Below are 144,179 nucleotides of genomic sequence, written 5' to 3'. Positions count from 1 at the left end.
TAAAAGGACAGGATTTAACCTTATGAAGTCATGTCATCATATTTTTCTTCATCCACAGCTTCAATATAGATGACTTTTGGTTCTCTCCAAAAATCAACTAATATATTTATTATTGACATATTTTGTCAGGTACTGAGCATTTCTTAGACAGCTCAGGCATCCGTAAGGCCCTGCATAAAACAAGAGTTAAAAGTCACATGAGGTAATGTAAGCCTCCTCCTATCCATCAGAGAATAATTTTCCCTTAATTACACAATGAAGAATGGCTTTCCACTTAGCAAAAGGCACGTTGCCTGCTTTCACCATGCAACTCGGACTGTGCGCATTCAGTTCATGCTGCATCTTCTCTTTCTGCTGTCTCCTGCTGCCTGGGGAGAGTGGCAGTGAAGCTCCAGAAGGCAGACTGAAGTGAGGAGCTCCCGAGGGGCTGCGGTCAGCACAGGAGTGAAACAGGACAACTGCAGGTCTTACTGAGTGACATCTAAAAAGTGAAAGGAGGAAAATGTATGAGGAAACTTTAACTAATTTATTCCTTCTGCAAACTGAAGGAATAAGTGTTTATAGGCAAGTGTCAAAAACAGATGTCTAAAATTCAGCACTCAGATCCATTCTTAAAGGTATCCATATAAAGTGCTCAAGTGTCATAGATGAGGTACAGTACACCAAAGATTAACCATCTTCCCCTCCCTCCTGAAATATATCATTTAGCTCAGGAGTTTCTCATTTCCTTTGGGACCATCCTGGTTGCTTTCCAGATCTATAAGTTTTTATGCTGCAAAATTAGAACAGCTGCTGCTCAGCTCCAGCGACCCAGCACTGCACTAATCCGTCTGCATCTTCTTTCATTTCCTTGAGAATTACCTCGGAGCCAAACTATACAGTTCATACTACCTGCACAGTTCCCCTGTGCCCTTGGACAAGACCGGCACAACAGGCAGAGTAAGGAACTTAATGTTTCACATTTGGGCGCTCTGCTATAATTAAAATTACTCTTGTACATGAAATCTGACTACTGGTCATAATTTCTGCTCTGTATCTGTAGAACATCTTGTAAAAAAACTAAAAATCTTTGTCGCGCTCTCTCTCTCATTACCTTAGGTTAATTTTAGGCTTGTTTCCTTTACATAAAAGGCATGCTAGCACTGCTATTACAGAAAAGAGTACAATGTGCTTCCTATCATCATCGCTAGACAATTAACCTTAAAGCCATTTAAACCTAATTGCAGAATTTTGTTTGAACAGGTGCTTTCATACCACCATCATGGCACAGCATTTCTGCCTACCATAAAAATACCTTTTGATGGCACAACTCACTTCTTTCAAACAATTATTTCCATTTTATATACAAAATTCAGCATTACTATGCTTTTGAGTTGTATAAGAATATAATGGGCTCTGGGTTTTGCAATGTCTTCTCTATCTGCTTGCAAAACTTGTGCCGATGATCTACTTGAGGATATGGTTTAATGGGGATTAGGGATGGTTGGACTCGATGATCTCTAAGGTCTTTTCCAACCTAGAAATCTATGAATCTATGAATCTATGATGTTCCTGCCACCACCTAATGTGAATGTACAAATAGTGAATGGACTAAGAAGTTGACAATAGAAATCTAGTAGAAGTATCTCATTCTCTGTGCAAGTCAGTATCCTCATTTAGGACCAGATCAATTATTCTAACTTTCTGCATCTAATCTGAGGAGCACCATCACGTAACACTCTAACAAATGGATAGTAATGGAATCAAATAGAGACTTCAGCAGGAAACGGCCTGTTAAGGGAAGCCGCTAGCCCTGTGAGTGTTTCTATGTATATGGACTTGACATTATTCCAGTGTTTATATGCATTAGTAGTGATGACATCAAAACCTAAATAATATTTAACACTGACTTGGTTACCACACTCCTGTTCTTAATGCAGTGAAAGAAATAGCCTTTAACTTTAGCCATCTAAGAATTAAAAATACTATTTAAAAATACTTGTATCACATTAAAAAGAATTTTAGGAGAGTCTATTCACAAAGCTAATTTTACTTTACAGTTACAGTCACCACCAGATGCTAAAATTAATATATTTAATATCCAATTACAACATTTTGATTTATTACTGTAATCATATCTGATTTTAAAAGTTTAAATGACTTTCAAAATTATGGTTGTCTAAGTTCAGATTAACATGGCCTTCTTGCCACTAACATGTAAATTTGTCATACAGGGAGGGCAAAAAGCTAAAAATCTTCCCTGGACACCTTTATCAACAAATCCACTCTGTTCTGCCAAGCCTTAACACCAGGGATGGACGATTAGATTAGCTGAAACCTGTGAAGCCCCTTTCAGGCTTTTAGTCTATCTAGCCCCAAACCCAGCAATTCACTTCTCAGCCTTCCATTTTCTGAAACTCTAATTTACATTTGAATAAATGAGTTTCTCTGGCCTGCTTATTCTTCACTAGTATCAGTTAGTTAAATAAAATATACAAACCCTACCTTTTTTCTACCCTTCAACCACAACACCTATACCATTTTCACAACCCTTTCCCTCTCCCAGGGCACCCTAGCCACTCAGCAGCCATGCAGCAGACATGACCAAATTTCAATCTGCCCGTATCGAGCATCCCAAGATCCCCAAACTGATTCAGTCGATATGCCAGGGAGGCCTCTCTCATTGCCTAATTATCATTATATTGACGTGTGCTCCTCCTCTGACCAACATCAGGCCCCAGAACTGTATTTCTAAAGACCTGGATGCTGCTCCCACTAAAGTAGTGAACTTGCTCACCAAGCTAACAAAGCCTTTTAAAAGTGCTTCAATTTCCAGTGTATGCATATACACGTGGCATTCCTCTGTACTGACTGATTTCTAAAATCCCAGTTTCTGACAGATGGAACTCTTAAGCAGCCACATTCTTATTTATGTGCAAAGATCCTCTATGGAGATAGATAAAGGTTCATTTGTTCGCCTGAAAAAAAGTCTTCTAAATAATAAGCAGGAATGCATTGCATACCTTCAACCTTTTTCAAGTTTAATTCATCTACTCATTATCTCAAAGATCTTCTCAAGCTATTGACACAGCATAGTGCTTTAGTTTACTACCACCTTCGTTTCCAAGGAGCATAATATGAATATTAGCTGTGCAATAAACTGTCTGCTGTATTTTGTAAAGTTCGGCCTAAATTCCTAAAAACACGCAAGTGATTTAAGGTGTCTTGACTTTATACTTTCAAAAGCAAGAAGCTGCAGGCTATTAGGGGTCCTTAACCTTAACAGCACCCATCTGCTATTTTGTCATGTGTAGCAGAAGCCTGTCCACATCTACTGCTTGTGTGGGTGTTCATCACTTTGAACACTCCCACTTTGTGGGGGGTATTGTCAGACTTAGAGGATTAACAGCTGAGGACGGCCCTCCATTGTCTGATGAAAGGAGTGTAGGCAGGTGCCTTCGGCCTGCTGCCTCAGTGATACTAGGGGGTGATATGTGTAGTCAGGAGCAACACACAAGTTGCCTAGAGGTTAAAGAGAATCCCAAAAATAACAGCTCAGGTAATAAAACTTCCCCCCCTAGGGGTGATGTGGGGTCGAAAGCCCAACTTACGTGCTTCTATACGAACGCACGCAGTATGGGCAATAAACAAGAGGAACTGGAAGCTCTTGCTATCCGGGGAAACTATGACATAGTTGCCATCACTGAAACATGGTGGGATGACTCATATAACTGGAGTGCTACCATGGATGGCTACAAGCTCTTCAGGAGGGATAGGAGAGGTAGAAGGGGTGGTGGGGTTGCCCTGTATGTAAGGGAAGATCTAAACTGTTTAGAGTTAAATGTTGGGGATGACCTAGTAGAATGTCTGTGGGTGAAAATCAAAGAGGGGCCTATGAAGGCGGATATTGTAGTGGGTATCTGCTACAGGCCACCCTATCAGGACAGTGAGACTGATGAGCTATTCTTTAAACAACTGGGGGAAGTCTCGCGCTCACTAGCCCTTGTCCTTATGGGTGACTTTAACCTGCCTGATGTCTGTTGGAAGTATAACATAGCAGTCAGGAAACAGTCTAGGCGGTTCCTGCAGAGTGTGGAGGACAACTTCCTCTCACAACTGGTTAGTGAACCGACTAGAGAAGGAGCTCCCCTAGACCTGCTGTTTGTGAACAGAGAAGGTCTTGTGGGAGATGTGAAGGTTGGAGGACGCCTGGGGCATAGTGACCACGAGATAATAGAATTCTCAATTCTAGGGGAAGTTAGGAGGGGGAACACTAAAACGGCCAAGCTGGACTTTGGGAGAGCTGACTTTGGGCTGTTTAGAAGTCTAGTTAACAAAGTCCAATGGGAGACAGCTCTCAAGGGTAAGGGGGTGCAGGAGGGATGGTTACTACTCAAAAAGGAAATTCTGGAGGCACAGGAGCAAGCTGTCCCTGTGTGCCGGAAATCGAGCCGCCGGGGTAGAAAACCAGCTTGGATGACAAAGGAGATTTGGGAATATCTCAAAAGAAAAAGGGATGTCTACAAGTCTTGGAAGAATGGGCAGGCATCCAGGAATCAATACAGGGAGGAAGTTAGGACATGTAGGGAGATAATCAGGGAGGCAAAAGCCCAATTGGAACTAGTCTTTTCCAACCTAGAAATCTATGAATCTATGAATCTCTCCCTGGCTCTGGGTCAGGTACGCAAAATCAGAGGATCTCATTTGTAAGATGCTTCGTAAACATGGATTCAAAGACTTGTTCAGGCACAAGCAGTGGGGTTCAAAGCAGGACGGACAATACAATTGAAGGAGTCCTTATTTGAATCCATATGCCATGCAGTCAACACTCACCTTAACTAAGCTCAACTGAGGTCATGTTAAATCAGCATGTGCTGAGTTAAGAACTCATATTTAAAAATAATTAGTGTGAGTAAACGACAGTAGATATCAATTGTGTCACAAAAACATGATAGTTTGCCTGGAGGTAAAGCTGAAATGTTAACGAGTTGTAAAAGTGCCTGTTTAGTGGAAGAAGCTATTACTTCAGTTATTAGAACTCTTTTTGGCTCGAGTAAGTTTAACAACAAAACTTCCTTTCATTTTTGTCATCTACCTTTCCATGAGCTATATGGTCTGCTTTCAAGCTTCATTGTTAAATTTATTCTGAAGGCAATTTAAAAACTACTAGATCTCAGTTTTTCCAGCCATAGTTGCTATGGTTACATATATGCCAATATACCTCTGGATGAAAGGAGGAAAAAATCTGACTGTTTGCCTTTTAAAAAAGAGAGCATTATGTTCCACAGCTAAAAGCATAACTGAAGATAATTTCACCTGCTCTACTTCAAGTCAGTTGAACCAGAGCTGAACTCCAAGCCACTTTCTCTTCATCTGCCATGTGCCTCTGACCAGTGTGAAGATTGACCACCCTACTTGCAAAAGCACCACTGCTACCTCTTCATGGTGGGGCAGGCAAGATGCCTGCATTTGCCAAGTACATGGGATGGTGACTCAACCGCTTCTTTGGGCAGCCTGTTTCAATGCTTGACAACCCTCTTGGTGAAGAAATGTTTCCTAATATCCAATCTAAACCTCCCCTGCTGCAACTTGAGGCCATTTCCTCCTGTCCTATCACTTGTTACTTGGGAGAAGAGACCGACACTCACCTTGCTACAGTCTCCTTTTAGGTAGTTGTAGAGTTGTGCCAGGGGAAGTTTAGATTGGATATTAAGGAAAATTTCTTCACTGAAAGGGTTGTGAAGCATTGGAACAGGCTGTCCAGGGAAGTGGTTGAGTCACCATCCCTGGAGGTATTTAAAGGGTGTGTAGATGCAGTGCTTGGGGATATGGTTTAGTGGTGGACTTGGCAGTGTTAGATTAACGGTTGGAATCGATGATCTTCAAGGTCTATTTCAACCTGAATAATTCTACGATTTTATGATTCTATGGACATCATGCCACAAAATGGTGTTCTGCAACCTCACACAAAGCACTTCAACTGTCCCTTTTCTGCCCCTTATCACACTTTCACTGTATGGTCTTCTGGTCTAAGGTGTATGCACTCTGTGTAATCCAATTTTGCTTTATTTTGCAAATAAAGGAGGGGTTATTTCCCCTTCTTTCCTCACACTTCACTACCTTTGGTAATTGAGATTTGACCTTATGGTTATTGACTCAGACATGCTTCAGTTTTCAGAAACACATAAGCCAGGTCTAGCAAGCTATTGTTTAGTCCCAGGGTCTAGTGAATAGCGAATAGCATTTTGTGCCAAAACCAGGCCAGTCAGGTTGGCCATAATTTGGCGCAAGCAACAAAAAAATATCTAAAGGGATTTTGTGGCATTGTTTCTTTACAGCTGTTGTGGTTTAACCCCAACAGACAGCTAAGCCCCACGCAGCCACTTGCTTGCTCCTCCCTAGTGGGATGAGGGAATGAACTAAAAAAGCAAAAGGTAGAAAACTCATGGGTTGAGATAAAGACAGTTTAATAAGAAAAAGAAAGAAAATTTTAAAAAATTTTTAAAAAAAGCAAAAACAACAAAGTGATGCAAAAAACCCAACTTCTTGCCACCAGCTGACCAATTTCCAGCCAGTCCCCAAGCAACAGCAGCCCCGCAAACTTCCCCCAGAGATTTTGTTGCTGAGCACCATGTCATATAGCAGGGAACACGAGTCAGCTGTCCCAGCTGTTTCCCCTCCCAACTTCTTGTACACCCTCAGCCTACTCACTGGTGGGGTGGGGTGAGAAGCAGAAAAGGCCTCAACACTGTGTAAGCACTGCTCAGCAATAACTAAAACATCCCTGTATTATCAACACTGTTTTCAGCAAAAATCTAGAACACAGTATCATACCAGTTATTATGAAGAAAATTAATTCTATCCCAGCCAAAATCTGTACAACAGCATTTTGCCACTTCCGTGTTCCCAAATATCACAGTAATTCAGGTCATTAGTCATTATTTGAAGATTCATATTTTTGTTAGTGTAGAGGAAAAGCAGTTACTTCTCAATTACCTCTTCTTTGCAAGATCAAATTCTGTAGCATTAGCACAAGGCATTCATCCTGGCACAAAGACCTTAAGTGCATGTGAACTGGCTTCAAATTCCCCAAGAGAGAAGGTGATTTTTCCTCTTTTCATGCAAAATTATGGGACACTTTTTCTTAAATGAGCATAGTTCTTATCAGAGCACAAATCAATCATAAGTTGACTCTAAATTGAGTGTTTTCAGAGAAAAACCTCACAGTACTTTGTCCATCAAAATTATTGAAGCTGCTTGTCATCGCATACACAAGGTGTAGCCCTGGACAAGCCTCAGAGCAGAGAATCCCCACAAATAAACTATTTCTCCCCATGAGCCAGAACCCATGGCAAAGCATACAACAGAGCCCTATGAGCTGATCCAAGCAGACTGAGCAAGAAAAGCTCCTTCTTACTAACAATTATAGTGGCCAGGTACATTACGAATATGCATGTGCTACCTCTTTCTTACCATCAACGGGAGTGAGGCAGTAAGAGGAACCAAATGTTGAAAATTCCTCTCCCTTGGGAAACCTCCTGTTTATGTTCTATTCCAGATCCATGGAAATTAATATTAAAATTACGGTGTATTAACACATTTGCACAAAGCCTGAACAAGAAGGAGATAGTTATTACTGATATTAAGCTGCTGATATTTAAATAATTGCTTTCCTTTATCAGCCTTATTCTCAAATGATCTTGTTACAGCTAAAGAATTACCTATAATCACTTGCACAGAGAGGATTTTAAGCCTGATCAGAAAAGAATCATTAAACATTAATTAAAATACCGCACGTGCACTTTGTATTTGACTTGACAGTTTGCAGGAACAGCATGTTAAACAATTCCTACTAAGTGCAGAGATAAAGCAAGGTGTGTCTGTACTGAGTGCACAACTGGGAACTGGAAACATGACTTTAGTCCATTTATAAAGCTTTCTCATTAGGTTTCGATTCAGGAGCAACACCACAATGGTATTTAAAGGATATTCAATCACTCATGACAGAAAATCTAGACTGACATTGCACAAATAGTGTTTGATTATTACCAATCTATCATGTCAGTTAGCAGGAGGAAAAGATACATTTCAATTGATTCCAAAAGACCGCCATGACAAATGTGTTCCAAGGAACTGGGCAGCAACAGATTTCAGTTCCTGATTAATCTGGTATACATAAAACTGTATACTCTGGACTTTTTTAAGCACACAACACACTCTTCAACAGAAAATTTGAGCAGCTACATGACCAAACACTGGATTATTTTCTTTCCAGTCTTTTATTTGATTCTTGTGTTCGTAGGCTCAAGCTGACCAGCCCATTAGAAGCTCAACATGAGCCGGCAATCATAGAATCATAGAATCATAGAATGGTTAGGGCTGGAAGGGACCTTCAAAGGTCATCTAGTCCAACCCCCCTGCAAGGAACAGGGATATCTCCAACTAGATCAGGTTGCTCAGGGCCTTGTCCAACCTGGCCTTGAACATCTCCAGGGATGGAGCATCCACCACCTCTCTGGGCAACCTGTTCCAGTGTTCTACCACTCTCATAGTAAAAAATTTTTTCCTAATATCCAACCTGAACCTACCTCCCTCTATTTTAAAACCATTACCCCTTGTCCTATCATAACTGGCCCTCCTGAACAGCCTCTCCCCATCTTTCCTGTAGGCCCCCTTGAGGTACTGGAAATGTGCACTGACAGCCCAGAAAGCCAACCGTATCTTGGGCTGCATCAAAAGAAGCGTGGCCAGCAGGTCGAGGGAGGTGATTCTGCCCCTCTACTCTGCTCTCATGAGACCTCACCTGGAATACTGTGTTCAGCTCTGGAGTCCCCAACACAAGGACATGGAGCTGCTGGTGCGGGTCCAGAGGAGGGCCACGAAGATGACCCGAGGGCTGGAGCACCTCTGCTATGAAGACAGGCTGAGAGAGTTGGGGCTGTTCAGCCTGGAGAAGAGAAGGCTCCAGGGTGATCTTATTGCAGCCTTCCAGTACTTAAAGGGGGCCTACAGGAAAGCTGGGGAGGGACTTTTGACAAGGGCATGTAGTCATAGGACAAGGGGAAATGGCTTTAAATTGAAAGAGGGGAGATTTAGATTAGATATAAGGAAGAAATTTTTCACTTAGAGGGTGGTGAGGTACTGGAACAGGTTGCCCAGAGAAGTTGTAGATGCCCCATCCCTGGAAGTGTTCAAGGCCAGGTTGGATGAGTCTTTGGGCAATCTGGTGTAGTGGAGGGTTTCCTTGTCCATGGCAGGGGGGTTGGAACTAGACGATCTTTGATGTCCCTTCCAATCCTAACCATTCTATGATTCTATGATTCTATTAGTCTGTTCAGCTCTCCAAGAAGTGGTGGTTGCAACATTCATTAAAAATCTGGACTTCTACTCATTTGTTATATTGTCACCATAAGTAAGAAGTAAAACAATGTCTTTGAGAAAATGACCCGAAATATTTGGAGACTGTAAAAGTTGGTTGGAATACATAGGAAAAAGTAATACAGTCAGCCAGGTTATGCTCCAAACATGATGAAAAGGGAATGTTACCCACTGGCAATGCATTGCACAGCCTGCTACCTCCAGTTGCTTTGAGAGGTACCAAGGTCTGTTGAGGGGTCTCCCTTAATAAGCAGACCTGTTTGTCAAAGAAACATCTTCATTGAGCTATTTGCTCCTTGCTGTGGACACCAGTAGTTAAACCTGGTGTGCAGTGTTCTCCAGAAACAACATGCAGGTTTTCTCATGCTTCTATATTCCCAGATTTGTTTGCCAAGTAAACACCGAAGAGTTATTCACCTTCCAAACATGAAGAAAACATGAAGTAAAAATAGCAGGTTCAAATCCAACACTCTCCAAGCAGAGAGTACTTACAGAGGTTACCGGCATGCATGGTTCCTTACAAAGGGTCCCATTACACTAGGGAAAGCCATGGAAGTATGGTACATTTTTTTGTTAGATTATCTGGTGATTAAGACAAAGAATTGTCCTTGCAAGAATTCCCTTTTCTTTCCATATGGGTAAGATAGCCAGAGATTTTTCTAGGTCTTCTCCACTCAGGATACCACAGAGACATAGAATCTAATTGGAAAAAAAAAAAAAAAAATCCCTTAAAAATACATTTTCAAGGGTGGAGAAAGGAGGGGACAAGGGAGAGTTTCTTCTAGGCAGGCCATTGCCTGTCTAGTTAGAGCCATGTGATTAGGGAGATGGCTTTGAATATTACTGTATATCATAGAAGACTAAGTGCAAGAACTCACAAAAAACACAAGCTCCTTCATCATGTTCCCTTCACATTAACTCTGATGGTCAGCACAATCAACAGAAAGAGAAGTGTTACCCCTTTCGCTAATGTGACTAATGATTAACTAAGACTGTCTCACACCGAAGGAAATATTCCAATAATTAATGGGAAAAGTGTGAAATGTCATCTGCTGGCTTCTTCATTAGCTGAGGAACTTGAGAAAAGAATTAAGTTGAACAGTAACTGATACGGGCCGATGTAGTGAAAAAAACAAGAGAATTAATCCTATGGTTCAAAGTCTTGTTCTCTGACGCACTGGTGCAATCGTAGAAAAACATCTTTTGCCTTCACGCTGGGAAAATGAACCCAAATGTGAATCAATGAGAGGCAGTCTTTCATTTGAATGACTGTACGTAGAGACCCTTTTGGCACTTCTACCACATTTCCTCCTTCTGGGAACTGGCAAGAAGCATAATACTGTCAGATGACTCCCAATAGATTGATCCGTAACAAAGGCTTTGGGAAATTCCCTGAATTCCATATAGGGCTCCTGAATTCTGTGAAGCAAAAAGGAAAGCAGGCAACCAGCTTCCTTCCTTATATGCCCATTGTAGCTGCTTTCTCACTGAGATTACAACTGTAACTGAACTTTTGAAAGTCTGATTTCGGGTTTATTCTTAAGGGCAGTTTCTCAGTAAGACATCTTTATTTCCAGCTGTAACGGCAACAATTTCCAGGAAGAAAATAAACAAACAAACAAACAAACAAACAACAACAACAAAAAAAACACCAAAAAGCAAACAAAACAAAAAAAAAAACACGAAAAAAAACATCCCCAGTTTGCCTCACAGTGACACTGAGCTACAAGGTTCAATCATTATTAGCTAACAGGATGTTGAACACTGTTTCTCCCGGACTAGTAAGGCTATAAAAGCACCACCGGAAGAAGCACATTTATTCTTCGGAACAAATTTTGCACTTCAATAAGCTTTTACTCATGTTTTCAGTGACACTGTTCATAAAGTGAGTGACTGCTCAGTGAGAGTAAAGAAAGCAGAAATGAGATTTGTGATTGGCACCATCCTTGCAGTCATATCAACCACAGAAAGGCATCTCTCTCCAGTTGGGCCCTATGGGATGTTCTAAGCACATGTAAAAACAGAACTGCTGAACTAATTATTCACACTTCTCATAAGAACAAAAAACAAATCCACTCTTGAGTCTGAAGTCTTGTGTGACAAGTTCCAGTCCATTTACTAAAAACCCTTGACATACGGAATTCATAACCACTCTGACGGCCTTAGTTAAAAGTGTGTCGTTATAATCTGTCAGTCAACATAACTATAACCCAAAAATGATGTTCCTGAATATTCACTTTGTGAAACGTGGGCAGGCAGGGAAAGAAGGAGGAAGCTGGGATAGTGCGGCGTGGCACCTGAAGTGGGCTTCACTGTCTCACACCATTTGTTGAAAAATGCACTTTGAAGTTAATCACATTGCTTTCACCTCGATACCCAATGCAGACCCCCGAATGTTTAATTATGCTAGTGGTTTTATACCTAATCAATCTTTTTCATTAAAATCCAGTGAAGCAGACAACTGAGATAATTAGTGAAGAATCATCTTAATTAAAAATTTTAGCTTCTAATTAAGAGTCATTGTTTACCTCATCAGAAAGCCATTAAGATTCAGGACAAGGTTGCCCTGTTCATTATGTTTTCACCTTCTTTTTTTTTTTTAATAAAAAAAAATCTTTGGGCAAAAGGAGTGATAAAGGATTTTATGTTAAAAAAACGATTATTATAGTTGTCCCATGAAAAGGGAGCATATGCATAAGCCAGTGTCGCCGTTTGTAAGAAGACCCGTAGCATATTTACATCCAGAGTAATTGCAGAATATCTTTGCATATAAATTGACACTGCCTTGGTCCTTGAAGATAAAGCCATATCTATATTTAAAATGGACATGATCTCCTCGAAGATTTCTTTATTGCTTTCCAGCTAAAATGGAGATAATTTTCAAATCCCTCAGCACTCCTATCCTGCAATCAGAATCTTCTCTCTGCTTTCACTGTTGTGTTCATAGATGTCATGTCTGACTGACTGAGGTCTACTTCAACTTCAGGAAAGTACAATCAGACCTTTCAACTATGGAATTAGAACTGCATAGCAGTTAAATGATATCACTGAATATGTGCAGCTTCACCACGTTCACACTGACTGCAAGGTATCAGCACCAGCTATACAGATGCAATGATGCTTCAACTGACAGAGTTAATTAGGGAAAATTATTATCCAGTCCTAATGCTTGCACGTTTCCCCTCTTTATATATTCCAAAGCAGAAGGCAAAAAACAAAGATATCTCCATATGGAAGTTTTTTTCCATCTTCACCTCTAGCAAGCAAATATGAAAAAATCATTACGATGTCTGACTAAGAGGCTGAGTTCAGACATTTGAAATGCAAAGCTGAACATGTATAGCTGAAACAGTTGCTAATAAGCACTGACCATCTGCTATAGACGAAGAAACCGTTAAGATCAGTACTAAAACAAAACTAAACCTATTTTATAGAAACATCTCATTCCATGTGTTTATTTATTTACTTTTAATGGCATCCTGCAGGACATGGTGTAAGGAGCAATACAAATCTTCAGTTATGCTTCTCAGTTGACCAATATTTCTGACACAAGGAACTCACACTTTGGAAAACTATTGATCCGCACTACCCATGAGGAATTGAGAAGATAGTATTAAGAATATGAAGAATTTATTTTTTCATGTAAATTCTTTGTAAGCATTTAAGTAGGTAGTATCAGATTATAGGTTCATTTTAAGGGAGAGAAGAGAGACAGAGGAAACAGAAGACATTTGAAAGAAGCTACACAGAAGAGTAAATAATAGCAGCTCCTAGCTGGTTCAGACAAAGAACTCAGTTGTGCTAGCTCGTGGCAGCACTTCTTAATCAGTCATACTTGCTCTAACCTTTTAATAAAGTCTGATTGCAGGAGGCTGAAAGAGTTCTCTCTCGACTCAACCAGTAATCTGAGCATGCATAGCTGAGTGGTGGGCAACCAGCTATAGTACAACAGTGGCACACCAAGACAGAGGCTTGAGGAATCTGAAATGCCAGTAGGCAGATGTTTGCCTGGGACACTCTGGCACAGAGGAAAGGCAAGATAAAAGGTTACATCTACAGATGCAATTGGGTGACCTCACTGAAGTTTCAGGTGACCTAATCTAAAACTTAGATCTTCAAGTTATTGTCAGATGCTTACTGTACAACTTCCAATGCACAAATATTTCTATTACACTATTAGACGAGAAGCTCAATATGAGCCGGCAATGTGCTCTTGCGGCCCAGAAGGCCAACCGCGTCCTGGGCTGCATCAAGAGGAGCGTGGCCAGCAGGTCGAGAGAGGTGATTCTCCCCCTCTACTCTGCCCTCGTGAGACCTCACTTGGAGTATTGCGTCCAGTTCTGGAGTCCCCAACATAAGAAGGACATGGACCAGTTGGAGAGGGTCCAGAGGAGGGCCACGAAGATGATAAGAGGGCTGGAGCACCTTTCCTATGAGGACAGGCTGAAAGAGTTGGGGCTGTTCAGCCTGGAGAAGAGGAGGCTCCGGGGTGACCTTATAGCGGTCTTCCAGTACCTCAAGGGGGCCTACAAGAAAGATGGGGAGAGGCTGTTCAGGAGGGCCTGTTGTGATAGGACAAGGGGTAATGGTTTTAAAATAGAGGGAGGTAGATTCAGGTTGGATATTAGGAAAAAATTTTTTACCATGAGAGTTGTAGAACACTGGAACAGGTTGCCCAGAGAGGTGGTGGATGCTCCATCCCTGGAGACGTTCAAGGCCCGGTTGGATGAGGCCCTGAGCAACCTGATCTAGTTGGAGATGTCCCTGTTCCTTGCAGGGGGGTTGGACTAGATGGCCTTTGAAGGTCCCTTCCAGCCCTAACGACTCTATGATTCTATGATTCTATGATTCTATTGAACTGACCAAAATCTCTCATCGGTAAGAGTCTCAAACCTCCTGTAAGCGTGTTCGGAGATCAAGTTCAAATCCCCGCTCTCTCTGACTTGAATGCGTAAGCAGAGGAAGACCCACACCATAGCCTAGCCATTAGGGAATTCAGATCCAACATATTTCGCATTTCTGCTCCTAAGTAAATATGGGGTCTCATCACGGGGATCTTGGATGTAGAGGAAGAAGAACCAAGAGCAAGAACAAATCAATCCTTTTTAAAGCCAATCAAGTCCTCTAGCTTCTAAAACATGTTCATGACTGCCCATCCAAAAGGAGGAGGGAAGTTTTCCTTTCCAGTCAAGGACTAGGTGCTTGCCAGCCTATGCTATAGAACGGAAAGCTTTTCAGTACTGTATCTGCAGCAGCTCAGGCACCTCTTCACACAACCTTTTGGATGCTCGGTTCTCTGCACTTCTGCCTCCCTATGCACTACAGGGGAGCCTATTTAGCCTGATTTTACTACAGAAACATTCTAGTTACTAAGTTAATAAGACTAGCCCTTGTGAAGCTAAGCCTTATCCACCGTTACAGAGTTGGCCGCGAGTCACTTTTACTGGCCACTTTATACTGTGCCCATATAAAGCCTTTATTGTAGTCACTAATGGAAAACATATGCCAAACTAGTTACTTATTACAGCTGTAGGAAAGCTAATGACATAAAACAGGCACAGTGCCTCACCACTGACCCCCTATAAAATTTCAGGCTTGCCATTTTAATTGGTGGAACTAAATCAATTTATCACTTAATTATGTGTCAATTTATGAAGAAAAGTGATTTTTTATTTGCTTGCAATCCTACTGATCAGGGCTGCAGTGGCTAGAAAGTCAGAGATTGAAACATAAAAAACTCCTGTCTTTGCTGTATCCACCCACTTTAACAACTCCTTTAACAAAAGAAATTATCTATTTATCCAAGAAAGCAAATTTCAGAGGTTCTGAAAAGCAACAGTAGTGAAGAGCAGTTGTAAGGAGTCGTAAGGTAAATGTGAAGATTTTCTAGGCTGGAAATATATATTTACAATTAGGGTAGATAAGCAAACATTCTCCAGCTATTTCTGTCTTTTGCTATTTAGGAAATCCTGAGACAAACAACAGAAGAAAAAAATCAGTCTTTTAAGCATTGGACTTACCTGGGCTTAGGTAGCTCCAGATCTTCATGTCTACCCATGTAATCCAAATTTACAGAGAGATTTTATGAAATCTGAATAACACTTCACATTGTATCCAAGTGAGGTACAAGAAATGAAAATGTCCGTGCTTGCTCTGTTCCTGAGTCTGATTTGGTTGGTTGGTTGTAGATCCTTGTTTCTGGGACAGTGATGGCAGCATCCATGGTACAAACAGGTAGTTTTTCCATATAGCAACGCAAGGTCTGGCGTAATAAGAAAAATCAGGAACTGCTAGCCAGCAGCAGGCTCTGCTGCTAAGTGAATAAAAAAGTTAGTAATAAAGAAATATCTCCTCAAAGGAAACCTAGTACAAGGCAAGATGCTCTTGAGAACATTGCGCGAGCAGTGTTCACTTAAGTCAGTTTGAGGAAGGGGAAGTGGAGGGAGGCCTCTGATTACAGAAAAAGAGGGCTGTAGTTATCCTTTCTGTAGAAAGCTGATGGGCCTTCCATTCAAGGGGCAATATCATCTGCCTGTAACACTGAAGGCAGCCTGGGGATGGACAAAGCACATCAAAACTAATTTATGCATGATCACTCTTGCCTTCAAAGCTGAGAGGCTACAAAGCTATGAAACAGAGTAAGGAAAGATAATAAGGAGCTACAGCTAAACAGGCATCTTAATAGATCCAGGAAAGGTGCTGTCGAGCCTCAAAACTTCCAGAAAGGCATTAGTAAACTATATCCTGGAAAGAGAATGAAAGAAGAGCCAAGCCAACCTCTAGACCCAAGCACCACATGAATGTGAACAACAGGATGAAAGGAGCATTTGCTACACATGGCAGAGCAATACAGTGTTAAAAGAAAACTGTCAAATATCTAGATTTCGTTCTGATTAGTACAACAGGAAAAATAAAAAAAAATCCAAAACATTTAACAGTGGGACTGAGTGCTGCAAAAATCATTAATCTTGGCAATATACAGTGAATCCACATAAGGACAGCTCAAGGCAGAGGAAATTAAGAGATTTACTGACATGTTGGAAGGCATGGGACACCTGCTAAGACGATGAAGAACTGAAGCTATCTCTGAACACAGTGTTAGTGGTGCACACAGAGCAACACACGTCAGTAGCATTATTACTGAAATGGGAGCACAGCTCCAGCATACAGCATAATTAAGTGTAATTGGAAAGGTGGAGGAATCCTCAGAATGAGTTAGCTTGATTGCTGCAAGTAATAAAAAAACAAACACATGCTGGGCCAATCTGAATGTGCAAAGGCCCTTGGGACCCACACACAGCTAAGACAGGAAAAATTGTACCACAGCCACCCTTCTAGATGTAACTTGCAAGGATTTCACAAAAGCTGGGTTCAGTGCATAGGAACAGATACACTCTACTTTCATCCACTGGAGGAATCAGAAAGATCGTTACTTCCATTACTGTGTTAGGAGGAAAGCACTTCTATATGTTAGAAGCACTTCACATCTTAGAAAAGGCAATGAGATTGGGAGAGGGGAAGTGATCTGATCTAATCCTCAAAGAAGAAAACTTGCAAGGATTTAAAGCACCAACCTCCACAAAAGAAGTGAACCACACTGAGGCTATGCACTCCCTCTTAGTATTTACACAAAGATGAAGAGAAATGTTAGCACTTCCACGAGGTCTGAGGGATAGAAGAGAGAAACTGGTAGTGAACAAGATGGACAAGAGCATCCAAAATACAAAGGACGACAATCGCACTCAAATGGCTCGAATTAAAAATAAAAAATAAATAAAGAGAGAAAATCCTGTAGCAGTTGTCCTCTCATGCAGCAGGATGATGGCATGTAAAAGAGATGGGGTAGATGTTCACTCACACCTATGATCTGCCAACAGAAAGGAGGAAATGTGAAGGGAAGCACAGTGTGTAGATACCATGGATTTCTTTTTAATATAGACAGCAAGGCTTGGATGTCAGGCACACGGCATGGCCATCAGAAATGTTTAGATTAAAAAAAAATTCAGGCTCTGCATGTGGGATATGAACAAGTCCAAAAGTGGTTTAAAGGAAAAGACAAGAGATTCCAGAGAATATTTCCTCCAAATATTTGGAGGAAAGTCTATGAGGGATGCTAAGATGTGATACTGTACCAAAAGGCAAACAAGTGCACAGGAATTTTCCAGAAAGACTTCACAAGTAACATAAATTCTTCTAGACTGTTTTATATATGTAAAACATGAGAAAAAAAACAGCAAGGAAGCAATGATAGTTCATGATACACCTAATAGAGGCTTGGCAGCAATTGGTGCCTGATTTACATGAACATAGGCAGAACCACTACCTGCTGATACTTGATTATTACAGTCGTTTTGTCAAAGTAACTCAACTTAGAAACACATTCTACAGCACTGCAATGAGTCAAACCACAGCAATATTCACCAGGTTTAGTATTTACAGCAAGCTAATTTGGAATAATGGCATACTCAAGGAATTCCAAAATTTGCAAAGGACAGTATTTCATACACACAACAAGCAGTTTGTGTTAACTGCAGTCCAATGGAATGGCTGAAAACACACATTTGAGTAATTGAGTAGACATTACTCAAGACAAATGAAGAGGGACTGAAACCATACTTCAGTTAGTACACTACCCAAACCAAGTTGTGGAGTTTTATCAGCACTGATGATAAAAGTGTAAGAAGTGCCCTGTCTAAGAAAAGGTGTAACACCCAGAGGTACAAATCACTCAATAGAATAGTGCGTGGTGGACGAAAGATAATGGAAATTTCACTATGTAATGTCAGGCTGCTAAAACCTTTCACAAGAAACATCAGTGTCATAATATCACATCCAGAGGATAAGGTGCAGTAACAGAAGGATAAGACTATTTAAGGTTCTGTCATACAGAATATTGTAACATATATGGATAGATATACTATACCATAGAATACTACCTCATTTGCAGCAAATAGCAGCTCTTATTCAAATGCATCCCACTAAGAATCTACCAAACCTACCAACTTGTCTGATCAGGGAGAAGTTGTCACTCTTTCTAATGCATCTGTACCGTTTTCTCAGATTACATATTTCTCACTTGTGGCTGATGGGTTTTCTGTTATCTGACCAGATCTGCCTTGCAAACCCTGCTGATATCCCCAGGCAAATGCTGCATCCTCACATGAAACTATAGGATTAATAGAAAATTAAATATGAAATAACACAGGAGTGAATATTAAGAGCATTAAGTACATTATTAAGATTCAAGCCTTCGATAGAGAATACCAAGATAATGTTAATTCATGCATGCCTCATTGTCTCCTGGCAGGTATAAGCACCATGAAATATTTAAGTGTTTCTTTTATTCCACACAAAAGTGTCAAAACCAGTGCTTCAGAAAGGGATCAGACCCAACAAACTATCCAGTTTCAAGACGTGTTCCACTTTCAAGGGTTTAGAGTTTAAAGTTTTAAAACAAACAAGAACAGAAGGTAAAACAAAAGCAGAAGAAACTTACTTGTGGTCATGCACCATTTCAGTATTCAAATTGGGACCAACTCTAGTTCTCCTGAGCCTCAGTTCAGGGTTTATTCTTTAAATGCTGCATCATAAGAAAAGTCAACCGTTGGCCAACAACTTGGGCACATTACAGGATGCCATGAAGCCATCAGTGTGGTTCCGAGTTTGACTGCAAGAACACCAGTGTGTTAATAGATAGCAAATCCTTCCTCCCAAGGTCAGAAGTCTTGCAGACTCAGAGGTAAAATAAATTAGACCTGCTGGGAGTAAACAGGCCTTGGGCTCATAGCTGCAACAGAAATTCAGATATTATTCAAATCTTTAAAATAATGAGGACTTAGTTTTTTAATATCTAAATAATCCAAAGAAGCAGACTAGAGGATGATGCCTCTCCCTGGACAGTTATAAGCAATGACGTATCTCCAGTAATACCCTGAGAGGAGCCTGAATATGTAATAGACTAAAAGTACACTGAAAGAGATTAACAGACAGTCCATTATGAGCTCCCTAAAGTAACATTTTCTGAAATATTAATATTTAATTATGGAGGTGGCAGCAGGCTGCAGGGTTTCCCTTTTTTCTTTTCAATGCGTTCTCCTTATCTGTCACTAAAATATTAGAGATAATGAGAAATCATGTACCTGTGTAAACGCTAATAGCAGTAATATGGCAAAGCAGAACAGAAAAAGAAAAAAAAATAGGCCTTAAGCTGTTCATGGGGTCTCTGGTAATTGGAAGAGTCAATGGCTATATGATTCAAGAAAATATCTTCCCTGGAGAAGAAGACTGATTGTCCCACATTTATACAGCAGCTAACCAACACTAAGTAGGCTTTCCTTTGCATATTATTGGTGCCAGCCCAACGAGGCAGAAAATTGCATCGTGTCATTTAATTTCCCAATCTTTGTTTTCATTGTATTAATCTTTTGGCTTTGCTTCACTTTATAATTTGAAGGCTCAGCAAGAAGCAAACCAAATGGAAATTCAGCTTACTTTCATGTCTAGCTGAATGTTCGTGGCAGTTTTGGAAAGTTTAATTCTGCGTAATCTCACCCATGAATAATAATCATCTGGTTTTGTATGCAGACATATTAGTGGTTATTAAAGACTGCCTTAAAAATTCTTGGGGTTGTGCCCAAAAGTCAGTCACCAAAACATGATTAACAAATAGGTTAAAGGAAGAGAGCAGATAAGTTTTTTAAGCAGAACTGTGTGCTCTGTTGTTATAGAAGAAAGTAAAGAGGTTGGCAAACTTCCTGAACTTGACTAATGGCTTTAAAGTTTACAATTCCCAAACTGGAAATTGAAATTCAGATACTGACGATTTTGAGACAGAGTGGTTATCTTGGAAAAAGCACAGGAAATATATGTGGAGGTTTCAGTTAGATAGATGGAAGGGGAGAAAAAAAACCCACAAAAAACCAAAACACACATTGATTCTTTCCTTGTGCTTAGAATTAGTTGGCTCACCAAAGGTTGTGTCGTGCTGGGTACCGCTCAGACAGCAGCGCCCTACCGAGATCTTCTGTTCAGATGCAGGAACAGATTAGCAAGATGATAGAATCATAGAATGGTTTGGGTTGGAAAGGACCTTGAAGATCATCTAGTTCCAACCCCCCTAGGGATGGGGCATCAATAACTTCTCTGGGCAACCTGTTTCAGTGCCTCACCACCCTCAGAGTGGTGAGCACCTTAGATCTAATCAAAATCTACCCTCTTTCAGTTTAAAGCCATTACTCCTTGTCCTATCACTACATCCCCTTGTGTAGGAAGGCTGCTATAAGTCCCTCTCCAGCTTTCCTGTAGGCCCCCTTTAAGTACTGGAATACTGCTATAAGATCACCCCAGAGTCTTCTCTTTTACAGGCTGAACAGACCCAACTCACTCAGCCTGTCTTCAGAGAAGAGATGCTAAAGCCCTCGGATCATCTTCATGGCCCTCCTCTGGACCGGCTCCAACAGCTCCATGTCCTTCTTCTGTTGGAGATCCCAGAGCTGAACACAGTACTCCAGGTAGGGTCTCATTTTACAGAGAAACGCCTTGCCTCCGCCTCATCTGCCATGCCAGAGCAAAGTGAGGAACCAATGTCAGGTCCAGGCCTCCAGTTGACTCTCTTCCCCCAAGAAGCATGCTAACTCTTTGTGGAAGGTCTGAAGGCTCACTCGATCACTCCTGCACACCTTACGTGCATTACTCTTGTTTTCATTTATTGAGCTGTTGTGAAGACACACTGCAAATTTATACAACACATCTAATATATATTTCATGCTGTGTTTATATGATTCTCAGCTCACCCAAATAGAATTCATGAGCCATATCTGATGAATAACACTATTTTTAAAATGAGGTGTCTTTTTCATTATTCTGTCTCTGTTTTGTCAAAAAAGGGGACTTCTCTTTCAACCAGAATCTCTTGTAACCATGATGAAGAGTTTAAAGCTTCCACTGCTCAGATCTCTGAGGATGCATCTTACCCATAAAAGCTTAGAGGTTTTCCTATTATCCTCCAGTTGTGGGAAGTTTCCACACTTGCATGCATGTTAGTCACATGAGAAGAAAAAATGTGGCTGTGGCCATCTGAAGAGCAAAACGATGAAGACCTAAACAAAATGAAGCTTGTGTTTAAAAAAAAGAGGAAAAGATATCCTTTGAATGCTTATGACTCAGGAGAAAAAGGAAAAGCACCATCAGCTAAACCCTGCATCTCGGTGCAGTTCTCCACTTCTTAGTAAGAGACAGAAAATCTCTGACCTGCTGCTAACTAACTGAACGTGAATGGAAGGACCCAAAAGAAACAGCTGACTTGAGACTCATGAGAGCCAAGTTTCATCACAGAAGTTTAGCCAAAGTATTTTGTCACCATCAGAATGAGTAGCCCTACCCAGTCACTTCTCTCTGTTTCCCAGAAAAAATCGTGCTCGTGGAACACTCCAGGAAGTTGATTGCTGTCACTTGCTCTACTCGTGTCCCTTGAATTCACAAATCACAGAGAGGTGCAATTGCTTCTTGCTACTGGAGCCTGTTGCAGGTTTCTGCAGTTAAACGTGTGTCAAAGTACTTGCTTATCATCAGGAAGTAGGGAAGATGTTTTAATGCCTCTTGTGAGATGGTCGTCATTCACGGAAATGTATTTTGGAGTTTAAAATTAGATTCTCAAGCTTCAGATTGTGAAATAAGACTTTTGAAAAGTTTAGGAAAACTTTGCTAGAGTCACCCATTCTCCAAACGCACCAGAAGTTATTGAACTGGAACATAAAATACATCAGGAAATTCTGTATCTATGGTATTCTAGATGCATAATCAGATAGTCATAATGTTCCCCTTAGCTTCTGAATTTCACAGGAAAAGATGAGCAGTAACTCAGCTCCATTAGGCTTACTGAAATCCTAGAAATGCCATCCTCTTTCATCTGAGTTAATCTAGCCTCAAGCAAACTCAGAGTATATAGGGCTGCTTCAGTTTACACATTGAAAGAATCATTCTCTCATTGTGGACTCTCTGTGAGCTCATTTAAAACAGACCAGATGTACTCAAAATTGCTGCATAGACCTCAAAACCCCCTGACATAAATTCAAATACTCCATGGATTAAGTTCAATGAAATTTTCAAAGTTCATTAGCACCAAGAATTGGATTTAAGTCCATATATCTACAATAAAACAAAATAAAATAAAACAAAAAGCATTGAAATTTTTTATGTTCTGTTTAAAATTGTCAAGAAATGCAACCCGATTCACCAAATTAAAATTGAGGCAATAGATGGACTATTGTCATATACTATGATATGATATGGATTTAAAGGGTCTTCTTGCATAAAGGTTGATGTGTCTCTTAAAGTTAGTTACTAGTATTGCGTGCAAACTGTCATGCAGTTTTCATAGCCAGGACCTGTAATGAATATATTGCTGATATTTAGTTGCAGAACTGAGAGAAGAGGAAACATGTATCAAGACAAGCAAATTATAAATGACAGTTGCAAGTCCTGAAGTTGGTAATTTACGGTGTTTTTTTCTACACTTGATATCACTTCTTAGTGTTCTTTATGCTTTCTGTAATCATTTTTTTCTGTTTAACTTTTTTTTCCAAACACTTGTTTTTCCTTGTTGCTGTGATTTGATGCAGAAAGGATGAACCTTTTTTGTTTGAAATCTTGACTGCAGAAGTAGCATGGGTATTTTGGGGCTGCATTACTGGAGGAGGAGAAATGATGCACACCGTCCCCTCCTCTCACTCGAGAAGACCCCAGGATGATCCTTCAATCTTCAAAGACCTCTCTCCTACTCTGCTCATAAAACAGGAGGAAATTACCTCTTTTCAACTTCTTCCTCTGTTCTGCCCTCTGACAAACCTGCCAAGAAGCAAGAATTCTAAATACCAGTCTTTTACAGCACCAGAGAATGCCTGGTGGATCTCCAAGCTGGACACCAGATGAGGACAAGGTGGAGGGGCCCAAGGCTTGCAGCAGCCAAGGAGAGCAGACACAGGTCTAGGGCAGCAGCAGAAGTCTGTCTGAAGGATGAAAGAAGGCTGTGGGATAACCCTGGTACAAAAGGTTTTCTGTTATGGCTCAGCCTAGATGTTAAGGAGAAAAGTGAAAAAAACAAAGTGTTAACCTTCCCAGAAGTCTCTCTCAAAGACTTCGCTTGACAATTAATTTATATCCTCATGAAGATCTGTATGTGTGTAGACACATTCATCAATAGCTTAAGGCAACCATGAATACATAACTACAACTAGAATAATAATGAAGTAAACAGAATTATAACATTAAGGTGGTTGTGGACATCTTCAGTAAAAGAATGAAGGGACTTTGCAAAATGTTGAATAAACAAAATACACTCACAGACACTGACATATTGTACAAAAAAATAACCTCTGTGAGAAAGTGCACGTAGTGGAACAGCTTAATAAGCAGGTTTCTTATAATGAAAAAAAAAAATCACTAAAAAGAAAGTTGTTGGCAATAAAACTCCATAAGAAGTATCCTTAATATTATAATTATATAGGAATTTTTCTTTTTCAGTATGTTAATTATTCTTATTATCCAGATTGCATTAAGTGAAAAAATGAAAGCAGACTTGGTCAGCCTAGTCTTCTAATATAATGAATTAGCAAAGATTTGTTTGATACCAGAATTAAGAGGTATCATCTTTTTTTTTCCAAGCCCAATTCCCTGAAATGTTAGCAAATCATTTAACAGCCATTTAACTCCTAAACAGTTAACAGATGGTCTTCTTAATGCACCACAAGTCACAAAAGGTTGCTAACAAACAACTCATACCACGAAAAAAGAGGAGGAAAAAAAAAAAAACAACAACCAAAAAAACCAAGTCATAAACTACAAGGTACCAAAGCAAGAAAAGAGTGCAGGCATCATCAGTTTTTTAGGTCCCCATAATAGCAGGATATTCTTTAAAATATAAAATACTCTTCAAGTATTACTCTTCTGAGCAAGTAACAAGGAAGTGTTCACACTGGCAGAGAAAGTTCAAAAGAAGTTATGTTAGGAAACTATTTACATATAAAATTATGGTAGTTTTTTAAATCTTTTTAGTTGGTGGAGTCTAAATTCGGTCTCTACAACTCACTGACAGTATGCTTTAGCCTACATAAGCATATACTTGTTCCTTGCTTATCCAGAGACAAAGGTTCACAAGAGAACATGACATTAAAGAAACAATTCACTATTTCAAAAGGAAATTTTCAAAATGTTTGCAATGAAAATTACAGCACGTTTCCAGAAATTGTGTCTAATTGCTCTTCCAAAACCATAACTCTCATACTTTCCACATCTATCTTCTGGATGGACTGTAATTTTCTTTTACAATTAAAAACAAAGCGGGAAAGACTACAAGAGTTTTAATTTCTTGAGGCAGGGGGAGGTGTACCTTCTTTGTGAACCACAAGAAACAGATGTTATAGCTAACAGCAATGAAAATAGTATTTTATGGTTTCCTGTGTTTTCAGAGCTTTGTATGGGGACATCAGGGACAGTAGGCTGCTTCATTTGTTTTTAAATTTCCACAGGCTGCAGAATATTTTTGTACTTTCCCACCACTATAACACTGCCTTAAATAGAGTGGTAAAATACCTTCAAGCTTTAAAATACTGAAGAAACTTGAAGAACAGTTTTAGATTGCTCAACATTACGCCCTTGAGACCGCTGTAGCCTTGTAGTGTCAATAGGAATGATTTTTTGACTTTTCCAGACTTTCGGTCAGACCGTAAAAGTACAGTTTTAGTTCTGACTAGTTGGCTCAGATGAAAGAAAATTATGATAACCATTGACCCATATGCACTTCCATGAGGTCTAGATATTAGTGCAGAAAGCCTATACCCTCTGTGGCACTGCTTGTTAGGAAGACTGTCGCATTCAACAGCACTGACAAGCTCTAAACAATAAGGGATTTCTGGTGGAAGTGAGGAGGAGAGATACTGAAGTTATGGCTACAGGCAAGTGCTATTTTATTACTCAATAAATACCTGGATTTTGGAGCCTCAGTCCAGAGCTGATCCCCTCCCAGACAGTCTGTCCTTACTTGTCCATCACAGCTTGCAGGTGAATGCTACTGTATTTACGCCACTGTGCACCGCAGCCCTACCATGTCCCATGACCGCCCTGGGATGTGCAGCTTCTTAGTTCTGCTCTGTTAGGGAACAACACATCTCCTAAAATGTGAGAAAAGGCCAACAACAACAACAAAGAGAAGTTCTGTTAATAAACATTATAGTCTCCATTTCACACAAGGAGAAATTAGGGCAGAGAGATTTGTTTGCCTGAAATAGCAGAAGAGGTCTATGCCAGAAACAAAAACTGGAACCAGGCTCTGTGCTTTGACCGTAACCAATCTATCCTCAGGTAAGTATTACCCACATCCTGCGAGATGCCTTCGGTCACTATCCAAATTACCTCTGATACTAGAGAAAATATAAGGAACAGTGATGGCACTGTGTGAAAATCCTCAATCCAGCACTGTCAGGGTGGCTTTTACCTTCTCCAGAAGATATGTATCGCCCTGTGACAGTGTTGGAGTGTGGATGCTAAAACAACACACGCATCTCAACATGGGGGGACCTGTGCAGGGACAACGCAGTGGGCACTTTCAGGGAGATGAGCGAGTGTGTCGGTAGGAACAAGAGGCAGCCCTGCCCTGCCAAGTGCTCTGCCAGAGACCCACGTACCCCAGACAGGGAGGAAAGGAGGAGCAAGAGGCAGGAACCAGCTAGAGCTATAAGGAGATTCGTGGAAGAAGTGCAATTGGAAAAGGTGACCTCTCAGCTAGAAAGAATTTGGTAGGTGGGAAATGGGAACAAATCCACACTGAACAGTTTATGCAAAGAATTTTGACAATCATTTGGAACAAAATTTCCAGTTTGCATTTAAAGTTAAATTGAGGGAGACAGCAAATAATAAGAAACAATGCAGACAGATAAAGCAGGTCTTAGAGTAGATGTTTTAAATACCGACACAGCTAATAAATGCAAATGAAGTTCAGTGCAGATAAGCACAGAATTATGAGACTGAAAGCAAAGAATAAAAAGGAGGAACTATCTGCTTAGTGGCAATCAGCTGCACTGTAATGACCAAGAATGAGATCTGGGGAATTATTGGGAAAGAAATCCCTAAAGCTTTCAGCCCAGTGAGGAAATGATTGAAATAAACAAGATGATAGGCTTTATTAAACCACCAGAGTATAATGTTCAGCTTCCACACCCTGCAAAGGGTAGGAGTGAAATGCACCAAAGCAAAAGGATTAAAACCTAAAAAGCAGTACTAACCTCATAGAGTAAAATGGATTTTTGCCCTTGGCTTTTGTCTGAAGTCTGAATCTTCCCAATTGCTCTCCTCCTTTGTTACTATAATGTTCTTTTTTATTATTTCTTTTCCTTTTATTATTTTTTAATCCGTCATATAAAACTTTATGAGAACTTAGCCAAGAAAGGACAATATCTCCTTCACAATCACTGTAATCTATTGTTCAGGTCAGGCAGATTTTTAAAACATAAATCCGAATTCTACGTTGGACGCCTGCCTGGATTACCAGACGACCTCAGAATTACGTGCAGAAACAAAACTAAAAGCAGTATTATTGCAATATAGCAGTGTTCGGAGAGGGTGTCAGCAGAGCCTGGGATGTGGCAAGGAGGAAGCAGGTTGGAGAGAAGGAGAGAAGGACTTGTATTGACAAAGTTCTGGTGTGCAGATAGTTCCAGGTTGCCCAGAGAAGTTGTGGATGCCCCACCCCTGGAAGTGTTCAAGGCCAGGTTGGATGGGGCTTTGAGCAACATGGTCTAGTGCAAGGTGTCCCCCTCCGAGGCAGGGGTGTTGGAACTAGATGATTTTTAAGGTCCCCTCCTACTCAAACCATTCTGTGATTCAGCAACTACGGCTGAAAAATGATTTCTTGCTGCTCCTTACGCCTCCTGCTAGTCAAGTCAATTCTTTTCATGCAGAAGAGTAACAGGGAACTAAAATGACAGTGACATGGTGTTGATGTGATCAGGGTTAAAACTGCTGAGCTACAGGTGCATCTCCCCCATCGCCTGGTGATATATTAAAATTGCCTGCTCTGGCCTATTCCTGCAGACAGCTGCTTTCAGATGGATTCCCATGTAATTGCACTTTCCAGGGCATATTGCTTCTCATTCTGTTCTAATCCTTCTATTTCGGTCAGTCCAGTGTACAAAACTTAAATCGAACATTTTCAGGCTGTCACAAAGGTTAAAAAACCTATTTACCACAGAATTAGACTCTCACTTGCAGGAGACGTCAAACTCCTCTGGCCTCAGCAGGGCTCCAGTCTTTATTAGGACCTCTGAAAACAGCCATGCTCCTAATCAGGAGCTCTCAAGGTTCGGTCTTTTTGTCTCAGCAAGACTACTTTGTGCTTCTCTGCTGGCACAATGGAGCTCAAAACCTGGAGTAAGTGCTGCCTGGTTATTTCTAGAGGGCACAAAGCCTCCATAAACAACTGGAGCAGTTTGCCTAGATGTTCCCAACACAGAGCTGCTTTCTTTATCCCTTTGAGTCCTTGTGTATTCAGAGGGAGCTCTCAAAGGGCAGAGAGATGCCATAGTAACTTTTGCATCACCACCAAATCACCCAAACAGCTGCAAAATGTACCTAGCTCAGGGTCAGCTGTGTCTCAGCAGCCCCAAGGGGAGCTGGCACATGTCAGAGCAAAACCAGAGGGAGTGGGGAGTAAATGTTGGAGGGAGCTAATATCACATCTTTCGCACCTCTCGAGCACAGAGGGTCATTGTCTTTGGGTCATTGACTTCATGACTTTCTTCACACTGAAAAAAATAAAAAAAAGAAAAATGAAAGAAGGACATGATAAAACATAAGCATTTGAAAAGTACACCTTTAATAGTCTCTCCTGGGCAGAATCAGCTGAACTCTGATGCAAAACTGCTTTTTGCCAAACTGCATGAAAGCATCATAAGATCTTATTTTATCTCTGTACTCTAGATTTATTGTACTGATGCCCTCTCATACTTCCACTCCAAAAAGCATTCCCATTATAAACCTCCTCCCTTTTTCAGAGATTTTAACTCATCTCCGTATGCGCATGATGCTGTAGCTTGGCATACAAAGTCCTTTAGTCCAGATGTGATTTTTTTTTAAGAGGCTAAAACGGGTTCTGCAGTTTTTGATTTACAGACACATAAAAACTATAAGATTTACACTCTAAAGAGCTAGGAAGAGTATCCGAGAAACAGAAATGATTGAAACCGGAGGAAAAATGAACTATCCTAGATTTTAATACTGGAATCATCTATTTGAAAGGTAAAATATTTTTTCTCAGACCTCATCTTCTGGGCATCTACCCTTTTCAAATATAGCAAAGGTTAAATTGATTCCACCTGTGATAAAGGTGCTGGCAGGTAATATAGTAGGAACAGAGAATTTTGCCTGTGACACCTGGTATGAAGGAACAGTTTTGGTATTTGTAGTTAGGATTCAAGGAGTTACAAGGCATGACTAAAGAAACAAATATCGTGTCTTCAGACACAGACGACAACAACATGGTGTGCTAGCAAAGCTGACATTGCATGCAAAAAGTAACAGCTTCTGAGAAGTAAAGAACATGGTGACTGGTCTCTTAGAAACAGAGCTGTTAACAAGCTGTCCACACACCCACATCGGCCAGCTTTCTGTGTGTGGTCTGAGCCCAGTGTAGTGTTCCAAGTAGCCCAAATAAAGCCAATCTAGTTTTGTTGAAAAGCAAAATCTGCTGCACACCAGCATGCAAGACACTCTGAAGGGGGATGTAGGTGCCACAAAGCAAAGAAGGATCCACCTCTTCTTTCCTGCATTATTGCACAAGTCCACTCCTAACTGTTTGAACAAACATAAAAGTCTTAAAGGGTTGGTTTACACCAAAACTGAGCAAGATGCAGCTGGTAAAGGAACTAAAAAGCAGTGTTCCTATGTTAGCTGTTGAAAATGTCTTGCATAATTTTGTAACCCACATGGTGCTTTCCATATTCAGCAAATGAAACCACCAGTAGTAGCACCTTTCATACCATCCTGCTAATAAGTCAGAGTGGATAACACAGGAGACCTGCTGATCAGATGTTCAAGACCAGAACGGATCACTGCTCCCGTTTACTGTCTCACTCTTAAACAGCTAAGTATACAACACCGCACTCTGTATCTCATGCCTCGGCTCAGCAGAAGCTAGTGGAGCCTCAGCTAGGCAGAAGCTAGTGGAGCCTAAACTCTCCAGTGGGCTGAGTATGTATGTTGTTTGCTAGTCAGTGCCACTGCCCCACTGCTGCCTCAATCCTGTCTTGCTGCTGCTCTCCCTGCGCAATGACCCATGTACCCTTTGGTCCAGGCAGACGTGCTGTTAGGAGACTGAACCAACAGTTCAAAAAGTTGCACTAGCTCCTTGGTAGATACATTGCTGGTCTTTTCAAGTAGAAAAACCTAATTGACTATTTTTTTCCACTGCCTCACAACAGAGGGAGCCCCTTTGCATGTATTTAGCCTCCATGTACTTTAAAAGACGTCCCAAGTGCTGAGATGCAAGGGGAAACTGAGGCTGTCTGACACCCAGTGTCACATACTCTGAATGCCCTTGGCTTTGCTCTTTTTCTCTCTCTTTTGTCACAACACATGCATTGAAACAGTCTTTCAGCTGTTTCAAGACCTGTGCCAAAAGTTTGGTATTTCACTAAGGCTATGTGCTGTAATGTTGCTACCATAGACTTTGCCTCATGCTTGGAAGTGATCCAAACAAGAGAAAGTAAGGATTTCCCACTTAAAGTAGTGTCGTGGTTTTTTTTGGACTGAGGGTCGAGACAAGAACCGAAAAGGGAGCACCCACCAACCATGGTCTCGGGCAAAACATGACTCAGGCTTACTTCTTAAAACGAAATAATTTATTAACAGTTACAAGAGACACAAGGGAACAAGAAAACCGGTTACTTGAGAGGAAGAAGAGAAAACAAGGCCCGATCTTAAAACAACACCCCCCCACCCCCTATTTTTCTTTCGTTCCTGGCTCTGCCTTCCCCCCAGCGGCGCAGGGAGACAGGGAATGGGGGAGTACAGGTCAGTTCATCCATGTTGTTCACTGCCGCTCCTTTCTTAAAGGAGAAGGAGTCTTTACACCATTTTTCCCTTGCTTCGGTGGATCCCCTACTCACAAAGAAAAAGTCCCCAAACTTTTCCAAAGTAAGTCCTGCCCGCAGGATTGCAATCCTCCCCATGGATCGCACCAGTTCGGGCTTTACCAGTCTCGGCCTCTTAGGGAGCTGCTGCCACTCGCGTCGGCGTGGGTCGTCCCACGGTCTCCAGATGCCTCCACGACCTCGTCGTGCATTCCATGCCCCATTATCAACAGTACCTGGTCGTGCATCCCCTGCTCCACGACCTCGTCTGGGCTCAGGCATCTCCTTCCCGACGTGGGTTTCTCCACGGGCCACGAGTGGGTCGCTGCTCCGCCGAGTACACCCTGGCTGCAGGGGGGCCGCCTGCCATCTCACACCGATTTGCAAGGGAAGCCTCAGCTCCAGCACACCTCCTCCTGGTCCATCTTTGCTGACCCGGTCGTTGTGGTTGTCTTCTCTTAGATATTAATCCTCTCTGGGGGAGCTCGGCCCGGCGGGCACCCCGGGAATGGGGCGCTTACCGAGTCCCCCATGCGGCTCCCCCGGCACCATCTTGAGCACATGGCGCCGGCCCGGGCCCGAGCGGCCGCTCGGCCGGGAGCCGGGAGCGAGGGCAGCGCCCTCCTGCTCTCTCCTCGCTCCTGAGCAAAAAGCCCTTTCCCGCTCTTTGTCCCAACTTAAATAGGGCCATTCGCAGAGGCGCCGCCTTGGCTCAACCTCCCCCGGGGGGGATGGGACTCAGATCTGGTGGCACAGGGAGCAAATCCCCTCCCCTGCCACCAGAACACCCCCCCACACATCAAACTATCACAAGTAGACAAGTTCAAAATCTGGATCATTAAAAATATTTCAGAAGCAAACCAAAATGGGTCAAGACACTGTTTATGGCCTTATTGTTTCTTGTAAATTGAGTAACAGAAGAGATAAAATAATGACTGCTTCATTGTGTTTCTTTTTGATACATTGCCTGAGAGACCTGACATATTTTAAAAGGACGCTGTAATTGAACATTTGAGATTTCCCCTGGCATCATTACACTATACATTCTAGAAAATATTTAGCTTATGGAGAAATTAAAGAAGTGTACAAGGAGATGGAAAAGTGAAAGTGACATCAAAATTTTCTTTTTAAGGTAATTCGTAAACCAATGTCTTGGTAAACCAATGTCTTGGTAACTGCTGAGATATTTCGGTATGAACTTCAGAGTATTCAGCATGAAACTTCCCCAATCTGTTCTGCAATGAGCAAGGAACATGAGAATAGAATACTAACAAAGGTTCAGCTTTCTGATCATCCATGAAACCAATAACTTACACTGCATTTAAAAAATGAACTGCATTTACTCTCATGTTCTGGTTACATTTGCTCTTTAAATTTACACATAAATGCCTTTTAGATGCAATATTCTCACTACCTATCTCCTGCAGCTGTGAAGGTTTTGATTTTCTCACATGACGGTGAATAAAATGATCCCTCAATATATGCCTGAATAGTAGGACACGAGATTTAAGTGAGTTTTGTTTAAGACAATTCTAGAAAAGAAAATGTCATGGTATTGCAGTGCAAAACAGTAGCCTTTGTTTTGCGGTTTCACTTTTAAAAAAATAAAAACCAAACCACTTGAAAACAGAATCGTTTAAAACTAGGTTAGTGAGCTCAGTATTTTCTGCTGTGCTTGTTCCACTGAGCAAGCTCGATTGTAAGCAGGGACTTTTCCTCCAGAGCAATCAATCCTGCAATAACATACAAGCACAGAGCATTTACTTTCCCTCATAAATTGTCACACTTTAAAATATCAAAAAATGTTTCTATATTCTCTTTAATCAAAATCCATTCTATAAAAGCAGAATACAGGCTTAAAGAAGGCCTCAAACAATACATTACCATGACACTATAAAGTGTGGTGTGTATCAGGTGTGCTACACTGATGTTGCTACTGAGCTGGAGACACCTGCAATGCAGTAAATGTTTGATAGGAAATGAAAGGCTAGGAAGGTTTTCATCTCCCTCGCATGTAATCAAAGCATTTCATATTTCAACATACTTATATAAACATGTCCTTGTTTCAGGCTTTTAGGGGGAAAAAAAACAGGCACAGTTTACTACTAAATGACTACTATCTGCAAGTGACAGTTCCAGCTAGCAGCCTATAATTTGTCAGGGACAGATACAGAACACTGTTATGCTGCACCTGGTTAATCCTAGCCCAGTTTATCTTGTGTGCACGTCTGCTCAGCCCAGAGATGTAAGCGGTAACAAATCTCATGTCATATGCACACATACTGTTAACTTGTTCATGAGATTTTATTATCTTTTTTTAAGCCCCATATAAAATGTTCTTCCAAGGTTTGCTAACTATAGAATGTACCTTTGAACTCCGGGACAGCTGAAACTTAATGGGAACCTCAACTCTCATTCAGCTGTTTTGAGAAAGGTAATGAGATAGGGAGAGAGATTTTTCTAAACAAATGAGTTTTCATATTGGAAATAGTCTACTTTATGTTTTAATGCATCATGGCGGAACATTAAAGTGTGCTGTGCAGGCTTTTAAGAGAGAGAGTATTACCATTTGTGGTTAGTCACCATCCACAGCCCATTATTTGAAGGAAAATATTATCACTAATGGCAGCACGTAGGAAATTGCTCCCTTGATAGAAATGGTTTACAGCAAGTAGGAAACAACTTTGGAATGGAGATTTGGTAATAACTTTACCTTGTCTTTGCAACTTTTTATAGTCTTCTTTGCCTTTACTGCAAAGTTGACTCCTTAATAGGATAAAGCCTTTATCAGAGAATATTAGTTATTCATGTAGCTTCTGCGAGCAGCAGAAATAAATCATTGCAAGTTGAGAATGTTTCTCAAAAACCATGAAAAGTAACCCTTTTAAATTTCTCCATTAGGTACAACTATTTTATTTATTTCCAGCTTTAGATTTGTCAGTTAGTACCTTGTTCACTTGTCCTAGAGACAAGTTGTAATTTGTCTTATCAAAATCACTCAGTTCAGTCTAAGGCTAAACTTAATTGGGAAAACAACTGGTAATGATACAGCATCTTTAGTAAATATGAGATAAGTGCAATGGACTCAGACTTTTACATTAGCAGGCAAATACTACACAAAATAACACAGATCTAACATTAAATCTGGATGCTGCATCTTCCATTCCATCAGCAGACATTACAAAACACAGATATTTTAGTAAAGCTATTTTCACAGTAAGATTTAACCGTGTAACTCTCTTACACACTACAGAATGTGTGTTGATACCTTTTTTTCATGTTTTCTTTGGTCTGACAAACTCAAGTGCCTTTTGAGATATTGAAATACTAAACAAAAATGATTAACATGCTACCAAATGAGATTTCTTTCTCTGCTCTTGATCCATTCAAATTTCTATTCCCTTTATGGCCAGAATCTAAACATGGGGCTTTTTTCCAAGCCAGCCATAGGAGTCTGTTCAAAGGAGTGTTCAGCCTGACTTGTTTTGAACTAACACACATAATGACCTTCATGATGTGTTAATATTTGCAGACAGTGAAGCCCTTTCTGATTTCCACCCCAGATCCTTTTCCTCAGGGGTTTGGAGAGGTGGGAGAACAACTCATAGGCAAAAGCAGCTGTTGGTTGGTTATATTGCAAGCCTTCATCTTCTGCCTGTCAGAGAGCAAGTTGTAAATGTAGGAAGTGGAGGTCAAGGCAGACATCTGCTGACTCATAAAACTCACAGGAACTGATGCAGGAATCTGAGCAAGTAGCAAGAGTTTTTGTCTCTCTGGGTGCCCCAAGGGAAAAAGAAATCTTGTTATTCATCCAGTAAGATTAACAATATGCTTAATTCACACTCAGATCATGATCATTTAGATCAGAACATCCAATAGTGTAGGCAGATACCCATTGTCCTCAGAAGCCCAAGTTGTCAGCTTATGTTCCAGATGAGTACCCTCTTGAGTATTCAGAAAAAAGTTTTGCAGGTTCAAGACTTACAAATATCGGACCATGGCAATCTTCATGCTGATATAAATTGACATGTATTCTACCAACTCTCTGTATAGCTACTCCATATGTTAGCTAACAGCACAAACAACAGCAGAGCTTGTCTCCTTTAGCTAGCTTGTGATAACGAAAAAACAAGCTAACTCACTTGAGCATCCCTCCTGGTCGGGAACACATGCAGGCACAATCCTCCTTTCACATCGCAAACCTGTCTCTCCAGAAGGTAGGACTTGTAGTCAGCTCAAGGCTGAACCCAAACAGACCAGCTCTGCAGGGCAAGGAACAATCTAATAACCCATCAGTGACGGGAGGAACAAGATGCTGAGCCCTTCCAATAAATTCTCCCCACCTAGCAGGAACAGACTGTTAGCTGTCTGCATGAGTTATCCCCACAATCTGTAAAACAAGGAGATTCTACCTGTCCAGCCTTCCCTCTCTGAATATATTGTAACAGTAGGACATAACTCAGCTGCTGCAGATTAAAACTGTAATTCAGATGCCCAAGTACTTTATAGGTGAATTAAACCTGTGTTTGAATTTTGTCTATTAAGCATTTCGGCTGAAAAGGAATGAGAAAGTTACATAATTTATTATTTAATGTTTTCAACAGACCTCACTATCATACTCAAAAGCAAATAGTTTGCTTGGGATGCATATGTAGACAGGAGTTATGCCAAAAGGTTTTGTGGTTATGCAGATGAAATGAGAAGATTGCTTTATAAATGTGCTTTCTGTGTGGTAGCTCATTTAAAGACTGGAGAATTCTTTGTTCATTATCACAAATGCGTACAAGACAAATTTGTTTTTTTAAATGACTGTGGAGAGTATGCCTCACTCAGGCTTCCAAATTTTGGTCCTACTCTTTTCGTACGTCTTCTCACAATATGACATTTGCCTGTTTCCTAAGTAAAGGTTAATCTCTTTAACATCCCTCACAAAAGATGAGCCAAAACAACACACACCTTTATGCTTTTCTTTGGAACATCATCATTGCAAGTTACCTGTCCCATCAGTTCCCTTTTTCTATTAGCTAGATTGCTTACTAGTGCCACAGTAGGTTCTACCAGGGGCTGTGCAATATAATAAAACCTCCTCAATTTTTCTTTTGAGGTGGTGTTTAAAAACACCAAAATCACAAGACCCAGCTATTGTCACTACCCAAACCACGAAAAAGTCAGGTACTAAACACCAGTGTTGCAACCCAGTAGCATTTTCACCTACTTTTTGCAGCGGTACAAGCCTCATTCCCTGCTCAAGATGTGATTACTCTCCCTCACACTGTCAAGCCCTTCAAGGCAACAGAACCACTATAGGTGCCAGCTCAATGCACTCTGCTAATAGAAAATCAAGCACATATTTGGCTTCACAATGCCGTACAATAATAAAACCACTTTTTTCTGTTATTTGACCCAGACATTCTTGACTACGAAACACTCTAATTTGTAACCCAAGACCCTGAGAAGGCTGCCTATTTCAGGGACAAAAGGCAGAAGCTGTTATCATCACAGCTGAATTAGTGGGTTACTTCTACACTTCCTCTGTCATCAGGCACGTAACTTTACACATCAGATGTTGCCAGCAGGCTTGCAGGAGGCCAACTTGCTCGATGTCTAGAGACAACAGCAATGACACACCAGCTGTTTGAGAGAGAAAGGAAACCAACAATCCTAACCTCAAGGGCCCAGTTCTGTATAGGGGCATTGGATGACTGGGAAGCAGCAGGGAACCAGATAGAAAATTCTGTATACTCGAGTTCAATTGAGGGACCCTGTGGGATACCAGTGGTTTGCGACAGAAGTGATCATCAGATGGGATTGGGAAAATGCAAAGATAATTGATTGAAGCAACATTTATGCCCAGACAACCCTCCAATTCTCAACTAATACTTAAAGGAGATATCAAAGGAGCAATAGAGCTACCAATAATGATTATATCACTTTTCATCCCATAAGATCTTTGGATGCTGTTCAGACCACAGGATTGCTCATCCACTGCCGAATTACAGCTGGCTACAAGAGACATTTTGCAGCACTATACAACAGCTATTATGAAGGAAATGAAGAATAAACTTCTTCTATTGATCCAGCAATGGGAATCTTCAATAGACAGAATGTAATTGCCTGAGCTAAAGTAGAGGAAGGTTGCAAAATGGCAGCGACTATGAGTATTAACAAAGCACAAACAAAGTTAGCAAAGTTAGCCTTGAAACAGCCAAGAAATCTCTGTGAAAAGTTACAGAGAACATAGGGACAATCAACAGCAAGCTTTAACATCACGTCAGGGAGCAATGAAGAAGGGAATCTCAGCTCTGTCCAGCTATCCCATCTCCTTCCCCCACAAATATAGCATCCTTTCCAGTCAAAACCACCACTCCCTAAGGTCTTGTCACAGGAGTAAACAGTGACTGTATGTGCAAATATAATTAACTTGGTCTGAAAAAATAGAGTGAGAAAGGACGATAAGGAAGGCTTCTTTCTAAAACAGTCTCCCTCACACTGCCTGTGGGGAATTACACTATTTATGGCCTTTTTGGGTTGCAGTCCTCTCTCGTTCTCTGGCTCCAACAGAAGCCCTGTCTTTGCTTGCAGAACAGCGACACACCTCAGGAACACCTAGGATTGACAGTGCCCAGTGTGTGCTTTGTTCCAAAACAAAGAATCCAAAAGTAGCTCCTACAGACTCTCACTCTACAGCTTGAGGGCCCACAAAAAAACAAGTATGATGCACTCACCTCTGTTTTTTTTTCTTAGATTCTGCAGTACACCTTTGCTGCCTTTCATTATAGGCTTCTGCAGAGGACAGTTCCTTTCTTCTGGAATTAGGTTTTCATGTTTTCCCACAAAATATGGCTGCTTCAGAGCCCTAAGGAAAAGGGAATCAGCAAATCTCACCATCTAAAAAAAAAGCATCTTTTTCTGAATTTGCATGTCACCTTCGAAAACTGCGCCTTTCTGTATCAAAGACTGCCTGACACATACAGGGGAAGAGAAGAGCAAGGAAAAAAGTAGCGAGCTCAAGACTCTCTCTTTTTCTTTTCCCTAATTCACCTCAGATCTTCCTGTCCTCGCTGATGTCTTCCCACCTTGTCATTGAATTACCCTTAGGATTGTTTTTCCAGAAATGTGTTAAATTTTTGCATGAATTCAGGACTTAAATACAAAGGACACGGGACTTGAAGGAGCTGATTGGTTTTCTTTTCATTTACTTTTAATATTATCCAAAACATCTTCTGCTTCATACAAGAAATAATGTACCTTTTTACCCAACAGCCATATATCTGCAGGAGAAACAAAATCCACACAATACCAGCTCTTGGTACTTAAGACCACACTTTGATTTGAGACTTAGGCACCTGAAGTCCATCGACCTGATGAGATTCATTCGCAGGTCCTGAGGGAACTGGCAGATGAAGTTGCTAAACCATTAACCATCATGTTTGAGAAGTTGTGGCAGTCTGGTGAAGTTCCCACCAACTAGAAAAGGGGAAACATAGTCCCCATTTTTCTAAAGAGAAAAAAGGAAGACTCAGGGAACTACAGGCCAGTCAGTCTAACCTCTGTGCCTGGCAAGATCATGGAGCAGATCCTCCTGGAAACTACGCTACGGCACATGGTAAAAAAGGAGGTGATTGGTGACAGCCAGCATGGCTACACTAAGGGAAAATCCTGCCTAACTAATTTGGTGGCCTTCTATGATGAGGTTACAGCATTAATGGATAAGGGAAGAGCAACTGATGTCATCTACCGGGACTTGTCCAAAGCATTTGGCACTGTCAGGCACAACATCCTTGTCTCCAAATTGGATAGACATGGATTTGACAGATGGACCACTCAGTGGATAAAGAGTAGACTGCCTGCTCTAATGAATATTACTGCTTGGAAGCTGGCATTTTCTACAGCTTGCAGCAGGTCAGATCAGCAGAGTCAATGTGAAAAAAAACTCCAAAACTTTCATCTCCTGTTTGTCAGGAACCTGGCTGTGTCTCAGGTACATTTAATCCATATTTTATAGACTTTGGAATATTCTGTAAACATTCCACTAAATGTTAGTTGTTGTGCTGTGGCATGATGGATTTATACAACGTGATGACTTCAATGATTTAAATGGTCTTTGGATAAGACCTAGGCTTGCATCCTTGCCTAGTCTCATATTTGCCAAAACCCAATTTAAAAACCACTAAGTCCTGTGAGGAGAGGATTATCATTAAGAGATTATTTTAATTATACCATTTAAGCTTAAAGTAATAGCTAATAACAGCAGTCAATGCTTAAAAGAATGTCTATAGTGCTTTGAAGGTAGAAAACGTTCTTTAGTATTTATACTGAAAAAGAAAGCTAATTTTGAGTAAACAGAATCTCTTTTTAGAGGAAGGAGAAGGAATAAAGCAAGCTACTATGTGTAAGTCTGTACTACTTGAAAAGGCTCAGACAGCTAATAAGATTGACATCTGAACCAGAAGATTTCAAGTGTTTTGGTGCTATTAGGTACTAATCTGTTTTTTTTGAATGTTTTCATAAAAACGGCCATCTTCATCAGAGAAGTGGTAAAAATCAGGTCTCAGCAAGACAGCTTTTCAGGAGCTTGACAAATGACAAAGAAGGACACGCAACTAGTTATGGCTTTGATTTAATTAACTTGGGCAAGCTACAAACTAGCTGTTCTAGTTTCATTTTTTCCTCAAAATTATACTCAGAGTTACTGTGTTTCTATGTTGGGTTTATGTGGTGGGGTTTTGGTAGCAGAGGAGGGGCTACAGGGATAATCCCTGTAAGGAGCTGCTAGAAGTTTCCCTGGCTCCAAGTCAGATCCACCTCTGGCCAGGTCAGATCCATCTCTGGCCAAGGCTGAGTAAATCGGCACCTCTGTGAATAACATATTTGAGAAGAGGACATAGAAACTCATGTCACACAGGACCTGCAGTGAAGAGCGGGGTGAGCCTTGCCCCCAGACTCCTACAAGAGCAGCTGCCCACGTGGGGCTGACACCGCTCAACTGGTGGAGACCATAGCAACACAGCTTGGAGCGCTCCAAAGCGCCCTGCTCCTGGGGCTCCTGCTGGGCAGAGTTCATCCTTCTGAGAACATCAAGATTCACTGCACCAGTTGGGCCCGGTGCAGCTGGAGCAGAGAGATAAGTGAGATGTGAGAGAAAGAACTCTGCAGACACCAAGGTCAGTGAAGATAGAGCGGGAGGAGGTGTGTCAGAGCTGAGATTCCCCTGCAGCCCATGGAGGACCACATGCTAGAGTGGGTAGCTGTGCCTGAAGGAGTTCATAGAGGATTGTCTCTGTGGGAAAGGATCTCACACTGCTGGAGATTAATGGGGGAGCAGAGATGCATCTATAGTTCTTGGGAAGGGACTTCAAGCCAGAGTGGGTCACTGCACTCTAAAAAGCCATGACTCCATGGGAAAAGAATGCACTGGAACAGTCTGATGGGGTAAGGACTGGATTCCACTGGAAGGACTCATGTTGGAGAAGTTTGTGGATAACTATCTCCCATGGGAAGGGACTCCACACTGGAGCAGAGGAAGAGTGTGAGGAGTCCTCCCCTAGAGAAGGAGGAGCAGTAGAAAAAACGTGTGACAGACTGATCCTAACCACCATTCCCCATTCCCCTGTGCTGCTGGAGGGAAGAGGTAGAGCAGGGAAGAGGGAGGAGTGGGGGAAGGTGTTTTTAAGATCTGCCTTTGTTTCTCATTACCCTTATTGAATGTGACTGGTAACAAACTGCTTTGTCCTCAAGTCGAGTCTTTTTTCCCTGTGGCCATGGTTGGCGAGTGATCCCTCTCTGTTCTTATCTTACCCTCAGGCCTTTTCTTATATTTTCTCCACTCAACCCCACTGGGGGGGCAGGAAGTGGGAAGAGGAGAGAGGGAGTGGCTGCATGGTGCTTAGTTGCTGCCTGGGGCTAAACTACGACAGCTTCAGTGATCAGAGCTGGGTGAATCTCACAGGTGAACAGTTCTCCCATGCAACAGTTAAAGTCACAAGCGTGCTGATTTGTTTCCACCCTAGAGAGTGGAGGTTGCTGGGAGCTCAGAATGGTAGAGGCAAACCAGCCTGAGTGTCCTGGTTTTAGCTGGGACAGAGTTAGCTCTTCTTTTAGCAGCTAGAAGAGCTCCATGTTTTGGTTTTACTCAGAGGCTCGCTCTGAGAATGCTGATAGCAAGCTGATGTTTGTGGTTGGACGTGAGACTCCAAGGACTTTTCAGTGTGCCGGAGTGCAGAAGCACGGCGGGATAAGTGGGGAGCATAGCCGGAACAAATGGGACACAATTCCCCTTGTGATTTGTGGTGGAACTAAAGATTGAGGGCCAAACTGGCCAATTAGTATTCCATATCATGCAGCGTCATGCCCAGTATAAAAGTGAGGGTCAGCCAGAAAGAAGGGCTTTTTTTGCACTTTGGCTCTTTCGCCGCTTCTGCTCTTTTGCGCTTGCTGCGCTTTTGCTCTATTGCCTTTTTTTTTCCTCTCTCTCCCAGTACTCCCATTCTCGACGTACTCTCTCTCTCTCTTTCTCTCTGCCCCTCTCTATTTCGGGGCCTCGCATTCGTCCAGGATTTGCAGCTTCGGGACGAGACGGGCTTTGCATACGAGGGGGTGGTGAGCACCTACACTGTGTATTAAATCATCTGTATTAAATTGTTCTTATCTCAACCCACGGGCTTCCCGTTTATCCTTTAATTCTCTCCCTCATTCCTAGGGGTAGGGGAGGGTGAGTGACCGGCTGTATGGGTTCAGTTGCTGGAGCGGCCTAACCCATGACACTGAGTTATATCACCAATGTGAAGCTGCAGCACCTAAAATGAATGTTATTCCAGCACATAATAACATGGGTTTAATTTGTAAGATAGCAAATGGATTTTTCAAGATAGCCTCAGACTGCTGCCTTTAATGAAGCAAATGTCCAGGGCCCTTGCTTCACTCTTCTGCCTTCATCACTGAGAGCAAGATTGAGCAGCAAGCAGTTCTACTGTTCTTACCTTTGTGTGGTCTCTGAATGCCAAATCTGTGGTCAGCCCCAGTTTGACTTACTGTTGTCAAGCATCATTGTAAAGTCATCTTCTCTGAGGCCCTTCTTTCGGCTTTGCTGTGTGGCAAAGACATGTAAGCAGAGATGCCTCCCTGTTTGGGTTGGTGGTGGGTGGGTGTGAGGCTGAGACAAGGCAAGAATGACTCATGACTCAGTGTATGAAATGCTCCACTGCTGCTTATGCCCTGATTTGTTCTCTAGTAGCACTACTATGTTATAAAACACAGGCTGAAGTTCATTCTGGTTAGCTTCAAATAGTTATCTTCTTCCAAACTCAGATGTAGTTTTCCTAGACCTCAGTAAAGCCTTTGATACAGTTTCTCATAGTGTTCTGGTTGAGAAACTGATAACTGCTGGCCTGGATAGGCACGCCCTCCTTTGGGTTAAAAACTGGCTGGATGGCCGGGCCCAAAGAGTGGTGGTCAATGGGGCTAAATCTGGCTGGAGGCCGGTCACCAGTGGGGTTCCCCAGGGCTCAGTGCTGGGTCCAGTTCTGTTTAACATCTTTATCAATGACCTGGATGAGGGGATTGAATGTACCCTCAGTAAATTTGCGGACGACACCAAGCTGGGAGGCTGTGTCGATCTGCTTGAGGGTAGGGAGGCCCTTCAGAGGGATTTGAACAGACTGGATCGTTGGGCTGAGGCCAATGGCATAAGCTTTAATAAGGCCAAGTGCAGAGTCCTTCACTTGGGGTATAAAAACCCCAAGCATCGCTATAGGCTCGGGGAAGAGTGGCTGGAGAGCTGCCTGGCGGAGAAGGACCTGGGGGTCTTGGTTGACTACCGGCTTGATATGAGCCAGCAGTGTTCCCAGGTGGCCAAAAAGGCCAATGGGATACTGGCATGTATCAAGAATAGTGTAACCAGCAGGAGCAGGGAAGTGATCCTGCCACTGTACTCGGCACTGGTGAGGCCGCACCTGGAATATTGTGTCCAGTTTTGGGCCCCTCGCTTTAAGAGAGATATTGAGCTCCTGGAGCGAGTCCAAAGAAGGGCAACTAAACTGGTCAAGGGGCTGGAAAATAAAACTTCTGAGGAGCGGCTGAGGGAGTTGGGGCTGTTTAGCCTGGAGAAGAGGAGGCTGAGGGGAGACCTGATTATGGCCTATAAATAGATTCATAGATTCATAGATTCATAGATTTCTAGGTTGGAAAAGACCTTAGAGATCATCGAGTCCAACCATCCCTAATCCCCATTAAACCATATCCTCAAGTAGCTCATCCACCCTATTCTTAAACACATCCAGGGATGGGGACTCAACCACCTCCCTGGGCAGCCTATTCCAGTGGCTGACAACCCTTTCAGAGAAGAAATACTTCCTAACATCCAACCTGAATCTCCCCTGACTAAGCTTATGCCCATTTCCTCTTGTTCTATCACCCGTCACTAATGTAAAGAGCCCTTCCCCTACCTCCCCACCATCTTTTCTCAAGTATTTATAGGCCGTAATCAGGTCTCCCCTCAGCCTCCTCTTCTCCAGGCTAAACAGCCCCAACTCCCTCAGCCGCTCCTCATAAGTTTTATTTTCCAGCCCCTTGACCAGTTTAGTCAAATTTGAGTATTTTCTCAAATACTTGAGAAAAAATGGTGGGGAGGTGGGGGAAGAGCTCTTTACATTAGTGTTGGGTGACAGAACAAGAGGAAATGGGCATAAGCTTAGTCAGGGGAGATTCAGGTTGGATGTTAGGAAGTATTTCTTCTCTGAAAGGGTTGTCAGCCACTGGAATAGGCTGCCCAGGGAGGTGGTTGAGTCCCCATCCCTGGATGTGTTTAAGAATAGGGTGGATGATCTACTTGAGAATATGGTTTAATGGGGATTAGGGATGGTTGGACTCGATGATCTCTAAGGTCTTTTCCAACCTAGAAATCTATGAATCTATGAAACTCAACTATGTCAGAAAAAAGGGCAACCATCATAGCTGCTGATCACCCTTCACCTTTGTCAGAGACTACTGTCCCTGCAAGTCTGTAAGTGAAGAAATCTGTCCAAGCACTCTCACCTTCTTGTTTCAATCCAAGCCATGTGAATTAGCTTACATAACACCACAGGTGTTTTTTTCCTGAAAAAAATAAGAGCGAAAGCTTGAACAAAAATCCCCATAGTCTGACCAACATGGGAAGTAACCTCTTCCACCAGTTCAGCTATGCAAAGCTTACACTGCTTGTTTCTTACATTACCAACTGTTTGCTTCAATGGACGGATCTTCCAGATCTCAACCACATGATGCCACAAGATCATTTGTACAAATACGCTACCTGTCTCCAGATAATCTGGTCAGTTCTCCTCAAGTTTCACTGTGTTTCAGGAGCGCAGTAGAAAGGGTGGCTAAAGAAGAGAAAGAAGAGCAGCATCAACAAGATGACACCTCTCTGTCAGAGTCTTCCTGAAGCCAGCAAGAATAGGCCAAGACAGAAGGACCTCAGAGCATCAAAGAGCCTCAGAAGTCAGATGCTGTTACGAAGCTCTCGGTTCTTCTGAGAAACGTCTCTTGGGAGAAGTGTTTGCTTCTTGGGAAGCAAAGAAAGGAAGGAGATTGGGAAGGAAGGAGATCCTCTGTTTTGTGCGCTGTCGTGGATCACATGATTTTGCTAGAGTCTGCTCTTCACTCCATGGGTGCCTATGCTAAATGCTGTCTGAACGCACATTTGCTTTCAGGTGTGTGTTTGCTCAGGGTGACTTTCAGCAGATAAGTGCTATGAAAAATCCTCTTACCTGTGCTAATAGCAAATGCCTTTCTGGATCGCGAAATGAAATCAGGACAAGTAAAATGACATTGAAATTGCACAGAAAATGATAGTAATGAATCAGCAGGAAGACAAACAGTACTTCTGCAATTACATGTGCTACACAGAGAGCTCTCTGTCAACAATGACTGACCTCTTCAAGTTGTCATGCATAATATCCGATCGTACGATTCACCATCTATAGCACTGAAGGGAGACAGTTGTCAAGCATCATTTCTTTATTATTATCATTTTCCATAGATTCAAATGCTCTTTGAAGTGATCAGAGATTAATAAATAGAAACAATCAGTCTGCTCCATCACTCTGGAAAGACTAACACGATCGCGTCCTTGGCGAAACCTTGCCGTGTGAAGCTAACGTGAATGAGGTAGTAAGGAAGATATTTTCTTCCAGACTTTGGAGCAATCTACACCTGCATCCTCTGGGTGTCAAAACAGGAGTATAAGATGAGATCTTGTCCCATAAAAGTTGAGTCTGGTTTAATATATCACAGGAAAGAACATGAAATCAACTGAAATTGGCAGTGTATTTAACAAAAACTAGAAGAAAAAAAACAGTAGAAAGGGCTCCACTTTTTTATATGTATATCTCTCTCTATATATCTTCTTGCCATTATCACAGATCACCTCATAGGCCATACCCACAACACTTCCATGACCTGGAAAGTAAGGCTAAATAACATGCCCAATCTTCTTTAGGAATTCTGCTGAAGAAAAAAAAAAAAAAGTCAAGCTGATCATCCAAATCCCAGGCTAGCCTTCCAAGCACTGGAGCATCTTTCCTCTGCCAAGTATTTATCAGACCGCTTCACGATTCATTGCCTTTCCAAATAGCTTTTCACTGAGGAACAGTGAGTTGCAAAAGGCTTTGTAGATTGAGCTAGAAAGGTCTTCAGAAGGTGAGCCAGGAACGATTTCAGATACAGAAAGCAAAATGCTGTCTTGAAGGAGGTCAGAGAAACAGGTTCACATCACTTCAGCGATGCTGCAAAACTGATATGCTGAATATTTAGCCTCAAACATGAACTGAGGAGCAACCATTCTCCCTCCCTGTCCCTGCAGCCTATTCCTTAGCTGCCATTTGAGGATTTTTCATCTCTTACAACAGCTTTTCAGAGCTCTTCTACAATCCCAGGGCAGACTCTGTTACAAAAATAGAAATATGTCTGTTACAGATGCGACTTTTGATAAATTATCTGCATAACCTGTTATGTAGACGCCAACTGCATCATGATAGCATCATATACGAACATTATTTCTTTTCCTACCTATCCAATAAGACAACCAGCCTTACTGACCCTGTGAGCAGCTTACAAAACTCCTATGACCAAGAGCCATAAAAACAGGTATGTCAGAAAGCCAAGGGGAAAGGAGGAGTCAGGTGACAAGAAGGGCTAGAGCATAACAGGTGACAAGAAGGGCTAGAGCATAACAGCAGCTTAGACCCTGAGGCTCCATTGTGGGATGGGACTCAGCGAAAAATCCATCTGGATTCAAGGGTGCCCCAGCAATGTTCGGTCAAACATCATCTAGCGACAGGACCCCGTAGTGACATGCTGCACATGGCTCGGGAGTCACAGGCTGGCCACGTGGGAGTGATTGGTACCACTATTCAAGCGCCTTCACAGTGTCATTCATGGGTCTGTTCTGAATTAGAAGAGGGAAGTTTGTGCCCCTATTATTATCCTGACACAGTTAGAGTAGAACAACTTTCACACTCAGGCAAGATTTCATTTCACTTCTCTGACAAAAAAAAAACTCCAGGGCAAAACCTTCTCAAGTTGATTTCGACACAAAAAAAAACAAACAAACAAACAAAAAAAACCAACCCCACACCCTACTTGCAGTTCAGTCACTAAGGACAACCATGCTCTTTCTGTCTGAAACTGTCAGCAGTCCCCTGCTTGGCAGAACATCGACTTCAACACCACGGGTTTTGAGGACTGCAGGGAGGAAGAAGACAGATTTTAAACAAGTCCCATCAATAATGTCTTACTGGGTAAAGTGCAAGAGGTTATTAAACCCAGGACCTTTCAACAAGGCTTTTGGCTTTCTTCTTCTGAAATCCTGCAAACTGAGTTTTCAGATTTGCTGAATATTTTCCCCAGTCTGCTCATATAAAATATGATTGAGGGATAAACAGAGACCTGGACACTTCACTTGAATACCTGTTTTCAAACAGCATACCCAGGAGTGTTCAGAAGGCAATGCCACATGAAGTGCTCCTCCACATTTTGCTTCAAGCTCTCTATAGCCTACCGGCGTTTTTCAAAAACAAGACAGCGTGCCTGTAAAAAGACAGAAAGTAAAAAGAGCTGCCAGTTTAGGGTCTTGAAATCTAGTTACTGCTGTGTTAGAGGAAGAAGACTGCAAGCAAGGGGTCTAGTACCAGCAGAAGAATAAGGAGGAATAACTACACAGGTGCTTTTTTCATCCAGTGTGCTCACCTGAACTTGCCTTGAGGAGAGAGGGAAGGTGCCTGGTGCAGCGAATGAACAATTGATTAGTTGTTCTTGAAAGACACTGCAGAGAAATAAAGTTTAAAGTTCTCCTAGTTTTGGAGAACTGTTACTGACCTCTTTCACTGAGTTGATAAGAGTTTGGGGTGTGGTTTGTGGTTTTTTTTTTCTTTTAAACTGTGAGATATCACTTCCCAGACTAAACTCAAATCTCTGCCACAAATCAACTACTATTTCTTCCTTGACTACTCACTGTCATCATCATCAGAAGTTTAATTTTAAAAAACAATTGAGAGAAAAGCATTTTTATTTACAATTCCAAAATATTTTAATCTCTGTTTTTCTTTAAGATGATCAGTTTTGAACTCTTATTATCAAGAGAATGAAACTTACCATAACGAAACATTTGTTTTTTAACTACCATCAGCACAACACTTACCTGGGTTGTTTTTTTGAGATATCTTAACTGTCTCTAAAGCACACCAGGGTTCGAGAGGCATCAGACATACCCTGTAACTGTCATGGAATTGGCTGAGAGGTGAAACCAGTAGAACTGGGCTGCCAGCAAATTGAGGGGTGCCACTGTCACCCCCAGAGACAGGTTCTCCTCCACATCCACCCACCAGCACACACATGTTGAGAGCAGAGCTTCAGCTTTCTTCCAAGGGCATGGATTGTTTTTATACAGCTGGCAGAAAAACATGTAAGCATCTGTGAAAATAGCAAGTGTAGAGAAGATATTTACTGTGAGTTTGCCTGGATATCAAATACTGAAATGTTATATGCTGTTATAAAATATTTAAAAAAAAAAAAAACCACACAGAGAGATAAAAGACATCAACTTCTAAGTAGAACATCTTTTAAAACAATCTATTAGCAGCTGGAGAGGTATTCATAGTTCATTTCTTGATAAAAATATCTATTTGGAAACTCTCAGTCACTATTAAGAGACATCATAGTTTGATGTTGCTTTCTTCTAATCAGTACTTTTAGAGAGAATTTTGGGGTTTGTGAATTTGCTTGCACCATAATCTAGAGATCTTCCTCATATTTCTTCTCTTCTCTATCTCATGATTGGTTTTAGCAATTCATTCTGAAAAAAAAAAAAAAAAATACATTTGTGCTAAGAGGTTAAATACACACACACTTTCCCAAGGAATTTCAATCTTGTTTATCATAAATGCATCTTTCATTTCTGCTTTTTTCTATTCCACAGCAGTAACCAGATGAGCTTTTGCTTGTTCATTTTTCCAATCCTGTCTCCCTTTCAAAAGCTCAAAAATATACTGCCAGCTAAGTGTACTGCATTTAACTATTAGCTGACAGTTCTTACTGGTCCCTTTCACATTTGGAGCTACATGGATAATGCTTTTGCTTTACACCATCAGCAAGTAGTAAGGTTGGGCAGCTCCTTCTTCTGATCCCCACTCACCTATTCCATCTGGATCTCTAAGCAGTACAAGGTATCATTATTTGCAATAATTGTCTGCACTTTGTTTGCATAAACGGTACGTCTTGATGTGCAGCATCAAAACAGCGTTGCATTCTGCTGAGATCAGCAGCACATTAAGTTCAGTGCCAAAGCACAGTGAAAGATTTCTCATATAAAGCATTAAGGTGGTGTGTGTTAAAACAAAATGAAAAAGGAAAAAGCTCTGTGGATAGGAAGGCATTTCAGTTAAAATGCAAAAGCCAGGAAAGCTGCATTTCCAGATTAAACACTTTTGACTTCCTTCTGTTCAAAACGGGTGTATCTCACGTCATTATCGTAACTTTTAAGAAGAGCAATTGCTGAAACAATCATCCCAAGCTCTTTCTCATGGGACAGAAGGGTTAGGCTTTTCCTAGAGCACTTCCATACACTTTAAGACATTGCTGGGGGTTTTATGTTAGAATACATAAGGAATTTATCAGCTTCTGCATGCCCATTCAATAATGGCATGATCTGCTGGCCTATTGACAGCACCCTTCCAATAAGGTCTTGCCATGGCAGAGCTGACAGCTAGGGTTGGCTTGTTTACCAACATCTTAACATTAAAAATATCTCCTTGAATCTCACAGAAACACCACAACAAGCTCAGTGAGCTGTGACATTGTCCAAGTTTCCTTGAATTGCTCTGAAAAAAAAAAAAAAAATCTTTGTTAAATATGAATTCAAAACAGAACTAAAACCAAAATGAATTAGCTTTTGGAGGGAAGCTGTTGTTTGTTTTTTATCAGAAACCATCCATGATTAGCAGTCCACTGTGCAAATGTCAAAATCAGGGTGCCCAGCAAGAACTGAAAAAATGTCACCTTCATTTCCAGTCCCTGAAGTATATTTTAACCTGTATTTCACCTTTATTCTAGAATTTGTTTAATCATTTGCTACAGAGCATCATTTAAGACATGGTTTCTAACTTGCTGAGTTGTAGGGGGTCATTCCTGGAGGTCCATTTTTACATTCATAGTGCCATAAATAATGGTCTTCATTTACAGTCTTATTATCTTTCTTGTTTTAGTACCTCTCAAAGTGGTATTTGGTTGAGTGCTCCTGTGTCTGAAGTGGAGTAACAATACTCAGAGGTACTGAACAACATTTATTAAAAAAATATTCCCTGAGTTATTGACTTACACTCTAACATGGTTTTCCTGTACATTTTCCTTGCCAATTTTAAGATTAATTATTTTACAAGTGGTTTCAAGGCAGAGCAGTATAGCTTCTCACATACTTTTCTTTCCTCTTGGAAGCATGCACTTGTATTAGCAAGTTACACTCATGTTTTACTGCTCATACATTGAATTACATTTATCACTCTGCAAGCAGAAACAGCATGACTGCTCTTCTACATGTGAAACATGCAATTCATTGATTTTTGGAGCTGCAACCACAGCTTTACATTTATCATATGTCAGTTCTGGTTTACTGAGCAGTCCCCTGTGCAGAACAATACAGTTAAAAACATTGCTATTAAAGAGGAAAAAAAAAAAACCACAAAACATTTCACATACAATGGTAACATTCATCAACTGTTCTTCACATAGTGATGTAGCACTATTTACCAACTACCAGTTTCCAATCTCTCTAGCAATAAGTTTCTTACTCTTATAGACAGCTCAGAGATCTAAGCACAAAATGACAAAAAGAATAGTTTAAACACAACCCATATAAACCTCCTTCTAGTGCCAACCTACAGCCCCTTTTTAACAATAGGAAGAAGCAATTTTTGGTCCCTGAGCTTTTTGTCTGAAGTTTCAGATCAGCTTTGTGACCCTTAAGGAGACTACTTTGTCTCCAAACTTATGAGCTTCATTCCTAATTTTGAATACCTCCATTTGAGTGAACAACTCCGTATTGAGGTATGCTGCTTCAGAAGCCTCTGAGTCCCTCAGGCACTCCGTTTTATGTATGCAGCCCCTGTTCAAGGGGACTGTCTGCTGGCCTCATGGATGTATTACAAACCCAAACAAACCTTAGCACCTGCCATTTGTTTTTCAAATTAAATACAAGTGAGGGTAAGTGACAAAAACCTCATCCCTGTCTCAAGTATTTAATATCTGCAAATATGTAACACATTTACATAGTTCTGAAGCTCTTCCACCCAGTTCTTCCTTTCTAATTTGTGGCTGTGATCAGCACAAAGGCCCTGACAACTGGTTCAGTGTGCAGGGCCAGTGTCTCCCATTCCTGTTGAAGTAAGCCTATTCTGTTATCCAGGAAGTCAGAAGAAAGGAAGAAAACCTCCTCTTCTGAAGATGTTGCACATCCCTTCCAAATCCCAGATGGACAGCAAGAGGTAGGCTGCCAAAGCAGACCTAGCATCCTCTGCAAAATACTCGCCAAGCAAAATTTCAACAACCTGGAGCTCATCACAGCTCTCTAGACTTTATGGAACAAAGAGTATTTCAGCAGGAAAAGCAACAAAGTGATGGTTTGCTGGAGGCACAGCCGTTGCCTGCCCAACGCTGTGACAGACGCGCAGCGCAGTCATCCACTCGCTCCGGCTCAAAGATCTTCTCTTAGTCCTTTGCACTAGGAAAGACAGCTCTTTCCAGAAGAATACCTTGTCTTAGGGTAAGAGGAACATGAGGGGAAGAAGATGGCAACTGTCACCACACCTGGTTCCTCTAAATGAAATAAAACACTTCCAGCTGTCTGAGGGGAAAAGCAGAATTCGTTCTGTCAGATGACCACAGGGACACGTCAGCACGACTGCAGGAACCAGCAGACTTAGACCTCTTACTGAAAACATATTCTCTGAGGCAAACGAAAGCAGAATGGCTTAAACAAAATGATGTCTTCATATGACACTTAACCTTGAAGATTGTTTCTTTCTATCAGAGGTACTTTCATGCAGTTTACAACACGAATAGCAAAATCACAGACTCCTGAATCACAAAACAGGTCCTATTTGTTTGTTGTTCTCTGTGTATGAAAATTGCTTTTCTGGTTAGCGTCAAAGATGTCTGAAAGAAAGGCTGTAAAAGAAAATGTCCCCAAAAAGCATTGGCTTCCACTATTGTGCAAAAATATATTAACAAAGAATAAATTATGTAATGATTTTATTTTTTTAGTCTATTTTATCTGTAAAAGAGAAAATTGTTTTTTGATTAAACAGCGCTTAGGAAAAGATAACCCCCAAGAACAGTCATTTTCAGTTCCTGCAAAACTAGCTGGCATGAAAAAAAAGCAAAGTCTTCCAGATATTTCTTATTAAGAAAATGTTACCATTTCTACCAACCAATAAAGACAATCACTTGAAAAGTGAGAGATCCACATTTGAGATCTTACTGTCAGTTAGGCAAAGTAGACTTAAGTCTATCTTTCTCTCTCAAATCCCAGGTCTGGAAAAGACCTCAAAAGCTCAAGTGACTTGACCGCCTTTCAAAGCAGGTCCACAAGATCATATTGCTCATGACCATGTCCAGTCTAGCTCTGAGTGCCTCCAAGAACAGACACCAAAACCTCTCTGGGAAGCCTATTACAGTGTTTGACCACCCTCACAGTGGAAAAAAAAATTCCTAACTACTTGGAATTTTTCTTATTGCAGCTAGTCTCTGTTGCCTCTCATTCTTTCCCTATGCATGTTGAAGAACAGCATTAAAGTGTAAACATCACCCATTGCACTCCCTTCATCTGCTCACCACAGAAGGCAGCCAGGCTGACCAGGCACAATCTGCCCAAGGTACATCCATACTGGCTGTTCTCAGTCACCTTCCAGTCCTTCAGTGTTTGAGATGCGGCCTCACCAGTGCCAAGTACAGGGGCACAATGACTTCCCTGGTCCTACTGGCCGCACCATTGCTGATACAAGCCAGGATGCAATTGGCCACCTTGGCTACCCGAGCACACTGCCAGCTTATATTCAGCTGGCTGTCGACCAACACCTCCAGGTCCTTTTCCACCAGGCAGCTTTCCAGTCGCTCTTCCCCAAGCCTGTAGCATTACATGGGATTGTGGTGACCCAAGTTCAGGACCCGGCACTTGGCCTTGTTGAACCTCATACAATTGGCCATGGATCCAGCCTGTCCAGATCCCTCTGTAGAGCCTTCCTACCCTCAAGCAGATCAACACTCCCACCCAACATGGCGTCATCTGCAAACTTACTGAAGGCGTACTTGATCCCCTCGTCCAGATCGTTATAAAGATATTAAAGATATCTTTATATCTTTATATATCAAGATATGGGCCTCAATACCGAGCCCTGGTGAACATCACTTGTGACCGGACGCCAATTGGATTTAACTCCACTCTTTTGGCCTGGCCATCAAGGCAGTTTTTTGCCCAGTGATACGTACACCCATCCATGCCATGAGCAGCCAGTTTCTCCAGGAGAATGCTGAGGGAAATGCTGTCTAAGACTTTACTAAAGTCCAGGTAAAGAACATCCACAGCCTTTTCCTCCTCCACTAAGTGGGTCACCTTGTCATAGAAGGAGATCAGGTTAGTAAAGCAGGACCTGCCTCTCATAAACCCATGCTGACTGGGCCTGATCACCTGGTTGTCCTGTACATGCCCCATGATGGCACTCAAGATGATCTGCTCCACAGCCTTCAACAGCACCAAGGTCAGACTGACAGGCCTGTAGTTCCCTGGATCCTCCTTCTGGCCCTTCTTGTAGATGGGCGTCACATTTGCTAACCTCCAGTCAACTGGGATCTCCCCCGTTAGCCAGCACTGCTGATAAATGATGGGAAGTGGCTTGATGAGTACTGCCACCAGCTCCCACAGTAACCTTGGATGGATAACATCCAGCCCCATAGACTTGTGTGTGTCACTAACCATTTCCCTTTGGATTATGGGGGCTTCCTTCTGCTCCCCATCCCTGTCTTCCACCTCAGCAGGCTGGGTAACCAAAGAACAACTGATCTTACTATTAAAGACTAAGGCAAAGGTGGCATTAAGTACCTCAGCCTTTTCCTCATCCTTTGTCACTATGCTTCCTCCCGCATCCAGTACAAGATGGAGATTTTCCTTAGCCGTCCTTTTGTTGCTAATGTATTTATAGAAATGTTTTTTATCATCTTTTATGACAGCAGCCAGACTAAGCTTTAGTTGTGCTTTGGCCCTTCTAATTTTCTCCCTGCACAATCTTCTTGGGGACTGAGATTAGGCTAATAGGCCAAATAGGTCCCTGGATCTTCCTCCTTGCCATTCATTAAAATGACATTACCTTTTTTCCTTTCCTGTGACTTCCATGACCTTTTCAAGATTAGAGATAGGGGTCTTGCAATTGCATCAGCCAACCCTCAGCACTCTTGGATACAGCCCAAGTGGTTCCATAGTCTTGTGTTTTCCCTGTTTGCTTCAGTGCTCCCTAACTCAGTCTGGCTTTCCTGTAAGTCAAGAATCACTCTCCCAGTCTCTACTACTAGACGCAGAGACCTGGGAGGCCTCAGGACAAACCTTACCAGTAAAAACTGAAATCAAAAAGATACTCAGTATCTCAGCCTTTTTCATGTCTTTTACGCCTAGGTCCCATGCCCCACTGAGCCATGGCCTCACAGTTTCCCTGTTTTTCCTTTTGCTGTCAGTGTATTTGTAGAAGCCCTTCTTGTTGCCCTTCACTTGGTCCAGGTCCACTATGTCATGCAAACTATCCCAGCACATTTCTGTAATCCCAATGATATTGTAAGTCTGCAACTGCATGTAGACTTCAAATTCCTTCTATTTGTTTCCCATGCTGCATATGTACCTTCATAAACACTTCATTAATTAAGCATCTGCCTTCATAGAAAATAAGCAAACAAACTCTCCTGGTTTAATACTTCGCATAAGTTCTGTTTATCTATATACATATCAATGCTACCACAGTTCTCAGATACCTAAAACCTGGAATAGTAAGTTAATATATTGATTTTTTTTTGCGCATACATAGATTTCATGAGGTCAATAGTCAAACACTAGCTATAACTTCCATGTCCACAGTCTGAAAATAAAACACACAAAAAAGCAGATAACCTGGAAAGAGTGAAACAGGATCTGAAGAGACTGTTATAGAACAGACAGGAAGAGAGAAGGGATGTACAATTGTGTATTCTTAGGCATTGATACTTCTCTTCCAGTAGTGATGAGCATTTCCAAGTACTGAGCACAGAGCTCAGACAATTTAAAAGTTTCAAGAATTAATTAGAAGCAAGAAAGATTTTGTTCATGGTGTCTGAGTACCATGGAAAGCACACCTTACAGAATGAATATTTAATTGAATGGAATAGAAATAACCAAGCTCCAATGGAAGTTGAAGCCAAGTAAACTTAGGTTCTAAGTTTTTAAAATAGGGTGGCAGTCGACTACTAAAACACATTTGTAAAGAAAAACGAGTCTCCAGCTCTTCAATTCTCTTTACTGGCAGTCTTTCTGGAAAATATCTTTTAATGGATCAGAAATAATTAGCTCCTGAAAAAAAACATATCTTATAGCCTCTTATACAAAAGGTCAGAAGAGAACATACCCATAGATCTGAATGTGCAGACCAAAACCAGCATAAAGCATGTAATATCCTGGCTCTGCCTATCCAGCAAACAAAGTACTCAGAGAGCATCATCGCAAGTCAGAGGTGTCCCCAACAGCACCACAGTCAGTGTTGCTGCTACGGTGCTTTCTGCCGGAAAAAGGTTCATTTTCCTTTTACTTGCATTAATAAATTCAGACAAAGTTTTAGACATACTGAGGTAAATACACCAGTAATGCAGTAGGTTGACAGCCTGTTTTTATTCCTGTAGAATGACATTTATTGCATCGATGAACTTTACAAACACTTTGGACCAGATGGCAACTGGTCTCCTTGATGGCATGCGGGGGAAGGAGAGTCTCTAGGAACCGAGCACAAAGGAAATCTCAGCAGTTCACAAGGTAACACCTCCACTGACAGTAGCTTTCCCAAAATAACAGGGCTTCTCCTGTTTGCCCTTTACATGAGGGTAAGCCTGGCTGGGTATGAGCTCATCAGGAGGAACAGATGTGCCAACCTTGTCAAGATTGACACAGCTGTCACCTGCCCCTTGCAATCTTCAGAGACTGGGGCCACCTTCAACTGAACTTATGAAGGTAGTTTAAGGCTGTGTTGAAGTGTATTAGAACATTTGGAGATCCTAAAGTGAGAACAAACAAGGACAACATATCGGCAGGTAACTGTCCTTTTTTGCTTAGATCTGTGATCTTTTGCTCACATTCAGCAATCCTTTAGCTTTCTTCTTTTGCTGCCTGAGTCAGCCCCATTTAAACAGCTTGCAGTCCACACACACACACCCCCCCCCGCCAAACACACACACACCCCACCCCACCTAAGCTGCAGATTTTGATATTTGTCTCGTACCCCACTACGATGAGCAGAACTCCAAGCCCACACTCCAGCAAAAGAGGTCTGGAAGCAGAGACGTGTTTCCCCTTCCCTCTTCCCTAAGATGACTCCCATGTCCTGTTTGACTCTCACAAATAGGCTTTACATTGTTTGGAGGTAAATAGGTAAATGCTAATCTTCCATCTGCAAATGTACACTTCTATCTGCACAGTGCAGATACATTCTTTTGGTTTTATGAAATGCAACTACGCACATCAACAAAATCTACGCACCTTACCAGGCTCTTTACCATTAATTCTCATCTGTACCAAGGAAACAGGATACTCTGAGATGAAGGTGCTCGTTAAGCACTTGTTATTGCATACATAGCGCCTACAGAACGCCACTGTCTGTGTATACCTCTGCAGTGCAGCATTTGAGAATGTACCTTTATATATTACCATATTGTAGGCAACAAATACAAGCTTAGCGTAACGACATATCATTTTCACGATCATCCAATATATGTGTTAGAAGGTCGATTCTGCACACTCATCTGCATAGAAAGCATAGGAAAAAAATTTAAAAGAAAGATTTAGAAACAAAACTCTGGATGTTACAATTTTAGGAGAGGTAAAACTTAAAAACTACAAAATCATGCAAACTGTGTTTTGGACTGGTTGAACTTAAAAGTAGAGTTGTTTCAGACATTTTCCCAAGAGAATTGAAAGCCACTGAAGGAAAAAGCATTTGTGTGCACGCATGCATATCTCATGCATACACACAGACACAAACGTTATATTCATGCATGCACATGGTGTGATTTCTCCCTTGCACTAGAAAAAGCATACAGGATTCTAAGAACTACCAGTTAATTCAGTGGCTGTATCTTCAGATATAGAGCCCATCTGCCAAATGACAGAAAAATAGATTTTTTTTTTTCTTATTTGATGCTGATGTAATTGATATCAGAGCTGGAATGCCAACCTGGACCAGCGACCAGCTGCAGCCCCAACACGTTAGCTCTCAGTTTCCCCTGTTAGTCGTGTACTTCTGTAGATCTATCAACCTGTCAGGCCCAACTTCTGAACTGCTTTCATGTACTTCAAAGATAAACACTTCTGTATTTAGGAAATGAAATGAGAGATTTCTTTTGATGATAAAAATATGATTTACAACAGGTATTGGGACAGAATACCAGCATTTTTTGTTCTCAATATCAATGAAATCAGAACATCAGTGTAATTCTATTTGTTAATTTTAGCTTGATTTACTAGGAATAATTCCCCTCGAGCCAGCAGCTGACCTCCAAAGCATTCCAGCTTCCTGTGGGATAACAAGGAATAATAAGAAACATGCTACTGTAAACCACACAAGGCTGGTGTGAAGTTTGTTCCTGTGTTGTCAGATAAGACAAGCTGTCATGGGTTAGGCCAATCTGGCAACTAAACTCCACGCAGCCGCTCCTTCTCCAGTAAAGTGGAGAGGAGAAAAATACAATAAAAGGACTGAGGGTCGAGACAAGAACAGAGGGAGCACCCACCAACCATGGTCCTGGGCAAAACAGACTCGGCTTTCTTAAAGCAAACAATTTATTAACAGCTACTTAAAAGCAAAACCAGTTACTTGAAAGGATAAAAAGAAAACAAGGCCAGCTTGAAAACAACACCACTCCACCCCCCTTTCCTTTTCTTCCCGGCTCTACCTCCTCCCCCCAGCGGCACAGGGGGGCAGGGACTGGGGGAGTGCAGGTCAGTTCATTCCATGTTGTTACTGCTGCTTCTCTCTTAAAGGAGAAGGAGTCCTTACATCATTTTCCTGTGCTCCAGTGGATCCTCTACTCACGGGGAAAAAATCCACAAACTTCTCCAGCGTGAGTCCTACCCGCAGGATGTAATCCTTACCCCATCAGATTGCTCTAGTGCGGGCTTTACCACAGTCTCGGATTCTTAGGGAGTTGTTGCCCCTCACTCTGGAGTGGGTCGTCATATAGACTTTAAATGCGTCTCTGCCTGTGCCCATGATTCACAATAGTCTCAGGCTCAGGCATCTCCTCTAAACAAAACACCTCCCCTTCGACGGGGGTCGTCCCACGGACTTTAGATGCTTACCATCCTCAGGCTCAGGCATCTCTTCTTCAATGTGGGTTTTCCATGGGCTGCAAGTGGGTCTCTGCTCCCCCGGAACCACCTTTGGCTGCAAGGGGGCCGCTTGCCGTCTCACCACCGGTTGCAGGGGAAACTCAGCTCTGGCACACCTTGTCCCGTTCTATCGTCACTGACCTGGTGTCTGTGTGGCTGTTTCTCTCAGGTCTTAGTCCTCTCTGGGTGAACTCGGCCTGGTGGGCATCCCGGGAACAGGACTCTCCCCGAGTTCCCCAAGCGGCTCCGCCCTGCCATCCTCAGTGGGTGGCACCGGCCCAGCCCAGGCCGCTGCCTGGCTGGGTGCCCAGGGGGCAGGGGCAGCACCCCCCTCCCCTCTCCTCACTCCTGGGAAAAGGCACACCTTTCCGGTTCCTTTGTCCCGACGTAAATAGGGCAATTCGCAGAGGTGCCGATTGGCTCAAGCCCCAAGGGGGATGGGAGTCCGATCTGGTGGGCAGCTCCTGCCACCAGAACCTCCCCCCCCACATCAAACCATGACATTCCACCCCTCGCCTCTGCGGATTCCCTATTTAGGCACAACTTCAGTTACATAACAAGAACACAGATTTTACAAACAATAGTGAACAAGAACACACATTTCACAAACAATCCACCCCTGGTACCTTCACCAGTCACAACAATCTAAGTTTCCCAAGGTCCTTTTGTTTTTCACCACTGTGCAGTCCGTGTTTTGCCCATTACTTCTGCCAATCTCTATCCTTATCTTGAATTCCTCAGCCCCACGTTGGGCGCCAAAAAAGGGCTGTGTGGAGTTCAGTGCCGGATTGGTCTAAAACCACGACACAAGCCTATACCAAGTACTCAGCAATGATCAAATAAATGTCCAGAGCCCTTTTTCTAACAGACAACTCAGCAACTTCAAACAGATTTCGTGAGCTAATTCACTCGTGGTATGGGCCGATAATGCAGTATTAATCTCCTGCTTTAAATCAAGTTTCAGTCATAAGGCTCCATTAATCTCTCCTGTGTTATCAAGTGTCTTAGTGGTAGGAAATTATATTTCTAAATTGAATTTTGTTCTCTTTCAGTGTAGTAAGAAATATATTGCAGGCTTCTAATAGGAAGTGTAAAGCCTATGACACCAACAATACATTTGAATAAATAAAAGCTATGCCACTTTCTTCCAAGTCTCAACGTTAGAACAAAATAACAAAAATTGGTTACCTAGAAAGGAGAAATTAGATACAAGATTTTAAAAGCAAGTGAGGCAACAGATGGTTAACTTTTTTAATTTACCTTTTTATAGCAATTGGATTTTTTAAAAAACCTTTATAGTCACATAATCTCCAGGCACTAATAAAACACTTATTGATCCTTAGTGTATACACTTAACTCTACAAGGTGTCCTAACCTGCAGTCTCTACTATTTTTAATGGAAACAGATACTCTTTACACAAATCTGCAAAGTTAGTGCCCCTTTGTTTCATGGGAGACAAATTTACAGTAAAGTAAATGTCTCCACGTTAAATTTACTATGCTGAAGTTAAAATGAATAACCACAGGCGACAAAACAACTTAATTTTATGGCCAGCAATAGAGCTGCAGGGTGGATAGGGGCAGGAGGCAGCAGAATCTACTGCAGCACTGACAAATTTTACAGCTTTTGCTTTTCAAGAAAAACAATATCGCAGTTCAGTAATGCTTTCATAGACTTGTCCCACAGACTTCCTTGAATCTTATCTACTGCTGACCATTTACCTTCTCACAAAGTGCAACAAACAGCACTGGTCAGGGGCTTAGATCAGAGATACCACCTGCTTGGTCACACAGCAGTAAATACAGAGAACTTCTAGAATCATAGAATGGTTTAGGTTGGAAGGGACCTCAAAGATCCTTTAGTTCCAACCCCCCTGTCATGGGCAGGGGCACCCTCCACTACACCAGGTTGCTCAAAGCCTCAATATATTACATATATCAGTATATTTGAATTTGCATTAGGCAGAGCATTCAAAGCCATATGCCTGGGCACCACCACTCAATCCACATCAGCTTTGCAGCCAAACCCAAATTCAGGTGGTACAAAAGGAAGGAATCATCATAATTTATCAGGCTTTGGATGACTTAGATGAATTCAATCTCACTCAGATGCAATTTACATTTTTTTGAAAAACAAAAAAAGTCAATCTATGTAACTATAGATTTATTCCCTCTCTATAGTAATTAGACTTCTCACTAAGTGAAAGGCCCTTGCCATAAAACCTTTACTTTGAGGATGAGTGGTGTGATGTTAACTTTTAAGTTCAGCTGGAAAACACGATGTAATGACTGAATACAATCAAGACCACAGCAAGAACTGACTTCCCTTAGATATTCCTGCTGTCATTCCTACAACAATGGTCTCGGAGAGTCCCCTCCAGCATGGCCGTGATCTCCAATTACTGCATTTTCTAGTATGTCCCAACCTTTAAAGTCTCTATCCTCATAACTGGAGCTGATCATGGAAACATGAAATAATTGTGAAAATTTTATCCACAAGGAAAATTTATTACAAACATCTCCCAAGGCTAATATAGTCACGTGTATGATATATTTGCAAGTAAACAGTCTCATACACACACACAAAACAACTCGTAGCAGTGAGCTGAAGAGGCTATGGTGAAGACGGTCTCCAAGACTACTGACTACTTCTGGTGGCAGGAACTAAATAAGATCTGATGCAGAGCAGAAGTGTGCAATGCTTAAGTGTTTCCACAAAACAGAGCTCTTCATTTTTGGCCAGCTTTCTTCATGAAAAAGGGAAGGATCATTTTCCCATTCAATAGAAAAACAAGGGAGAAGAGAGAATGGGGAAAATAGAGAGAGAGAAAAGAAAAGGCAACAAAGAAAGAAAGAAGTGCGGCCGCACCCGCTGAGGCTGGGGGAAAATGGGGAAGAGATCCGAGAGCTGCCAAGCCTCCAGTTAGCATTGCAGCAGTGCTACTGCAGTTTCTGCAAATGATTAGTAATCAAAGAAGCCTGCTCCTGTCGATGCATCCGAAGGGGCCTCAGTAGTTTTTATAGTCCCTTTGTTTGCCCATTAGGCTACTCCCTCACGACATTAATTCTATCCTCTTTCAAGTAAAGCTGTTTTACTGCACACATTTGAGAGGCGTTTGCAGCCCCAGCTCCAAAGCAAATAGATGGTGCGTACTGCCGCGTTCAGCAACCTGCACGCACCACACCTCTGCAGACACTTCTTCCCTGGGTTGCCCTAGGTATCCCTATGATAACTAGCAGAAGAAATGTCTTCTAAGAACACTGATGTTTTCCCTGGAGACTGCTGATCAGTCTTTTCCTACCATAACTGAGATCCAGTCATAAAAAGGAAATATGGTCTTAGGACAACATAAGCAGAACCACATGCTCCTCTAAAATTCAGGATTTTAAGAACTCCTCAAGAGTACATGTAAAAATATGTAGTGTAGGGCAGATGTTAACTCTCATATTTCAAGGTGCTCTTCTACATGGAGAAAGAGAACCTGAAGAGAGTAAAACAGTACTTTAAGGTAAGTGTCCTTGTTTGTATTACCTGAATTCAGTAAAGATTTAGATAAGATTCTGCTCAGAACATAAATATAGCAGTTTGGCAATAAAAAGAAAGGCCAGTAATCAAAAATGGAAAGAAATGACAAAGCATATTATTCAAAGGTCAAACCCACACCCACCTCCCCATAGACAGCAGTCTATTAAAAAAGAGCTAACATAAAACCACTAAATTCATTAGAAGAAAGAGGAATTAGACTAATCATCATATAATACTGCTCATTAGAGAAACATTATATGATCCTCCCATTTCAGTGATTTCTTATACCAATTTAAAAGCAAGAGACCATTTTCTTAAACCAGCTGTTGATAAAAATGATGCCTTTTCCCAGAAGTTAAAAGCCACACACCTTTGGAAGCTCAGCAAAGACCTCCCTTTACCCACTCAGTTAGACAAGCCTGATGAAGAGGATGGCCAACATTTAGTTTGGTCTTTGACAGGTTTAAGGCCTGGCATCCTGCAGACAGAAATCAGAGCATTCTACCACTGGCAAGGGAGACTTGGCAGCAAATAATTCAAGATAATTACACTTAAATGTATTCCCATTGATGATACTGATTCATCCTTTGCATGAAGCATGCAGCAAAATGAAACCAGATGTTTACCTTCTGATGTAACTTTATATGCCAAAAAAGTAGTTTAAAGCCCTGAAGTAACAATGTCTTGTATTTAATGGAATGGCTGGCAAAATGATCTCACTTGTAAAGCTGGGTGCCACCAATATCTTAACTCTCCTGCAGTCAAAAAGAAAACAAGTGTCAGCAAAAGTGGGTGTTCTGCAAATAGCCCTGTATGCTTTGAGGTCTGGTACTCTGAGACCATAATCTGAATTTCATGTGCTTCTCGTAATCAGAGATAGAGAGGTTACGCCGCCTACATACAGGACTCATATCTTTCACTAGGAAATATTTTTAGTGTGCGATTTCTTGCTGCTGCTGATGTCGATCTTTGCATTACACTCAGGGAGATACAAATGTCATAAAAATCACAAATAATTAAGTTCCCTTACTTAAGCTGATTCAGACATACTGAACTAGCACAGCTTTTTGGTCCAGGATCAGGATAGTTAGTTATCCTAAGGCAGAAAAAGTAATGGAAATATTTTAGGTAGATTTATACTTGGCACTCCTTTTTATAGGGCTGGTAGGAGCTGTTTGGCATATATCACCACCTGGCTATATATCACCTTCAGAATTAAAGACCTTCAGATCTTGCAGATTCTTCGCTGGTTTACTGCTTTCTATCCTTGCCTTCATCAAAACATGCTCAGAAGCATTCCTGATGCTGCGAAGTTTGATTTGTCTGAAGGGGAGGATGGCATGAAATTTAAAGATCTGATATTCCACAGTCACAGAGAAATAAAGGTATGTTTTAAAAAAAAACCAGCATCTCTGTAGAGCTGTAGGATAGCACCCTGGTTGAAGAGACTGCCACATTTCTGTCAAACCAAGAACTCCCTCACCCTTGCTCACCAACTTCTTTTTTTTCCTCTTTTTGTAAGTGCTGCCTGCTTCAAATACAGACTTAAAGATGTTTTCATGTATGTAACTCTTGATCATACAAAGATACAAAGCACAGAGCAAAACAGACCAAACTGCAGTTACTTATCTTTACACTGTCCAGAAACTGCTTTCCACTTTGTAGAACACACCAACCCACTTTTTCTCTCCAGGAAAATTTTTACAGAAGCAGGAGGCATGTACCTACACCAATCACACTAACAGGAGGCTTTATAGCACGATGTCAACACAACACTGGGGAAAAATAACTCAGCAGTTGAGTTAGACAGAACCTGCTAAAACATAGGCATTGAGCTTTATTTTATCAAACTAAAAAAAAAAAATTAATCATTATTTGTAGCAAATACAAATTGAAGGCACATGTTGGATTTAGTGTCAGAGTCTCCACAAAACACAAAAAAATGCAAACTTTAAGTATATATTGTTCTAGTGAGAGGTTGTACATATAGAAAAATGGTAGGATAAACATAAGATGGACTGTGGGTTCAACTTTAGGTGGTTAGTATTGGTAGAGAAGTTGCCAGGTGATGTTGAATGGATACAGAAAAAGACCCAAGAGGAGCATGACACTGACATCAAGGCCTCCCAAAATGAATTTTATTTCTGCTGCAAAGAGAAAGTAATATTTACCATAAGATAACCTCTACTGCTCAAAAGTAACTTTGTCAGAAGTTGGAAAGCAACATCTAGAAACTTATTTATCTGAAAATTAAACAATCTGCATTAAACCATGGGGATTTCCCACTTTTATCAAATGCATCTCTCCATTCAGGTCATCAGTTTCTGGACGTAAAAGCCTCCAGCAACAAAGCAATGAAGGCTCTTGAGAAGATGATGCCTCTAGGCCAAGTTAAAGAACCTGAGTCGTACTATTATGGAGCATCCCCACCAGTTCACTAGTTCTTGAACATGGCTGTTTTCCAGACAGATCACAGGAATGAGCTTATTGCCCCATGCTTCACCAACCGTATAGTCATCCCCTGTCACTCTGACAAGACAATGAAGCAGAAGCAAGCCCTGGAGAGAGTTTGGCTGATCCTGAGTCCTCAGTATAACTTTATTACAATTTCCAAACTTTGTGATCAGTGAGCACTGAACAGGATTTTCAAGGTACAGAGGTTTCCTAACTGCACGTTTATGACAGCCATCCACTCCAGTTTGTTTCAGCTGCCGGAAGAGCTCAGCAGGATGGCAAGACAGAAGAGCAAGTAGACACCTCATGCTTCACTCAAGGGTTGTCTCCAGGGAATGGTTACCATAATTAAACCCTGTGTAAAAATACAGACACTGTATCTGGACACTTCCAGATGTCCCTACCAAACTCTTCTGTTCTGTGAGACATCACAGAGATATGCAAAGGATGCCTCCTTCCCTCAGAAGTTTACAGTCTGACCATAATAGCAAGAGCTTAGGTGCAGAGACACAAAGTGATTTACTAAGGTTACAGAAGAGGTCAGTGGCAGAGGTAGACATCAAACATAAGCCTCGGTAGTTGCTGTGTAATCTGTCTGTCCATGGAACTTCGCTGGCTGTTAAACATAAAGACACACGACAGATCAAAAGCCCCTGGTGAACTCACATCAAACCAGCCAAGACTGAGTAACAAAAAAGCTTGGTACTGGAGACAAGACAGGCACAGAAGCAGAAATAAACTCTACAGTCCAGTAGCACCAGACATCGCCAAAGGTGGTGTTCTGTGAAAGACAATAAGGAAAATATTTTCTTGAGGCTTTTCCACACATACATTCACACATGAAAATAAAGTACACACAGCTATGAGCTGTAATTAACACAGTGGCCTCTTGAACAGTTTTAATCAAAGTAATAATACAACCTATAGAAAGAATAGCTTTACATTAAAGGTTCTCACAGCTACTCACTCATACTTTTACATTATTTCAGGTCATTTCTCTGGCAACGCTATTAGCAGAGACACAGAAAATCCTCGCCAAATGCACAGAAAGAAAACTGTAATGAATAGCAAAGACTGTAAGCGTTAGTCTGGTCTTTCCAAGGCCATTCTTAAATTGCCATAACCCAGTGAGGACTAGAGACAGAGATGTTGTTTATGCAAAAGCCAAAAGACTTCCACAGGAACATTGAACTTAAATAAAGAAAGCAACATCTGCCTGAATTTAATCCAATTGGATTTTCAACCTTTGCACGTGAATTACTTCAGAGTAAAGTCAGGAGAATGGCTCTTTACCAGCAAGAAAGGTAACATTAACATCTAGAACGTATTTGTTTTAAAAGTACACACACACTATTTCCATGACATACAGGCAACATCAATAAGGTACATTTGAAAAACATGTCAACTAGCTAAGGACCAAAAGTACAGATACGGTAATTAACCCTGACATGTCCTGCCCACGGAGGTTACATTTGGAGATTTCTTAAACTAGAGACACATTTTAGCAGAGGTATGCATGCTGTTGTGCTCAACACCTTGTCTGTACAGAAGGGAGCCCCTTCTCATACACAATCTGAAGTGATGCCCTTTCAGCAGAAGCTTAACTTGCTTTAGCAAATACTGCCAAGAAAATCTACCTAAAGGCATAGGGGAAAAAAAACCCAAACCAAAATAACAAGTGAGCAGAGGACTCACGCTGGTCTAGCACCAAATGTGAAAGAGAGCATTCACCATCTCCACCAACTCTCTTCCAGACCTGCTGTGCCTGACCAGTCGTCCCAGTCTCTGGCAGCAGACTGCAGCCTTCAGACCAAGTGGGGAAGAACAAAGGATCACGTCTTGAGGAGGCTCAAGCAGTTTTCTGACCCACCAGATGAATGACACATCTGCTATTGAAAACACTCCTGTTACTCCACATTTACACTCATGACACTACTCACCTCTTCCCTGAAGATACTCTTCGCTTTTAGAAGCGTGCTTCTACCATTTGTTTTCTCTTTTCTCTTCCCTACATCCTGCACTTAGAGCATCGCTCATACATGCCACAAATCAGGGGTGAAGTGCAGTAGTTGTCTCCGGGCCACCTCACCAGGCCTAATCTATGATGGAATTTAGATTCCCTGTAGTACAATCCCTTCCTTTAGGTGACATGCATCTAAAAGCCATACTGCCATAATATCCACAGGCATCCAAATATCCATCAATAGCAACACTTTATTTCCACAAAGACAGCAATTAGAAGAATTAATCTAAAATAATGCTTACACATAGACTCATCTAAATAGGTCAGAATAAACTTATTAGCACAGATAAGCTGTGTATTAAGATATCTGTGAAATCTTTGTCCGTGTGCCTGTAAACTGGCATCACTCTTCAAGTATTCAGTTTTCTTTCCAATTCACATAATTTGTAGACCAAGGTGTTTTTATATACTGGACAGCACTAGGGTTCAGTTTCCTTTTACCAGAGGTTATAAATTTGACTAGACAGCAACAATTGCTTTTTAATCTAAGCAAACTGATCTGTCAGAGGCAATCAGTAGAGTGAAGCTATCCCAGGAGAATCCTAATAATCCCGATGAATCACTCGGCGCTGTATGAAACTCAATAGTTGAACTCTTGGCACAGAATGTCACAAGCACTTAATGCAGCAAGTACCTACAGCTGCAAACAGCAGGCTCGGGGATGCACGCTTTCACAATGTTTGCACTCCTGCTGAATTTCGACACCTTTTGGCGTTAATCAGTTTCCAGCCATATTAGTGTAACTTTTTTTTTTTTAACAATTCCTCATGGAAAAAAAATAATGTACATTTAGGGATATTATTTGGTATTCCTATCAATGGGTAGATGTTACATTCAGGGAAAATGGTCCAGAAAAATCTGGGTAAGAAATCGGAAGGGTTCTGTTGTAAGAGAAAATTTAGCAACATACAGTAGTGAATGATATGAGGAGACCAAAACGGATGGAAGACACTGATTTCAGAGGAAATATTTCGATGGAACATTGCAGCACTTCTCACTGGTGTTTTGAGCCTGTCTATAACATTGCAAACACACTAATAATGTGCTCCAAATAAATTACATGCCATGTAAGGAAAGACATGCAATAATGCCATCGCTGAAATCGAACTAAAGGTACACAGGAAACTCATTCTATTTTAATTCAAATTTTATTAATTCATTCTATTAGCTTGAATTGCATGCAGACTTTTTTTAACTGCAACTAGAAATACTGCTTTATACTCACAACTAGAAATGTTTCAATCTATCCAAATTTATAGAGCTACTTTTGAATGAAACTACGTATAAGAGTAAGCCAGTAACCTCATACTAGGTTTCTTTATGTGGTTTGATTCCTACTGCCTTAAGCTACAGCTAGTCCCACAGAAGTACATTAACTCTGTTATTGTCCTTGAAGAGTAAAAAAGCTGTTGAATTGACAAGTGTGTCTATAAACCATATATCACAGTCTCTAGTCTATCAGCTGTATGATTATCTATAGTAAGTCTGGGTATAAACAGATGTTCTGACTTGAAAAGCACTTATCTTTACAACTCAAGAATCCCCGAGGAAGTTTAATCTAGTTGATTTAAAGCTTTTGTTCTTAGCATCAGTTTAGTAGTTGGTCAATTTTACTTCTTAACTGAGAAAATACTCTTCTACAGACACGCTAAAAATTCTTAGTAACAACAGCTGCATATACAAACTACTGATTTGCCCATAATTTCAACAGCCTAATTGAAAACCCATCCACTATTTCAAAATGAAGGAAAGGAAAACACAAATATACATGCAAAATCCCCAGCTATAAGGCTAAAATTGAAATCCTACTTTATTTAATCTATATAAAAATAATCCAGTTAGTAGCATTAAGAGAGGAAAACAAAATCTCCACAGCCTAAAACACTCTGGTATGTAGAATTTTACCATAGTAGTACTAATAATATTGTGTTATATATTTTAAATATATTATATATAATTAAAATGGTTTGGGTTTATGTAATGTATATATTTCATATATATTGTTGATTATATTTATTTAAATATTTATTGTTAGATATTATATATAATACAGCATGAAAACTATAGAGAAAAAGAAACTAGCCTTAAGACTCTGAGAAGCTGTCTTGGGAAAACACCTTCTTGTTCTCCATTCTTCAATATCTGCATCACATTCCAAAAGCTTGTGCTGGAGATAAAAGGTGCTAAACACAGATCACCACGCCTGCCTGGTAAGAATTAAGACAGGGTCATCCATTTTCTCTAACCTCAGTTCATATTTATCAGTCTGTTAATTAATCAGCCAGGTTTTCTTCAAGCATTCTTTCTAACATGCAAGAAAAATTCCCATAGAGATAGTACCATCTTCGTTTCTGGACTTCTGCAAAGGGAACTGATTACTTACTACCGGGAACAGAGGATATCAAAATGGCAGTCAATAAAGCAGTATGGTCAATTTAATAGTGCAGCTATTGGGCTTCCTAAAGTACCCACTCCAGAAAGACTTTCTGTTGAAAGAGTGGCTCCTAGAAAACAATCTTGCATCCAAAGTAGGGATCAACTAGCATAAAGGTTCCCAGACGAGCAGCTGTTCCTGTGCTGTATCTACTGACAACATCTCAGATTTCTTCTAGAAGCTATCCTGTCTTCTTTTCCTCCTCACATCTCTGTTGATTAAACAAGAGACTTGAGGCTGACCTCAATCATGAGCCAACAACTTCTGTTTCACGTGCATAAAAAGAGAAATATGTAACATGGGCAAAAAGAAAGAAAAACCTTGAAGAAGTCCTGCTTTCCACTCTGGCCTGCCAGCATTAGGCGGACATCTGACTTTATGGAAGACTTTTTTCCTAAACTACGAGCATTACTGCATTTCATCCCACCTTTCTTCTCTGCTTTCCCCATCACTAGGCCAGGAAGCACTCCTCTTTTGCCTTTTCCCCCCCAATGAAAACCACTTCCCAAAAGCTAAGATACATAAGCAAAATGGCAACTTGGGAAAGGGAAAAAAGAATCACAGGAAAACATCCTTATTATAAGCCCTTTAAGGTAAAGACTGTCTCTGCTCTGGAGACTGCAGTGGTGTTACAACAGGAACAAGCTATTAAGATAAGGTATTCCTTAATTCACCATCTGACTTCCTTTTTCATAAAGGTGGCTAAAAAAAAAAGAAAAATAAATAACATTTCCTTTGTGAATTCAACTTTTTCAAATGTGAACATGAAAGTTGATTAGAAAGTGGGACATGCTAGAGTACTTTTTCGGTGTCATTTAGTATTTCAATAATTGCTTGAAATATGTATCTACTAGAATATTTTGTAACAAGCAGTTATTTACAAGGTCTTTAAAATGGTGACCAGGTGCTTTTATAGTGAGACTTGTGATTATTATAGCTTATTTTTTTTAATTCTAGAAGAGAATGCATCAATTGAGAAATCTGCTTTTTGTCAAGATTTGTTGACACACAATTAGCAATGGTACACTGCAAGGAATTCAAGGTTACTCCAGATAACAACCAAACATAACCAAATCCAGGGTCTTTACTGAACCAAGAATCCAGAACTCAGCAGCTGCATTTAAATAATACCAAGAATAACTCATACAAAGAACTAAAACGATATTATTACAAAAACAGTTAATCCTGTTGGGACCATTCAGCATCTGTATTCTTTAGATTCAATCGACTAAAGAAAATATGTTTTGATCACGGAGGGAAACTCGGGATTCTGCTTTTCACCCACAGATGCCCAGCTGGCAGAGGGCACTGGGAGGAACGGAAGTAGGCCAGTGCCAGCAAAAGACTTCCACTGCCTGTACATCAAAGGACCTCTTGTGTCCAGGGAGCAGAACTGCAAAGACTATTTTCCTCCATAGTGAAAGATCAACCCACTACGTGTACAAAAGGAATGACAACCCCTGAGTCCTGTGCAATGCCACAGAAGTATTACTGGAAAATCATCTACACATTAAGACTTGAAGGAGCATCTACGAAATATTGCTTGTCTGCATAACATGAGGGACAAATAAGGTTATTTACCTACTCAAAAGGTTTAGAAAAGCAGTCTGAGCAATCTTCTCTCCCTTCCTTGCTCTACACCCTGTACATCCAGGTTGGATGTCATGAAGAGAGCTTCTACTCCTGTTCAGGTCTGGAAGAGGGAGAGCAAGGCTTCTCTGAAGCACTATTGAGCTGTACTTGCAGAGCTGAATCAGCTCGATAAACTTCAAGAACAGTCCAAATAAACTAAAAACTACGATTTTGAGTTTATACTCCTAAACGAAGAGCTCACACACTTCCAGAGTACAGGTGGTTCTAATATTTTTTCTAGTGCACATGTGGAAGTATCCAAGTCTCTGGAAAATTCAGGCCAACCACATTCTCCCTCTCATTCCATTTTCAATCTTACTGACTATGGAACATACAGTAGAAGTCATTAAGCTACATTTCACAGTTTATGGTTTTAATGGTTTTGCAACATTAGATGCACAACACATTTTCAAGCATCAAAAACTAGGCTTTGCTATCAAACATTTCATAAAGATAATAAAAGTTAATGAGCACTCATGATCTATGATCTGACAAGACATCTGTTCTGTTCTTTCCGAGATAAAACACTCGCCCTGCCTTGTTCTGGCACAGTGGGAGAGAAAAAATATAAGCCAATTAATCATTCTAAACTATAAGCTGTATTAAGTTATAGTTTCTCAACAGGCTTTTCATACCCTGTTGCTAATAGGGCACAGGTGTCCCAAAAAACAATCTTTCAAAGGAATAATTAAATCCTGCTAACTTCACATGGTCAGCTGCAGCAGACCGTACTGTTTAGTGTTTCAGCAGGAAAAAACCTGTTCAAAACAAGCAATAACAAGGTTGCTGTTTTACCAGAAAAGCCCAGTATCAAGAGCTCTATTCCCATTTTCTATATATTTTCATCCTGATTTTTATTACAGGAGTATTTTAAAATGATTTCATACTGACCTATTGTGGGGGTAGTTAGTTCAAATATTACACAAAATATAATATATTTCATATGGGACATAACAAACATTGACATGGTGGAGGAAGGAGTAACCTGCATATCTATTTGTGACGCTGTAACTGGGAGACCTGTCAGGAAATCATTGAGAACATTAAAACTCTGCACTGTTACATTTCAAAATCAGTTGCCCAGCATTTTAGGAATACTGTCTGAGACCAAATTCAGCTTGTTGATACTTATATCACCTACAGTATAACATAGAAGTGTAAGGGGGGGGGGGGGGAAATGTGAAAAATCTGATTTTTTTTCCCTTCATTCAGCCTTACAGTATGCAATGTTTTGGACACTACGCAGGAGGACACAGGTTTCAGCTTCCTGCAAACTGCTGTATATTACCATGAATTAGAACATGTAAAATGAAAAAAAAACACCAAAACAAACTCACAGAGTTTGCATAGTAGTTAATGAACAACAGTATTTACAGTAAAACCTAAAACCCTTGGATAAAGACAAAAAAAAACAGTTTACATAAAGAAAACAAATACCTAATTCCCAACACATACGAAGTATTTTTCACAACACAGGCCTGCTATCAATCTACATTGCAGAGGCATATAAAGAAATAAGCTATAAAGCCAGGGAACCAAGCACTGCCCAACTGGGCAGAAAAGCAAAGTACTTTCGCTAACAGAAGGATCCAAGATAACCAGGATTTAATGCTAAAACTCCACACAGCCTCAAATATCCAACCTATTTAAATAGTCTAAGCTTCCTAGAGCATGCCAGAGAGGAACAGCACCTCTCCACCGACTGAAGCAACAGTCTAACTAGCTTTCACCAGATCATACTGCTGGAAAAGTTTGCTCTTTCTGATAACTAAAACCCGTTTTCTCCTTAAACTGCAGTCACAAACACCACCTAAGAATTTAAACCAACATTTATTTATGCACACGTGTACAAACAGAACCAGAAAGGAAATAAAGCTAAGTCTATGTGTTAAGCTTAGCCCAAAGGAAAATTATCACTGAATTAGATGGTCCACAGATTCCTCTCTTACACCCCCAGAGAGGCAATGTATGCTTTAGATTAAAATTCATAGATTTCTAGGTTGGAAAAGACCTTAGAGATCATCGAGTCCAACCGTCCCTAATCCCCATTAAACCATATCCCTAAGTAGATCATCCACCCTATTCTTAAACACATCCAGGGATGGGGACTCAACCACCTCCCTGGGCAGCCTATTCCAGTGGCTGACAACCCTTTCAGAGAAGAAATACTTCCTAACATCCAACCTGAATCTCCCCTGACTAAGCTTATGCCCATTTCCTCTTGTTCTATCACCCAACACTAATGTAAAGAGCCTTTCCCCTACCTCCCCACCATCTTTTCTCAAGTATTTGTAGGCCGTAATCAGGTCTCCCCTCAGCCTCCTCTTCTCCAGGCTAAACAGCCCCAACTCCCTCAGCCGCTCCTCATAAGTTTTATTTTCCAGCCCCTTGACCAGTTTAGTCGCCCTTCTTTGGACTCGCTCCAGGAGCTCAATATCTCTCTTAAAGCGAGGGGCCCAAAACTGGACACAATATTCCAGGTGCGGCCTCACCAGTGCCGAGTACAGGGGCAGGATCACTTCCCTATTCCTGCTGGTTACACTGTTCTTGATACACACCAGTATCCCATTGGCCTTTTTGGCCACCTGGGCACACTGCTGGCTCATATCAAGTCGGTAGTCAACCAACACCCCCAGGTCCTTCTCCGCCAGGCAGCTCTCCAGCCACTCCTCCCCGAGCCTATAGCGATGCTTGGGGTTTTTATACCCCAAGTGAAGGACTCTGCACTTGGCCTTATTAAAGCTCATGCCATTGGCCTCAGCCCAACGATCCAGTCTGTTCAAATCCCTCTGAAGGGCCTCCCTACCCTCGAGCAGATCGACACAGCCTCCCAGCTTGGTGTCGTCCGCAAATTTACTGAGGGTACATTCAATCCCCTCATCCAGGTCATTGATAAAGATGTTAAACAGAACTGGACCCAGCACTGAGCCCTGGGGAACCCCACTGGTGACCGGCCTCCAGCCGGATTTAGCCCCATTGACCACCAATCTTTGGGCCCGGCCATCCAGCCAGTTTTTAACCCAAAGGAGGGTGTGCCTATCCAGGCCAGCAGTTATCAGTTTCTCAACCAGAACACTATGAGAAACTGTATCAAAGGCTTTACTGAGGTCCAGGAAAACTACATCCACAGCCCTTCCCTCGTCAACCAGGCGGGTCACCCTGTCATAGAAGGTGATCAGGTTTGATTGGCAAGACCTGCCTTTCATAAACCCATGTTGACTGGGCCTGATCACCCGGTTAACCTGTATGTGCCCATTAATAGCACTCAGGATAACCTGTTCCATGACCTTGCCCGTCACCGAGGTCAGACTGACAGGCCTGTAGTTCCCCGGATCCTCCTTCCGCCCTTTTTTGTAAATGGGGGTAACATCCGCCAGCCTCCAGTCCAGCGGAACTTCCCCAGTGAGCCAAGACCGCCCAAAATAAATAAATAAAATCTGAAAAAAAAACAGCACCAGGTAAGCAGCCTAGACAGATCAGCTGGTGAACTCAGGATATACATGTATTAGCACTTAGTGTAGGAAAACTTGAATGGATCCACAGCAAACAGTTCGTGCTGAGGACCTGAACCTTAAAGTTTATGTGTTTAGAGGGTTTGCTATGCCTGAGCTTATTTAGACCATTTAGACTCTTCAGACCATTTAGGTCTTGCAGATCTAATTAGATGTTCATCCATTAGCATTTGGTAAATTTTTGTATGATGTTTTTCTGTTTAGTTTCACCTGGCAAGAACTCAGTTTGCATTCTCTGAAGCAAAAGTATGACAAGCAGGGACGATCAGATTAATTTTAAAAATAAAAACCAATCAACCTACCCTAGGGTCCCTAAAAAAAGGTTATGCAAATGCATCATCTACCCCAACATGTGCAGCTACTTATCAAAAACACATGCTGATGAGCCATTGCTGTGTATTTTTACATACTATTTCAGTAATAGATTCTAATTTTATATACATTTTGACATGAGATTCTAATTATTACAGTCCTCTCAGTTAACCTCAATAAGCTCAAGTTCCTTCCTTGTGCATTTGCTTATGTCCATTCATACACTTTGACAATGCCCTCTCAAATGCTGCTTCCATGACAATTTAGATTGTCTAGCAGAAGGTGTCCCCACCCGTGGCAGAGGGGTTGGAACTAGGTGATCTTTAAGGTCTCTTCCAATCCAAACCATTCTATGATAAATCACAGTAAGATGAATAAAATCCTGGGGAAAAAATAATAAACCACCCACAAAGACACACAAACTTGTCACATTCAGATTCTGGTAAAAATATTAAAATTTAATAATACCTTTTGAGCATACAATTATGTCAAGGAAAGAATAAAGGCATTCAAACAATGGATATAGGTCTTAAATAATATTTACAAATTCTAAACTGCAAGTTGACTATAAAGTCACAAGTACTTTAAATATTTAGTAGAATATAGTGTAAATTCTAATATAAATTAGATATCAACTTCATCTGTTTTTTTTTCCAGTGACAACAGGCTAATCTTTACATATTATATACATTAAAATACTAAAAAGTTATAAAATTTTATTTGTTACTATGCAAAGAAATGGAAAATACATCAGATCTGTCTTACTGTACAATATCCAAATTGAACTTTCTATAGTATTCTCTGCAAAAATAAGTGGCACTTTCACATGCACCAAGGCATAAAGTACAAGTCTGTCCATTAGTAGTATGCCATCTGAGTGCAAAGTAAAACGCAAATGTCATTCAACCATATAGTTGAAATCAAAAGTAAACCGTGGAGAAACATTTGACAAAACTTTCTGGTTCAGACTGAAGTAATAATGAAAAGCATGTAAACTGATTTCCATACAGATCTGTCATTTTAAAGAAATGAAAATACAGCATATCGAGAAGTTTGTTGTGACAGCATCCAAGTTACTTTGACAACATATAATGGAGGAAAAGCTGATGATCCTGCACGAAACCTGAAGCCCAGCCCTGCCAATAGGCTGCAGCATCTAAGTTGCTTTTCTATTGACAGTTTCCAAAATTACTTCTGCCACTCTGAATTGCGCATCAGTAGTCAGATGAGTTTTCTAGACCTCATTATGCCATTGTGTAACCATAGCTTCCACAGTGCAATGCCACAAGAAGCCTGTCCTTAAGGATTTCTTTACTTGGGTATTCAGGTAACTTGAGCATGTTGATACTGAAAACAAAAGGGGGGGGAAAAAAATATAAAAATCACATGACAGTTCAGCAAGTAACCCAACAATAAAGTTTTCTGATGGAAAACACTGAAGATGTCACATTTATGGAAGAAAACTAACCTATACTGCATTACAGTACCATTGACCATTTGAATATACTGCAGGAAATTAAGAGGTTTTTCCACTTCAGTAAATTGTAACACAATAATTTAACTTCAATATTCTGTTATTGATCCCACTGCCTTTAGTTAAGCAAAACGAAGTAGCAAACATAATGTAACACCATCTCTGTTAAACTCCACCATTTTCATGTCAGGCAGTGAATACTTCACAAACTGTCCAAATTTTTTTTTTTGTCCTTTTAATGAAAATACTTGAAAGAACAGTACTTTTGACTATAACTGACATGACAAAGTTCCATTTTTAAGATATTTCAATAAGACTAGTTAACATACCATGTGCTTGATGTTGGTAAAAGATTGGCAGTATATGGCACAGCAGCAATTGTAAAATTTTGCAACCCACTGCCACCCATTATATGGGCAAAGCCACCATGAGGCACCCTGGAACTGAGAAAATTCACAGAAATTTGATCATTACTAGAACGTTACAAGCCAAAAAATATAATCTTTACACTTCAAATACCTCTTACTGCTACATGTGGCCAGTCAATAATCCTTTAATCAAGGTTCCCCGCCCTTCTTACCCATATCAAAATTCTCATTGCCTAAATGCTTTTGATTACAATATTGAATAATGCATTTATCCATTTACCTTAGGCACCAAATTGTTTCAATGATATTTAAGAGAATTCTGTTTGCAAAGAGGACTCATTTCTACAACCAGTTTTTATAACATAATGTTATCCCCGTTTAGACAAACACCTATGGTTGTTTATATTTAACATTTAAGAAATACTGCATCGTAAAAACGTTTATTTTCCGATTACTATCCATGGGACAACTGACCAAAGTGTCCTTGACACATCTTTTCATTTACTACTTTAGACCAAATATTTCAACTAATAAAACTGTTATCACCCAGTGACAATCTATGGCAAAACCAGAACACAAGAAAAAAATACATCACTAGCATCTTCAGGAATGCATTCTCACTTAATCATATTACTCATTTTTTTTTCCTTTTACCAATATATCATTCAAGGATTACTCAAGGTGTAAACAGACAATAGCCCTGGAGTCTTCAGAGTCCCTCTCTATAATGTGAAACTGACAAAGAGAGTAAAATTTAGCTATTTTTGTAACATCAACTGAAGTTTGTAGGCATTACAAGGTAACATGTTGTTAGCACAGGCCTCACCCCCCAAAAAAAACCAGAAAAAAACAAAAGATCAACACAAAACAAAACAAAAAACTAAAAAAACCAAACCTATAATGAAAGGATAAGGACTAAAGAAGTTGAATGAGAACCAGCAATGCATCTTTGCATCGAAGAAGGGCAGCAGCCTCTTGGGCTGCATCAGGAAGAATGTCATCAGCAGGTCGAGGGAAGTGATCCTTTCCCTGTACTATGTACAGAAACATCTGGGGTCCAACTCCAAGCTCCGCACTACAGGAGTGACAGAGACATACTGCAGCCAGTTGAGCAAAGGGCCACAAAGACAGTAAGAGATCGGAGCACCCAACACAGGAGAAGAGCGAGCTGGGACTGTTCAGCCTGGAGAAGAGAAGGCTCAAGGGAGGCTAAGCAATGTATACAAATACCTGAAGGGAGGAATAAATAAGATGGGGTGCAAGTCTCAAGATGGAGCATCCAGTGGTGCCCAGTGACAGGACAGGTGGCAATGGGCACAAATTGAAATCCAGGAAATTCCCACTTAAACACCAGAAAACCTATTTTACTGTGAAGTGGTCAAACACTGGAAGAAGTTGCCCAGAGAAGTTGAGGTGTCAGCACCCCCAGAGACAGTCAAAACCTGTCTGGGCAAGACCTTAAGCATCCAGCTCTAGCTGACCCTGCACTGAGCATGGGTTTGGTCTAGACAATCTCCAGAGGTCTCTTCCAGTCTCGCCTATTCTGTGATTTTGTAGCTAGCAAAGAAAGAATCTGATAAAACAAAACAAGCCTTCCATAAAATACGTAAGAGCTGTTAGAATTTTGGATTACAGGTACTTACATTAAAAACAATGCTCCCTTATTCACAAAATCAAAGTGACTGTAAAAAACAGGAGCAAGAATGGGAAAAGAATGAAGTAACATTTCTACTCACAGCAAAACTACTCGGCAAAAATGCAAGAGAGTAACGGTTGCTACTGCCAAACATGAAGGAGCTAAGACAGAGCTCGCAGTAATACTTTTTAAACGCACCTTTAAGAGTTACCTATAGTATCCAACACATAAATCTGTATCACCTAGCTTAACAGCAGCAATGTTGGGCATATAGTTCTAGCACTGGTATATAAGGCAACCACTACAGAGGGAAGTACTGGTTATTTGCAGCATACTATTTCTGACATACAAATGGAATTGTGCTCACAGCCACCGTTCAGAACAGTCGTAAAAATTTTACAGCAGTACTCTTTTTATACCATGGTTTGGGCTCACATTTCTAATACAGTGCTGCCTCCCCTGCAGTGACTTTTTTTTTCCCATCCAATGAACCAAGAGAATTCCACATTCAAATTAGCAATAAAACACAGAATTAACTGTTGAAAATTTCTCATTCAGTCCACTATTATCTAAAAGGTTTTTTTACAGTCTAACTTATTAAAATATTTTTCATACAACAGGTCAAAAATCATATAGTATGATCAGGGCTCTGAACATTTAAAAGTAACAGGTAGCTGCCAATTTATGCCTCCAAGAATGAGGTTTCCCCCCCCCCCCCAAGCAAAACACTGTCAATATAGTAAAGAAAGCCTTCCAAATATGAGCAAATATCACAAGATCTTACCTCTCTTACTGCATGTGTAAATAGCCTTCAGCAAGAGCAACAATACTATTTCATAGCTTTGGAAATTTCAATACTACTAAAATGTTTAAGTTTACATCTGAATCCTAACTTTTCTACCTATTTTCCCCACTTACAGTTTTGCATAAATGTAAACTGAAAATAGTGTAGAATAGATACTTTTAAGCCAGTTCCCTTATGTTTAGTTTTACTTTTAAAAGGTAGTCATAGATATCTATCACATTTATAAAAACGCTGAATTTCCCTTAAAATAGCATATAGCTTATTACTCAACTGAAACTATAGTCTCCTTGGAAATTGAACAGCAATCCTGATACCTGCAGAATATCAATAAAGTAGAATTTATCATAAGCTGTCAACGTTTATCTCCAACTGTTAACTAAAAAAACCTGATCAAAAGTTGCTAATGGATAATTAAAAATAATTTAGCCAAATATTATAAACACCAAACAGATTGGGGAGTGGGGGAAGTAAAAGCATGTGGAATCGTCAATACAATCTCAAACAGCTGTCTCCAGAAAAAAAGTAGTGCATAAGTAAACTTTCAGATCCCTGACACGAGGCACAATAATATTTAGGCTTTTTCTTCAGTGTGCTAAGGCCTCCAAACACATAGAACCTGCTATTCAGTATTGCTCACAACAATTACTTTACTGTTAGAAGATGTCTCAAAATTGGTATTAATGATGAATGCAATAGTATCTCCATTGAAACTACCAAAGCAAGACTTCATTACATTGAAGAGAAAAAAAAGGGAGAAGAACGAGGGAAGAAGACAAAAAGCAAAGTTTAAGAAATACTTAGTGCCGTGGGTTAGGCCGGTCCAGCAACTGAACCCCACAGAGCCGATCACTCCCCCTCCCCCAGCCCCAGGAATGAGGGAGAGAATTAAAGGATAAATGGGAAGCCCGTGGGTTGAGATAAGAACAATTTAATACAGATGATTTAATACACAGTGTAGATGCTCATCACCCCCTCTTATCCGCAGCCCATCTTGTCCCGAAACTGCAATCCCAGAAGAACACGAGGTCCTGAAATAGAGGGGGGGGGGGGGAGGGGGAGGGAGAGAGAGAGAGGGGGGGAGAGAGAGAGAGAGAGAGAGAGAGGGGGGGGGGAGAGAGAGAGAGAGAGAGAGAGAGAGAGAGAGAGAGAGAGAGAGAGAGAGAGAGAGAGAGAGAGAGAGAGAGAGAGAGAGATAGTACTCCAAGAGTGGGAGTACTGGGAGAGAGAGAAAAAAAGGCAATAGAGCAAAAGCATAGCAAGCGCAAAAGCCCTTCCTTCTGGCTGTCCCTCACTTTTATACTGGGCATGACGCTGCATGATATGGAATACTAATTGGCCAGTTTGGCCCTCAATCTTAAGTTCCACCACAAGTCACAAGGGGAATTGTGGACCCCTTATCCCACCGTGCTTCTGCACTCCGGCACACTGAAAAGTCCTCGGCCAACCACAAACATCAGTGCGCTATCAGCATTCTTCTCAGAGTGAGCCTCTGAGTAAAACCAAAACACGGAGCTCTTCTAGCTGCTAAAAAGAAGAGCTAACTCTGTCCCAGCTAAAACCAGGACACTTAGAGAAACACTGAAGACATAACCATAAATATAATTGTTTTCTTTAATTTGCTAAATTAATTTCATGCTCTTTGATTGGAAAGAAAGAATAGTACCACTTCACACACACACACAAAAAAAATCAAGTAAGTGAATATGCAGAAGGGAAATGGAAAAAACAATGAAAATTTTGAATGCAACCTGCCAACCAGTACACACAGAAACAAATTCTTCACTGAGGAAATGTGACACCAGAAAAAGATTACGATTTGAAATCAGGTATGCTTTTAGCGTACAGTTTTACTTGAGATACTGGCCTGTACCAGACTAACTGGTGCTTTAGCTCACGGACAACTCAACATTTAAATCTTCTATGCCCAGAAACTAGGACTGTCTGGGGATTTATGTGCAAAAATGTCAGCTGCATACTGTTATTAGAGGTGAGTTTCAAAAGTTAAGTTTTTATGCAAAAATATACCTATTATATTTTAATCACTGAAGAAAAAATGCAAGGGGTTCTTACTAGCTGATACAGAAAAAAACTACGCAATGTGTTTTTTAATTCTAGCCCACAGTTCTTAAGAGATACCAAAAATTTCTTTCCTACTAACAAGAAATAGGTAAGAACAAGTCAGTATGTGATTTGTAACCAAAATGAATGGTGCTCAAGCACGTATTAATCAGACAACATAACTGTTTACCTGATAGAAAGCGTTTCTTAGAATCTAGTAGATTATCCCAAATGCCATGAAAATAGTGAATGCCACTTCGGTATCACTTGAAATGTTTTAAGAAGCATTTGAAACATGACCTTACATCTTAAAGATCCTTATTTGCCATCTAGATTTAGAAATGGACTAGTCCACTAAAAATGAAAGACCAGCAGCTGATGTGCAACAGATGTGCAGTTAGAACTGCAGGAATCATTTCTGCAGAGGACAAAAAGAAAAGATTGATGTGCACAGAACTGGCTTCTTAAATTGTCTGTGATCCCTAAAAACAATGAAATTCATAATAAATCAAGTGAAACTAATAGAATTTGAAGACCTTGTAATTTGATGGTACATCCGTGACTCTGAAATTCCTTGGTATAAAAGACAAGGTTTGATGATCTTAATTTGTATTTTACCATTGCTTAACCACAAAACTTATAAATAAAAGGTCAACTACTCTACTAATCCTAGAATACGAACAGAACATCAAATTAAGAAGGTGGTACGATCTCTACCCGCCATCAGAAAAAGACATGGATTACACAGCTTAGGTGTCACATATACGTCTATGGATTCACTTTGCAAAACGTCTGTATACACAAACTCAGCAACTTACCCTGTTCACAAGGGCATTTATTGCTCACAACTTTCCCCCACTGCCCCCAAACCATAAAGGAAACAAAAGTGGCTTTTCCTGAAGAACACCAAGGATTTAGGAGAGAAATCCTATATAGATCAAACATGGTCTCGCATAAGGTTACATCTTCACTTGATCGCTGCACTAATGTTAAATTTCAACTCAGCTTTTAGGAGAAGGATGTTCTGTTTACACTGACTGAAGTGATACCTAGTTATCTAATATATTAAAGCCTATATTGATTACTAGAGAAGCCAAGAGCCACATAAATATGCAACAGGAAGAATATAAAGCTCAGTTAAATTCACTACTGCCTTGTTAAAAATTGCCTGGGACAGCAACTTAACTATACAAAGGCCTCTCGCAAATTAGTCAAGTATAATAAATAAGTAATCAATCATTTTGCTGGCAATACAGGCAGCAAAAGCATTAACACATGCTTTGTCTACTTTGATCAACATATGGAACAACCAAAGTCTGCAAAACAGTTTCCAGTTAGATGATCTTGTATGGCAATCTGAAGTCTCTTGACTTATTTAAGAGCATCCAAACAATATACTTGTTGTTACAGAAGAGCTTCTCACCTGCCAGTAACAAACTGTAATAGCAATACTCTCTCTTCCTGAGATAGTTCTTCCACAACGTCCCAGAACCACTAAATGAAAAATAAGTTAGTTTGTATTTTTCATTAAGCACTTGCAGTACTTGAAGAGACAATAGTAAAACAATGAATTGAATATTTGTGTTTGTTACTTAAATGAGAGAAATTTTCATACGAAATTCATGCATAACTAAGTCACTTAATATAAGACTATAGTATAAAAAAAACACTCCACAAATTTCAGCTAAAACAAGCTTCCATAAACACATACAGAAAACGACGACAACAACAAAAGCACCTTTTTTTCGGATTAAAATGCAACAGTCTACATTATTAAAAAACACTTTACCTGTATAACTTGGTCTCCTCTCTCATAGCCACTGGTATATTCTGTATTTTTTAACCAATCATTCACATCAATTTCTGGCATACCAGACAACAAAAGCTCCTTCAGAAGAAGCACAGAGATTGTGATTAGTCTTCCTGACTAACCATTAATTTCAAGAGTTTATGTTATTTTAAAAAGTAATGCTTTAAAGAAGTATAAAAATTACAGTGCTTTTTCTGTTTAGTTGCAACCTTATGGAACCTGTGACTAAATTTTAATACAAGAAGATTTCCAGATTCAGGTAACTTCATATGATCTGTTTAAATTTAAGCACACAATATGAAGAGGTAGAAAATATTGCCAAAGAACCTAAAAGAAAAAAAAGCTCTGAGTTTTGGCATGACTTGAGACAATACTTGAGACACCTTGGTTACAGAAGATCAAACCACCACAAAAACATATTGGAATTTGATTCTGTAACTCAGAAAAGTAAAGACAATAGACAACATCTCCTCACTCTTAAAAAACTTCTGTACTCCTGAAAGAAAATATGAAAAAGTTTAAAGGCCACAACATGCTGATTCCATTTTGAAATTTCAATTTAAGGCATCTGTCACATTCCAGGAAGTTGATCATTCTAAGTAATCAAGATAAGCAGGAATACACATATTGAGATCCTCACTAATAGATGTCCAGGAAACAAAACCAGAGTGAAAGATACAAAATATTTATTTTGTGGGTACTGAGCTTTACTTCTACGTCATTACACTACTGATGAAGTATGCTGAACAAAGTATTTTTAAAAAAGTATAGGCATTTCTGCTTACCAGTTCGTATTCATCAAAAAGCTGGATCAAAGACGGTGGAATGAACGTATGGAAGCCTTGTAAAAAGGCATTTATCTGAGGCTGAATGGCTCGTGTCATTCTAAGCTCTGTGACAAGCTGGACATACTCAGCCTGCAATGCAGAAAATGACATTAAGATATACAAGAGCAAAAACACACAGTGCTCATGCAAACCCTCACATGCACGCAAACGCAGTCCTCAATACATTACAAATCTCATCTACTCTAAGACGTTAAGGGTCCCTACGTACTTTTCACGCACAGAAGCAACCCAGAATGACTCAGAAGGCCCCTCGGGTTCAGAGCGTCTTCTGCTCTTCCCCCTTCCTTCCTTCCTTCCAAAGACAATTCCCAAACAGAAGCGTCTAAATCATAACACAGTCAAAAAGCAGGGACTTCGACTAAGATAAGGGAAGTGAATAAAACTTAATTGTTCATGCCTGCATCTAATACAACCACCGTTATGATCATCTAAGGACATAAACAATACAATATTTGTAAAGAAGAATATTCTATTAAGCAAACTGACATAGCTCAGGAAAAGGGTAAACTTCTGAAGGAGTATTCGTGAGCCAAAAAGCTTTCTTGCTTTTCTCCTATCTCTGGAAATTAACAAAATGTATTACTTATCCCTGTAAGCTTTGTTGTCTTAATAAAAATTTCAATTTTTAAGAAAGTCTTGAAAATCTGTTTTTAAAAAAGGGGGGGGGGGGAGCAAAACAAACAACAGAAAAGCATTTATACCATAACCATGTGAATAGCCAATATCATGGTTTCCATGCTTTTTTTTGCCCTTTTAGGGTTCCCTTCAGAAGACGCCTGTTAGAAAAGGAATCCACCAGAACTTTGCTTTGTTGAAAACACAAAAGCCTAGGAGGCGGTTAATGGAGGTTTAGGTTTTTAGAATGAGACAGGCAAAAGTGCCTACATTAAAGCTGTATAAACATCTCATCTACCCTGACAAAACTATGCAAGTCTAATAAAGCTTCTTTACTCAGGAAAAGAGATCTCTACTTGAGAACAAAATTTATTCCTAGATTATTTAAGGTATTCAGTTTCCAAGTAATGCTTTGACTTCCTAAATGTGTTTTTTAATAATGAAATCACGAAACCTACCTCCCAATTAAACCATCTAAACTATCACCTTCCTTCAAGACTATAATCTTACAAAAATACTACCTTGATTTTTAATTTTAGAAAACATTAATCCAAACTTTTAGGTTCTGAACCTGCACAAAGTAACCTTTTTCTTCCATTTCAGGAAAGCAGAACAAAGTATGAAATATTTCAAAACATAATAATATTTTTCAAAGGCAGTTCCTTACATTCACAGAAGTATAGAAGGGTTGTCATTTGCTTTGCAGTTGGAAGATACTTCTAAACACACTACCACCATTTTATTAGTGAGAAGACAAATAATTTGTGAAGCGCTATGAAGAAGAGGAACATTACCTAATCATATCTTCCACTGCAGAGCTGTTCCCAAAAATCTAGTTTCAATCTAATAATCTCCCTAGGTTGCTTCTACTGTCAGTGGAACTGAAGACATCTCCCTTCTCTAAGGAATTAGAGGGGTAGCCAAAGGAGATTAACTGCAGTAGACAAAAGTCAGCCTCTGTGAATACATTTTATAATCTCTAGGAAGAAATCAGAAACTTCAGCAATATGAGGATCAGAAGTAGTGTTAATACTGGTCTTCAATGATCAGAAATACTTGTTTTACATCTTGTGACTTGCCGTTACATAAATTAGGCTGTTCAGAAAACAAGGCTGTAGAAAGAAAAATTCACAATCTTATTTTTAAAAAATCCATTAGAAAAAATACAATAAACATTTTCTGCATTACAAAAATATTTACATTGAACACTTGCATTACGAGAGAAAACAGTTGCTGTGCTTTAGGTGTAACAAATGTTTTAAACAGCCTTGAACAGCTGAGCATACTATCAGCACTAGTGCATGCTGAAAGACCTGCACCACAGAATTTACATAATATATGCCAGTAAAAAAAAAACGGTCAATTTGTTTTTCCCTCTGTTCACTTCATTTTATTCCATCTCAGAAGCCTTAGGAGCATATTACAAAACAGAAATATCTACATAATTTCAGATCTACATATGCATTCCTACATAGTACATAAAAGGTATAATCCAATCTTCTTTTAAGAGTGGAGATTTGATTGAACACACATGAAACAGGTAACACAGGCATCACAAATACGATGACAAAGTCTATTTTGGGTGAGGGGTTGTTCTGTATTTTCCTTTGAGGTAAATCAAGCACAGATCACGCTTCCCTGATTTCACAACCTCATATACTGTGAGTTGAGGATCAATGTTCATTATGATGTTCAGATTCAGAGAGCAGCACCATTCCAAAGCTGTTTTAAAAAAATATGTAATTTTTTTACTGCCAAACAGCACAGGCAGCTCACAGACAGACAAGGCCTGGAAGGACAGAGAAAGCCATACAATTGTGGAGATTTGCATCATTTTCTAAAATAGTGTATGGTCAAACTTTGCCTAGCTCTAATTTTATTATTTTTTCCTAAAAAGTATCTAGAAAGCTGCAAAAACATACAAAGCAAAAAACAAAGAGAAATGCATAGCATGGACACTGGAGAAAGCCTGACTTTTCCCTTTGAAATCTCTCATTACCATGACAAAAGACAGTTGAACCACTACCGTAACCAACACTTCAGTTGGAGCTATATGGACGATTCAGCTGCAAGACTGGAACATTTGCTTGGTATGGTCCCACAACCATTTACCTATTACACAGCTGACACAAAAAAATTCCCTCCTTCAAAGAAAATAGCTTTTTACAAACAGCTATTACTACTGCTCCTCAATAGGGCATTTACTCTCTTTTATTTTGGTTTTCAACAAGAGATCGATTGTTTGGGCGATTTCAAGGTGGGAGTGTTTTGGTTTTGGCATGGGTTTTCTTGTTGGTTTGCTGGTTTGGTTGTATTTTTTCCAAGGAATAAAGATTCACACATAAGTTCGTTTTTTAAAAAAACGCTATCCTGTAAATGGGTAATCTGCTAGTGTGCATACACAGCAAATTCTTTAAAAGCTGAGTTTTCTTCTCCCAGAGGTATAGCAAATACAATGAGTTTTAAACAGCAATCTCTATTCCTCAGGTAAGGGCAGAAAAAAAAAAGATCTCTCATGTAGGAAAAAAAAAGGTGTTTTATAAAGTAAAGCAGACACTTTCCTGTTTAACCTGTTAGAACTGCTAAGCTAAAATATACTGTCAAACCACATTGCATTAAAGAAATTGGGAAAAAAAAAATCCCTAAACACTACTAAAACACAGATCTACAATTTTCAAAAACTTGGCTCACCACTGTCAAAATCAGCGAACAGGAGGCAATGCCATTTTACAGATGTTTGTTGCAGCTTCAAATTCAAAAATCAATTAATATTAACAGTTTCAAAGCTACCAGAACAGTCACCTGTTTCTTACCACCTTTCAAATAAAAGCTATGAAAACTCCTGTCCCCCTCTGCCACAGCTGAGGAAGGCCGATGAGCTAGAATGGATGTATCTGTTCTACACACGTTCAACCACTCTTCTTAGTCTGTGCCCCAAGTCAGAAGCTAACAGAGCAGCATAAACTGCTGATGACCGAGGATATCCTCTTGTGGGCAAACTTCTAATTTCATGCTAACTGATAACAGTTTTTAAATAGTTGTTATGAAACCACAATTTTTGTCAACTATATCTATTTTATATGTTGAGAAGCTACAACTGCCCAGAAACAAGAATCTACATCCTTGCTTTCTCTGATAGGTAATAAAGAAATTAATCATCCACTGCCTTCACAATCAGACTTGTTTTACTATCTGTATTCTTTCATAAATTACTACATTGCAGGAAACAGTGCAGAAACAGACTAATAATATGTATTCCCGTTACTAGAATGACACTCTGCCTTAATGAAAATGAGGATTAGGCATACAAGAAGCCAGTGCTAACTGCTCCAACATAAACTAAAATTTTGTTAGAACAAATGCTGACACCAAGTGGCCATTTACCAAGACAGCAGCTCTCTATGCAACTGGTAGAGCTGAATGAATACTCGGTACACAAAGTTTAGGCTTGCTTAACACAAACAAAAACCAAAACACAAAGCAGACATAAGGATCAAGAGTCAATGACAAAAAATTGCAGGTCCATCCATGGTACTTCTGCAGTTACTCAAAACTATCTAGTGAGTAACTGCAGAATTCAATTAGACTGATGTCATAGAATCATAGAATGGTTAGGGTTGGAAGGGACCTCAAAGATCATCTAGTTCCAACCCCCCTGCCATGGGCAGGGAAATCCTCCACTACACCAGGTTGCCCAAAGCCTCATCCAACCTGGCCTTGAACACCTCCAGGGATGGGGCATCCACAACTTCTCTGGGCAATCTTAATTTTTAGATTATTTTCAAAATTTGGCTGTCTTTTCCTATATTAGATTTTGAACTAATGCTGCAGAGAACTCAGGGACTTTCCAAGCTGTTAAAGTAAATTAAAAAGGTAGATTTTTTTCCATACACAATGAGTGACTCACAAATGGCCAAAAAAATATTCCTGCAGCTTTTCACTCTGTCAATTATCCATATGTTACCACAGAGCAATCCAGTGCCATGGACTGCCCTAGCAGGCTGTGCACTTTGCGCCCTTACCTTCAATTTCACTTTTAGCAATTGCAACTGTTTTACCTGCCTGGTATATATACCCACGACTTAGCTTTAGGAATATTTGTAACTTTTAACATAAACCCTTCATTTAAAGTTGATCTATTTTCCTTCCAAAAGTTCCATCAGAAAGAAAAAACCTCAGGCCTGAACACTTACAGAGATTTTAAATAGTACTATTTCTATAACATGACAAGCTAGAAAAAGGGGAAGAACGTTGGCAAATTTTTTGCTTATTTCCTTCAAAACAGGTATACCTTTTATGCTTCCAGTTATTCAGAAAGTCAGTCCAAATGGTTTTCTTATACTATCAACTTCTGAATAAACCTGTATACACACCTTGTTTTCCTGTGTAACAAGTATACTTGCACCCCCTGGCTTCAATGGCACTTCTTCCATTGCTCCAAACACATCAGTTTCAACAGAAAAGGTCAGCTCCAAACCCAGATCACTGATATCGTTATCTAAAATCCACTGCAAGTTCTTTGCATACTCTGGATCAATAGATGCTACATCCTGATAATTTACAGGTATACCTAGGAAAAAAATAAAAAAAAAACACAAAGAGATAAAAAAAACAAATAAATAGGATAAGGCAAAACGGGTTCTAACTTAAAATATGGTAGAACATTGCCCTCTAGAGAGAAATCAGAATAACGCAGAAATAGGAGAAGGCAAAAAGGGATTCACCATAACTAACTACACCAGAACTGTACTTAGTACATTTTAAAAGCATCAACAAATCAAGTTTCCTCTGTATGCTATTCTCAGTGCAGCAAACGGCATAACACTTGAACAACAGTTTGCACAATTTTATCTCACTAATGGAATTCAGTAAAAGCATCTAACCATATGGAACATACAATGTTAAATGAGTTTCCTAAAAAAAAAAATTAAGTTTTCTACATAACTTTTAGAAACCCAAATATCATATTTCTTTTTACAAAAAAAAAATCTTTTCCCTCAGAAAAGAATTCATAATTGGGGAAAAAAAAAAGGTGAGTTTTCTATACTTAGAAAATTCATTTGTTCTTCAGTTTTCTTCTTTTTAATCATGTTTGCTATGAGATCTACTATTCGGTTTCAAAAAATTATTGGGAAGTTCTCTTTGCTTCACCATATTCTGTGCATTGTCAAGTGTCACAAGGGTGCCCATTAGTAAAGGTCGTAACATGCTATGGACTGTAGAAGCAGTACACCAGAGAAACACACAAAATTCAAGGGTAGCAACCAGTGCAAACATCTAAGTGCAAAACCTGGTACACTGCTTCCCTGGAAGAGCTGACTAGTACTGAAATGGTGCATATGTAAGCTGTAAGGCACTGTTTTTCTAACTTAAAAAGGAAAAAAAAAAGAAAAATCAAGCAACATTCTAGTTTAGGTGAGAGAGAGATAGTTTAATAAGGAATTTTCGCTGTCATTTCTGTCAAAAAAAAAACTAACAGCTGTCTAGTAGTTTCTAGAGGACTTTCAGTTTTGCCAACTAGTAAGCATATGCGCATTTCACATAGGAAATGTGGAAATAATGTCGTCTCTGCAGGATATAAGGAAAATATGTGGGCAAAGCAGCATACTGAAAAGTAGGAACTGGAGACTCCTTTAGAGAAGAAACTGAACTAGAGTGTTATGATGAGACTACACTCATAGTCAGCATACTGTGACACCAAAGCAGTAAGCTCACGCATCTGGCCAACAGATATTTTGTCAATTGGTAGACTCAAGTCCGGCAGTTATAAAGAAACTCTCAGATTTATCAGGACAAAATCTGAATCCCATGAAATACTATGTCTCTTTCTCTTGCTATACCCTTAATGCACCCGTAGTTGGAAAATGAAGATAATTCTATCTTAGCATAATTGCGATAAACAGGTATTTCTGTGCAACACAGTACTTCAAAAAATATACTACAGGCAAGCTCTGCGACAAGTTCAGTAAGCATTCAAGGATTTAAGGCCTCCAGCTCAAAATACACTGACTTAGAAATTAACTCTTGCTTTTATTTGTGCCTTTTCAAGGAGTATTTTCTAATATATTGTGAGAGAGGGGAGTTAAGTCTAACAGCAGATAGCATAGTCAGGAATTTATCTGCCATAAGCCTTTGTGGGTTGGAGGTCAAAGTTCCCTTTTCCAAACTGAGAAGTAATTGGCTCCTTAGAAAAAAGTACAAAGTCACTGGACAACAGCACCAGCAAAACTACCTTCTCCTCCCCTGTTTAGGCAGGGAGGAAAAAAACCACACACCAACAAACCACTTAAGAGGCCATATTAAGTTCTGCCTATATTTCTGCCTCAGTTCTATGTCTGTAATAGAGTGATCAAGGTAGAAAAAACAACTACTTTGGGAAGTGGAGGTGTGAATTTTCCAGTTCTCTGCATCTCATAAGTAACAAGAAATGATAAAAACTTGTGAATCTTTTGAACTTAAAGAAACTGAACACGCACAAGCCTCTAGAGAGTTGCAGGATGCCTGTTCAACACACTGACAAGACGTTACTCAGAGAGACTGGTGAGACCTTATTAACAGAGACTACTCGCTGCTGTTTGGTTTGCGATAGTCATATGCTCTGTTAGAAGAGATACTGTCTGTCTTCTCATTTGCCAACTGCTTATTTACATATTGTGCTGATTTCTCACTTCAACAAAAATATCATTTTATGACACGTGGGTAAGAAGCAAAAGAACAAATCTGGTAAGCTGAGATGAACTCCAGCCAGCCTTAAATGTTAAAAGTGGCAGACATCTTTAAATTGGCACTATAAGAACAAGTTACTCCAGCAAACTGAAAAAAAAAAAAAAAAAAAAAGAGTAAACAACAGACCAATCCTGTCGATTCAGAAACCAACAAATCCAGTAAATAATCATGATTCAAACTAGAAAAGAACCCAAATTAATTAGTAGTCATTTCCAAAAGAGGCGACAAGAGCAACACTTGACTATTCTCAAGTTGTCAGTAAACAGCAGAAAAACACATTTCTCTCATTTGTGAATATATCAGAGATCAGCCTGTGAGCATCATTCTTCTGCTCACACAGCGGAACCTCTTGATGTCACAGGTCAACCCTCAAGTCAGTGCCAAACCGTGCCACAGAAAGATATGTCTACTTTGGAAACACTTCCCTATGTGAAGATCAATGACCAGGGAAGCCTGATGAGGCACTGCCAGCACGGGGTTGCTTCAGATTCGCTGTCCTCCACCGCCTTTGCCCACTATACAGTCACCCTCCTGCGCAGAAAGCGGTAATAAGGAAGGGAAGTAAAATGTATCCCTACTCTTAGGCAAGATCTTGACAAAGATGACTGAGCGTGCACTATCAACAAACTGCAACAGTGTTCCCTGAACACTTCCACAGAAGAGAAACAGTAAATCTGAAGCTAAGAGATGATCTGTCTGAGACCCAGAAAACATCACAGGAAGACTGCACATACACAGCACAATTACAGAAGAACGTCATGAGACGCAAACAATACCTTAAAATCCTTACTGGGGTTAAAGTAGGAAGCAATTCTTGCGGAAAAGTAAACCTTGTGACATCAAGCTATCTTATACTTCCCAAGAACATTAAGGAGTAGCGCTTAAAACAGAAAGGAAATTCTGCCTGAAGCAACAAAGGAATTTCTGTACTTAAAGGAATAACAGGAAGGCAAAGGGAATCTACCCTTCTATCGCATATTCATGCAAGAGGAAAAGTTTTCCCTAACAATGCAGAAGAGAGGCATCATGTTGGACAATCAAGAGGCAGAAAAGTTCTCAATGAAGAGCAGAGAAGAGCCCTAAACCACAGATACCACCAGCTAATAGAGGCCCCTTCTCTATTAACAGGAAAAGTTACATTTTTTATAAAGATTTCTGACTGATCCTCTTGAATGCTACAGTAAGCATCTGAATTAACTTTCCTTGGTAAGGAGACAGGATGAAGCTGCATTAGTTCTGAAACGTTGGAGTGGGTAGACAGGGAGGTTCTGCAGGCATAGCAAAGAACACCTCATCGATTTTTGCCGGAGTTCGTAAACACTACCAACTTTCTAAGTTCGGCTTAAGTTAACTAGAGAACTATTATTTTCATTTCTCAAGAATGACATTACCTGACAGGACATATGAATTTCACAACTGTGACACAAAGAATCACACGCACCACAACAACAACTGGCTGCACTAGTCTGATTTGCAGGCATTCCCGGTCAGCAACATTAAAGACAAGTAAATTATACGGTTATGCTTTAGACAGATTAACAATGCCTGCCTTGTTTTTAAGATTCATATTCAAATACACATTGAAAGATTAGCTATTTTACTAAAAGTTGCTAACTGTATAAAATTCCCACACACTTTTGCTAACGCATTTCCACATTTCGCGACTGTAACAGTTTCTAAGTGAGGCTCTGACTGGAACAGCAATTGCTGCCCTATTATGTTGTAACTCTGATGTATGTACAAGATTAGCAAGACATTCATTTCTGAGACACTTTCACTTTCAACACACACACAAAAGTAAAAAAAGAAAAAGTTTACTGCTCAGACAACTGTTCTGACTAATAAACAGGATTTTAATAAAACCATACCAAGAATATGTTTGTAGAATGACCTTGTGAAGTAAATGTTCACCAACTGCCTGTGATTCAGAGCTAGCCCCAGGATCTGGCCTGCAAAACGGAAGTAGTTCAAATGATCTGGATTTACAGAAGAGTTGCTGTTGGGCTGGAAAGTTGTTCCTATAAAATAAGATGATTATCATGACTTTTTTTTTTTAAGTGACATTCACATTTATCAAATACAGTAAGCATCTGAAACCACTCAAAGAGTTTTATTTTGGGGCCCTGCAAGATTGTTTGGGGTTTTTTTCTTTACTCCAAAAAATATCAGAAAGAAAAATATTAGAACATAATGACATTATATTGTGACAATGATACTGCTTAGCCACTCTCCAAGGCACCACTCTGACAAAAAGTCAAATACAAGGTAGACCCGTGAAGATCAACATCTGTTTTTACCACAAAAATTAGAATCATAGAATGGTTTGGGTTGGAAGGGACCTCAAAGATCATCTAGTTCCAACCCCCCTGCAATGGGCAGGGAAACCCTCCGCTACAACAGGTTGCTCAAAGACTCATGCAACCTGGCCTTGAACAATTCCAGGGATGGGGCATCTACAACTTCTCTGGGCAACCTGTTCCATTTCCTCACCACCCTTTGAGTGAAAAATTTTTTTCTTATATCCAATCTAAATCTACCCTCTTTCAGTTCTAGATTAACTGATTGATTTTGTCGTTTTCTAAAAGGAAATAAAGGAATAAGTCCACAGTTCCCTTGCAGATGCAGACGAAAGGAAAACACTTTCTATACTCCTCTTGAAGTGTTATGTCCTTCTACTACTAGGCAAAAATAGCAAGGACTCAAAACCAACAACTCACTTTTCTCTTACAAAAGAAAGAGCAAAAATCAAGGAAACTTCAAATTAAGAAAAATACTTCATCTGTAATTATAAAAACATACAATGAATAGATAACTTCTCTATATATACACACACACACAAGATCAATTCTGTCAGTGTTGCTTTTTAAAAGCAACAATCTTATATTCTGAAACGAATTAAGTGACTTCTTTTTCCTTGGATTATAAAAACACTTTTAAAAAGAAGACATTATAAAATTAGGAAAAGTTAGGAAAAATAAAAAGGCAGATACTTACCATCAGCTGACTGGGTAAATAAGGCATAATCTGGGTTAACTATTTCACTGGATAAAATATCGAACCACTCACGCACCACACCCTGTCCCTGCATGTCAAAAGAGTACGACATATTAGTACACAGAACTTTCACTGGGCAAACAGTTACGCTAAGTAACCACGTATTTCTTAATAAGGTACAAAAGTTACTTTAAATTAGGATTTAGTTCAAAAAAATACTCATGAAAGAGAGAATTAATATTTCCATATACAAAGAGCATAAAGGAAAACCATGCAATTTTACCCACCATGCCTTCTTCTCCATGAAATCTCACAGCAATCCCCTGCTTTAGCTTTGCACAATTTGCTTTAGACACGACTTCACAGCTACTCCTAAAAATAGAATCTAAACACAAAGCACCAATTAATTTCTTACCTTAATTCAATACATTTCAATGTATTTCAAATACATACTAATTCTGTTTATAACACAATACCTCTGTGAACCAGAAGGATGTCATTTTCATTGACAGGCCTGTGCACCATGTCTGAATCCGGCTGCCCAGCATGCAGATGTTCATAGAACCACTCACAGCGATCTTTAAATGGCTACAAAACAAGGGGTAAACCATATCATATAGATGTGTTCAACTGGATAATTCCTTCATCATAAGCACAACTGGAAATTGGTCATACATATGCCTCAATTCATTTTTGAGATGTGCAGAGTTACTTGGTGCTACCTCAATAAGCTATACAGTATTTCGGGAAGAGGAAAGGACTAGACATGCCCTTCAGTGCTTGCTGAAATCTGGTATGCAGAAAGACTGGACCACCAGTTATTCAGAAATGGCTATCAGAGTTCACCACACAGGAGAAAAGTACCACAAAACTTCTTTCAGAGTGGGGCAGGGGGTCAGGTGGGCAGGGAAGGCATCTATATAAAAAGCAAATCACTGGCTTCTGCAATACTACTGCTTATCAACCACAGCTGAGCACAGAAGCACAAGTCACATGTAGTAAAGTTCATTGGAAATAAAAAGCAGCCCAAAGGAATCAGAAACCTTTCAAAACAATTCCTAGGTGAGAACCCCTCGCTTGTTTGACTCAGTATTCAGACTGACATTTTGCCCTTCTTCTGAGACAGTTAGAACAGAAGTGTGGCCTCTCTCATCTGTCATGATTCACAGCACTTTTAGTTGATCTAACAAACAGGTTACTGGCTCTCAGGGTCTCTTCATTATTCCTAGGTAATGATTTTCAAAACCATGCATTTCAGCATATATTGTCATCTCAAATGGATTTACATATCAATTTTAAAGACTTACAAGCATAGAAATCTGGCTGCCATGTCAGTTTAATCTGATCTTTCAACATCCCAGATTCAGAAGCACTGGAGGCCATGCTTAGTTTATCCATCATCCTCAAATATTTTTTTTTTTAAGTATTATTTTTAAACAAAACATCCTCTTTGTAGTCATAGAGGTTGAAACTAAGCATCTCTTGACGTTTACCTGTGCTTTTATGATGTGCATAAATCTGGACATTAGTTCAGGACACTCAAGAAGAAAATGAAAGTGATCAAAAATTATTTTGGGATTTCTGAAAGAAAAATAGGTTAGAATCCTGTTAGTTAGAGATCTAATAATAATGCTTCATGATACATGAAGTCTACATAAAGAGCCAATGTAACTAGTTACACAGAAAAGTTCCAACAAACTGTTCTATTTCGTAATGTTTTCCTAACTCTTGTTTCCAAATGACTTACACTACCTCACCCTTTGAGGATGGAGGATCACAAGTAGCACTCCAGACAGAAGCAAGGTTATAAACCGGGCAGTCCCAGAAGAACTCTGGAAACAGCTACATGTACAAGAATGGTTTAGACTCCTTTAAGAAGTCATTAAGTATACAACACATTTGAGGAAGAATGAAAGTTTTCATCTGTCTCGCAAGGGAAAGCTTTATTTGGAACAAAAATGAGGAAAGAATCTGTTAAAGGAAATTATTCTCTTGCTCTGTGAAAAAGATTTTGTTCACAAAATCTCACAGAATCTTACAAAAGGATTGCTTACACATGCAGAAGATTTCATTTAAGCCTGAGCTCTGAATCATTAATATACACTCCCTTGAATTTAGCAGGATCATTAAAGTGCACGATACATATGTCACAACAATAACCTAAAAATACAAGTCAGTAAGAAGAAGAATAAGAGTTTGAATTATTGGGAGGGGAACAGGAAGAGAAATTAGAAATTCTGTATTTCTTGAAGCTTACCTGTTAACAAAACACTTAAGGACATCATCGTGTTTACAGACAAATTCTATAAAACGAGGCGATGTCATCCTGTTTAAAGAAAATCATAAGATGCTTTTGGTTAATGAAATTGAGAAGAATTTGAGTTGCATAAATTGTTGCGCTTTTTTTAATAACATACTACACAAACGTAAACTGATGCTGTTGAACTAGTCAATCATGAAACGGAATACTCAGCAGCATTAAGATTTCATAATAAACCAATAGAAAAGGCAAAAATGCCAATAATCAAGAAGGTCAAGCAACCTGACCACTCACTGTTATTAACTATATGAACAAAAAAGTTCAAACTAGTGGAGACATGCATTTTTGTACTGAATCCTTCCAGCTTTCAGTACAGCAATGGAAGTACATACATGGAAGGACTGATACTATATGTACAATATGCATGATACGCACATTGTTCTATGTTCTTGTTCACTGTATATAACTCCCACCATGCACCCTGTAAATTGTTGTGAGTGAGGAAGACAGTCAGGAAGAAATAACATTACAAACTTAGCAAACCTAATGAGAGCCAAGGTGGTTATTTAAAGGCTTCATGAAATAACAAAATTACTTGTCAGGCAAGTGTCTCATACACTAGTATGCAATCTTATTTTTTCTTCTCTATATATATATCTGGAGAACAAGGGAAGGACTAACACGGGTGCAAGTTTTACCCTATTTATGTATATCTACGTTCTGCATTTTTTAAAAAGAAAAATTCTTAATTGGATCCTTTAGCTTCAGCAAAAGCTAATGAATACTTGCAAACAAGAGTAAAACCCTCTCATCAAATACCTTGAAAGGCTGTGAAAAAACAGTACTCTAAAAAGTTCAGAATAACAATCCTAGAATTGTTACTGTTCCCCACACCAGTTTAGACAAGAGCTGCTCATTTTATATAAAATGCAGCTGTTTTCCTTCTCTCCCTTACTCTGTTTTGAAGAAACAAGTCTTACCATATCCTTCCCCTCATTGGCACAAAAGCTAAATATCAACAGTTTAAACACACTTCTGGCTTGAGAGATGATCTGAAAGTATTAAACTACTAAAAGAGTCTTCCCTGAAAGCAAGTGAACTCTACCTGTAAATTGCCACACAAGCTGTGAGACGCAATACATAAAGAAAAAAAACTTTAGCATACACTTGTCAGTTTTGATGATACAATGTTTGGAACATTTTATTTAGTATATTAACAAAGCATGTCTAGATTCAATATCAACATTTGCAGAACAGCAGCAATCACAGCAAGTAAAAGAAAATAACCTCAGTATTTCAAATGTTAACCAGTTCATTTTCCATTTAAGCATGAAATGCCATCTTTATTGTATGATTATTAGGAACAATGAAAAACTATGAGCTCTGTTTACTCTCCTCCATTAAAGATACTCAAATCTAAAATTAGAGCCATTTTAAATTTTGTTTGAATATGTCATTATCATTTTAAATGTTATTTGAAGATGGTAGCAGTGTTGAGTTACACCATTGTGTCATTTACTTCTACTAATACAAAAACTTCAGCAAAACAGAGTAAGTCTCAGATCTTTGTACTTCTCTACGCAGTTCTGAAATGCCCTAAAGCAACTCGGAATTCAGGTGTGCTCGGCCTTACTTTCCTGCGTCCCAGGGAGTTCTCCCAGTTATGACTGAAACAGTCCTTACTCTCCTGGCTTCCATGATAACTCTCAATTAAACCTACGTAGTATCCACAGGAGTTCTCCCTAACCTGAATCACAAACTATGCACAGGCCAGATCCAATGGGCATGGCCCATCAGCAAGTCACCTGGACACAGGGAGATATAGTCACCTCTCCAACTGAACGTTGCTATGATGAGATAAATTGGGAGGTGGAAATGTACTTAATCACTTGTAGAAGTGTTTCTCCTTTTCATTTGGCTGCTGTAAATAATACTTTACTGGCATTTTATCTTAGCATGGTTTGATGGAGATTTCAAGGGAAATGGCTAACCAGCAGTTCGTTTTTCAAAGTGGAGCAAAATTAAAAGTGGAAATACTGAGGTGCTTGTGGAACATGCTGATCCCCAGATCATTTTCCAGAGTGTCCACACAGTACCACACCCCAAGACAAACAGTAGTGGCTCGCTTGAAAGCTTTTATTCCACTAGGTTTGGCAGAGAAAGAAAAGCGCTTCCCCATGGCTGGGAATAACCAAGAGTTGTCATGTAATGGGAACCTTGTTTTCAGATTCCTCAGGGAGCCTGTAATACCGCCATACTTGCCTAGTCCTCTACTGAAGAGGGTCAAAGGATCCTGTCCTTGAAAGTTCACAAATATAAGACATAACAATCTTACACAGACTAAGACCTCAGTTACAGAGGACACACTTTTTAACCCAGACACTGATGGTATTCAATTTCCCTAAGTTGTAGTGCCTGTTCCACACAAAATTATGTTTGCCAACCCAGGACAGGATTCCAAGTGAGCATTACTTTGAGACTGAACTCTCCTTGTTATAAACTTCTGCAATATCATCAAACAAGTTTTGCCACAGCTGTCATTTTCTTACACAAAGACAATTGAGATTATTTTCTGAGATTATTTTCTGAGTTTATAGCTACTGTTGGATAATTACATTAAATTTAGGGATAATTTCACATTAAGAGCCAACAACAGAAAGAGCTAAGTTTCCAGAGATAAAACTACATTTCCTCTAAGTACCCCATGTGATTAAAAAGAGCCATTAGACATTCAATACGAAATCTGCCCCAACGCAGTTACGTTCATTGGCAGCAGCACTATGGAAAATTTGAAGTTTACTGTGCTGTCTGGTGACATTAAAGTCAGAAAAAAAAAAAGGCATTCAAATAATTGAACTAGTGAAAGCATTAGAAAGCATACTCTTGACCATCACTAATATCATCTGGTCAGCACCAACATTCTTCCAAGAAAGCAGATATGATTTTAAAATGGTAACAGTTTCAGTAACAAACAGGATCCGCTCCTTACCCCTGAGGCATCTGACAGGAGCAGCACATATAAAAGGCTTGAATGACAGCACTTAGCCTGTTTGCTGTCATGGAGATAACATCCTGGCAATCAGCACAAGCTTCCTGCTTCCCGGCAACATCATATGTTTTCGACTCGCCAGTGCCAGTGGGTAGCTCTTCTCTGTCCTCCGTTCTTGCAGCAGCAAAGGAAGGCGTAGGAGTAGCATCCTGGTGATCTGGTCCTTTTTGCTTCAGTAAAATAGAAGTAATGTTGGCAGAGTCCCTTTTGTTTTTCATCAGCTCGGTGGCTATAAGAACGAGCCATTCATCCAGAGAATGCCAGAGCAGTTCCAGCGGCTGCAATAAACACATGCAAAACCAGACAAAAAAGGAACATGTTGACATTAGATAATATTAATGGTGTGATAATCCTCTTAAGGCAAACAAATATCATGCAAGTTTAAAAGCTTTAAATGATCCCTTAGAAGTCACGAGTCAAACGCTCATAAAAATTCCACACTTGTAGCCATAGAGCACAAAAAGAAAGTTTCACATAGAAGGAAAATAATCCAGCAGTAGATGGAAGAGTGATAAAATGATTCAGAAAGGGTGAAATGCTGAACTATTTAACAGTGTTTGGCCTCATGGTTGTTACACAGCACGCCACTGCTGCAGTCAGAGACACAGTAATACACATGTTGAGTTTCATAGATTCATAGATTTCTAGGTTGGAAAAGACCTTAGAGATCATCGAGTCCAACCATCCCTAATCCCCATTAAACCATATTCTCAAGTAGATCATCCACCCTATTCTTAAACACATCCAGGGATGGGGACTCAACCACCTCCCTGGGCAGCCTATTCCAGTGGCCGACAACCCTTTCAGAGAAGAAATACTTCCTAACATCCAACCTGAATCTCCCCTGACTAAGCTTATACCCATTTTCTCTTGTTCTATCACCCAACACTAATGTAAAGAGCCCTTCCCCTATCTCCCACCATCTTTTCTCAAGTATTTGTAGGCTGTAATCAGGTCTCCCCTCAGCCTCCTCTTCTCCAGGCTAAACAGCCCCAACTCCCTCAGCCGCTCCTCAGAAGTTTTATTTTCCAGCCCCTTGACCAGTTTAGTCGCCCTTCTTTGGACTCGCTCCAGGAGCTCAATATGTCTCTTAAAGCGAGGGGCCCAAAACTGGACACAATATTCCAGGTGCAGCCTCACCAGTGCCGAGTACAGAGGCAGGATCACTTCCCTGTTCCTGCTGGTTACACTGTTCTTGATACACGCCAATATCCCATAGGCGTTTTTGGCCACCTGGGCATACTGCTGGCTCATATCAAGTCGGTAGTCAACCAACACCCCCAGGTCCTTCTCTGCCAGGCAGCTCTCCAGAATAAGAGCGTGGCAGTTCATTTTTAAGGCCCTGGCCAAAAAAAGCTTCCTCTACCACACAGATGGAGCAAACCTCAGACACCACCACTGAGATTCAGACTCATTCACATATCTAATAAGATGTGCTTCATGCATAGTGTGAGCTCAAACAGGCCATTTTGACAGTACTTCAGATGTCTTGGAGTAAGGGTCACTAATACCTAACTTTGTCAAACAGAAGCAAGTATCAATAAAATCACTTACCAATTTTTAAAGCTAAAAATTTGAATTTATTTTAACAGAATCACTCTTTATTCACTACCATCAGCTTAAAAACAATATAATTGAAACCTGGTACAATTCCATCATCACACATTTGCTCTGAGGTGCAGGCCTACTACAGAGGAGAGAAAGGGCTGAGAGACTTGTGGCTTTGTCATGAGCATTTCAGAAAACACAAGGGCTGGGCTGACTGTGCTGTCCCTTAATGGTGTTTAAGGGGACATTTTGCAAGCATATGGTCTAGTGAGCGCAGGGATGTGTGATGTACAGGGAGTCAATTCTATCTTTCATAGCATTACAGAAGTAAGAGTGAACATCTAAATACACTCCTTTTTTCCGTATATTACTGTTGTTGCATCAACACCTTTCACCAATGAAAGCATTCAAAGACTTAGCAGATACTGAAAGTTACGTTCTTGTCCTCCAAAGTTGTCTTTAAAAAGTAAAAGCTTTTCACATCACACCGTACGAGAAGCCTACACTATCTGGAGCACTTAACAGCAACATGCTCTCAGTACACAATAAATTACTTCTCATAAAAGTTGTGTATTAAAAAATACTGTTGAAATTTGGCATTAAAAAAAATTTACCATTATGCTTCCATTTTTTCCGCAGTAAGAATTTTGGGGAAAGTCAGTCTGATCTCTAAGATCAGTAGTCTTTGCTCCACATACTGTATCATACTCCCTTATCCTTGTGCTCCTAGTGACCACACATTTCTGTAGATGGTGATCTGAATACCTCCAGTGTAGGTACCATTTCCTGCATAAATGTCTGCCATAAAGGATCATGTTAGCTTCTTTCCAAGACCTACCTGGCAGACCTTCACCACAAAACATAATGTAGAAAAATTTTCTAATGGAAAATGGGATTCATTGAATACATGGAAGAATGAAGATGCAGCTGGGTTCTTAACGTGTAACTCACGAGACTCTAGGCAGTTATTTACCAGAATACTAAAATGTAGTTTTCTTCTCCCAACTTTTCAATGCTTAGCTTGCCAAACACCATTTTTCTGCTGATATTTTGTGGTTTATCTGTTATTTCCCAGACTCAGCATGCCTTTCAGAACTCTTGCAACCAATTTAGTTTTTTGTTTTGGTTTGCTTGTTTGTTTGGTTTTTGGTTTTTTTTGTTCCCAAAGCTAGTTTTTCCACAGATTCTTATCACAAGCTCATTCAAAAGTACAGTCAAGCATAGTGACTTCAACATTTCACTTTCTTTTTTTCTAGTCTAACTTCAGGACATAAAGCACTCCTCTAAATATCGCCCACCACCTCTATATCCATGGCTGCCAGCATTTTATGTTAGCCTGCATGATCAGACCTTTTCAAGCATAAAATGGAAATACTCAGTCAAACCATTAGCAACATTTTTTCAAAACTACAAGTCAGTATTCTCCAGTCAACTCTTACCACAAACAGCATATTAAACACAAATTTCCACTCAACCTTCAGTTTCCATATCTCACATTTCAGAAAAGTTTCCTTGGAATTATAGATGAGTGTGATCAAGTACCAAGCTTTTACAGCCGCACACCTCATGTCTCGAAATGCAAGGATTTAGCTATGCAATACCTTCCCCTAGAAGGCAAGGGACTAGAAATCAAACCCATATTCAAACTGTGACACTGGAGCAAAATCTTTTGCCAGGTGACAGACAGCTAGTCTTTTGAGACACAAGGAGCAGGAGATCACTAATCCTTGAAGTGGCTGTGTCACAGCAGAGAAGTCAATTCAATTCTCAAGATAATAGTATCAGAAAAGTTTCAAGCTTCCCAACTTTGTTCAACCGGACAGAGAAATTTTGCAGCAAGTTTCCCTAATGTGGTCATACTGAACAGCAATTGGAAGAGCAATACATGAAAAAGTAATTAATGTAAACCTGGTCAAAATTACTATTCAAAAAGTTTCTCACTGGTAGGAGGATCTCATCTGAGTTAGTAGTACCTTGTTTCAAGATTGGGAGTTGAAATTCAACTAGTATTTTGTTTCTTGCAAGAGCAGTACAAGAATGTGTCTTAATTAGTGAGTGTTTCCACTTTAAAGCAGTTGGATAAGCCTGAACTGACCAGGTCTGTAATTACATAGAGGGAATTTCAGTAAAGCAAAGATGCCCTGTGATTTTCCTGTCCTTGTCAAGCAATAACATTCCTCAGTAGCCTCAGATCAAGATATACTCACATTTTCAATCCCTTCCAAGCTAGATTGCAGTGACAGCTCTTCAAAAATGTTCAATCAGTATACTAATACAGAAAAATCTTAACACAGCATTAAGAAAAAAGCCAGAAGAAAGTTCTTCTTCTTTTCTTATACTGGATAAAATATGTTTTTGCACCAGCTTTTTAAAAGGATCTATGAAATACATCTTCATAGGTCACTAAGTACAGATCTATTTAGACCTAATGGGAGCGTGTTCAGAAGGAAACAATTCCTTATGCCATGCAATAAGGCCTGAAAATGTTCCTTTGCACATCTCACAAGAGCACCACAAGACAGAACTCCTGCCACTGCTACCCTCAATCCTCTCCAGATAAAAGTTTCCAGATGCATTATTGAAAGAAGACAGTACCAAACAGTAGATTAGCATCCTACATAGTAAAGACAGTATCTAGAGGTCTTCACTCGCACAAATAAGCAGCATTTAAAGAATCATAGAATGGCATAGGCTGGAAGGGACCTTAGAGATCATCTAATCCAACCTCCCTGTCATGGGCAGGGACGCCTCTCAACTAGGTCAGGCTACTCAAGGCTCCGTCCAACTTGGCCCTTAACAACTCCAGGGAGGGGGCATCCACAACTTCTCCGGGCAGATAGTTCCTGTATTAAATGCATTTAACATCTGCTTGTTATCTGGTATATTTAAAACAATTTTCATTAAAACTGCTAGAAAATGTTGTCTTTCATAAAATGATTCTTGTGATTTGGGATGGGCTTTTTATCTTGAAAATGGAAATCTGGTTTAAACTTCCAATGTGCCAATCTAGCTCAACATATTTTAGTGAACTCTAAAGGACCATTATTACATTGTATACTGTACAACGCATTACGTTTTGCACACAGTATTTTTCATACTCAAGCACTAGTTTTACATTCATTATGTAAACCCATTCGTTATTAAAGCTATTTTGCTATCAGAAAAGCAAATATTTGTGCTTGTTTTTTAAATAGTCTAATGCTTTCCTTCTTTCCAAAAGAAGAGATTTAAACAAAAAACCTGAGCTACATAACTAAATATAGCTGGAAATACAGTATCATCTTTCACGACCTTATCAATATAGCGCTGTCTTAAAAGACATTAGAAGTAACCTAATGAACACATCATATTATCAAATCAATGGAGTAATTTCAAAATATCATTTTCAGAACACCCTAAAAGAAGTTAAAGAAAATTCTCATGTAATCATTGCCATTTAAATTTGGTGACATGAACTGCGCCATATAGGAGGATGGAGTGAGATGAGGGGAAAAAAAAAAAAATGAGACTACTCTTCATTTCTTATTATCAAGGTGCTCTGAACAGTGTGTCAGTTACACACCCTGTGCAGATTGAGTGGCATGCAGGAAACCAGAACTGCTTTACAGAAAGGCAAGCTACGGTTTTCCAGAGGGGGATTCCTCAACCAACAAGTATAAGAAAAACCTTCAGGAATGAAATATCGAAATGGCAAGCACCTAAAGCAAGTATTTGAAAACAGCTATAAATCAGTAACCTCGCGAGGGTAGTAGTAAGCTGGTACATTTCAAAGCATACAATAATAAAATTCAAGAACAACTTGGGAAAAAACTTCATGATCACAGAGAAAACAATGGACAGACTAAGGATTCAATTATTTGCATTTATCATGTGAAGCTGGATAAAACTGAATTATCAGAACTCCCAATGATTATACCAATACCATTTTGAAATGACATTAGTACAATCTATTATATTAACATTACCACATTTTGAGATTACTACACTTTTAAATAAAATAACAGAAATAAAAACAAAGTTTACCAAAATCAGCTGGGTAATAAACAATACATTAAACAACAAATAAACAGAAATCATAAGATGAGATGTGCATCAGTGATCAAATGAATCCAGTGGAAAAAAATAATTAAGGAGAAGGAAAAAGGTAGGCTTAACTTAAGAAAGGATAGAGACATCAACCAAACTTACTTCCTGTTCATGAGATGTCTGATTAATGAATGCATGCTTTGTGAAATTCATCTCTTTAACGTCTATCTTCCTAACAACATCATATACTTTCCTGACCTTGAACACCTGACTTCTTGGAGTTTTATTTCCATTGTAGCCCATGTCATTTCCATTACTGGGAGAGGATGGGCCAATGCGAAAGACATGGCAAAATATCCTCACGATCCTTAAGAGACTCTTCATTTGAGCTTCATAATTACTTGACAAGCTGAGGGAAAAAATGGAATATTTAAGTTTCTTTGCCAGATGAAACCATTTAGTATATTAAGGAGTAAGCACTCTAATGGTAGGGTCTGACAAACATGCTGAAAAAAAACACCCTAGGCTTTAAACTCTAATGAACTTTAACTTTTCTCTCCTGCATCAGTCCCAAACATCAAACACTATAACAAGCACTATGATTTTACTAACACATACTCAAAATTTAAACTAGAAGTGAAATAAGAATAGCAAATTCCAGGTCTTGCAAAATACTTCATTTGCTTCTATGCACACATTCACTTATTATGAACCACTGGTAAGAAATTCAACTTACTATGGTAAGGATCTCAGTTTATTAAGTAAGGATCTCAATGTACAAAACAAATTGGAATATCCAGTTGAAAATGTTTTTAAACTCAGAAAATATAGCATCCAATGGTAAAAGTGTACCAACTAATCAGATATGCTGCCACACCCCATCCTCACCTAGTTACTATCCTAAATGCCAGTTAGCTACCTCAATTAGACAAGGAATCAGGAAGGTAAAGATGGCACTATTTCTACTCAAGAAAAACATGATCTAAAAGAATCTACATAAAAGCACCAGTATGATTTTTATTTATGCAACAAATATATGAAAAGTTTTATGCCTCCTTAACTGAACTGGCCAACACTGAACTCTGTACAGAATCCGAGATACTCATGAGTTCATGCACAAGCAGAATATTCTCCATCAAATTCAACCTAGTTTTCTTTCCTTAAACCTCAAGCAGTAAGGATTCTTCTATCTTGAACACATAACAAAAACTGCAATAAACTGAAACTTTTTCTATTGAACTCTACTCTCTTATAAACATCATAAAAGTGAGTATACATTCAACTCCGTCCTTAAAGTACTTGCAACTTAAAAGCATGCTTTTTAACTATAAGATCAGTATACACCAGAAAACTGACACCTTAGAGTACACTGTAAGCCTCCGATGCAATTACTTATCCATCAACTCATAATTCTAAAACACAGCTAGTTGTAACATCACAGTACCTTTATCAGGATCTTATTCTCCCTATGTCATGAGAAAAAGCAAAAGACTTATTTGTTTACAGCATCACATTTTAATGACTGACAGTAAGGTGTTAATCTAAAAGTCACACACTAAGAATTCTACCAAATCGATATACAAAGTACAACTATTTTATCACAATTTGGACTTCAAACAGATTAAGTTTTCCCTAAACCTAGATTAAGAAATGATAACGAAGAGTAAACAGTTCAAGAGTAGGAATGTAAAGTTTTCAACCAGGTAATGAAAGTTCCCTAGCAGGTGGGCCATAACTGTATTACTAGAAGCTTTGGTAATAGCCACAAACTAGCATTAGGAAAAAAAATAAAATACAATAAAATTAAAAAAAAAAAAAAAAAAAAATCTTTCTTGTACACCAAAAGAATCTATGAAAACAAAGCCCACGTGCTCACAAAGCCTCACGTATTGGAAAAAACATTTAAATGGTGGTTTATCATCCCTCAGCAGCAATGTTTCCCAAATGAAATTTTAGTTTAAATTTTCTCAGTCTCCAAGAAGAGGACTTACACGAACAGGAAAACTTTAAAGTGCTTTCAATAGTTTACTGAAGCTTTTACTATCATCAGAGTTGTAAACATTCAGTCAAGCCAAATACGCACTAGCAAGACCAAATGATGTCATGCTACAATTATTTCTTGGAAAGAGGAAATAAACAATGGAGGCAATGCTAACTCAACAGGCTCCTTGCTGGCATTCAAGGCAGAAGTCCTCAAGCAGAAGCTTGGTAGCACTCCTGGCTACCTGCTAGAAGCATTACACAGAGAACTTCGGACACTTTTGAACTGAGCAACCAACAAACCCAACAGCAATGGGCTGCGGAATAGCACCCAGGAAACTAACGACGATGATACTAGTTCAGCCATGTCAGAGTATCATTACTGAAGGTTTTAATGTACAGATTGCATTTTACATACTATTTGTTGAAAGGAGGGGAGAGTGGAAAGAGGGCCACGCTCAGAGGTCTGTATTCACCAAGCACTACCTTCATCTTCACTACATTGAGTATAAAGCAACTGAGGAATACTAAGTTGAAGTACAGATTGAAGCTTCTGACAGGGAATAGAATTGGAGAGAACAGAGACAGTTTTTGTGAAAGTGTTTCTTTTAATAGAAAAAGAAAATAGTTCCATTCCCCTTGTGACATATTACAAAGTACCAAAGAGAAGTGGGCCAGTAAGAGTCCACAGGACACCCTAAGTACAGGCATCTCTGGAAACGCCTGCCCATCCTATACAATGCAAAGCTTCCAACTTTTCCTACAGACACATAAACACTGTTTCTGCAGCCATGCTGAGGGAACGCTGCTCACTACAGAGGAGCAATAACAGTAATAAATCAAATCTAAACATACAATGAGTTTCATTTATCTGAAGAAACTGAAATAAATCCTGTCTCCTATGATCTAATCCAGCTACCATGACTTCTGACAATTTCCTTCCTAGAGCTGACATAGTCAAACTAACCAAACACTTCTCTACAACTCAAACTGCTAGGTGCCAGTAGCTATACAAAGCCACCAACTTTCTCTCCTGAAGTCCTCATGAATACAGTGATCTAAACAGATGCTGTCATACAGAATCAGATTTGAGAGCCACCTATTCCAGCATGTGCCCAGCATCAGATAGTTTAGAGTGTTAAAACTATTAAGTAGCACTAACTTCCAGGTAGCTTATCAACCTACTTATGATCCTCTCACACTTACCTAAGCAGTTTGTGACCATTTGTTGTAGCAACTTCAGCAAGACTTGTTAGGATTTTAAGATACTGGCTTTCGCTTTGCTGAGACAAGTGTTCCAGAACTTGCCGCAACTGATACATTAAAATAAAAGAAATTGCATAGTGTCATGGAATGTCTGATCAACATGTAATTTAGAACATTATCATCCATGCATTAATATCTAGCAATATTAACACACACCTATATTGACCAATGTCTAATCTAAACTCAGTTAACATTTCATTATAATTTACAAAGATTACTGAAAATATATACCTTCTAGTGTCAATGTATGTACTACAGAATATATAATATTACAGAACGCTATGAATGCTGAATGCTTAACCATGTTATTATTAATTCATAAGAACAACTTATTTTAATCTGAAAAACGAGTGGGATACACTTTCAACTTCTGAAAGCTAAGAGCATATTTTGAGTTTCATAACTCATAATTTACCCATCTCCCTAGTTCACTCCTCAGTTAGTTTATGACACAATGTAAACAAACCTTGGATCCTACAGTTGCTCTCACAATCTTCATTTTTGCTCAAGATACTGAATGTCCTTCCTTGGATAAGAACTCATACCCTGCTAATCAATAATTGTTATGATTACCCTCTTCTCAAAATTGCCCCTTTTTTTTAGGCTAATACCATCACTTGGCTAACAAAGATTAGATGTTGCAGCGTCCAGACACTATCCTGTCTTCAGGTCCTTTGTTCTACACTTTTCTCTAGCCTAGACTTTTTTTTTTCAGATAAATTAACTCTTCAATGGCACTGCTCTTTATGCATTCCTATTGTATCCTCATTTACTCCCTTCTCTCTCACTTTCAGAAAGTTCAGTAATCTTCACAGAACTGTAGAAAGGTGGAATGAAAAGGAATCTCACAAAAGTAATTTAGTCCACCACTCTGCCCCAAGGCAGGAGCACTTGTATCTGTGATCCAAACTGGCTTGCCCCATTTCCCTGTTCAGTTTTTAGATGTCTTCTACTCTGAAAGCCCTGCAGCTTCATTAAGTGATCTCTTCTAATGCTTCGCTGTCCTTGACCATGTGAAAGTTTTTCCTCAGGGTTCAGTTGAATCTCTAGCTACAAATATCTAAGGCAATATCATTCTCCCTTCAGTCTGTCGATAATTTTTCCAGTTTGTCAAGAACATTTAAAATGGGAGCCCTGACTTCTAACATACATCCAGTCTCTTCATGTCATTACTTTCACATCATATGAACCGGTCATTATCCAAGACTTTGGCCACAGAAAAATCATACATAAAATATGCTTGCAATTTGGTAATGAAGCATAACTATACCATGCATTATCTAAAATATTTTGCATATCCTCTCATTCAGATCTTGGTTTTGCACACAACTCAGACAAAATATTCATTTTTCTTGTGAATTGTTTTTGCTTCTACAATCTACAACAGTATATTGTGCCATTTACGTTCCTGTAGGTGGTGGTCTTCATTCCATGGTTTTAGACCTTTAACTTCCTCTTCTATTTTAAAACATCTACACCATCTCCCCATGTTTCTAATACACACTTTGAGAATTCTCACCTCTCTGACATTTTCCTTTGTAAAACTCAAACCCTGTCTCAGAAATTTAAACACTCTTTCTACGCAGACTTATAAATCCTCAGTCTTGTAAGTGAAAATAATGGGATTGCAGAGAACAATAAAACTTCAAAAATCTAGCAAACCAAGTTCAGTGAAGTGGCAGCTAATACCTTCCTAAATCTACTCTATTTTTTTCTTTTCAGATTTACAGTCTGTAAGATTGTTTGCAGTAACTTTCAAGCAAACAATATATCAAAAACCCACAGCTAGCTAGATTTTAAAGGGGAAAAAAGCACCCCATGCTTCCTTCCCCCTACACAATCAAGAAACAAAGTCTTTTCCTTGCTTTTTCTTTGCTTTAGATTGTGCTACCCCACAAGAATAAAAGAAACAAGGTATAGAAGAACCATGGAAAAAGGAACAGAACAGTTTCATCTCCAGCAATAATGACCAAATGAAACTGCAGCTGCAATCTTTTACACCCTAATTGTACAAGGCAGCTTCACACAGATGAGTGCTCAGACTCCAAATGTTCAAGTTCATTCTAGATGATTCAAGCCTCGAGACACATCCTAGAATGGGTATCTGTAGATAACCACTAAATGAAGGAAAATAGGCACCATTACTGTAACTGTATATATAGAATACTATGTATATATATATATATATATATATAGTAACTGTGTATATAGAATACTCTACCAGCGCCTTCGTATTGAAACTTGCAAGAAGTCCGCTCTTTCAATTCTTACACTGTCTAGATCGCTTTGCAAAGATAGAACACTAAATTAAAATAGATCCTACATTTAATCCCAAATTCTTGTGCTTAAAACGATGTGAAGACTCTGTATTTTCCATGGCGGAACAAAAAGTACATAGTGGTCAACTACTGTGGCACCGACAGTCACCTGCTGGTAGTATCTTCTAATCAGGACACTCATATTAAGCAGTCAGATGTCCACAACGCAGACAGATCAGTAACTATAAGACACACAATACTGTATTACCATGTTTTCCCGTAGATCTTCATTCTGCGTCATTTGAATTATTGTCTGGAAAAGTCGAGGATGATATTGTATTAAGACTTCACAAGTCTCTCCATATCCACCCTAAAAAGCAATAGTTCAAAAACCATTTTAATTAAAAGAAACATTAGAATTGGGTTTTATACTATGAAGGCATTAGAACCTAGTGAGGATTACAAATATAGTTTTTTAATGATGAATGGAGAAATCCAATCCTAAAATAAAGTGAAATTCAATAACATATCGTGATTAGATACAAAACATTTGGGAGACAATGGAATCAAATTATTTCAGTATCTTGGCTCACGTATATCCACTCCCTTTCTCCTTTTTTTTGAAACACTTTCCTATTTAGAAAGCCAAAGTTACATTTGAACAATACTTCCCTCAATGATTTATCAGAGATTAAAACCAGCACAACGCTTAGCTTCTCTTCCCATTGCTGATGGATGACACATGTCTACCTAATTACATCCAGAATCTAATCCTTCAAAACAAGTATTTTTCTAAATGTTCACAAGGCACAAATCTGACTCGCTAAAGGAAGAGATAGGATAAACTCATGAAAGGGTTATTTAACTTTAAAATTAATACACAAGTGTGATTCCACTTGTGCCTCAGATCAACAGCTCAGACTAACTTCATAAGCTTTTGAGAAAAATGGTTGGCTTTTGCGGGAGGGGTTAGGGGTTTTTTTGAAAGAACAGAACTTGAATTTGTGGTTTATTTTTATCAACTCTTATTTAACACACCTGCATTTTTAAGCAGTCATCTAACGCTTGAACACACATCAAATTCTACACTGGCAAGATGACCATGTAATGTATTAAATGCTGCAATTCCAGAAGCTCCTTCTCTTTCAGTAACAGTACTTCTCTTTCAATAACAGTTCATAACTTGCTTCAATGATAACAGATTCATTCAGTTGTTCCTGGTGCCATGAACTTGAGTGCTAAACTTGAAAGCACTCGGAATCCACCAGAATTAATGAAAGTCAGCTCTTCAAAATCAATGTAATATCATGTTGACAAGAACTACATGAATCTATAATTTCAATCTTCTAAAAACATGTATCTGCTCTGAAAAGCAAACCTGTAAGCAAAGAATAAAATCCTTGATGTAAAAGGAAATAAAATGTTTTGTTTTCTCTTTCTACTTAGTACCATAAGCTTGTAAACTAGATGATCTTGAACATAATACAATCATCACTACAAAAGAGCAAACACCAGGTGTCACTACTCACATTTATAAAAAGTTGACAGAATTTAGATGTATAAAGTGGTGTCTCAGAGATCAGGAGATTGAAGCAGACATTCAAAACACTAATCATAAAAACTAAGAACAGTACCATAAAGTACACACTGGTATACTTTCTTACAGGTCTGCAGCTAAAAGAAGCCTCAAAATTGAATAGACTTCATGTGGTTTTAACAGTAAGTCAATTTGCCATAATAAAGAAAAAAATCTAACTCTGAGCTTCACAGTTGAGTCAGAAGTGATACAGTACAGTGACTTGGCACATCGAGTGATCGGAGTTGAGGACTTACTAGGATTTCTCATATTTGAAAAGAACTGCTGTAAGTAATATGATGTCCAGTAAGTGCAGTGATTTTTTTTTTTTCAGTCTCTAGTTCATAGTTCTCTAGTCTGCTGGTTACTAGCAAAAGGTTCCATTCATTCATTACATATTATTTACACACCGACTTTAAATTGATCCTACAGAAAAACATGCAAGTGTTCACAAATCACAAAAAGATAGCAAGCAGTACAAACAATATTTGGCATCATGCAAGAAAGACTGCATTTTGCATAGCAGTAGAAAATGCTTTAGACTTTTGTTCCTTGTTCATCATTCAGATACAGTATTTGGAATACCTTTGAAAAGTAAGAGTCAGTATCACCAACTTTGTTGGTTTTTATTAGTAATATCTCTTCAAGAGATAAAGAAATATATCAGTTGAGATGAACAAAATCACTCCTTTCTGTATGCCTTTACCTCTTACTTGTTAACAGTTAAGCACTTAGAGTCTACTGCCGTTAGAGCAACGATTCTCAAACCTTCTAGTCAAATGGAGTTCTGCAAATTCTTTGTTTCTTATGAGCTCCAATCTTGCAAAGTCTTTAATGGGACCTCACTGACATCTTTAAAGACTTTTGCAAAGGGTACAAATTGGGAACCTGCCAAAAAATTATGTGCAAAAATAAGTTTTTTGCAATTAAATTGCATTTCTGTTTTGCCAAGACTACCATATTTCACAGGCCTTAAAACTGAAAAGATAATACTAATGAGGACACTGCAGTAAGTGATAGAAGTTCACAGAAAAAGTGTTGCTAATTCAATACCTGTACACAGAGATCCAGTGGAGTAATACCATTCTTATCTGGTAAGTATTTGGCTCCTCTCATCAAAAGAATTTGTGCAGTGTCTCTCTGACCATGGCTATTGAAAGGAAGAGAAGAAAGAGAATTAATACAGCACTTTTGCTCCACTATGAGTGATAAATCTGGTTTTGTTACATCTAACAAACAAAATCAACATAAGTAAGGAGAAAACAAATAGTTACAGTATGAAACCAAGAAGAAACACTGGATGGAAGATAATGCCACTTATATTCTTCTACTACCTTTCAGTATAAAATTAGGTATGGCCTATTTATCAAGCCAGAGTCACCCTCACCATTCAGAAATAATTCATCTTAGCCTAGCCTCATAAAACATTTATATCCCTCAATACCTAGAGCATATACTTTCCAACACCTTTTTTTCTGAAGAAAATGAGAAACTGGGCACCAGTGATTAGATGCTGACTTATTAACAACAGATTGAAGGACAAGTTGACTTGATTTCACCAATATTTAGTGCATATACTGACAAATGTTAGTACAGAAGCATGTCTAAAAGGTGAACCAAAAGACTGATACAAGAGACATAGCAATTAAGGTTGTGGATACAAGTTTTTCAACAGAGTTTCAGATTGCAAGCTAGTTTGCAGTGCACTCCTTACACAAACGAATATTAATATTTGCTGTCCTGGAACACACCAAGGAACAGTTCAGGAAGGGCAGAAGAAAAGTGACAATCAACAGCTGAGGGGCAAGAAGTAGCTTCACTGGTCTCCATAGTTCCCAAGTGAGTTCTCTCCACCCACGTCCTTCCAGTCCAGGAAACCAACAGGTTACTCTAACATACCCGACTTCGCCCCAGTGAAAACAAGCATTCAGAGTCAGCTACCAGATCTCAGAAAGCAGCTAAGACTAACAGCCTACTTGAAGCATTTCTTCACTCTAATTCTCTAGAGTAAGGGCATAACTCAACACCTTGAAAAAAATAGGGCTTTCAGAGTCAGACTTTGAGCACCAGTACCCTTTCTCCAGCCATCACCAGTCACTGCTACCACATCCTGCTCTCCCTGTCATCAGGAACCTATAACCTTTCTTCCCGGTGACAGCACCACCAATTGGTACTTCTGACAAGGAGACACGGTTTCTGCTATGCACCCAGTTCATTCTATCCTGCCAGCTGTTCCAACTGTTAATTGCTAGAAGAACATCACTGCTGTACTTGCAACACATTCCCTTCCCATGTAAAACCTCCAAGCCGAGGTAAGTTGCTTACTTCTTTTAAAGTGGATGCCAATACCAGTCCCTAAATCAAGCACTAAGGCATTCAATTAGCTAGCAGCTATTTATTCTCCCCTTCTGAACTGCCAGGAGTCGGCACATACACTAACTCCAGAGACCAAGGCTCCTACAACATAACTCTTGGCAGGCCACCAGGTCAAACCATTTCTCCTTTTGTTTACATTAACATTTAATCATAGGTGAACTATTTAACCTATAACCAAAGCACAGAGATTACAAAATTCTAAGTGTTATACCAAATAGCAGAAATGCTCCAATTAAAACAAAAGGTCATTTATCATATGTGATTAGTTTTGAAATAAAACTAAACTGTGAAGAAAACAGAACTGATCAAAGTGACAATATAATTTCAATTTAACGTCGTAACTTTAAGGCATATATTCACATTTTATGTACACTGTAATACCATGACGTACACTAAAGAATAGTCAAACTTGCCTTATAAATGGCTGCATTTTTAATTTACTCAAAATAATCTAAGGTGGTAGATTTCATTTTTTTTAGAAAAAATTTCAGCAGTCATTGATTTATGATTCATGCTAGAACATGCACGGCTACGTGTTTAACACGCCTGTTAGAAAGAGGTATCTAAACCTGCAGTACTAAGGTACGTATTTATATGAGACACAAACTACATTCAAACACGAGGCAAGATTAAATACCAGTCAGCTTCTATGTTTCCTAAATTTTGTGCTTTCCAATCATTGTTATTGCAGAAGGGAAAGAACAATAAAATCAATTTCCCTTTTAGCACAGCATTCAAAACTTAAGAATACATACCTGCAAGCGAAATAGAGCGGAGTTGCCCCCGACACATTCGGCCTGTTTATATCCGCACCGCTGTCCAGCAAACACTGCACCGTCTAGAACAGAAGAAAACACCAGCATTAGAAAAAGGGGAACAGAAAAGTCTAATGGCTTGCAACTATTTAGTGTCTAATGCATGTCTAATTATACTGAAGGATTGAATTTCCAGTAATGACTCTCAAAACCAAGATTCCTAAACGCTATATGGAAAATCATGGCTGTCAGAGCTCAAAGCTTCCTTTGAACTTAACGTTTTAATAACAATGCCATTTATTGAACTTCAGCTAATCCCAAAGACTGCTGAAACTACAAGCCATTTAAAAAGGAAAACGGCACTTTTTAAAGAAGTAAACCTCAAGTTAGTGACAGCCATAAAAAGCCTTATCACAAGCTGAAGTTTTAAACACACACTAGAACAAAAGAAATAAGTAAGGAATTTCTGAAATACGGAAACATTGAGCAGACTTTAAAATAACTTCTGCTATATTCCAGTCACATAAAGTAGATAAGTCTATAGATAACAGTTGCTCAGAATTTGGTCTTCCAAAGTCAAGCTCTGACAATGACAACAGAAAAGATCTGGGTAGAAAGATATTTTTTTTTTAACAGTAAATAGTCCTGGGGACAATCTGTATAATCAAGATCACTACTTTACGTGGCTGTAACGCAGTTCAAGTAACTCACCCAAACCTATACTCTGACAGCAAATAGTCAGCTCTAATGCAATGCCAGGCTTAAAACTTATTCACACAGATCAATAAAAGAAAAGTCTATGTGAACTTGTTTACTTCTAATGTTAAATATCTAACTGACCCAATTCTGTGTTCTTTTTTTAATTCACAGCAAATAAAGATCATTTCAGATTTCCAAAGCACATAATACCTGGTACAATTATGAATCAAACACATCCTAAAAAGTAAGGAAGAACATTTTCAAAGGTTTAACATTACATCAAAATCTGCAATCAAAAAGGCAATAATAGTACTACAAACAGCTGAATAGTATACTGTAAGTCACTTAAACTCCCATAAACACCAAGATCAATCATCTCCACAGGAATAAATTAGTTATTCCCATGGAAGCATATACAGTCAATACTACAACAAACACTAGAGTTCTTCACACTTCTAACCATGATCATGTGCAAGACTAGCCTGAAGTTTATAAAAAAAACCACACACAACACTGAGGCGTTACCCAATTCCTTACAAATCCAATCTGTTAATAAAATTTAGAAACTTACTGTCTTATGTCCATTTTGGCAAGCCACATGAAGGGCTGTCTGTCCCATTGCATCTTCAACATCTACATTAGTGACATGCTGAACAAGATCATGAAGTAATTCTGTTCGTCCATTGACAGCCAACCAATGAATCTAAGTACAAAATGGCAACATGGATGTTTCCTTTAGCAATGATTTAAGTATTTCATAAATATTCTTTTAAACCTGACTGTACTATTGTCAACGTTTTCATAAAAAGAAGCTTTTAATAATATTACCAGATGCTTAGGTACTTTGACCACATCTTTTGATTCTTAAGGGCACTAGACACATAGCAGTTTTGTTTATTTACATCCAAGATGGCAGCAGCTTAAGCAATGAGAATCTTCAAATTCTTCATTTGTTTTAAGAGCATCATGAGAAGCAATAGCACTTACCGCAGTCAAGCCTTCATTATTACAAATGTTGACATCTGCACTGTATTCCAGCAGCTTGCTCATACATTTCTTCTGGCTATAAGTAAAAGAATGCATTAAAACCCAGCCAGGGAAAATAATTTAAGCAGACAAAGTATCTTCTTAGAGCTCCACTCACTCTAGGTCATCACTGTACAAACCATAGCAGGTTGTACTCCTTCACTTTATAAGGAGCATGGTACTGAGCACATGAAAAAGAGAAAAGATCATCAGTAGCACCAGAGACCCATACAGCACCAGCGTAGCATGTGACAGCACAAGGCTAGAAATGTAGTTGTGTAGCTGAATGTTTTTGTAGAAAGCATGAAAGTACTTAACCAGCACTCTAACAGCTTCAGCTCAGCATGAACTATGCTCTCAAGACAAGAAGCTAGAGTTCAGCTAATGGAAATCCATGAAGTCCATCACTGCCTGTACACTTCAGTGAACACGTTTACAGTACACCATTAAAGCATTATTTAATGAGCTACTCATTGTAACACTATGTAAATCTTTGGCAAGTACAATAACTGCCTTAAAACCAGGAGTGTGTTTCCTTCTTCATGTTTTGTTTGTTATTTTAATGCTCTAAGTGTTTTAAGAGTTTATTTTCCTTTTTATTTGGTACCTCTCACACCTTTCTCATGCCTCCTTTCCACATAACTGTTTCCTGTATGAATTTCTGCATTTCATCATGGACCACTTAGTCGCTTCTTTCTCCCTTCTCCTACAAATACTTCTCCCACATACCTAAAAGCCACTAAACACCATCTCCTCTTCAATTGAGGTACCAACCATAATACAAATCAGTTACTGTAACATATACATGCTCAAAAAACAAAATGATTATATTACGATTATCAGCTGTGTGTTTCCACATACTGAAATTCAAGAAATAAGATCTTAAAAGATCTCAAAAAGGTGTTTGTTCACTGTTTTGGTTTATTTCCCCCTCTCCTAATATTGTGCAGGCAAACTCTGTATTCCTTTCCTTGTAGTAAAGCCTTTCTTGGAGACAATATCTGACTAAAAATCTGAAATCTCTGAACCCTTCCAAACCCTCCGGTGTCCTCTTTGAAATCCTTTCTTACTTAGCTAACTGGAAGGTGAATGCATTCCTTGTTCAATCACTGTTGTAAGAATCATTAAGCTCCTGCTTAACAAAAAACACTACAATGACTGGCACTGAAATTGGCACTTCAGACATAACTTCCTATTTATATAAAATTATTTTCTGAATATTTAAAGTACAGATTTTGACCTCCAAGTTCCCTGTAAGTGTGCCATCCCTATTTTCAAAAGAGAAAAGCAAAGTATTTTGTTTGAACTACACAAAAACATGACAGACCGTGTCAGCTCAAGCACGTTACGTACAAAATCTTTGAGAGTTTTAAAACCTTTTTTCTTACCCATTCCTTGCTGCTAAATGGAGAGGTGTGCATCCTGAAATGTCCTGATAGTTTGGATTTGCTCCTTTTTTTAATAATAGAACAAGGCATTCAACCGATCCACAGCTAAGAACAAAATAAGGAAGGGAAAAACCATAACAAGGATTTACAAAATAAATCAATATTGATGTAAAGACAACTGCATTACTATGTACAGATTCAGTAGAAAATCTTAACATAAACCATTTTTACACCTTCATAGTTCGTTACACATAGCTAAAGGAAAGACACTTAAATACAGTCAGAACTGACTGATCGTAACTTGTACTAATGAACTATATACTAATATACTATGTGATTTTGGTGACTTTAAAACCAACAGCAAATCTTTAAGAATGCCAATTGCTTAAAATGTAAACTGTTCAAAATGTTTTGCTTACTGCTCCCTCTTACCTCCCTCATCTTTAATCTACTCAGAGGACTGAATTTTCCATTTAGCAACAATTCTAATATATTTTTTGTTATGCTTCAGTATCTGGAAGTTATGTATAGAAGTTCAAATATCAGAAAAATTCTAAAATTCATACAAATATTTCTTTGCTATTTGTTTTGAATCTGCGACTCTCATTTACTTTTCATAAAATAGCAGCTCTTCAGGATAATCAGTGTCACCAAGAAAAAAGAAACTTTGCATTATATGTTTATCTTACTTGTGAATTCTTCCAAGAGGAAAAGCTGATTGGGAGGATAAACATATAGTATTTTTGTATCCATCACGACCTATCTATTGTATTAGTCTTCCTAATGACAGAAGTGCTACACAACAACCCAAAGAAACTGAAGCCTAGCTGTGCAATAAGTTGCAAAAAAAGCACCTCAATAACCTCTTAATAACCCAACAATTAGCCAAGATCCACAAACTAAGAATCCACAAACTGCATAATACAATTTTGTGGGTTTTACGATCAATACAGCTTTTCAAAGATACTTCTAAGATGTACGCGAAAAATTTGCTTGCTTTTTTTTCCTTAACGTACTTTAAGTAAATTTTATAAGCAGCATGTAATTCTGAGATAGACTGTTTGGGAAACAGGTCTTTCTAAAACAGCCTGCAGAAAGCTGGAACTTCTACCTTTACTATGCCCAAATACCTGGTGTATATATATGCAATACTAATATTATTTCTTTCTTTTTTCTTTTTAACAGTTTAAACGTAAGACCTTTCAAGACATTTAAAACAGGACCCAAATATAGAACACTCATTCATTAGTATAAAGTTTAGTTTTTTGAAATGGCCTTTCAGGAAACTATCTGGTTCATTTCTACTAAGGACGTTAATCTGGCTGTTTCTCGGCAATACAGATTTATCCCCTTTGAAGACCTACATAAATAATAAATAATCTAGCTCACAGATTTGAAATTTGCAATTAAGTCCTTGATCCAAGACACAAAAATTTATTAGAAGTGAACAGTCAAGTTATACCCCCTTCAGTTACAGTCATATGAAGCACTTCGGAACATCCAAGTGTTTTAGCATACTCTAAAAACAAGCAGCACCTGCAGACAAGGTTTCTCTAAACGTACAGAGACAAGAGTAACCGAGCTACACAGGATACAGATATTGGCTACATTTCTTCACAGACCGAGATTTCACAGAAAGGAAAAAAAGTATCCACCAAGACTTCCTTCACTAGAATTTAGAAAGCCATTTGATATCATGTGTAAAACCTGTCCACTCAACGAGGCAGGCACATTGCTAAAAACAGACAAAATACAAAAAGCAAGTGCAAAAACAGAATGTTAACTGATACTACAGAGTTTTCCAGCTTACATTGGTGCCTTAGATTTGTGGTAATACTTTCATTGTTAACTTCTGGACTGGACTCAAGTAAGTCTTACTTTGCTGCAATATGAAGTAAACTTCTCTTCACACGTCCAAATGCATAATTCACATCAAATTTTGAATTTGATAGCAGCTCTGAGACAGACCTTCAAATAGAAATATAATTTCAATCAAAAAAAGTTCACAACATCCAAGCAAACTATATACTGTAACTTGTACACAAGTACCCTGTTTCTTACTTTTGATGACTATTTCTTTTCCCTTCAACTAACTTCTGAACAAGAGGTCCAGTAGCTTTCAAGTATTTGCATATTGACAGTACTTTCACTGCTTCACTTCTTTCTTGTACATTAAAAATGAACTGTGACACTTAGTAGCTGTTTCAAATGTAAACTAGTAAGAATATGACCAGATGGTCAAATCACTTCTTTAAAAATAGTAACAGCTTCGGTTTGAAAAACAATAAATTGCTATTTTTCTCCTTATCTCAACACAGACACCCTAACCAGATATCCTGCAGCTTTCCCAAACATAGGCAAAGTTCAGAAGGAAGACTGGTATGTGAAATCATCCTGATGAGGTAGAAGGACATAAGATATATCAATAAGATAAGATGTATAGGACTCTTCAAGTCCTAATGAATTAGTACAGATAAAATATTAAAGATAAAAATATTTCATAATAGGCAAAATTGCAAGTGAACTGGTGATTTCAACGTCCAGTAATGAGCTCACTACCTAATTTAAAACCTTTGCACACATCTCCACAAGATACTGTGTAGCAGAACAAACGTTTATCCTGATGAGACAAACAGTTCACAGTTTCAGTAAGAGTTACCACCTGTCAGGCTACAAAACTCAGCAGAAGGTAGTACCACCGACCTGGTGCTATGCAGCCCCCAGGTCCCAACAACTCTGAGGACAACTGGGTAAGAAAAAGAGCTGCTCATCTGAGGAATCCCAGAAGCATCAATCTTATTGTCCAACTCTTATTCCATGTCTTTCTGAGACATCTAACGAGACTAAGAGCTTCTACATCATCAACAAACACTCAGAGCGACAACCCAGTTACAAAACAATGCTTTTGTTCTTATCCTAGGACAAATTTATCTATGTGTATCAGTAGAACTAATTCCAGCTTCAGTCTATGGCATAAAATAAAACAGGTTTCTTAAGTAAGAATATGCCGGGATGCACACAGTCAGTGACTAAATTCAACTACAGAAGATACCTCAGCAATTCAGCAGTAGAACTCCTGAGAATGCTCCAGCAGCTACAACTCTAGCAAATATGCTGGTTTTTCATAACTTAAAAAAAAAAAAAAGGAAATTTAAAGCAGCTCTCACCTGTGCTGGTCAGCCATTACCATTGGCATTAGCGTATAGACAGCAGTTTCATTATCTGCAAAGAAATTAAATTACTCCATTATCATAAAGTAAAATAAATTCATCTAGCAACTTATTTGCCTTTTAAAGTGTCCATTGTTCAACAGATCATTTTTTTTACACCAGCTATACGTACCTTATGTTTCATTATAATAAAAAGCCACCACACTTACATAAAAGAGGTAATTAACAAGATTGCAATACATGAATTTTCCATGTGGCTTTTTTTCTTTTACAAGGTCATAATTACAGAATTTTTAACAGAGCATCAATTTACTTAAATGGACAATTCCGTTAGTTAAGTCAAAGTATTTAAGAAGCATGCATCAACAAAAAAATGAAATAGCTCTTGTAAAAGGAAATGTCCTGTGTTCCAAGGCGACTTCCATAGTGCTGATATCTATGAGTTTGTAAAAGTGACTTCTTTAAATTAAGTTGCTCCAGAACTATTCCGTTTTATCTCTAACTTGAATACCTGAATGCAATAAATTTCATTTTAATTTCTAATCCATTTCATAGTCCACATTTGGAAGCAATGAAAGAAGGCCAGAACAAAGATCCAAGTCAATGGTGCCCACAGTGTGACGTTTGGCTCTACAGCCTCTGTCAGTACTACTACTGCACGCACCAGCACACTGTATGGGAATGACATGCCTGTTTAGTCACTTACAGACTTTCTGGAGTAAAATATTATTTTTGAAGAATGAATTTGACAAAACTTGGAAGGGTTTAATGTATAAAAAAAATATTAATGTACTATAATTATTAATTGTCATTTATTTGTAACTATTATATCTGCTTGAAGCAAACTACCCATTGTTAGGAGCACAATCTCCACAGACTCCTCACATAGATGCCAGCTTATGACAGGAGGGACTACACTTTCTGAGAATCCAGGTATATTGTTCCAGGATATGGAAATATAGGACTGTTTTCATAAACTTTTATTTTGAACTTCCTCTTCATCGTCTTAATTGATCTAAATGCCAAAGTTAGAAAGCAATCAGAACTGGAAGAATTGAAACAGGCCCAAACAAGTATAGCTTCTCATATCTTTCATGTACCATGCTTCTATATGTTCACTACTTTCACTAGGTAGGCAGGCTGACATTCACCAAAGAATTCTTCAGAATTAACAAGTGGAGTCAGAGAAACCCTTATCATGCTGCACCTATGCTATTCGTTACTCTTCTACATCGCTCCAAAATTAGTGCTGCTAGCCACGCTTTGAAGCAGTCTATCTGTAGCTAACAAAAGAAGCAATGCTTATCTATTATTACCTTCGAACACTGAAAAGAGGTAAATCGTGTTCCAATTCAAATCACATTAATTTCATTATTTATAAAAACTTAAAAAAAAATAATGTTGTTTACAATGAACGCATGGTGGAAGAGACACAAGCCTCTCAAAACACCAAATGAGGTCTCAAAACTGCAGACAGTAATTCTAACTACCACCAAGTTCAAGAGTTTCAACTGTCTATAGATTGTCCCTTATGGCAGAGCTCTGTGAGCATCAGATAACTCCATCCCCAACATGCACCAGTAGAATTTGACTGCTGGGGTGAGGACGGTGGCAGGCTGGGAGGGAAAGGACACACGTGGAGAAAGAGTCCTGGAAATAAAATTAAATAGATACTAAATAAAGGTATTCATTGTCGAAAAGATTTGATCACTTTTAAAAAACATCTTCCAGTTGGTTTTAGCTCCCAGTATACACAATTGAAAAAGTTTTCTTGCTTGAGCTCTGTTCCACGGATCTCTTGGCAGGAAGACAAAGCTCTCCAACTGAAACAAAAACAGAACTTGAGAACACCAGCTAAATATGAACATGACATCCTTACATATTTCCACAATCATGCTCCATTAAAGAAAAGAGACCAAAAAAAAAAGCTTCAAATATTCCAGCACACTTAACTGAAAGGCTTAATACTGATCCTAATTTAGCTATATTGCAAGTATAGTGATCTAGAAAAAGACAATAGTTAATATGAGTGTAGCTGGGCCATAAAAATGTTTATGATACAGTTACAAAACTAAGCTCTTTGCTATTCTATTAACAGAATCTACACTGTGGAGCATATGCAGATTTTCCTGGAGTTTTTCTGTACAGAAATAATTAGAAGGGTGTGGGACTGAAGAGCTTTTGTGCTTATTTTTGGTAAATATTGTCCCTATTCATAAGTCAACTCCTATTGACTTAAAGTAAAAGTAGATGACATCAAGGAGATAAAAAGCATTATACACCTCATGCACTTACAGAACTTTTTTGTTAACTTGCTTGCATTTCAAGTCATGACTATCTAAAAACCAAAAAGCACCCAAAATGCAGAGTCAGAGCCAAAGGGCCTAAAACCTACAGCTTTGGGCTGCAAGACCTAGTTTTCAGGCACTGAGCCTTAACAGTAGTATCTAGAAGTTTGTGTCAAGCTCTTAAGTGCCCTGAAAACACCTGCTGAAGGATACTTCAGAAGAGTGATGACAAAACCAATACCATTTCCTATTGGCAAGGTCAGCTCAGGGTATTCACTGGCACTGGACTCAGGTGTTAATGCTTGCTTCACTTAAAACGAATTATCCAGAATCCTGCCCTGACAAGATACACTTATTTTATCTCATAAAAGATATTGGCTTGGATTTGGCAGAGATCAAAATCTTGAAGTGCCAGCACAATCCATATAATACCCTAACGGCTACAGCACATGTGAAGGAAGATAAATATCTAGATTTAGTGCCTTCTTCAGCATAAGGAAGTTCAAACATACATCTCCCATTTCCTAAGAGAATACCACAGACATAATTACCTCAAAGGATAAGATAATAATGCCCAAGATAGGAAGAAAACAGCTGAACTCAAATCAGAATGAATTTGCCTACATTACTACTGGAGTAAATTTAAAGCAGCTCCAACTTGCACAGGTTATGCTAAGCATTACTCATATTCATCATCAATTAGTTAAACTGGTACTACTGCATTATTTCTGTAAGTCTGAGCTTGCATTAACAGTATTACGTCAGGTTTCACTGCCGCCATTCAAGAGCTTACAAGAAGCAGCACAATCCATCTGAAACTTGTCTGTCATTTTGTGACGTTTACAAGCAACTGCACTCGTAGACACTGAAACTGTTGAAGGGTGACACCAAGGAAAGGGCATAGCAGCTCAGCATAGGGGTAAGTCCATACGCAACGGCCAGGAAGTCTAAAGAGGGAACGCATAGAGAAAACGGAATACTACTCCCTTTCCTCCACCACCAGAGATGAAAGCTGCCAGACAGACAGCCAAAGACTCATCCGTAAAAATACGCCCTGAAGTACAATGACAGCACATGACTCACAAGAACAGAAACTTTTGCATATCCGAAAGCTTTTGCAGGGGTAGTCTTCCCAAAGGCTGGACCTGGCTGGAACTCTTTACTTGCCATGAGAGCCTGGAGCTGATACTATCAAGTCCATCCTAATATCGGGAAGTTAGTACCCATGAGAAGCAGTTTAGAGCCAAAAAAAAATTAGGCTGTGACCAGTGACAGTGACTTAAAACACCTTTCCAAACAAAATCCAGCACTATTCAAAAAAAAAAAAAATCACAGCAAAGATTTGTCCTCACTAGTGCATCATCAATGAAGCATCTAAGGAGGATTTAAAACCGGATAAAAGGAACGTCCGGCACCGCAGGCCACCCGCTCGCCTGGGCCCGGCAGCGGCGGGCAGGGGCACCCCGCACCTCCGGCGGCGAGCCACCGGGAAAAGGGAGAGGACGGGGAAGTCGTTGCTGTTGTTGTTACCACCGCTAAAAATAGAAAAGCCCCTCGGAGACGGAGGAGGCAGCGGATTCCCATTCTCCCGAGCCGCCCCGCCGGGCGGGGCTAGGCAACCCCCGCCGGTTCGGCTCACCTCCGCCGGGCCGGGACGGCCAGGACGGAGAGGCCACCGCAGCGGCCACCGCAGCCCCGGGGCAGACCGCCGCACCACCGCCTCACCGGCTGCTGCTTCCCCGCCCCGCCGCCCCTCTCCTACCGTCCGGCAGCTCCACGGTGCGGGCGCGGCGCAGGGACCTCGTCAGCCGGTTGAGCTGCTCCATGGCTCTCTCCATCCTCGGGGTGCCCAGCCTGGAGCCGCTGGCACACACACACGCCGCCCCCAACCGCCACCTCTCCCCTCAGCCCATGGCCGCGGTGCTGCCGGCGTAGGAGCCCCCGGGGCGGCCGCCGTCCCTCTGCGCATGCTCGGAGGCCGGGCGGCTGCGCGCATGCGCGGTGGGCGGGGCCGGGAGCCGCGCGCTGGAAGGAGGCTGCGCCCGTGGTGAGAGGGCGGAGGGAGCTCCCGTTTGCTCTTTACCTGGGGGACAGAAGAGGGTTGGGCGAAATTTCAAAACCTGTGGAATATGGGTATTTAAACACCTCCTTGTTAACAGTTTTCGAAAGAAAAAACTGCTGCCTTTTGAAGTCGTCTCTACTGAGTCATCCTGCCAGTGTCGCTTCACGGCCTTCGTTCCCCCAGAGCGAGGGGCCGTCATGGCACCTGGCAAATGCGCCTGAGCGGGACAGGGCATCTCTGCCCTCACCGCTGCCCTCGAACTGCAGCCGGGCCGCCGCGCTGATTACAGAAGCCCCAGGCCGGGGTAAAGGAGCGTTCACCAGACGAACTCTGGGAGCTTTATAAACATGAGGGATTACTGAAAATGAAGAAGTAAGCGCATAGGAAGGATGGAAAGTGTGGTTGACTTTACTAGCACTTTCAAAGTAAACAAAAGGAAAGGATTTAGGAGCTGTAACCTAAAAAAAAAATTGTAAGCGGCGTTAATAATAGCAGTAATACATAGAATAAGACATGAGAAGCAAAGAATAAACGCTCATAAATTACTTGTCAAGTCTTTTTATGTTTTCAGTTGTCACTCCCAACCACAACAGGTAAAGCACTTGAATCCAAGGAGAAATCATTGTACTCTGAGAATAGACTAAGGAAAGATCAGGTAGGTGCTCTCAAGTCAGCTGTGCCTGATCAGCTCCCTCCTGAAGCTTGTCAAGACATAGCTGAAATGGACTGCTGGAGGACTCATGGGGTTAGAAAAGAGCAGGCATAGTACCTGCCAACGTGGGGGAGGAAATCCCATGGATTTATCAGCAAGTCCATGCGACTTAAATTCCAGAGAAAATGCCAGGACAAAAACTGTAGACGCCTAGAGTTGTGCAAGGAAGCAACTGTCAGCATAAGTCTGTCAATTCATTTCTTTCTCTGGCAGGATAATACATGTTGTCAAGTGTGAAGAAGCATTCAATGTCAGGTATTTTGGCTTTAATGATGCTTCAGGTGTTAATGTAATCTCGGCAAGCCAAGGAAGTATAGGTTACATGAAAATGCTGTAAAGTGAGAATGTAAAAATGGTGGGATAATCATACCCTAACAAGTTGTTATTAATGGATCTACTTCCAAATGCAAGGGAGTGTGTGGGAATCCACAGGGATCTGTTGTGATCTGATTCTGTGTAATGGTTTCATTATTTCATTCTGTGCAATGTTTCAGTGAGATAATGCCATAACATGTTCCAACCTGGAAGGATAAAATAGAGAAAAGAGATCTAAGAATTGGAAAAGGTTCAGAAAGGACAACAAGGGCAATCAAGAGATGTGGATTGGCTTCCATGTGAGTACTGAATTGGGATTCTGCTGTCTGGAAGAGAAACACTCGAGAGAACATAGTAGAAGTGGAAAAATGATGAGTGGCATGCAGAGAGGAGATGTGGATCTATTGTTCAGTCTGCAGTCAGGCAAGTGGACACTGAAAGAAGCTGGTAACAATTAGTTTCAGAAGCAAACAAAACGAGATAATACAACTGCAGTTCATGCCAAATTATGTGATGATTGCTGAAAACTGGTGTAACAATGGAGAAATTCATTGAACGAACATCCACAGAAGACAACTGTGGTGGGTTGACCCTCGCTGGACACCAGCTGCCCACCAAAGTTGCTCTATCACTCTCCTCCTCAGCTGGACAGGGAGAGAAAGTACAATGAAAAGCTCGTGGGTTGAGATAAGGGCAGGGAGAGATCATCAATTAGTGTCACAGGCAAAACAGACTTGACTCAAGAAAAAATATTAATTTAGTTTATTAGCAATCAAATCAGAGTAGGATAATGAGAAATAAAACCTAAATCTTAAAAAACACCTTCCCTGCACCCCTCCCTTCTTTCCAGGCTTGACTTACTCCCAAATTCTCTATGTCCTCCTCCCAGGAGTCAGGGTCAGGGGTTGTGGTCAGTTCGTCACACATTGTTTCTGCCTCTCTCTCCTCCTCAGGGGGAGGACTCCTTACGCTTTTCTCCTGCTCCAGCATGGGGTCCCTCCCACAGGAGATAGCCCACCATCGATTTCTCCAACATGAGTCCTACCCACAGGCTGCAGTTTTTCATGAGCTGCTCCAGCGTGGGTCTCTTCCATGAGGTGTAGTTCTTCAGAAACAGACTGCTCCAGCGTGGGTCCCCTGTGGGATCACAAGTCCTGCCAGCAAACCTACTCCAACATGAGCTACACTCTCCACAGGTCCTACCAGGAGCCTGCTCTAATGCCAGCTTCCAATGGGGTCACAGCATCCTTCAGACATCCACCTACTCCAGCGTGGAGTCCTCCAGGGGCTGCAGGTGGATCTCTGCTCCACCATTAACCTCCATGGTCTGCAGGGCAACAGCATGGCTCACCATGGTCTGCACCACAGACTGCAGGAGAATCTCTGCTCCGGCAAATGCTGGAGCACCTTCCCCTCCTTCTTCACTGACCTTGGTGTCTGCAGAGTTGTTCCTCTCACGTATTCTCACTCCTCTCTCCCACTGCAGTTGCTCTTGCACAGCTTTTTTTTTCCCCCTTCTTAAATGTGTTATCCCAGGGGCGCTACCACCATCACTGATGGGCTCGGCCTTGGCCAGCGGTGGTTCTGTCTTGGGGCCGGCTGGCATTGGCTCTATTGGACATGGGAGAAGCTTCCAGCAGCTTCTCACAGAAGTCACCCCTGTAGCCCCCCCACTAGCAAAACCTTGCCATGCAAACCCAATGCAACAACTAAATACATAAAAGTCATACCTGCCTCAGGAAACTCCTAGCTGTCCTCAAATTGTTTGGAGCTTAGATTTAGCTTTGATATTAGAAAAATATTTCCTGATAGCCATAGCAGTAGTAGAATAGGTCATCTGAGGAGACATATCATTAGATAATTTGTAAGAGAAGCATGTGAGAGGAGTGATGTAGATCCATTGATCATGCTTTGGGATAAAGAGGTGACTGGATGACCACCTTGGAGTCCCTTCCTAAAATTCTGTGGAAAATACTAGGTATTTCTTAATTACATCACAGTAATACTGTACGTTCTTTGAAAAAGAATCCCCAATCCCAAAAATAACACGTCAACACCCATGGCATTGTAAGAAAGAACTCTACAAGTTAATTTGTGATGTGCAAATTTTCTATTTTGAAAATGCTAATAAGCTAACAACAAATGAAGCTTTAACATCAATGTATAAATGAGATACCAGCTTTTCTGTCATAGTTTAGCCCAGCTGGCAACTAAACTTCACGCAGCCGCTCACTCACTTCCCCTCAGCCCCAGTGGAGTGGAGAGGAGAAAATATAACAAAAGGCTTGAAGGTTGAAACAAGGACGGGGGGGACCACTCACCAACTGTGGCCACAGGCAAAACACTCGACTTGGGGAAAAAAAAAATTTATATCGTTACCAATCACATCAGAGAGGATAATGAGAAATGAAGCCAGATCTTAAAAATACCTTCCCCTCACCCCTTCCCTTCTTCCCAGCTCTACCTCCTCCTCCCCTCAGCAGCACAGGGGGACAGGGAATGGAGGTTGCTGTTGGTTCGTCACACACTGTTTCTGCCACTCCTTCCTCTTCACGGGGAGGACTCCTCACTCATCCTCTACTCTAACATGGCATCCCTTCTCAAGGGGTGCAGTCTTTCACCAATAGCCTGCTCTAGTGCAGGTTTTTCCCACAAAGTCACAGCATTCTTCAGGTGCAGCCACCTGCTCTGGCATGGGGTCCTCCATGGCCACAGGTCTTCACAGAGTGCCCCACCGTTAATCTCCAGCTTCAGTGTGGGCTTCTCATGGAGTCATGGCCTTCTTTGGGTGCAGCCACCTGCTCTGGCACAAACTGCCCCACTGTTAATCTCCACGGGCTGCAGGGGAATCTCAGCTCCGGAACAGCTCCTCCCACTCCATCTTCACCGACTTTGGTATCTGCATAATCGTTCCTCTCACATCTCAGTCCTCTCTCCGCTGCAGCCGTGCCGGGCTGCCGCCCGGCCAGCCCAACGAACCCTGGTGGCCCCGGCGGGATGAGCTCCACTGAGCCCACACCCTGGGAGCTTCAGAGCGCTTCAAGCCGCTGCCCCACCAGGTGAGGGGGACGGGGACAGGGCCCAGCACGGACAGCTGCCCGTGCCTTCCCCTGCTCTTCACTGCAGGTTGCACACAGTGCAGGTTTCTTTGTCCCTTCTTAAATACGTTTATCACAGAGGCACTGATCGGCTCAGCTCTGGCCAGAGGTGAGTCCCACTTGGAGCTGGGGAAGCTTCTAGCTGCTCCTTACAGGGGTTATCTCTGTAGCCCCTCCTCTGATACCAAAACCCCACCACATAAACCTGACACATTTTCTCAGCAAAATTAATTATTTGAATGTTACTTTAATAACTGTTGGTTTCTTAATGTATGTTTCTACTGGATAGCATTATATGGAATAGTGTTGTAGACTAGAAATACATAGTTCCATGTGACAAATTTAAATACCTAACTGCTTAAGGCTTACTTTTTTGATCTATCAAAAAAGAGGGAAAGAAAGATTAGTGCCCCACATCAATAAGATCCTGTCTCAAACTAATACCTACTAGACATGCAGTGGCTAGACTCCAGTCTTCTCTAAGGAATTGTTAGATGGCTTCCAGTCCTTTTATCAGATTTATTTTTCACAGTGTTTTTTAAAAGGTAATTGAGATGTTGATTATGCAGACAAGACTTGTGAATTTAACACACTCTGATGCCGAAAGAAAGGAGATCGTGCTTCCTAGGGATCAGACTTAGCTTACAGATAGCAGATAAAAACAGAGTAGTTGTTTAAATTCTAAAACAGCTTTTAAAAAGAGAAGAAAAAGAACAGAAATCAAATGGAGGTTCAGGAGGAAACCAGGTTGCTAACCTGCCTATGTATCTTAAAAAAAAAAAAAAAAAAAAAACAACATCTAATAACACTGCCTGATCTTCAGAAAGCTCCTAGGACCAGATGACAGCCTGAACTCTGCTGGTAGCTGGTAACAGTTGAGGTATTCCATCCAAAAGTCAGTCAGTTAAAATATCTGGAGAATGCTAAGGGCATACACAGTGAAAGACCTTCAGCGCTGTAATTCATTATCTCCATTGATCTGATAGTCTGATTATCAACTTTCAAGAATGTTACATCGGTTTCTCAAGCCATGGTTTTATTGGTGATTGAAAAGTATTTTTTAGTTTTAATTATAAGTGACAGTATTTAAAGCTATTGCTTTTATAGCTCTGTAACATGTAAAAGGAATTAAGAGCAGAAAAAAAACCCGCATATTTTTAATATTGTAGGCACATGTCTGGTCAGCCTTCTTCAGAAAAAAAAAGGGGTTATTACCTCTGAATAGTTACAAAGAGAAGCAAGAAGAAAAGTCAGTGATGTGAAATGGCTTGTCTATGTGATAAAGCAAACAAGACTTAGGACATTTGCTTGTGAAAAGGGTGAATTCAAGTGGAGGTGATAAAGATTTACAAAATCTTAAAATCTTATCAGTGTGAAGAAGCTGGCTAAGAAATAAAGTTAACAGACAACAAGCTTAAAACAAATGTGTTGCAGAGGCCAGGCTGCAAAGTGTGTTCCAACAAAAATTAAACAGTTCATGGAGTACTGGGTCACCAGCAGATTTTAAGCATGTTGGGTGCAGGTGCAATCTGACTCAGTCGCTGAACTACAGACTTCCACAACCAGGTGTGGAAACCAGGTGAAGAATCACACTGCACACGCCTTGGTCCGTCAACTCTGTAAGTATGCAAGAGGTGTAAGAGGAGGTATTCATAACCCGTCACGGGCAGACACAAGAAGCCAGACTGGCCTTTTGTGATATGACAGTTCTTACCTGGAAGAGCGTGTGCTCTAGACTGGTATTCTTAAATCCATGCAGATGCCTTTGTGATCTACGCAGAAGAGCAGATGTGCCTATCCTTGGCTGTGTTGCCAAAGCAATGCTTTCTCCTTCCCTTGTTCACAGGGTTCTGCTACCTGGATCTTGTCACACTTTTCTCCTTCCTTTCCAGACCTGCATGGTATTGTTTCCCGGGCAATATTAGCTGAAAGTAGTAAAATTAGCTGAAAGTAGTTACGCTATGACCGGTATCACCAATAATACTTCCAAATGTTATTAACTTCCTTGGTGTCAAGGAAAAAAAATGTCATCCCAAGGAAAGACTAAGAAGCTGTAAGTGGTAAGTTGGGAATCAAAGTCAATTTACTCATGGAACGCGGTCAACAGAATCCTCCTCAATACTGAGACAAGCAGACACTAATGTATCTCTCCATCGCACTCACATGTCTGAAGATGTTAAGTTCAACTGCCTAAGAGCAGTTGGTGGAATTTGTCTTTCTCAGCAAATGAAATCAAATCAATTATCAGTCTAACGAGAGAAACACTGTCCCTGGATTTTACAGGAAGTTCATTGCCATGAGCATTCTCAGGGAAAACTAAAGATAGACTGTATTTCTTTTCAAAAAGATAATACCATCAAAACAATTAAAACCGTGGAGCTCATGGCATTTATTTTGCTACAAGCAACATCTTCTTCAGAGATAAAAATTATTTTATTTTCAGGATTTTGAGGAACGTAGATTGTTGTCAGAAAGGGAATGCAGTATTAAGTAAAAATAAAAACCTTCAGCTCTTTCACTCTGTTTTTCCACTGTACCTTCTTCACATACAAAATTTTAGGCACTCTACACCAGTTAGCCTGCAGCATAGAAGAAAGAGATACATTGATATTGATATTTCTGATTTTAAATGCCCAGATAAATTTGTGGCATAAAGACTTCGGTGAACTTTGGATCTCATTTTTTTGTTGTATCTTGTCACATTAAGAGGTCAAAACGACCATCTCTCAGTGTAAATAACTTTGGCGAGTACACCAGTTCGGTAGTACTATAGCCCAACCTCCTTATGTTAATAAGGGCAAAAGTCTGCAGAACTTTTGTATATATAATTTTATTCGTGACAGGATATAGATTCATAGAGAGCCAGTGATAGTGACTGACTACAAAACAACTTTGATTAAAATAATATAAAACTATTACTGATCAGTGATAATACTCAATAGCTAGCAAGGTGTTAGTAAGTAAATGCGCATAACACAAAGTTCTTACCCAATTGGCGTCCCTATGAGGGGAAGAAGAGAGGTTCAGCCCATCAACTGATCACTGACATCCCCTTTGTCTTTTACCATTTTATACTTTTTCATTTCTTTTAGGTGGAGCTCAAGTGACTCTAGTCATACATACCTTTTATTAGGATTAGTGTAAATTTCTCTCATGAGGGGTGGTCACAGCTCAGAGGCAGATAGCCTTCGAGATGGGGATGTGATTTAGTAGCTAAAGAACACAATTTCACTATCACTGCTGAGGCAGCAGTTGTGATTCATCTTCCTTGATGGCAATTATATGATTATCTTCACCAGGCGCCCCTTATCCCTGATAACAGGGATGAGCCGTGATACCTCCGTACCACTCTACTCCCCATTTCAAGGGTATTACGTACGCCTTGTTTGTTCCTGGGAGCAGCAACTGTGTCTCAGCTCAGAGCTGCTCTGATATTACAGAGATGTAAGCTGAACTTTGGGGCACAATATTCTCCCATTCCCCTCCAGTTTCAGTTATTTCCCCACACATCTTGTCTATCATTGCATTTCAGGTCTTCACAAAAAGTCTTCTCTGGACAGTGCTGAGCCCAAGCACCCAGTCCTAAATTGGACGTTTTTGGCATCGCTGGATGTCAAAATATAGGAACAAATTCCATGTGCAGGAAAGCACATTTCAGCTATATTCTATTGCCTCCTTTTACCAAAAAAAGATTCTGCCAAAGTTCAGATTCACTTTACCAGGCCCAGTTCAGTTACTGGCAAACTATGAGACAGGACTACTTGAAAAAAAAATGTCAAATCTCTTCAGAAGGGAAAAATATCATTAAATATTTACAAATAGGTAAAAGAATATCTTTTCTTTTTTTTGTCTACCACTCATACTGAAGGAGCAGATAGCATGGTAGCTCATGTTTCAACAAGGAATGGACTAAAAATCTAACAGAGGACGATATTTTTATGGGATAAGCCAGATAGGCAGCCATGATCTGATATGCTTCCCCCTGCAATTCCATTAGCCTTGATTCCCTTGCCTGGCAGTGGACTCATGAGTGCAATTTGAGTTCTTCCTGGAAGCTGCTCTGCCAGCAGAGATTTTCTTTGCTGCATTGCAGTGTTAGGAGTCAGCGCATCTTCGGAGCGTGGCTTGGAGCCATTTTTCCCAACAGCAACATGTTGAGCTGAGCCGGCTTCTTGTGGTCACGCCAGCAGACTGAGGTTGGAAGCTGCCTGCATCTTTTGTACTGGAACTTGCCCATGCTAAAGATGAGGCTACGAAACAGAGGACCTTTGCAGGATTGTAGTAGAGATCAACTTACTTCACAGACACCTACTTTAGCTACCTTCCTCTTTCCTATGTTACCATCAAAGAACATAAGACATTCACAGAAAACAAGTCCATGCTGCTTTCCCTCTGCACTTGAGAGGAGTGCTCTTACTGGTGGATAGATGCTCTTAGGGACTGAGGAAATCAGATTAAGCCACTCTAGACAGAGAACCATGCATAATCCCAGCGAAAACAATGATGAAGGATCTATACGTATCTCTGTGAATTCCTCTACTGACACAGCTGCATGTCTGCACTATATGCTAATTCATACAACTGGTTTTTAGTACATCTGACCATGTAAAATGGTATTCCAGTTAGACTTACAGTAACCTTTCCAAGATGTATTAGCTGTGTATCTTTGGATAGATGTATATTTGGGTATATATTTATACATATATACATGAATCCTTGTTTTTCCAGATGCTTTTTGGATTCCAAAATCTATTTTTAGCCTTGTTGATATATTGAGGGTAAGAAAATGTAGCATTAAGCTCTTTCACTTTTATCTGTTATCCAGACTGGAAATCAATTGTTTCATTTGCATATCCATCTTAAAAACAATCAATGCAATCTTACTTTCTTGTCAGTGGTATTTATAAGACAATAATAATAATATGGATTATGTCCGCATTTATTTCTACTGCCAAATGAAATGTGAACTTGGTTTGAGTTTTGAGTTTTGAGCCTCATTATTTGTACTATAGGTGGCAAAGCAATACTAATAGAGGCTGTAATAATAATAACAAGAATAACAGTAATAGCAATATTAGTTACAAAATAAGATGTTATTTATATGTCTTGTCTCATTTTTGAAGAATATTATACTATGTAAAAAGATGCTGGTTTATAATCACTTAATGGGATTTCTTAAAACTGTTTTAATATCTTCTTTTAATGGACAAACTTAGTTCCCCAAATAATATTGAAGACTATGTTCTAGAAAAGTAGAAATTATCACAGAATTGTAGAATAATTTGAATTGGAAGCGACCTTAAAGATTCAACCTCCCTGCCGTGGGCAGGGCCACCTTCCACTAGATTAGGTTGCTCAAAGCCCCATCCAACCTGGCCTTGAATATTTCCAGGAATCGAGCATCCACAACTTCTCTGGGCAACCTCTTCCAGTGCCTCACTACCCTCAGAGGGAAGAATTTCTTTCTTATATCTAATTAAAATCTCCCCTCTTTCCATTTGAATCCATTTCCCCTTGTCCTATCACTACACGCCCTTGTAAAAGGTCCCTCTCCAGCTTTCTTGTAGGCCCCCTTTAGGTACTGGAAGGCTGCTAGAAAGTCTCCCTGGAGCCTTCCCTTCTCCAGGCTGAACAGCCCCAGCTCTCTCAGCCTGTCTTCATAGGAGAGGTTGTCCAGCCCTTGGATCATCTTCCTGCCCCTCCTCTGGACCCACTCCAGCAGCTCCATGTCCTTCTTATGTTGAGGCCCCCAGAGCTGAACGCAGTACTGTGTATACTTTGACCGAGTTTCTTTTCGTTTTACTATGAAGAGATTTCATCAGGGGAGGAAATTCACTTGGAGAAGGCTCTGAAAGCACTGCAGTTGCTTTGATTCTGCCAACTGGCAGCTATGGGTCAGGATATCAAAGAAACTCCCCATCACTGTTTCCGGTTTTATCTGCATTGTTGAACTACTGGATTCTTTCCTTCCATTTCTTTCCTGCTTTGCTATATGAACTATACTAACTCCTGCTTTCTCTGTCTGACATTTATGACAGTGCTGCAAAAGAGGTACAGATCTTTTTTTTTTCATTTGTTTTAATTCTAATTAGAATCTAACATAAGGTTAAAAATGCTTTTGTCTATTTTTTGACTCACATGATTTACACTGACTCTCAACAACATTTCTAAACTAAAGGACCGTCAATTACAGTTTGTGCAACATCCATTTCTATTCTCTGTGGAGCAGTTAGTGCTACTTGACGCCTACCTACATTTCCTTAAAGCTGAGTTGCTAAAATTTCTCAGTAATAAAATGTCCGGGCTTGAAGATACATTTTTTAACTCTTTCTTTGTCTAATACATCCATGCTTCTGGTCCGAAGCAACTCTGTCAGTTCTGTTACATTTCTGCCATATTTCTGCCACATTTCTGTTGTATTAATTTTCGAAAGGAAGTTTTTACTGTGCCTCAAAACAAATCCACGGTGCGCAAGGATTAGAGTGAAGATACTTTGAATTATTTTCGTAATGTCATAGCCCTTAACTTTGCAATATCTTTACTGGAGCTTGAAAAGCTTACAACTCTGTCTTATATTTAAAAAACACCATCACTCTTCTTTTAGTAAAACCCATCTTCTGCAGAAAGCATTTTTGAGCAGAAAATACCAAAGGGTAAGACATAGACACAAGCCTTTGTTCTGCTAACCATTATGCTCCTCTCCGTATTAGCCTAGGTGGAATCAGTGAAGAGCCAACTAAACATCTGCTTGGGCAATAAGAAGTCAATAATCATTCTGTCCTTGTCTGTCTGACTTTGATGATGCTGTTCTTGTAAGATTCTTGCTGGCTGTCATGTTTTCCCTACCACGTCTTTGCTTAGTTGTGTTTGCAACTTTATTCTATGCAGCTGCAGCTCTCTACAGATGTGACGGGTTTTTTCCTCCAGATAATTATGGCAATTTCTTCGTATTCTCTCATGTTTCTAGAACATGCATATTGACAGTTCTGCAATAGTAATCATGACTTAAGGTCCTGTAATTCATTATCTCTATACTCAAGCAGAGGTCACGATAAGGAAACCTGCAAGGTGAACAATGCTGAAATACTGCATTACATCTTGAACAACAACCTAAACATATTAAATGAACAGTGGAACTATTTGTTGCATTTGCTGCAAATTTAGAGTTTGCAATATACTGAGATTTTCATTATCTATCCCTGTTTCAGGTTGTCATGGTTTGATGTGGAGGGGGGGGTGGTTCTGGTGGCAGGAGAGGGGTTTTGCTCCCGGCGACCTCCCCGGTTTTGGAACCGGGTTAGGCTTAGTTCTGGCCACCAGATCAGACTGCCATCCCCCTCGGGATTGAGCCAATAGGGCGCCTCTGCGAATTGCCCTATTTAAGTCAGGACAAAGGAACCGGAAAAGGTGCTTCGCCCAGGATCGACCAGAGAAGGGAGGAGGGCACTGCCCCCGCTCCCTGGCTCCCGGCCGGGCAGCTGCCTGTGTCGGGCCGGCGCCGCCCACGGAGAATGGCGGCGGCGGAGCCAGCTGGGGAACTCGGAGGCACCCCACTCCCGGGATGCCCACTGGGCTGAGTTCACCTGGAGAGGACTGAGATCTGAGAGAAACAGCCGAATCGACAGCAGGTCAGTGAGGATGGAGCGGGAGGAGGTGTGCCGGAGCCGAGTTCCCCCTGCGGCTGATGGTGAGATAGCAGGCGGCCCCCCTGCAACCAGGACGGCCTCGGTGGAGCAGAGACCCACTCGCAGCCCGTGGGGAGAAGATGCCTGAGCCTGAGGATGGTCGTGTTGGGGTGCACGGCAAGGCAGAGAGGCATCTGGAGTCTGCGTGACGACCCACGCCGGAGCGAGTGGCTACACCTCCCTAAGTATCCGAGACTGTGGTAAAGCCCACACCGGAGCAATCTGTGGGGAAGGATTGTTTCCAGTGGGCTGGACTCACGCTGGAGAAGTTTGTGGATTTTTCCTCGTGGGTAGGGGATCCATTGGAGCAGGGGAAAAGGGTGTAAGGACTCCTTCTCCTTTAAGAAAGAAGCAGCAGTAACAGCACGGAATGAACTGACCTGCACTCCCCCAGTCCCTGCCCCCTGTGCTGCTGGGGGGAGGAGGTAGAGCCGGAAGAAAAGGAAAGGGGGGGGGGAAGGTGTCGGTTTTAAGATCTGGTTTTGTTTCTTTCTGTCCTCTCGAGTAATCGGTTTTTGTTTCCCTTTGTCCTTCTAAGTAATCATTAATAAACTGTTTTGCTTTGAGAAAAGCTCTGCCTGGTTTGCCCAGGACCATGGTTGGTGGGTGCTCCCTCTGTTCTTGTCTCAACCCTCAGTCCCTTTGTTTTTTTTTTTCTCTCCTCTCTACTTTACTGGAGAAGGAGAGACTGTGTGAGTTTTAGTTGCTGGATCAGCCTAAAACCACGACACAGGTCCTCGTTAACTCTGTAAAAATTGTATTCAGGCTGACACTATCTGCCATCATTCTATAACTGATTCTATTTTGAAGGACAAGCAGAATCTATTAATTTGTTCGTGATCAACTAGTTTCCTTCTCAGAAGTTTATTAAAACTGGGCTAATTTTAGCTGTTGAGAGACAAGGGAGCTTTCACTCAGAAAAATTCAAAGGAAGGCAATCTTCTTTCTTTTCTCAAGCAAATAAATAAATGAATGAATTAGATACACCTGAGAAAAAACTAGGTTGATCTATCCTTACTTAACACGATAATAATGGAAGAAGCTTGCTCTGCTGTTTCTCTGCTACTTGCTGCTGTTGCTATACAGGTAGACTCCCCTTGGTATCCCAAGCCCCCTTTAAGGTATTGCAACAGTAATTGTTGATGCCTGTGAAAAAACTAATAAAGTACCAATAGGAGATCAGAAAGTTTCAGATAAACGTCCAAATTACTTTCCAGCTTTGTATCAACATATTGCAAGTTGCAAACTGCTGTCTAAGAAAGAAACTTCTACTTTAAATTCAGAAGAATATGAAGATGTAGCCTCTTATTATTACACCATCCCTGAGATTAAAAAAAATAATGCAGCAATTACTGTACTGTTTGGACTGGCAAAAATAGTATTTCATGCTCTGAAATGGATCCTATTTTGAAGATGTTTGTGGTGTGTCTTTTACACTTACACCACAACAAAATGCATGATGAAATGTTGGGGAGCACAGCAGTGCTCCCAGTAACTGTCTGGAGCAAACATCTGCAAAAGGCAGACCTCGCTGCACACATTCATCTGCTCCAGCTGGACGCTGGTAGCTTTTAACTCACAAAAGCCAGAACCTCATTAGAGAGATTTTCAAACTAAAATATACTCCCCTGTTACTCTAGCCAATGCCTTTAAGTTTGTTTAGTGTTCTAGGGTGGGATTACTAGCAGTTTCAAAAACATTTAAGCTGGTAAATATCAGCATGTAAACAAAGCCATGTTAAAGAGGGCTGTGATTGCAGCGGTAAGAAGCTTTCGTACATTAGCAATTCAAAACCAGAAAGCTCTGGGAAAAACAAAAAAAAATAGAAGTATATTTTGATACCAGCATTACTTCTTTTCTCAGCTCCCTGTTGGGGTTACGGAATAATTTTCAGAATCATGTAGTTAATATACAATCAGTGACATAGAGAAGATGTACAAGAGCTATTTAAGCCAAGGGAGAAATTCAGTCTTTTCTGAACTGAGCAGAAGGCGGCATACAGAAAGCCACCACAAGATGTCAGCCTCTGTGAGGTACAGCCGGTTGTTCCGATGGGCTTCTTCCCAATAGAGAATTAGGTAGGGGAAGCTGTTTGTTGTACTGAAAATTTTGAGGAGAAAGTAATCTAAGAACAATAGTCCTAGTCATAAACATATTCAGAAAAACGAGCGATCAGCTCCAAGTATAGTTCCTATGCACATTTGTTTCTACTAGAAAAAAAATGAAGATATAAATCTTCTGCTTGAGAGTCACAGGAAGGACGCAGCAGGAATTTGTCGCTCCCTGCTTGCTCTTTTTTACACTCTTTCTCTAAGCATCTGCTGTCAGAGCTGGAGAAAAGAGCCCTTTTACAAGGGCCTGTAGTGATAGGACAAGGGGCAATGGCTTTAAACTGAAAGAGAGGAGATTTCAATTAAATATAAGAAAGACATTTTTTACAATGAGGATGGTGGAACAGTGGAACAGGTTGCCCAGAGAAGTTGTGGATGCCCCATCCCTGGAGGTGTTCAAGGCCAGGCTGGAGGAAGCTTTGAGCAACCTGGTCTAGTGGAAGATGATCCTGCCTGTGGCAGGGGGGTTGGAACTAGATGATCTTTTAAGGTCCCTTCCAACCCGAACCATTCTATGATTCTATGGGCATCAGACTAGGTGGACTTTGGGCTTTTTCCTGTAAAGCTATTTTTATTGTCCTGGTATTCTTGACTACATTCTCATCTGACAGCTCTGAATGCTTGTCAGATAACACAAAAGTCCGATTTCCATTTCCAGTCCAGATTTGGAGACATCCAAGTGACAGATATTGATCGTTGTTACTGGAATACTTTGCAATCTCTTCCCCCATAGTTCACCATTTGAAAGCTGACAAAGGAGTCATGCTCTCCATTGCTTTTTTTGAGGGATGCACTATTTGCCTTTAGCTACTCACACTAGCAACATTCTTATGGTTGCTCACACTAGCCAGGTTTACCATTAGCTACTGCCATCAGTTGCAACCTCCTGGTTTTGGTTCTGCTGGTTGTTGGCACTGTTGCTGCTTTGCTCTGCTCTGTTCTGCAGCAAAACTGCTGATTGCTTCTTTGTCTGCTCAACTCTTTCTTTCTGCAGTCCATACAGTCTTTCAGTTGTGCTTAAAAAGTTGAAGTAATACCCAGAATCTGCACAGTGACCTTGCCACAACAGGTGAATTTCCCAGCAGGATCTTACCCATGCTCTGGGGAAAACAAACAAACAAACAAACAAACAAACAAACAAACAAACAAAAAACCACCCAGAGAAAACACCAAAAGGTGCTTTGACCCAGATTTGCTTTTGGTTCCTTCATTGTGAGATGCGATGACAAGCTGCAGCATTTGCTCCCTCAGCAATCACAGATAGGTTGCTCAAAACACAATTAAAACCCTTACACATCAATTCGTAGCTGAAATACCTCGAGGCACCGCAACACTTACCAGGAAATTAAGCCCTCAATCTTTAGTTCCTTCACTGGCTCTCGGCTCACTGCAAGCCATCAGGCTCGAGGCTCCCATCTTACAGGGCTCTTACCAGGCTGTCATCCTCCCTGCACCTCCCACCTCCAGCCTTATAAACCACCTAGCTGAAGTTGACCAACTCTTGTCATTCGGGTATTAAGTGAAAGCACTTTTGCTAAAGTTACTTTGGCCTTAAAATTTAATTCACCTGCCGTGTCTTCAGGTTTCATAACGCACCGTTTAATGGTTGCCAGTTTCCCTTGGGACATTTGCTGCTTCTTTATGAAGAGAGTGGGGATCCTAATATGCAGATAAAAGATGCTGTGGGGCTCGGCTCTGGGTTTTTGAGAGGTGAGAAGTCGACAGAGAGCAGAGACACCACCCTGCAACTGCCTAATACTACCCGCAAAGCAGGGACAGCCAAAGCGCACTCATGCAGGGCAAGGTGGGAAATGCACCAGTGTGGAGCCTCCAGAAGTCTGGATGTGCATCCCGTGGCTGAAAGTCACCTGCCATCTGGGAGAAGCGCGTCTGCAAACGTAGCCTATTTGTGTGCCTGGTTGAAAGATGACTCATGTTCTGCTGAGATCTGTTCTGTGCTTTGTAAAATGAAAGTGTTATGGTAGGATGTTTCAAAATTTAGGAGGGAAAAGGTTTTCGGGTGTCAAAGCTTCTTCCTGATACATCAATTACTGTAACAGTACCCTTTACTTATAGTAATCCTTTGCAAGTATTAAAAGTAAAAAGCTAAAGGATGAAAAGCTGTTGTTTCATGTTTCTCTCAACTTTTGTCTTGCAATTTGTCTGGAATCCATCTGTTTTTTGGTACAAAATCAGTTCCTTCCTGTGTACTTCCTTCTCTGAAAAGCAACTAGATGTATTGACTGCTACCACAGTCACAAGGGATATAGAATCATAGACTCCGGAGTTAACACACATTGGTTTAGTACTCACCAATTATTTTGTAATGAGTACCACTGGAGAAATACAAAATGTCAGCTAGACAATGAAATACCAGTACTTATCTAAAAATGTATCTGGCACAGACCCTTTCTGCAGAAAGTCCCATGCTTCCAACATACAAACATCAAATTTTCAGACCAATCAGTTACTTGTATTTATATTTTCAACATTTCTAAACACAATCTATTAGAATTTGCCATTTAAAGAACTTGTTCGTGTCACAAAATTCACTAGTGTGAATTACACCAGGAGCTCCTAGAGCACTTGGTTTCATGGGTAACTTTACATTAGTCAGTATGACCCAAGCTCAAGTTTCACTGAAGACAGCTAATAGAGTTACTGTATTCCATTAAAGTTTTTTTTTTCCTTGCCAAATGCTTAATCAGCTTCTTTAAAGTTACTCACTTGTTCATCTGTTCTCAGTATTTGATTTTCTAGTTTTAACATTTTAAGACGAAGTTACAGATCGATGTTTCTTTCAACATCAGTTTTAACCATTGACGATGATGATGATAGACAATGTATACCTTCCCCCCATGGCAAGATGCTAATTCACAACCAATTTCCTGCTTTGCATTCCTAAGCTTACTCATCGCACTCCTTATCTTCCTATTCTGCCACTTTATTTTGATTTTAAAAACATACTCACTCACAACCACTACCCTCATCCCTCTCTTCTTCATCAGCTTCCAGTATCACTCCAGACCTTCAGAACATGCACTTACGGGCAGAAAACAAACCAACCCAAGCTCAGTGAGACATGCAGAGTTACCAGTTTTCTGTTGCAGTCTTGCTTTCCTCCTTGCACTAGAGTGTTTCCCAAAGGGCAGGATGTGGCTTAGTAGTGTGTCTAAAGAGCTAGCCAGGCAAATGGGGATGTTGTGTACTTCAAGATAAGATTTCTTTTTAACAGCTAGTGGCATGGCCATGGAAAGATTGGATTCTTGGCATTATTCTGGTTTCAGCTTCCAAAAAACCACAAAAAGCTGTTTCTCCAGGTTTCTTTTTTATGTTCTCCTGTACTACATAAAACCCATATTTGGATTTTGAAATATTCAAACCTCTCAACATCCTAGTCTCCCACTTTTTTGTTCCTGAATTTGGACGTGTAACAAGGTTCCTGTGGCTTGCTCCCTCCTGGAAGCACTGCATCATGCAACAAGGGACCTGCTGAGGGGCAAAACTGTAGCTGAGGAGTCTGTTTTCCTGCATGTAGTGCTGGTTGTTCCTCCAGCTTGTGTCTTCCTTTGTCCTCCTTGCCCTATGCAGCTGGTCAGTTGGCCTTCCAGCTGCAGCTGGACTATGGGAGCCAGGAGCCAGAAAACAGATGCAGGTTAGCCTGGGGATATATCCTGGAGGTAGCTGGTTGTTTGGTACCATGGCTTGGGAACACACAATCATAGAATCATAGAATCATAGAATGGTTTGGGTTAGAAGGGATCTTAAAGATCACTTAGTTCCAACCCCCCTGCCATGGGCAGGGACAAAACATGGGACAGGGGTAAGTTGAGCAAGCATCAATTTTAAAGAATGATTTGACGTATCTAGATTTGAGAGGAAAGGTCATTCATTCTCTGTTACTCTCTGAACACCTGATAAACCTTGAGCGCTAGAACACAAGTAATAAAGATAATAACTGGTAAGTTTATTGTTTTTTCTTATTATAGTATTTTTTCTTTCTTACAATATCTATAGTTTTCCAGAGAAGTTTTTCACTGGGTTGTGTCTGTTGCCAAATAATTCAACTTTATGAGTGAAAGCAACTTTGTAAATGAAGAGTTAATCATCTAAAACAGATATATGGTTGGGAAAAATAGCTTTATAGAATACCCAGTCTTGTCACCCTTGCTTATGTCATCATCTCATTAACTTCCTCAGAGCAAGGCGGGTATGTGGATCCTGGGAAGAGAGGAAGGGGTGTGCAAGACAAGAAGCAGAATGTTTTACATCACTCTGAGCTATTATTTTAGGCTGTTAGTCATTTCCCTCTTCGAGCACTTTGGGGCCAACTAAGAGAAATCAGTGAGATGAATGGTCTACTTCCTACACTTTGGAAAAACCCTCCCTATTTATGGGTCAGTTCTTCTCAAGACAATGTATGTATAAAAAGATTAACCCATGAAAAATGCAGCTATGATAAAAGCAGCTGTGGTAAGCTAGAAGACGTAGCCATAGCCAAAAAGTGGCACACAGCCACAGATTATTTGGCAAAGTTTTCTCATAGGTTGGTTATTTGTAACTTGAGTTAAAGAAGTGAGGAAAATTGACACTCTCCAGTGAGCTGCTGCCTGTAATATGCATGGGATGCTAGAGAGAGCACCTGACAGCAAAGAGCAAGGGCATGGTGCGCCCGTGATGTTAGTGGCCCCATGGGACGAGAAGACAGGAATGCACAGGAAACAGCAGCAGCGCAAGGCTACAGGGAGATAAGTACTACAGAGGAGTTCAATTTATTGCCTACCACTGTCTTCCAGGGACTGAAATTAGTTTCCCATGAACAAAATACTGCCAGCAGAACCCTGTGCCCAGGCCACATGTCCTGGCGACATTGCAGAGCTGCACAGAGCACCAGGACCGTGCTCTGTGGAGCTCTCCCAGAGGGATGGAGCAGAAACCTTGAGTTTTGAAACTTTCATGTCTGTATGCAAGGAGGTTTAGGGCATGAGGTCAAGAGCCTTCTGAGCTGACACATAAAAATTGCTAAGGCAGCCCAGCACCTGCAGAGTGTGCTTGGCTTCTACTTCCCTTGGCAAGTTTCACAGCCGACACAACTTAAATTAGGCTGTGCTAGAATAAGACATGCCAGATCTCACATTAACAATATACTGTATTACCTACACATAAAAATATAGAATATGTCAGACCACTGGGATGTTTTCAGTTCTTGCAATGACCTAGTTTCTAACTGTTCATAAAAGCAGACAATAGCTACTTTAATCTGAAACTTTTCTTTTCATACTGTACCTAAATTATTAATCAAGCAACAAAAATTATCTTCTAAACATATTCATCTATATGCAAGAGAAATACGTTATTTTTTGTGCCTGTCCTTAAAAAAATCCCCTCAATAAAACTGGAACAGAGGTTGAATAATATTTTTTTCGTCAGTTTTCTATTTATAACAAGGGCATTGGATAATGAGCACAATATTGTTCCTTGAGAGTAAGGGAATCAGAATCCAGCCATAAAGGAATTAATATCTATCAATTTACACATAAATTATCCCTTACATAAATATTTAAATAGAGCATTAGGGAGATATCTATTCCCTGCAAGGCCAGATTTGTATATGGGTATGTATGCTAAAAATTCTTTAATGGGTTATAAAGCAAAATCTGATTTCTGGGTATGCTAACTCTGCAGAACCTGT

At 40.1% G+C, this 144,179-nt stretch overlaps 1 protein-coding gene across 6 annotated transcripts; it reads right to left on the bottom strand.

Annotated features, from left to right (window-relative positions):
* Nucleotides 1-74,146: 74,146 nt before the first annotated feature.
* On the bottom strand, nt 74,147-124,351 carry HACE1 (HECT domain and ankyrin repeat containing E3 ubiquitin protein ligase 1). 6 transcript variants are annotated; one of them, XM_086608157.1, is made up of 24 exons: nt 124,267-124,351; nt 120,214-120,268; nt 118,925-119,014; nt 117,047-117,151; nt 115,620-115,695; nt 115,204-115,335; nt 113,934-114,016; nt 111,856-111,952; nt 109,495-109,596; nt 106,909-107,015; nt 103,885-104,131; nt 98,089-98,426; nt 95,097-95,165; nt 94,333-94,420; nt 93,316-93,427; nt 93,127-93,224; nt 92,840-92,927; nt 91,714-91,863; nt 87,493-87,689; nt 82,442-82,573; nt 81,636-81,734; nt 81,270-81,340; nt 75,309-75,422; nt 74,147-74,852 (listed from the first exon to the last, which is right to left on the bottom strand). In XM_086608157.1, the coding sequence occupies exons 1-24, from the start codon at nt 124,340-124,342 to the stop codon at nt 74,750-74,752; spliced, it is 2,829 nt and encodes a 942-aa protein (XP_086464283.1). In that variant the 5' UTR covers nt 124,343-124,351; the 3' UTR covers nt 74,147-74,749. The 6 variants fall into 6 exon arrangements, with proteins under 6 accessions (XP_086464283.1, XP_086464280.1, XP_086464279.1 ...); XM_086608154.1 differs by having other exon boundaries at nt 103,981-104,131; nt 124,267-124,342; XM_086608153.1 differs by having other exon boundaries at nt 91,714-91,794; nt 124,267-124,338.
* Between the last annotated feature and the right edge of the window lie 19,828 nt (nt 124,352-144,179).

Source organism: Tauraco erythrolophus, chromosome 2 (assembly GCF_009769465.1).
Source record: "Tauraco erythrolophus isolate bTauEry1 chromosome 2, bTauEry1.pri, whole genome shotgun sequence".
NCBI lineage: Eukaryota > Metazoa > Chordata > Aves > Musophagiformes > Musophagidae > Tauraco > Tauraco erythrolophus.
This window is presented reverse-complemented; position numbering and strand designations above follow the sequence as displayed.

Coding starts and splice junctions, on each gene's coding strand:
- HACE1 (XM_086608157.1), bottom strand. CDS start 124,342: ATGGAGAGAGCCATGGAGCAGCTCAACCGGCTGACGAGGTCCCTGCGC. Junction 109,597..111,855: donor CACTGGATCTCTGTGTACAG/GTATTGAATTAG, acceptor ATTGCTTTTTAG/GGTGGATATGGAGAGACTTG. Junction 93,428..94,332: donor TGCACATCATAAAAGCACAG/GTAAACGTCAAG, acceptor CTTGTTTTGTAG/CCATTTAAAGATCGCTGTGA.